General features: G+C 42.9%; 3 protein-coding genes across 10 annotated transcripts; 2 read left to right on the top strand and 1 right to left on the bottom strand.

Moving 5' to 3' along the window:
* Nucleotides 1–15,993: 15,993 nt before the first annotated feature.
* NDUFAF6 (NADH:ubiquinone oxidoreductase complex assembly factor 6) lies at nt 15,994–45,784 on the bottom strand. Of its 2 annotated transcripts, none has more exons than XM_067536803.1 (9): nt 45,550–45,784; nt 41,795–41,894; nt 38,149–38,271; nt 31,980–32,036; nt 31,484–31,586; nt 26,598–26,731; nt 24,888–24,989; nt 16,470–16,526; nt 15,994–16,141 (listed from the first exon to the last, which is right to left on the bottom strand). In XM_067536803.1, the coding sequence occupies exons 1-9, from the start codon at nt 45,729–45,731 to the stop codon at nt 16,013–16,015; spliced, it is 987 nt and encodes a 328-aa protein (XP_067392904.1). In that variant the 5' UTR covers nt 45,732–45,784; the 3' UTR covers nt 15,994–16,012. The 2 variants fall into 2 exon arrangements, with proteins under 2 accessions (XP_067392904.1, XP_067392913.1); XM_067536812.1 differs by having other exon boundaries at nt 41,791–41,894; nt 45,550–45,689.
* Nucleotides 45,785–87,827: 42,043 nt separating this feature from the next.
* On the top strand, nt 87,828–104,901 carry TP53INP1 (tumor protein p53 inducible nuclear protein 1). 5 transcript variants are annotated; one of them, XM_067536774.1, is made up of 4 exons: nt 87,828–88,059; nt 94,329–94,615; nt 95,137–95,485; nt 100,830–104,901. In XM_067536774.1, the coding sequence occupies exons 2-4, from the start codon at nt 94,504–94,506 to the stop codon at nt 101,077–101,079; spliced, it is 711 nt and encodes a 236-aa protein (XP_067392875.1). In that variant the 5' UTR covers nt 87,828–88,059; nt 94,329–94,503; the 3' UTR covers nt 101,080–104,901. The 5 variants fall into 5 exon arrangements, with proteins under 5 accessions (XP_067392875.1, XP_067392885.1, XP_067392892.1 ...); XM_067536784.1 differs by lacking the exon at nt 87,828–88,059 and adding an exon at nt 98,162–98,195 and having other exon boundaries at nt 90,971–94,615; nt 100,830–100,987; XM_067536791.1 differs by lacking the exon at nt 87,828–88,059 and adding an exon at nt 97,135–97,206 and having other exon boundaries at nt 90,971–94,615; nt 100,830–100,855.
* Nucleotides 104,902–114,367: 9,466 nt separating this feature from the next.
* On the top strand, nt 114,368–132,670 carry CCNE2 (cyclin E2). 3 transcript variants are annotated; one of them, XM_067536741.1, is made up of 12 exons: nt 114,368–114,504; nt 117,147–117,185; nt 117,275–117,389; nt 117,602–117,658; nt 119,493–119,644; nt 122,037–122,172; nt 124,624–124,770; nt 125,866–125,961; nt 127,194–127,328; nt 128,369–128,480; nt 130,327–130,481; nt 131,764–132,670. In XM_067536741.1, the coding sequence occupies exons 1-12, from the start codon at nt 114,434–114,436 to the stop codon at nt 131,863–131,865; spliced, it is 1,317 nt and encodes a 438-aa protein (XP_067392842.1). In that variant the 5' UTR covers nt 114,368–114,433; the 3' UTR covers nt 131,866–132,670. The 3 variants fall into 3 exon arrangements, with proteins under 3 accessions (XP_067392842.1, XP_067392859.1, XP_067392850.1); XM_067536749.1 differs by lacking the exon at nt 114,368–114,504 and adding an exon at nt 115,106–115,145; XM_067536758.1 differs by lacking the exons at nt 130,327–130,481; nt 131,764–132,670 and adding an exon at nt 128,712–129,215.
* The last annotated feature ends 469 nt before the right edge of the window (nt 132,671–133,139 follow it).

The raw sequence follows: 133,139 nt of genomic DNA, 5'->3' as shown, positions 1-133,139 counted from the left end.
TTGAAGCCTGTGACACTTTGGGCAATGGTAATATTTCTCCTGCAATATAATTGTAATATACAAATTTGACCCCATTGTATCACAGCCTAACATCACAACATCAGAATGTACAAAGTTGTGCTGTGAGATAAATTCAGAAAACAGCAACATTTTTGTTTCATTAATAAGATTTCACTTGTATGAAGACAGTAAGGTTTGGGTCTCCAGATTTCATATTCACCTAATTATTGGTCTGTGGAATTACTGGATTTTTGGCAGAAAAGAAGTGGCCCCAAATCCTTAATCTATGAAAAATACAAATTGTGAAATTAGATGGTAGAGTGTTCAAAGGGAATGAAGATCCCAGTAAAGTTTCTGAAATCAATTTGAATTCAAGTTATTGGTATTTTTCCCCCAAAGCCTCAGTTTTAAAGATGAATGCATTTTTTTTAAAAGGAACAAATCCTACTGTGGGCCATATGGCCACAGTGAAATCTGGTCTGTTATGCTTCTTGGGGCTAGGAGTGAGAGGGCAGAATTTGGGAGCCTGCACAGGGAGTATGCACCTATTTCAGAGCATAAAGCCCTAATCTGATGCTCTCCACACAGTGGTCCTCTTCCCTATAGTCCGGATGTACAAGTGTCACAGATTGCTGTCCCAGTTAGTAGACTGAAGCATTCTCTGCAAAGTGGCTTTGCAGGTGCTCTGGAGACAGAGGATTCTTTCTGTCCATCATCTCAAATCTGCTCAACAATTTGCCCAGCTACTTAATCTGAGTGCTGCCAGACAGATTTGACAAAGATTACAAAACAGCACCCAAAGTTTAAAGGAAAATGTGCTTTTTTCTTTGTTGTCATCAGCCCTTGTAGGAGAAAAATCATAGAATTTTTATGACTCAAAAGGACCTTTCTCTACCTGCCTGCATCCTGGCAGGATTGGTTTTATATTCCTAAACCACTGCTAATAGTATTAAATATGTCCACTGATGATAAATTCTCTCCTTTAAAAGTTTCTTCATACTTAATTATTTTTAGAGCTATGATCTTTTCCCAAATATTTAACTGACATTTTCCCAACTGCATTTTCAGGCCATTGTTTCTCATACTGTCCTTATTGTGAAGAGAGAACCATTAACACCACCTCTTTATAAGTAAGTTGCCATTCAGTTTTCTTTTCTCCCAATTGCATGTAGTGTATTTTTTAACTTTTTTGTAAAACATGGGCGTTATTTTTCCACTGTTATCATGTTCATTGTTCCTTTCTGAGTTCTCTCTAATTTGGCTGTATTTTTTAAAAATCATAGTACTCTGAGATTTATATTATAATTCTACTCTGAAAAGGGACTATGTAAACATGACACCTTCTTACTCAAAAGATCAGCTCTTGCATGTATTCAGAGTCAGATCTGACATTGGTGACAAAAATTAAGGGCAGGATCCTTAGCTGGTGTATATCAGCGTAGCTCTGTTGACTTCAATGGAACTGTATGAGTTAACACCAGGTGAAGATCTGGCTCCAGGTTCTACTGCTTTGTACTTGTATTAGTGGGCAAACAGCAGACATTCACATTTTTCCAATCATGTTGCAAAGCTGATCCAATATCTGGTTTGCCTACATGCAAAGACATCTGAATCTTTGTTTGCCAAGATGCTTTTGACAAGCTCTTCAAAAATGTCCTCACATGGTTGGGGTTGGCCAATGACTTGTCCTTTTTGGTGGCTAGATGGAGGCACAAGCAATTCAGGTCTCTGTGGGTCTTCCTTTCTTTCTCACTCTGCATTGCTACCAACTTTCTTGCCGCAGAAATTGCGACTTGTGCATGTATGAACAGAGGCCTATTGGTGGTTCACTATTCTGTGTCAGCAACTTTTGTCAGGCCTGACATACTCAGTGTACTCCAATTCACTGTTGCCATAATCTGTATCTAAAAGGTGTCATGTAAGGTATCATATGCAAACTGGTGACATACTGATCCTTAAAATCATTGTGTGGTGTGTGTACAAAGAGCTGTAAATATGCGCTAGAATTAAGTTTTTAAAATATGTTTGACAGGCAATGCATAAGCCCAGTCTGCTTTAGACAAAGGAATGTATTTGCTTGTCTGACCAGCCTGGTTGTCAGGCAGAGACATAGAAGGTACATTTACATAAATGGTAAACAAAGCCATCAAATTAGCGAGTAGGGGAGATAACCTCTTACCTATCATGATGGGGAGAGGAGACTGCAAAAATTAACATGGTATCAGCTCCCTGGTGGACAAAACAAGCTGCGTCCCCAGGAGAGCTTCCTGCCTCCTGAGGCAAGGTCATGGAACTTTGGAAGATATAAGCAAGGACAGAAAGCCATTTTTGCATCTGTAATGAGGGCACATTCACTTCTTGAGTGCCTCCTAATGCTACATGCAGTACTGCAGACCTTTTCCCTTTCCTGGCGCCCCCATAGGTCGTTGACCTCGTTTGGTGAGTCTTCAGTGACTCGGCCCTCCGACTGGGTCACACAATCAAAATGAACCCCTTCTGGGTTTTGACAACATTAAACACAGACTTTTTTTCCCCAGTACCAAATAGGAATGACACAGAGTCACATCCTGTTACTGCGTGTACAGCAGGAAGTATGTTGCAGAAGTCAGGAGTGAGTGTGTCACAAATTGCATGCACAGGTATGAAACAACGCTTGTCAGTTGTTTTGGTAATGGTGCCTGTTTCAATCCACATGTTATCTGTGTATTCCATTTTTTGGAAAGTAGTGAACAAAAAGGACCAAAACAACTATATCAGGTGACCTAATAACTATGGTTCCTTTGACACTAAGAGAACTAAAAGCCATATGAACTCATACAGCATGCATGCAGAAACATTCTTGGATGCACTTTCTCCTGAATACTGCTCAAGTCTTGGGCTTCTTCATCACCTCTACTAGTAATGGACTTTACTACTTCACCATTGGAAAAGCCTCCAGAAGAAAACATGTTTGTGCTGGGTGTGCTCCTACATTCTCATGTGCATTTTGAACCATATATTCACAGAGGAATTTTACAAATGACTGCTTGTTAGAGGCCATGTGTAGAAGTTTTTTCCATAGTTTCACAGGGTGTCTAAAAATCACCTGATATTTCTTGCATCCAACCTTAGGTCCTGTCTGGTGCTGTCTTTCTGTAGTTTTCGCAGACTTACTGTTGTCATATCTGTCAAATAGTTTTATAACAGAATTAGCTTTTTCAAATCCTTTTAGGACTGCCTCAACAACTCAGCAGCCAGTTCATTGAATGCATGGAATTTGTCTCCAGCTATCATTTGTATGACAGCCATGATACCTCTGCATTTGGTTTCTTTGTTGCTCTTTGTTGTTCATAGATTCTTTCATCTTGAACTTCCAGTTGATGCCCTAATTCAGCTTTGTCTGTTCTTCTCATCGTTCCATACCATGGAAGAGGGACATAGGCACAGGTCCAATTGAGTGACTAAGAACAGTTGCCATTGAAACATCATCTCTGTATCTTGCTAAGACAGGGCTCCACAGAAAACAATTTCTGGGCTGATAGCTGATTGTTCCTCCCTTGCCAAGCTTAAATTTGGTCTTTTTGGCCTTGTCAGAAAATATTTTGATGCCAGATTCCTTCACTGGGCTGAAGAAGCTACGTGTCCTATCAGAATCAAGCACACCTTTCACAAATCTCTCCATTTGTTTTTCACCAACATCAGCTATTTTCAGTAGGGACTCTTACACATCTGATGTTACATGCAATCCAGTAGATATCCGGATAAGCATCTCTGGATGTGATTCAGGATCAAATGGATTGGTCATATTGTTGATGACATGGCAGGTAAGAGCTGTAACATGCTCCCCAACCCTCTTCAGTGCCTCGGCAAGGATTTGTTTGTGGATTTTTTGGCCTACACTAGTGAGTTTTGTTGACAAAACAGTGCTGGTGTACACACTACACAAAACTGTCCTGTTTTTTCGACAAAATAAAACCACCACTGCGAGAGGCATAGGGCTTTTGTCGGCAGAGCTAAGGCGATAGTGTTAGTGTCTACACTGTGTCCCCCTAGAGCAGTGAAATTGACAAGTAAGCAGGCTGCTGGAGCCCGGCTCCCAGTTGCAAGCCAGGACAGGCAAGCTGCTGCCGGGATCCCGGCTGTGAGCCGGGGTGTGGGAGGCTGCCATCCAGCTTGCAGGGCATGGGAGGCTGCCCCCGGCCTCTGAGCCTGGGACATGGGAGGCTGCCGCCATTTGCGAGCCTGGGGTCCGGGCTCCAAGCCAAGGCATGGGCGGCTGCCGCCCCGCTGGGAGCCCGGGACTTGGGCAAGCCACGGGTGGCTGTATAGCCTATAGGATTAGCCTGCTTGCTTGCATATATATATAGATAGATAGATAGATAGATGTATATCTTTCCTTATAAATTTAAGTATGGTTGTTTAATAATAATAGAGTTATAAATTTATACTAAAATGTTATAGCTGTAATGCAAGGTACCTTACAGGCTACATCCTGTATGAAAGCTAAGGCAGTTAGCATACATATGTTCAGGACTTTTGGCCCAAAAACGTAAAAATAAGTTAAAGGATAAGACATATATGGTTATAACCTTTACCCTAAATAAGTCAGGAGGCATCAAAACAAGGGGGGAGGGGGACGGACTATCTCAGGTTATGCCCTGAGTAAACTTCATAAATACACCACAAAACCCACAAAAGGGCCAAAAATAACAAAGGTGAAATAAACAAATCATCTGAAACGGTCTGGAAAGGATGTAAATACATCATTAATATGCACAAACTGCCAGCCTATAGAAGAGTAAGTTACCCTAATAATTTGGGGGTGAAAAATCCAAATTTAAACTTAAAAGAAGAACCGCTACTGCTCAGGGTATAAAAAGGGGCAAATTGTGTTAATTGGGGTGATCGTCAGCTACTTCTTCTTGAAGCTTCTTTTAGTTAGTGTTAAAATTTTGTTCTTCGTTTATACTTAGTATTATTTGTAGTGTTAGTCTTAGCCTTATAGCTCTTAGCCCTCAAGCATTGCCTACTTCACCCCTCTACTCAAAAGTTGAGGAACCAGACATCTTTCTCAACCAGGTCATCAGTGAAGTGTGTAAGTATATTAATCCAAAGCATACCCTACAACTATATATATATCACATAAGTCTCTAAAATAAAACTGTATTATCCATTAAATTATTAATTTTCTTTTAAATCAGTCCTTTGTCAATCATTTTATGTTATCTTAATAAAAGCTTATAAAATTTTACAAATTTGGCTGTCACTGAAAACCTTCCTGTCGTGCACCCCGGGGTCCCAATAAAACTCTTCTGGAGCCTGATTCCAGGACAAAAACCTCATCTTCTTATCAAATCAATTGGCGAGCCTATAACCCCATTCATATTACTAAAACACCCAAAATCAGGCTACAGCTGCCGCCCGGCTGCAAGCCCGGGAGGCGGGCAGCTGCCAATGGGCTCCAAGCTGGGGCACAGGAAACTGCCACCTGGCTGCAACCCTGAACACAGATGAGCCATGGCTGGCTGCTGCCCAGCTGTGAGCCAGGAGATGGGTGGCTGTCATCAGGCTCCGAACCAGGGTGCAGGTGGCTGCCGCCCTGCTGTGAGTCCGGTTTCCAGCTGGGGTGCAGGAAGCTGCTCGTGGGGCACAGGAGGCTGCCACCCGGCTTCCCAAGATGCGGGTGGCTGCTGCCCGGCTTCCCGGAATGGGCGGCTGCCGCCACCTCCCAACTGGAAGCTGGGACCGGGCGGGCATGCAGGACCAGGCAGGACCAGGAAGATGGGTCTCTCAGCTCCCCACACTGCCCCTTAGGTCAGTGGAAGTGCTCCTGGGGAGAACGCACTCCACTGACCCAAGAAGAGCAGTGTGTATATCAGCCACTGCTGTAATTATAGTGTTGGCTGAAAGTCGACATATTTTATGTCGACTTATTTTCCTAGTGTAGACAAGGCCTTTGTCTTCACTAATTTCTTCTTAGACCACTTCTTTCTCTCATATCTTTTGCATATTCACGGGCCCGCCTATGAGGGGAAAATTGCCCAGGGACCTGGCAATTTAAAAAGGCCCAGGCAGAAGGGAGGATAGATATGGATCCTCCTCTCTTCTACACCCGCCTTCTCCTGAGATCCCTGCCGCTTATGCTCTCTGCCCCTCCCGTGAGCCGAGCTTATTTATTCTTCTTCGAGTGCTTGCTCATGTCCATTCCACTATAGGTGAATGCATGCCTCCATGCACAGTTCCTGGAACTTTTTTCCCCTTAGCAGATCCCATAGGGCCGGCTCCGGCGCTCCCTGGAGCCCTGCGCACATGCTGTAGTATATTAGGCGCTGCCGGCCCTACGTCCCCTCAGTTCCTTCCATCCGCCCCTGACAATTGCTGGAACTAGCCTTGCTCTCAGCAAATTCTATTCCCCTTCTTTGAACTTGTTTGTTATTCTAAGTAGTTTAGTTAGTTATGTAGTTGTTAAGTGTTGTTAAAAAGAGTATTTAGAGATAAGGCAAGTCCCTGCAGGGACTTCGAGTGGCTGGGCTATGCCCCGGTCACCAGGATTCAAGCCATGTGCCTCCTGCGGGAAGGCCTTCCTGCTCAGCAACACCCACGACTGCTTCCTTAAGTGCTTGGGGGAGGCACACAGAAAAGTGCAAGATCTTTAGAGCTTTTAAACCGAGGACTCAGAAGGACCGAGAAATCCGGTTAAAAGCCCTGCTGATGGAGGCAGCACTCCGCCCGGCGTACGAGCTGGCCCGCTCCACCTCAGCACTGAGCATGACATCGGTGCAGAGTGCACCACCAGCACCAGCCTCGACTCGGCACCGAGCAACATCACCGGTACCGAAGAGGAAGAAGCAGCGCGTGGAGCATGGACACTCCCCTGTGCCATCAGTACAGGCAGTATGGAGATGCACCAAACCTGGCCCATTGTGTCTTCTCTGGTGCCTGAAACTCCAATCAGGGAGCCTCCCCCAACTCCTGGGAGTGGGAGAGTGCCCCTGCCAATGCTGTCAACCCCAGAGGCTTTTCAGGCGGCAAGAGCCTTGTTGGCCTTGAATATGCCACCTCCGCCCGTCCCCCCCCACTGAGGGAGAAGGGGCCGGTGTCATGGGGGAATCCTGCGTTGGGTCCCCCTGAAGGGCGGTGGAGATCCCCCGTATGGGGAGGAAGATCTCCCATCGGACGGCCACCAGGGGTAGAGCAGAGACACTCCCCCAGCAGTCGCTCCAGGTTGGCATCGAGCCGGTCTGCTTTGATTCAGGACACGGAGTCTCCCTCTCAGCGCCGACGTCGATCCCCGGCACCAGAGGCAGCGCAGGCCAGGAGACGGCACCAGTCAAGGTCTGCTAGGCGGCACTCAGACAGCTCCCATCCCAGTTCCCCGACACCGAGGAGTTCGTCCGTGCCCAGATGGCACAGAACCCGGTCGCCGTTGGAGGACCCAGCACCGAGGAGTTCGCCCGCACCGAGGCGGCACAGAACCCGATCGCCATCAGAGGACCCGGCACCATGCAGTCCATGACGTGGAACCCGGTCGCTGGAGTCCTGCCCGGCACTGAGGAGCTTGAAGCACCGCCGACCTCGGTCACTGAAAGGGTCTGCAGGACCGTACAGCATGTGGGAGCGGGATTGCGAGACCGGGTCAATTTCCGACGTGTTCCTTATCGACTGGACGGGGACCCTCATGTACGTGTTCCCACCCATTCCGCTCCTGCCCAAGGTCCTGATGAAAATAAAGAGGGACAGGGAGGACAGTTATACTCAGAGGGACAGTTATGGACAGAGGGACAGTTATACTCATCACTCCGGCCTGCCTGAAACAGCACTGATTCAGCATGCTGCTGGACCTTTCGATTGCCCCACCCCTGGAGTTCCCAAGGCGACACGACCTTCTCTCTTGGGACCATGGTCGCCTGTTGCACCCGGACCTGGACTCCCTGCACCTCACGGCCTGGAGGCTCTGTGGCTGACAAAGGGAGAGAGAGCCTGCTCGGTGCAGGTCCTGCTTGGCAGCAGGAAACCTTCCACACAGGTCGTGTACCATGCTAAGTGGAAATGGTTTACCTCTTGGGAGGAGTCCCGGGGCATCCCGCCCAGCCTTTCACCTGTACAGGTGATCCTGGAGTACCTGCTTCAGCTAAAGCTCCAGGGTCTGGTGTTGGCCTTGCTGAAGGTTTATCTGGTGGCCATTTTGGCCTTCCATCAGTTGCTTGAGGGGAGATCCCTGTTCTCCCATCCCATGTCGGTCAGGTTCCTCAAGGGGGTGGAGAGGCTCTATCCACAGGTCCATGACCCGGTGCCTCCCTGGGATCTCAACCCGCTCCTCTCTAGACTCACGAGGCCCCCCTTTGAACCCATGGCTTCATGCCCTCTGCTCATGATTTCATGGAAGGTAGCCTTCCTTGTGGCCATTACCTCAGCTAGAAGGATCTCTGAGATTAGGGCCTTGACCTCGGAGCCCCCTTATACAGTATTCTATAAGGATAAGGTACAGTTGAGGCCGCATCCAGCCTTCCTACCAAAGGTGATTTCTCAATTTCATTGTAATCAAGATATTTTTCTCCCCGTGTTTTTTCCCAAGCCGCACGGTTTGGAGGAGGAGAGGAGATGGCATTCGCTGGATGTGAGACGAGCCCTGGCCTTCTACATCGAGCGTACAAAGCCGTTCCTGAAATCGACGCAGCTCTTTTCACAATGGCTGACCGGATGAAAGGCTCACCTGTCTCCACCCAGTGCATCTCCTCGTGGATTACATCATGCATCAAGTTCTACTACGAGCAGACAAGGGTGTTGCTTCTGGGAACCATCACAGTGCACTCAACCAGAGCTCAAGCATCGTCTACAACCTTCCCGGAGAGAGTGCTCCTACAGAACATCTGCAACGCTGCCACCTGGTCGTCGGTGCACACCTTCACGTCTCACTACACCATCGTCCATTAGGCGAGAGAGGACGCAGGATTTGGCAGAGCGGTGCTGAGGGCAGATCACCGGTAACTCCTACCCACCTCCAAAGGTATTGCTTGTTAGTCACCTATAGTGGAATGGACATGAGCAAGAACTCGAAGAAGAAAACAAGGTTACTTACCAGTAACTGATGTTCTTCGAGATGTGTTGCTCATGTCCATTCCACAACTCACACTCCATCCCTGCTGTCGGAGTTGGCAGAAAGAAGGGACTGAGGGGGCATAGGGCCAGCAGCACCTAATATACCGCAGCATGTGTGCGGGACTCAAGGGGGCACCGGAGACGGCCCTACGGGATCTGCTAAGGGGAAAAAAGTTCCGGGAACCGTGCACACACCTATAGTGGAATGGACATGAGCAAGCACTCGAAGAACATCAGTTACTGGTAAGTAACCTTGTTTTATGCGCCATGCAGGTTCCCTGGGGGCTGAGGAGGCAGTATCTGCTACTCAGCGTCTCGTGTTTATTAATAATCTCCCTGAGGAGTTCAGGGGACCCAGGAAGCTGAGTAGCAGATACCACTGCCTTAGCCGCCCAGGAACCTGCATGGTGCATAATAAATAAGTAAAAACTTTCAGCGGAAGCCCACTTGGACCTCAGCCATCCTTTCTAGGGGGGCTATTGTCTGTTCTGCCCTGGGGCCTGGAATTGCTGTCAGTGGGACTGCTTTTTATAAATAAAGCAAGATTTAAACCAAATACACCAGCTATGAAGCCTACTGCATGTTTTCTGTGGCTCCCTTTTATTTTAAGTGAATATTTAAAACACAGCAAACCTAAATCTTGCAAAATGCTTGAGACCAAAATTTCAAATCAGCAAGTATTTATATTATGCCTGCAACATTTCTATGTATACCCATTACATCTGTAAACAGATCTGTTTTATCTAATCTAATCTAGCATGATATTCATAAGGTATCTTTCACTTTGCTATCTAAGCACCAATACTTGTTATCAAAAACTGGGTTTGTACATGCAAATTGGCATATAGGCACTTATCTGATTTTCACTTGCAAGATTTGCAGGCACAACAGATCTGTGTGCAGTTTCTGTAGCCATAGCTCAGGCACCTTGCCTCTGAAAATCTGGCCTAATGAGTCTCTTGCACTCACGTATTTGTCTCTTCTAGTGCATATAGCTAGATCTTTCCTATACCTATATATACATCTTGCATTTGCAGTGAAAATCAGATAAGCGCCCAAGTGCCAATTGACATGGACAAATCCAGTTTTTGATAAGTATCGGTGCTTAAATACCCCTGTAAAAGTCACCTTATGAATACCTTGGATATTGGTGTAAATCTGGGCCTTCTAGGGTATGGCTGGGAAGCATGATTCCAGTGCAGGTAGCCAGATTTGAGCTAGCGAGTTAAAATTAGCAGTGGGCCATTGTGGCACTGGCAGCAGTTCGGGCCAGCTGCCTGAGCTCAGACCCAAGGGATCGGGTGGGCTTAGACTTGGGAGACTGGCCCAAGCTGCCATCAGTGCCACAATGTCCATACAGCTATTTTTAGCACACAAGCTGGAGCTGAGCTAGCGCACGTCTGTCTACCTGTGCTGGGACTCACACCTCCTCGCTGCAATATACCTTTAATTTACTTATAAAGAAACCTCCGTGTTGAACACAGCCATTTCTCAACATCGTGAACATATAGCAGATTGAAAACAGCATTGGGGTGTCTGTATAATAGATTTGCATACTGAAGAAAATCCAGTGTTTATTCTTGTCTGGTTTTGATTCCAGCAAATTGCGGGCCGGCATGTTTAGTAAAAGAAATCCTGAGACTCATTATAGGAGGTTGCCAGAGAATCTGAAGATTATGGGGGCACACTGGATTCAATAGGTACTTAAGGAAAAGTTATGCTATTTAGGTTCAGACTGCTGAGCTATGAATGAACCAATTTAATAAAAGGACAAATCAATTAGAGTTAAATTAAAGAACAATGTCCTCACCTGTCACATTCTGCCTACATACAATTTAAAATGAGCTGTGGATTTTGTGCACCATGTCAAGAAAAGGATTTCTATTTCTAGACAAATTCCAGCCCTCTGGTGGGATGTTGAGAATTAAATAATTTGTAGAAGTTTTTTATAGTACCACCTTTTTTGACCTTGCACAGATTCCAGCATGAGTAAATGGGCTGTGTGCTCAGAGGCTAGCACATAGAACTGAGTAATACTCAGCCCCAGCCAGCAGTAACTGGGTCATAAATACTTCCTGAACTCTACAGCAGGCATGTACAACAGTAGATATATCCCACTACTCTCCCTCTGTGGAATATCTGTTTCCATAAATCTGCTGGTTATGCTTTCTCCACTTCCTCTGGCCTGCTCACAATGCTGCACCTGTCACTGCTGCACAGACTGCTATGGCAGAAGTCACCTCTAGCACCTTCAGGACCCCCATTTACAGGCTTTTAGTTTCTCACCCCGAGAGCAGAAATTCAGCTCTCTCTTGCATTTCAGGTTTTATGCAAATACAAAATGGCCCAGAGAATATGGAATATAACAACTGCAATCTAAGATCAGAGCAACTGTCCATTTAGTTTAGCATCCTGTCCCTAATAGTAATAAGTACCATATTGTTACCACATTGGTACTTATTAGGGGGAGAATGTGAGTGATCAATGCCCAGGTATGAATAATCTGTCCTTAACCGAAGTTTCTTCTTAGCCCCAGGCAAGTAGTGGTCATCTTGTATCCTAAAACATGAAGGTTTATCTCCTTTTTATTATTATTCTGTTTAATGTAACTGTGGCTATTATTAGTTATAATTATTTAGGGTAAGATCCTACACGATCAACTTCAATGGGATTTGAGAATATTTAGGGGTCACAGCATTTATCTTTTTCATTATTTGTGCCTTTGAAAATCTCCCCCAATTAGTCTACTGAAGTGTGATGCTGTCTGATTCTGGATTACCATTTATAATATTATTGATATCAATATTGCAAAATTACAATAATGCATATGAGATATGCCATGTGATGACCATTGGAAAGGTTATAATTGGCAGCTAAGTATGATATTGTTTGTGTGTGTGTGTCATATTTGTATTGTAAGTTATGGATATGTGTGATATATCTGTATCCAAAAAAACTTGTGCTGTGCTACTGGCCTACACTCCCGGCCCAAGCAGATTAGTGTCAGCATTGATGACTTATTGAGGGCAATTACCTTTACAATGAGCCCAGGGAGAGAACACTATGAGTCATCAGGACATGTAGGGACATGCCTGTGGTCAGCGGGGCTGCAAGTGCCTTTCCCTGCTCATGTGCTGTGAGTTTGTATTTGAAATAAGCCACATGGCAGACCAGATATAAAATGCAGATGTACTATCTCCATCTTGTCTTCGTTCCTGCGGTTTCGTACCTCTGGATAAACTCATCTACAACTGAAGTTGTGAAACAAAGGACTGAGACCCATCCAGGTACTGGATGTACACCAATTCTGCTGAGAATCTGATTTATATGGACTTTAAAGTCATTTGTATATATCTGATTGTTTTGACCATTTAACATGTCTTCTCATTTGTTTCTTTTCTTTTATAATAAACCTTTAGTTACTAAAGGATTAGCTGACAACATGATATTTTGGTTAAGATCCAAACTTATATTAAGCTGGCAATGTGTCTAACCCTTTGCGGATCAGGAGAACATTTTGGTAAATGGAATAGAGTTTAAATAATTGATCTCTTTACTGGACCCAGTTGCTGATTGGGAGCCAGAGACTGAAATGCAATGAAGGGGGCTGTGTATTTCTTGTAACTCCTTGATAACCAGTGTGGGAATCTAAATGCAGTGTTAGCCACCAGTTTGGGAGAATCTGCTCTCCTTTTTGCAGCCTGCCCTGACCTTGGCATTTTCAGGTGGGCCACTGTAGGCACGGACAGGTCACCTGAAGAACCAACACTGAATCTGTTGGTTGTTCATATCTCATGCAATACACAACTATGAGAAAATATTTAAGTGAGAGATCTGGAATAAGACTAGAAATAATGACAACTTAAAAGAAAGTAGTATTAATTTAAATTATATAAGGAAAATATTTACTTTCAGTTTCCAGTTCTGATGGCCATGATTGCAAGCAATAAAAAATGGGATCACAAGGTGGGAAATGGTCAAATTAAGGTCTGTACTGAGGTTGAGAGATATTTAAATCATTTTCGGACATATTCTCAACTCCACGCACACACATCATTCCTAAAACAAGAGTTATGCATGCACATGAAAGGGGAGAATGGTTTCCTAAAGGGGACATAGGAGATAAAATAAACTGTATGAATAAAAAAAACCTACTGCAGTTTGTGATTCAGCATGTTGCTTTATTCTCTGAGGTCACTAGAAACTCTGATGTGACCAAACAGTAAGAAGGATAGGAATAAATAAATCAGTTACTACTGTAATTCACTGACAAGCTTTCTCTACCAGCATGCTAGCCATTCACTATACTGCATAATTACTAACATTAGAACAGATCAGCCCTACTGTTGTTTCTTCTGTAGCTGTGGCAATCAACATCTCCTCTGGATCCAGCACTGGAGCAAGGCATTGGCCTCGTGACTTGGAAGCAGAGCAGAGTTTTAGCAACTCATATATTGGCTATACTGCAGGGTTTTTCCCCTTCTTTTCTCACTCACCACTAAGTTACTGTATCAGTTTCCTGCTGCAAGTCAACTTTCCAGAGAGATTCCTCTTAATGAAAGACAGGGCTGCTTATATTGCCCTGACTCAGCATGCTAGGAAGAAGACTGTGGACTAACTGTAGGATGACATAGTTGTAATGCTTTCTATAAAAAACAGAACAAATCAGAGAAAATGTGTTCCTGGCTTGTTAGTAGCACATTAGGGAGCACCGTGAAGCATCTATTTTTTTTTAAGCAGATTCTTTTGGCAGATTCAAGAACAGCGGTGATGAGCTATGGCAGTTGACTGGAGGGACAGTGACCACAATACCAAGCCTTGAAGGTTTCCTGACTTCTGGTTCTGGGAGGAAGAATTCAGTGTATTCACATACAGCATAATGCCCAAGATGTCATTTTACTTTCATGCTGACTTTGATTACGGCATTTGCAACAACACAGAATGCAGAGTCAAGAAAAAGTTCCGAAAGGAACTGCTTCAAAGAGAAACTTCTGATTCAGAAATAGTGAACTGCAAGATTAATAAACACCTATATCATTGAAAATATAACCAAGGTAAGAAACATAGCTTTAAAGTCTTTTGTTCAATGGAATTGTTTAAAATGTTTAACATTGGATTTCCAAAGTTTCCTCCATAGTGACAGATCCCAGATAGTAACAGATCCTGTGATAGAAAAAGCTAAGGCTCACGCTCTCAGAAATTCATTATGTAGCACTGTGCACTAAAAAACACAAGATGTTGTTATGCAACCAAACATCTGGGGAGATTAATCCTGATTTGAAAAGAAAAGAAAAAAGAAAAACCTCCAAATGCAAAATATCTATGCAACAGGACAAGGACAGCAGCAAAGGAAACTACAGGATTTGTGCAACAAACAAAAACAGACATTAGGAAGCACTGTTTTATGGAAGAAAACAAAGGTCAGAAATACTATAAGCATTTAGAGAGTTATCTTTAGAGATGCTGAGCATCTAACAATTCCCATTGACTTCCTACTGAAATATGGAGTAACTCCAGTAAAAGTTGGAAGTCTGAATGTCCAGCATATCTCAGGAACAGGTTTCTGCCCATGTTGGGGACTGAAGAGCAAGGACTTGGAGAAATGAAGACAGCAAGAAGGATTTCAGTGGTGGTGCAGTCAAACCAATGGCACACACAAGCAATGTTGCAAAGGTGGCAACAAGCAAATGTACAGACATAGAAGAGGTGACAGGAGGAGAATTCCTGGTCAAAGATTATATCAAATAAAGAGCACAGTGGGCAATCTGACTTGAGGGGAGATGGAGGATATAGTGTATTGCAGGATTCCCTTCTTGCTCTTCTTGAGCCAGTTTGAGATTCAACCCTGACATTTAATTAAGCAGTTGAAAGTGCAGAGCAGAAACTATTTTCAGTGTTCTATATTTATAAAGTATTATAATTTAACATTGTAAATTAATTAATTAAAATGGCTTTTAAACTATTTGTCAGGAAAAGAGCCTTACTAAATCCAAATGCATTTGAGTAGATTCATTTAATTCTGGAATATCTCCAGGAATTGCCAGTGTTCAAAAAGAAACTGTATATTTTGTAAAAACGAGAGTCCTGTAGCACTTTAAAGACTAACAAATTTAATTTCTGCAGGCTAAGATTTTGTGGGCTGTAACCCACTTCATCAGATGTAAGGAATAGAAATCACATAGGAGATATACATATACATATCCAAGGGTAAATAACAACAATGGGGAAGGTAGATAAAAGCAAAGTCCATTCAGTTAGAGTAGTTGAGGCATATTCACAACCATTGATTAGGAGGTGAGAATGTGTGAACAGTGACAATTACTTCTTGTAATGAGAGAACCATTCCCAGTCCCGATTCAGACCTAGTTTGATTGTGTCAAGTTTGCAGATGATTTCTAGCTCAGCAGTTTCTCTTTGAAGTCTGTTTTTGAAGTTTTTTTGTAGAAGTATGGCAACTTTCATTTTGTAAAATACTAAATAATGTTGCTTAGCTCAATACAGAGTATCAACTGTAAGCTCTTTTGGGCAGGAATCATGCCTTCTTTTATGTTAGGAAAGCACTTAGCAGATATCATATACTGCCAGGAATAAATAATAAATAATATTAATGGGGGATTAGCTCAAGTAAAGTTTGGCTTCTAGTAAATAATAAGTGTGGTTATTACCAAAAAAAAAAAGTGACTACAAGAGTAACTTTAGAACAGTACATATCCACTCCTTATGTGGATGTCAAATCATCTCTGCCTAATTTACTGACAAGAACAAGTTTTTACTATGATCAGCAAGCTAATTGTTACAAGTCCTGCTCCTATGTTACTTCTAACTAAGAATAGTTCACAGAATGTACAACAAAGTTGCTTATTGAACAAAAAACATTTCTATAAAATTATTAGTTTAAAAAAGCAGTACTCAGTCTGACATGTTAAGTGTATTTTTAATACTTTTTTTTCCAGGATCTAATATACAAATGCAATGGTAGTAATGTGCTCTTCTTATGTAAGCTTGGATGGAATATGTTGAAATCTACTTTCTGTATTTTATATAAATAATCTTCTAAAGCAACCTAGAAAAGAAAAAAAAGGTTTATAATGTACACAAATAGCCATCATATACAAACAGCAGCACATGAAATATTATTTTACAAACATTTAAACTATTTTTGACAGTCTTTGAATACATGGAAACCCTTTTGAGAAACTGTGCCCTTAAAAAATAGAAAGTAAAACTACTAGTCAGTTAGACACCTGAATCCATATTTAGGCACCTAAATAGGTGGCATGATTTTCAGATGTATTAAGCACCCATAACTCCCACTGAAATAAAAAACATCTGCTACTAATTAACAACAATTAAGTTTGTGCATTACCGTCGTGCACTTTTATCACACTTACTGTGCAGAGAAAGGCAGGAAATGCTTTACCAGGAACATTTTTACTGAAGGACCTAGCCTGAAAGGAGAAAAAAAGAAAAATATTGAGCAGAGAGGAAGTTACCATTTCAAAGTAAACCTCAAATACTGAGTTTTATGGCTCAATCTGGCAAAATTTATCATGAGCTTGAATTGTTCACATTTAAATATACTGCAGTGGAGAGTACAACTTTCATTATATAAAAAAAACCAGAACACATCCTTCAGCATATAGAGAACTAATTACAAAACTAAGGCTATGTCTTCACTGATGGCGGCAAATTCGCCACCGTCAGATAGATTTCTCTGGATCAACTGAGCAGTCAGTGAAGACCCACTCAGTCAATCCAGAAATCGACATATTAAGACCACCTCCTCAAGTAGCGTAGCGCTGCATTGACGGGAACAGTGCAGTGAAGATGGCGTGCAGAAGAGAAGCAGAGAAGTCGATGGGAGTTACACAAGTTTTTTGTGTAGCTTGCGTAACTCCAGTCGACAGCTGCAAATCTTGGAGGTAAGTGAAAACAAGCCCTAAGTGTCTAATATTGTGAGGTGCCTGTTACCATTCCTTTGCCTTTTAGCAGTTCTGTAGGTATAATCAGAACATTAACTATGTAAATTTTTATTCCACAGATCTGCTCCCTCCATGAGTTCTGCTTGTTTTAATATAAGAAATATGGTTTTACTACTTTTATTCCTGTCAGCACTGTACAAGAAACCGTGGGGGGGAGGTGACTTCTGGTCTGCACATCATCAGAATTAATAACTTAGCGCTGGTCTACACCTAAAATGTAAATGGACTTAATGTCGCTCAGGGGTACAAAAGAGATACACAGTTAAGCCAACCTAAGCCTCGGTGTAGGCACCACTAGATCGCTGGAAGAATTCTTCCATCAACCTAGCTACCACCTGTAGGAGAAAAACCCCTTCCATTGCTGCAGCGAGTATCTACACTATGGCACCACAGTGGCAACACTATAGCTGTGTTGCTATAGCATTTGTAGTGTAGTGTAGACAATCCTGCAGTCAGATCCACTAGTGCAGACCACTGGGTCTCGGCAGAGTTCCACTGATTTCTATGAGGCTGCAGGAGTCTAAGACAACAGATCTGATTGCAGGATTGAAGCATAAACTGCAGCTGCATTACCTTTAAATCAAGGTGTACAATTAATTGAACCTAAAAGACATGCCACAAAGAAAAAACTGTCCTTTAATATTTCTTTATTTATAAATACAGCATCAATGTTTTTTCAAAAACATTTTTTTTCTGCTTTTTTAACTTTTAAAAATACCAAGAATATCAATGATTGAATTCCCTGTTTTTTCTAAACAGCCCTATGGAGAACTGGACAAACAGTGGAATAGAAACAGGCTGAATCTTGGACTCCAACTTTAACAGCCCTCATCTGAAAGGAATATTCCTTAGAGAATATTCTTAACTGAAAGGAATATTCCTACCCCTTAGAGAATATTCCAAAGAGTAGGGTTTTTTATTTTAACCTTTGAGGTGAAACAACGGAAATAAAGGACCATTTTTTTTCTGCTTTGTAGTTCCCCCTTAACCAAACCTACAATATTTTTGTTGGGTTACACTTACTGGTCATGATGCATGAACCAGAAAAGGACCCAGCTTGACTTTCCCATCTCTTGCAAGGCTGACAGTTAAGTCCTTTAAGTCAAGAGTGGCATATCAGTCCCCTGGATCTAAGGAAGGGATGATAGTGGACAGGGAAACCATGCAGAACTTCAGTTTCTTTATGAACTTGTTGAGGTTTCACAGGTCTAGTATGTGTCTGAGATTCCCATTAGACTTTGGAATCAGGAAGTAGTGTGAACAGAACCCTATGCATCTTAGCTCCATAGGAACCTCCGCCACTGCTCCCACCCTTAGGAAGGACTGCACCTCCTGGGTTAGAAGTCTCTCATGAGAAGAGTCCCTGAAGAGGGAGTGGAGATGGGAACAAGGGGTAGATGAGAATTGAAGGGTGTCCCTCTCTTCTACCATGCAGAGCACCCAGCGATCTGAGGTGATGTTGACCATGCCCAGTAAAAGTGAGATAAATGGTCTCCAAAGATAAGGGTAAAATCCAGGTTCTGGACTGGTGTGTTGCTCCAAATCACACCTTAAAAAGTTCTGCCTAGGGCCTGAAGGTTGCCTCGTGGCCGTAGCTGCGGCGTCGATGAGGAATGATGAGGGTGCCTCCTCCCAAACCCCTTGTTTCGATGTCATCCAAAGTCCTGCCTTTGTTGTAGTGGCTGGAAATGGCCCAAAGACTGGGGCTTAAAGTGCCTTCTGGATGGGGCCGGTGTGTGGAAGCCCAAAGATTTTAGGGTAGTGCAAGAGTCCTTCAGACTATGAAGTTGCACATCCATCTGGTCGGAAAAGAGGGAGTTATCCTCAAACGGCAGGTCTTGCACTGTCAGCTGTACTTTGTAGGGTAGGCCTGACGATTGGATCCAGGAGTGGCGCCTCATCACCACTGCTGTGGCCATGGCACAGGCTGCCACATCTGCTGCATCAAGACGGCCTGGAGGGATGCCTTGGTTATGGTCCTGCCTTCTTCCACCAATGCCACGAACGCTGTCCTGGACTCTGATGGTAGGAGTTATTTAAATTTAGACATGGCTATCCAGGAATTAAGAGGGCCTGGTGATTTGATATCCTCAACTGAAGGTCCCCAGTGGAATACATCTTCCTTCCTAGCCGGTCCAATTTCCCGGCTTCCTTAGCCTTTGGAGACGGACCCTGCTGTCCTTGGCTCCCTTGATTGTTGGCTGCGGCCATGACCAGGGATGCTGGGGGAGGGTGTGTGTACAAATACTCATGCCCTTTTGGGGGTATGAAGTACTTTCTCTTGTTCCGCTTCGCTGTGGGCTGAAGGAATGCAGGAGTTTGCCACAAGGCCTTTATTGGCTTCAAGATGGCCCCACTGAGGGTAAGACCACTCTTGTTGATCTGGGGGATGTCAATATGTCCACCAAGGCTGGGTCAGAGTCATCAACCTCCTCCACTTTCAGGCCAACATTTTGGGCCATTCTCTTTAAGAGCTCTTGGTGAGCTTTGTAATCATCCTGTACTAGAGCTATGGACGTACCAGCAACGGCTTCATCTGGGGAGGACAATGAGGTGGCCATAACTGTCCTGGGATCCTGAACCTTCTCCAGTGCTGGTGGGTCCCCCATGGGGGTACCATGGACCTCTATCACCTCTGCCGCTGGCACTCCCTCTCAGACAGGTGCCGAATACGAGCTACCTGTGTGGGAGCCTTGAAAGGCCTGGGTTGTCCATGGTGTCTACACGGACCACTGCAGAGGCTATCTGCCACTGGGGGGTGTCATGCTGGCGGAACAGGTCCCTGGGTGTCGCCTCATATTTCTAGCCTGGTCAATATGTGCTCCAGCATGACCTATACCATTCTGCCTGGGACACCAAGCCAGAGGAGTCACTTCTGGGTGACCAGGGAGGTGCTGTGCCCCTTGGTGTAGTGTATCAGATACTGAGTAGTGCCAAGGTGACAAGCGGTGCCATGACCTGGAGTGGCATCGTGACCACGAGCAGTGCTAGGACTCCGAGCAGTGCCGAGATCATGACTTGTGCCATACCAGCATTTGTTGTCATGGCATTGAGGCTCGCGAGATCAGGCAAGATGGGAGTTGCTGCCTCGCCATCATCGCCAGCTTGCCCAAGGCAGAGGCCAGTCTCCATGAGGCAGCCTCTTGTGTTGGAGATGTCCCTTACGGGCCATGACTCGAAGGAGATGGAGATGCCTGGAGGGTCAAGAGACTTCTTGCTGCCATGTATGCCAAGGTTGAATCTCCTTTCTGATTCACCCTCAGTGTGGAGTCCACACGCGCCGGACTCAATGGTTCCCCCTCTGGGGCCAGAGTCAACGGTGCCAGATGGCTAACAGCCATCTGAGAGTGGTCTGTGACAGATCTCACTCTCTCCATGTTCTTTCTTGTTGGGAAGCATCCTTGGTCTGATTTCTTCGACTTCTTTGGCACCGGTGACAAGGAACAGTACTGCACCGACTGTACCAATTTCCTGGCCGCCGGGGAGGTATCATGGTGTCGCGTGGTCTTAAGCGCAGGGGTTCTTTGTGGTTCTCTGATTGAGAGGTACTCAGTGTCGGATCTGGTTGTCTCTCCGACGCACGGCAAAGTGCAGTCTCTATTAAGAGGAACTTTTGTCTACTGCCCCTGTCTTTTTTGGTCCTGGGCCTGAAGTTCTTACAAAGCTAGCACTTCACCAGGATGTGTCCCTCTCCTATGCACTTCAGGCAGCTATCATGCAGTTCGCTTACCGGTATTTTCTTCAGGCAATTCACATAATGTTTGAAGCCCTGGTATCAAGGTATAGCCAGGTGCCTCGGGCAGGCTAGTCCAACAGAGCAGGGATCCTAAATACCTAAACTAACCTAAATTCAATTTACTCAACTATTTACACTCTATTAACTAATTATTTACATCTAATTACAGGCACAACAACTGAGGCATATCACTTGCAGAGCAAGAAAAGAACCATCACAGCGACCACCACAGACAGAAAGAAGGAACTGAGGGGGCAGTGGGGCAGCAGCTGCCTATGTATCACACCATGAAGGTGCCACCCCAGGGGGCACCAGAGCCGACCCAGCATATACCACTAGGAAAAGCTTCTGGCAACGATGCACACAGCACGTGCACATCTACATTGGAATGGACATGAGCAAGTACTCAAAGAACAAACTTGCTTTACAATATGTTTACAATCTGGCATTTTATCTGAATATTTAATTTAATAAATATGACATATCTGATGTGATCATTTCTAAACTGGAATTTCCCCTTCTAATCTATTCCTTTAAAGCCATATAATATCCAGTAGTTTATTTATTGGTGTTGACTGCATTTCTTTGCTTCAGTTGTATTTATTTCTTCATTTTCACTGGACACACTGTAAAATGTCTTCTTTAAAAGATGACTCCAAGAATGCCCGGCCTAAATATTCACAAATCCCAAGATTGATCATATCTGTCAGTTTTTACCTTGCAGAATGCACCCTTGTAGTATTTTTTTTTTTAAACAGAGGATTGTTCCTGGGGCTGCAATTTATTACTTTTATATTAAATTTCTAGTGCTACCTGTAATTAAAGGTTGCCCAACATCTTGCCTGTTTTTATTTGCTTATAACTTTGACAAACTGTATCTGTTTGTTCTGAATTTTAACATGCAGAATGTCTTCCTCAACTTGAATTTTTTTGGAAAGTTTCAGCTAAAACTGTTCAGAAAGATTAGGGGAAAAAAAGTTGTTTGCCCATTTGAAAAAAAAAAAAAATTCTTCCACCTACTTTGTTGAAAAGCTCTAGTGTTTTCTTGCTTTGGGAGCTCGGGCCTTAAAATATGGCAAAGGTGACTGTCCTGGTTTCAGGGATGTCTTTTGCCGTCTCTATGAAAATTCACCCAAATTTGGCAAAGTTATAAAACTGAAAAATTGCAGTTTGTGCATGCTCATTAGAGACTTGTTAGAGCTTGGAAGCTAAATCTGCCTAAGATTCCACCTGGACTGAGCATGCTTCATCCCCTCACAGCTCCTACATTTCAATTGGACCACACTCCATCCTTTGGTTGCAGGGGCTATAGAGGACATTCCTGGCAATTGCTCCACCTGGCAGCTGGGGGCTGATGGGCCATGGTGGAGCCAGGCACCAGAAATAAAAGCAGTGAAACAGTTTCTCCCATACACTCAATGCTCCTGCTGCTGACCCCCAGGCAGCAAGGAGGAGAAGGAGGAAGCTACCACACTTGAATGTAGAGCAGTGAGAAATGGTGGGGGGAAGGGCCAGATGAGGGAAGATTGGATGTGGGGAGGAGACAGGCAGTCTGTATAGGAGGAGAGAGGGCCAGACACAAGGCTAGCGGCACAGACACAGAAAGTTTCTCAAACTGGGGGTCATGAGGTTATTATAGGGGAGTCGTGAGCTGTCAGCCCCTGCGCATGCCGGGGCTCTGGCTATCAACCATGCATGGCGGTGACAGGCTGAGCCCTTCAGAGCTGGGTGACCGGAGAGCAGTGACTGCTGGCCAGGTGCCCAGCTCTGAAGACAGTGCTGTCCCCAGCAGCAGTGCAGAAGTAAGGGTGGCATGGCATGGGGGGAGTCGACGCTTCAGGGGGGTCATCACAGCCTGAAATATTTTTAAAGGGGATCACAGCAAAAAAGTTTGAGAACCATTCATCTAGAATCACTAGAGGCACTCCCTTACAAAACCTGGAATTGAACTTAGACATCCTAAATCTCTACATTCCTCTGCTGTCAGCAAATACCTGTGAAACCCACTGACAAAACATGCATCTCATGCTCACTCCAGAGACTAAAGATAAAGGATAACAGTCTACTACTGCTACCAGTTACTGTTAGTTCAAATGTTCTGAACCCTGCTGATGACCCATGCTGGAGGTCAACATAGTGGAATTTCAGGGGGGGAAGCTTTTTTTTATTTTTTAAATTAGGAAATTATAGGCAAAAAATCCTAAAAGGAATGTTAAGGTTGCAAAGTCAAGCACTCAAAAGTAAGGAAATGCCCACACAAGCTTAATTTGGCCCCCTGTGTGTTTGAATTATGATCAGTGTCTAATTATTTGATCACATTCTGTTTTTTCCACAGGACCACTGCTTTATTCAGCACCAAAGATTCAGAAGTGAAAGGTGTGTAGTGAATGAGGCAGGTGATTGCAGGAAGATACAAGATGGTTTCATGCTTAAGGAAGATGAATGCCACTGTGAAAAACTGGAGTCTGTCCCTGCCTCTGCTGCAGAGTTCCTATGTGACATGGAGCAAATCACTTATACCAAATTTTTCACAGCTGGCCACTAACTGCATGTTCTTCATTTTCAGGGTGCCAAATGTGAGACACCTGGGGCCAGATTTAATGAAGTGCTGAACACTCACAACTTCAACTGAAGTTGATTGGAGTTGTGCTTTCAACATAAAATGCTATAAAATACTAAGCACTCTGAAAAATCAAGACCTAGATGTTTCAGATCAGGCACCCAAAATTAATGGACTCTTGACGGTTTTGACCTTAATCTCTATGTGCCTTCATTCCCCAGCTGTAAAAAAAAGGATAATAATCACAGAGATGCTGTGATGCATTCAGATACCATAGTGAGAGCACCATAGAAACTCCCATGAGGGAGTTAATAATTTTGTATTCAGTGCAGAGTTTGGATGGTGCTAAGCAAGGCCTGGGCCACACACTGATTATTTCTTTTTATCCTCCATATTGAAGATCCATTCATTAAATTAGGCAGGAATGGGGGGGAGGGGGAAGCATGTGATCTTATATAATAATATGATTATAAAATATCACAATGCGTAAGCACAAGGAGGCTGAATTAAGTTTGCACTTGACTTTGCACCTTAACATTCTTTTAATGTAGTTTTTTAATGCAATTTATTAATTAAATGTAGGTACACACACACGTAGATTGTAACATCTGGTTAAAAGCATTTCTTGTACTATTTATTTTTTCTGGAGAAATTATAGGAGAAATGGGGAGTGTACAAGTGCTTACATAGTATGTACCAATGTGCTTTTAGAAGCATAACCAGTATGTTTTATTTTCAACATTTATAGCAGCAAAGACAAAGAATAGGTCTCAGGGTATCTTCTTAAGTTAGGATCCACTACTAATTGAGCCATGTGAATAACAACCTTTGATAAAGCCATTGCACAGATATTGAAGTTAGACACAGTTATCCCAATCAGGTTGGGAAAACCAGAGAAACATTCCTGGTACAGCTCATTATGTATACAGTAGGTAGTTTTAGGGGGAAAAAAGTTTGGCACTTAAAGGCAAAATCTGAATGCCGAGCAACTAGTGCACCTGTGCCCCAAAATACACAACTCAGGCATATGGTCTGTCTAGGGCCGTGATTCTGGAATCTGATCTGTGCAGGCACACCCTTGCAACCATGCAAATCCTACATCCCATAATGACATATGTGCAAAAGTTTTCTGTCAGTAATTATACATACACACAGCTAGAACTCTGTGTAGGCAAATTCGTGTAAGTGTGCTATGATAAAGAGAGCAACCCTTCAAAAATATTTTGTTGTTTTAGAATAAGTTTTTTGGTGTATTTATTCTCCAACTCAAAGGACCAATCAGTTTAACACCACAATGCTACACTCCTCAAAGTAATCGCAACCAGCACCTTTCTGAGCGCTTTCAGCACAGGCGCCTATGACTGAATAGGCTGGAAGACTGAACATCTGCCTGAAGGTAAAATGTTTTAAAAATATTTGATATAATAAAATAAGGCGCTCAGCCAGACAGACCATCCAAGACTACATTCTGACAAAACTTCTTAACATTAAAATTGATTATTTGCTATCAACAAGAAAAGAGGAAGCTCACATGTTCTAGATGAACGTGCGCCTGGCTGGCAATGTTGTAAATTACATCTCTCACATTTTTCTCTTGATTGCCTCTTATGAAATCTTCTTGTGAAACTCCATGCTGAGAGTGGGAAGCAAAAAACAAAACACACATTTCTGCTTAACAAGAGAATAGAAAAGCCAGAAGTCTGCCTGGCAACCAAACTACAAGCAAAACTCTGAAAAAATGTTTATTTGTGCTTTTAAAGTAGTCAGGAAAGAGTAACTACTCAATCTTTGCATAAACTGACTAAGTACTTGGTAGTAACTAGGGATAACTGAGCTAAAATTTAAATTCTGATAATCTGAAATCAACTTCTTGCATGTCAAGTTTTTAAAAAAACCCCAATCAATTAATTAACTGAGGCTAGGCAGGATAAAGGAAAAAGTTACAAATTAACAAGAAAAAGATGTTTGGTCCACGAAGAAAGATATTCACAAGGGTCATTGAACATGGTAAAATTTTATAGTGAAGATAAGGCCACAGAGAAGACACAGGTTCACTATTTGCTAAGATAGTTCTCGTCTCTGCAACACTCTCAGTCTGGGTAAGAGAGAGGTTACCTTTGCATCCATCTCCTACACCCACTGATGACTGAAAAATTTCACAATCACATGCTTGTCTGTGATGGCAGGGCTAAGCACAATTCTGTGTGGGTGTGTGTATATGTATAGATGAGATTAAGTTATATCGAAACAAACAGATGTGAAAGTTGGAAGGTCCTCCATCCTAACAAACCACCATCATGAGTTATTGTTTGGGATGGATGTATCAGCCATTTTATGCTTTTATGCCATTCACATAATATTGAACTAGCAGGAAAGCAAAGCCAAAGATTACCAGTTTTGGAGTTCTTCATTATTCTACACAAAACAAAACTTGCAAATCAAAGGTATTAATTTATGTTTACATGATACTCATAAGACTAGTGCATGTGCCGTAAACACTGCCACAATTATATGAATTTATAAAAAAAACAATGAGAATGGTGTTATAATCTGAAAATGCGAACTGAGAAATTATGAAAAAAATATTCAATGCTATGCCTATAAATTTAGCCACAGACTCATTTGAACCTTAATGGGAAATTTGTGTCACTGACAATTTACCCGTTAGTGTAAGGGCTGCTGAATTCCAGTGCCAGTTAGGTGTTTTCTCTCTAGTTGTACAACTGGACCCCATGTGCTACAGCAATGAGTGAGCAAATACTTGTAGTTACTATTGAGTTGCACAGAAAAAGCAAGAGTATGACCACAGCACAACAAAGAGAAAACTAGGGAGTTCATTCTGAAATAAAGGGACCGCCACTAGAGAATTTAGGGATGGGAGGAAGGAACTGGTTCCCATTCCATGTGTATTTCTGCACATGAAGAAAGAAAAATCCTAAAATGTTACTGGATTTAAATACAAAAAATTGCAGTGAGGTAGCATTTAAAAATAAATAAATAACTAAATAAATCACTCTGATTTTACCTCCCAAAAGAAGCAAAGCAGCAAGCCCAAGCAAGGCCTATCGCTGAAGGAGCATACTGGGGTACTGCAAGCTACAGGAAGTGAACATTCTCCCACTACTAGCAACTGGGATCGTCAACATTTACTTTGTGGTCTAATGGAAAAGATTATATAACTAGAGCTGAGAGATGTAGTTAGAGACACTATATTGGTTGTTCCCAGTCTATACTTTCTTACCAGCATACAAATGTCCATAGGAAGAAAAATCTTTTGTCTTTTACTATGATACGGAGTTGCTCTTAAACAGGTGACAATGCCTTGTGCTTTTCCAATGTGACTGGCTGTATGGTCTGCATGGATATCCCGCACACCTGTATTTGCAGAAATAAAGATTAAAAACCATATACACTCAGTCTGCTCTATCATTGGTTAACATATTAACAATTCTCATGAGCAGAAACTGCATGACTTCCATATTACAGCTGTTAAGAATATATATGGCTTAAACAGCGTATGTTCAGTTTGTCCTTGAGACCTAATCTCAGAGGTGAAAGCTAGTAAACTAGCTTACTGATTACTACATTTTTGCACTGCTGTAGCTATTCAAATGTAGCTAAGCCAGTTCAAACTGCTGTTACAGACACACTACACCAGCGTGAAAATTGACTTCCACTAACAAACTGACTTGCACTAATACAATTTACCCTAGTAAATCAGTGTAGTTACATCAGTGCAACCTCTCACTCCTAGTGAAAACATGCCTTTAGAAGCACAAGCTGCTTAATATAGCTAGTAATGTAAATGAATCCCATTACACTAGTAATGGAAGTACTGCTGTAAATAAATTTGGAATACCGTTAACCCAAATATATTTTTATTCCTACTATCCCCTGAACACAACTAACAAACTGTCGGGGTCACCAGTATTATTAGTTGTTGGCTGCGTGTGTTCTTCCAGTGTGTATGCTGTCCCAGCTCTGTGCAGATAGCCGATATAGCAAACCACGACTGAATTACCCAAAAAGACTAGAGATTTGTTTTAGTAACGAAGGCACCAACCTAGGTTTATTGCTGACAAAACACAGTAAAAAGCACCCTATACGTGCTACAAGTACACTCAATACATGTATGCCCATGACAATGGACTGGCTCAGTAAATGGCAGGACTTTTCATTCCTTACTCGGCCAAATAAAGATGCTTCCTCTGAGACCTTCTTTTATACCCAGATACAAACAAGTTGTGTATTGCCCTTCTGATGTGTGCAGTTGCCGCCCTCTGACTGGTGAGATACCACCCTTTACCTTATACAGAATGGTTTGATCAAAACATTTCTATCTATTATTTTGCTACAACATCTTTATCCATCACATTGTCATTCTGGCCTTAGAAAGTGGTTAGTGTGTCCTCATTATCTTTGAGGAGTGAGCGTGTACCATTCCTGATATGGGAAATATTCTGGTACCAGCTTTCTAGAATGTGCTTGCTGAGTATTTTGTGCCTAGCACTTCTTTAGGAATGTGTGTTTTTGCAATACCAGCTTTGTTCTTCCCAGTTTCTGGGAATTTGCACACAGGTTCACAGCCTGCTAGCTTTGTTTTATAACAGCAGGGTTTGACTATTATTTTAGCTCAGGTCTCATACCTGGCCTGTTATTCTAGGCCTCATGTCTCAGGCATTCACTTTTTACTACAGCGTAGGGCCTATGTCAGTGTAGATAGGGTGACCTTACATCCGCTCATAGATGTATAACTTTACATTTGGCCATATTACAATACACATTGTTTGGTTGCACCCAGCTTACCAAGCAATCTAGATCGCTGTGTATCAGTGGCCTGTCCTCTTCATTATTTACTATTCCCTCAATCTGTGTGTCATCTGCAAATTGTCATGATTTTATGTTTTCTTCCAGGTGACTGATAAAAATGTTAAATCGAATAGGGCCAAGAACTGATCTCTGAAGAACCACACTAGAAATACACTTGCTCAATGAGGATTCCCCACTTACACTTATATTATGACACCTGTCAGTTAGCCAATTTTTAATTCATTAGTGTGTGCCACATTAATTTTGTACCGTTTTAGCTTCTTAATAAAAATTTTGTACAGTACCAAGCCAATGCCTTATAGAAATCTAAGCATACTATATCAACACTAATCTTTTTATCAATCAAATTTGGTATTTTTTTTTTTTTTTAAAAAGATTACAAGTTAGTTTGACAGGATCTATTTTCCATAAACACATACTGATGGGAATTAAGTACAGAACCCTTCCTTAATTCTGTTAAAGAAGTGCCATATCAGTTATTCCATTTTTTTTCCCCAGGACTGATGTCAGACTGATAATCCTATAAAATGGATAGAGAACTGGCTAGAGCATAGGGCTCAACGAGTAGTGATCAATGGCTCCATGTCCAGCTGACAACCGGTCACAAGCAGAGTTCCCCAGGGGTTGGTCCTGGGGCCGGTTTTGTTCAACATCTTTATTAATGATCTGGAGGATGGGGTAGATTGCACCCTCAGCAAGTTTGCGGATGACACTAAGCTGGGGGAAGTGGTAGATACCCAGGAAGGTAGGAATAGGATACAGAGTGACCTAAACAAACTGGAGGATTGGGCCAAAAGAAATCTAATGAGGTTCAACAAAGAAAAGTGCAGAGTCCTCCACTTAGGAAGGAAGAATCCCATGCACAGCTATAGACTGGGGACCGACGAGCTGGGCAGCAGCTCTGCAGAAAAGGACCTGGGGGTAACGGTGGATAAAAAGCTGGATATGAGTCAGCAGTGTGCCCTGGTTGTCAAGAAGGCTAATGGCATATTGGGCTGCATTAGGAGGGGCATTGCCAGCAGGTCACGGGAAGTGATTATTCCCCTCTATTCGGCATTGGTGAGGCCGCATTTAGAATATTGTGTCCAGTTTTGGGCCCCCCACTACAAAAAGGATGTGGACAAGTTGGAGAGAGTGCAGCGGAGGGCAACCAAAATGATTAGGGGGCTGGAGCACAGGACTTATGAGGAGAGGCTGAGGGAACTGGGCTTGTTTAGTCTGCAAAAGAGAAGAGTGAGGGGGATTTGATAGTGGCCTTTAACTACCTGAAAGGGGGTTCCAGGGAGGATGGGGCTAGGCTGTTCTCGGTGGTGGCAGATGACAGAACAAGGAGCAACGGTCTCAAGTTGCAGGGCGGGAGGTCTAAGTTGGACATTAGGAAAAAGTTTTTTACTAGGAGGGTGGTGAAGCACTGGAATGGGTTACCTAGGGAGGTGGTGGAATCTCCATCCTTAGAGGTTTTTAAGGTGAGGCTTGACAAAGCCCTGGTTGGGATGATATAGCTGAGGTTAGTCCTGCTTTGAGCAGGGGGTTGGACTAGATGACCTCCTGAGGTCCCTTCCAACTCTAATATTCTATGATTCTATGATTATCTGGGTCATCCCATTTAGTCAGAGGCACTAGGACGCAAGGGAAAAATCAGTTTAATGTTTGGTTTAACTTTGATTCAAAGCAAAATTTTTGAGTCAGTTCAAAAAACAAAATATTCCAAGTTCGATTAAACTAATACAAAATGAAAGTAACCGTCAGAGGCTGCTGAGAGAAGTTTTTCCATCCCCTCCTCTCCTATTTTTGTTTTTTAAGAAATCTTTATTTTTCGTCTCCAAACTCCAGCTTCTCACCATTCCAATTCCACATTACTCTCCGGCATAAGAGAGAAAAAGTGTCTGGGGTTTCCTCTGACCCTTTGTATTATATTGCTCCCATCCCTTCCACACACACACAAAGAACTCTTCTTCCAACCCCTACACACAGGAATATGTCTTCATGATGCAACATTCACTGGACAGAAGGAGGCTACCTGTTCTGTCCCATCTAAAATGTAGTATCTTTTCCGAATCTGTGGGTTAGGAGGACCAGAAACAACACTTTCTGAACCCTAGTCAATAATGCTCTTCACTGGCCTACAGAAGTTGCTCTTAAGTATGCCCAGAGCTCATTGCAGCAGCCACTGGTTATTGTGTGGTTTCCCAGAACTTTTATGCTTCAACTGTTCAGGGAAGAGAAAGACTTTAGCTCACCTAGCATTTTCAATTTGGCATTTACTTTTTTCAAATATTTGTATATTTATGTCCCCACTCCCTTCACTGGATGCTCAGTCAAAATAACTTTTATTTTGCTTTCCATTCCCTTGATCAGATTGGTGTTTTTACTATCATGTCACATTGCAAAATTATATTAATTCACTAATGTAACTTGTCTAATTTAGTTAGATAACTAATAACTTGGCTAATGTAACTTGTCTAATGCTTGTATTTATGAAGTCAGAGCTCCTCCTCTTAGCACATTTTCAATATTATTATTTAATATTTATGTTATGGCCCTCTCAACAGGTCTGGACCTGGAGTGGGGTATCATAGCACAAAGAGATATGGCTGAGGTTTTTACCCTTTTTGTTTTTGTTAAGTCCATCTAAAACATCAGAGCTGGTGAGGGAAAAGAATGAGCTCTGAGGCAAGCGTGGTAGATATAAAATTCTCTAGAACTGGTTCTATCAAATTAAAATAGGCAAGTCAGACCATCAAAGAAATTTTTCCCCAAAGCATGGAGGCAGATGATTACTATCCACATTAGAAATATACAGTCTGGCAGTCCAGGCTCAAGAACCATCTGGTTAGTTCTCACCCTACTGCTTCGTCTTACACAAGGGCCCTTTGTGTTAGGCATTATACAGACAGAGTTAGACATCGTCCCTACACACCTCACTCCTTTCCCCTTTTACATGACTACACTTACTAGTCAAAGACTGAGATATAGACTAATTGTATAGAATATTAGGGTTTGATTTTTTTTTTATTCAGTATGTGATTACATTTTTAAGTGAGATATCTATGGCTATGACATTTGCAATAGGTTCAATTTTTATAGATTTAAGGTTGGATTTTCAGAAGTGCCGAGCATTGACCTATTATTCTCCCACTAAAGTCAATGGAAGTTTTACTGTTGACTTTGATGGGAGCAGAATTAGCTCAACGATCAGCGCTTTTGAAAGTCCTCCCTGTTAACAAATATAGTAGCAGTAACAGCAGTACTGAAAAAATATCCATAAAAACATTAAATGAGGGGAAAAGCACATACCCAGCATTTCCAAGGTGAGATACAGGAGAGCGCTATGAGTGTTCTCAGCATACGTTTCAAGTTCCTGGATGTTAAGATATGCTCTATCATTCAAATTTTTCTCCTGTAGTTTGAGCAAAGAACATGAATATCTGAGAGTCTGGATTCCAATATGAACGTGGGTTATTTGTACAAACTGATCATTATCAGCAGATCTACATAATTCTTCATTAGGACATAGTGAACAAAAGTAACTTTCTCCATCCTCTCCACCATGGCCACAAAGATAACAGAGATCATCAAATGGAGTCTCATGGAATGGAGTTTTAAAGCAAGGGAGAAATTAAAAAAAAGAAAAAACCACCACAGAGGGACAGTATATAGGACACTCTTGTTCAAAAAGAGAATACAACTATTCAGAAACAGAAAATATGAGCTTTTTAGGTTCAAAAAAGGATGATTCAAAAAGGACGACAGGAAAAATTAAATGCATACAACAGATTAAAAATATGCTTACTCTTTCATCAATAATCTTCAGAAGCCACCTTTTAGTCAAGTTATGTCTCTTGATAGCCTAGAAATGATCAAAGAAAATCCATGTTGCAGTTTAGAAAAAAGAAAAATTTGGAAAATTATTGAAAGCAAGATATGATTAAGACTGTAATTTTTTAAAATGATCTTTTAGTTAAGTGTAAGATCTGACTTGCACAGTATCAGCTTGGTTAAATCTGTGTGAAAGAATAAACAGATGTGTAATAAAAAAAAGTGTAAAGCTTTTCAGCTGATATCTCTCTTTCCTACTGCTGCAGAAGAAACAGAATCTTGACCCTCAAACCAACAGGTAATGGAAGGAGATTTTTTTTTTTTTATTCTTTGAATGTGTAGACTTAAATTACCTTTTATTCTGTTCCTGAGTCATTCTATTACAATTTCCCACAAAATATTTGCAGATCACATTGTTCACTTTCCAAAGAGAGCATTTTGTTTCCTACTAAGCCAAGCAATGAAGGGACTGAAAGACCTCCCTAATGGTTTTTCAGGAGAACAATAGATATTATATGGATATATATGTTATCTCAACAAATACCATTTGTATGATAATATATATGATATATTAATTATAATTATTCAATTTTTTGTAGAAAACTGATAATCCTCTAGCATTTACCTGTTCAGCCACTCATCTCTTTGCCAAACTCTTGCCCTCCTTCCATAGCTGCTCCACTCTATTCTGGTTTTTCTCATCTTATTATTTACAACAGCGGTTCTCAACCTTTTTTTCCCCGAGTACCACTCGGGCCAGGCACAGTCAGGTCAAGTGCCACTTGACCTGACTGTACCCAACCCGAGTACCACTCGGGAAAAAAAGGGAGGGGACGTGCGGCAGCGGCGGGGTTTCGCGGCAGCGGCGGGAGGGATTTGCGGCGGGATATCGCGGCGGTGGGGAGAGACATGGGGGAAACAATACCCGACGCCGAAACCCTTCTGCCGTTTGCCCATTTTCCGCGGCAAAGTTTCGCAAGGGCAGGCGGGAGGGCACTTCCGGCGGCGGATTCGGCGGCGCGGTACGGCTCGCGTACCACCCAGCCTTCTCGTAAGTTGAGAACCGCTGATTTACAAGAATTCTCTCAAAATCACCTTCAATTTTGCAGCTATACGTACTGTTATGTATAATTAGTCTGACATGATCAACTGTTTATGACAAACTTTGGAGAAGTCTGTTCTCAGAATCAAGGCTTCTGTAGATCTGCCTCTATGTAAATTCTAAAGAACTGTTTTTGCAGATATTTAAAAAAATGTTGCAAAGGTGCATCTTTCTAATGATTTCAATGGACTTTAGATTAGGTCCTAGATGTCCAACTGGCTTCCCAGTGTGTCAGCACTAACTGTCCTGTAATTGCATTCACTGCAACCGCACCACAGCAGTCAAGAAGCTGAAACAGCAAGTTGAGTTTTGTTAAATTACAGATACTATGGCCCAAATTGTCAAACATCACTTCTAATTTTGGGTGCATAACACACAGGTCCTGACAGAAGTTCTGAACACTCACAACTCCCACTGAAATGAGTTGAGAATTAGGCCCGCAGTATCTCAATTGGCATTCAAGATGGCGTTATAGGTCACTTTGAAAATGTAGCCCACATGTACCTTGTAATTTCATATACAATCTAATGAGTTTCCTGATAAAATACAAAACATTTTCAAAACATATAAATCTGAGTTTGCACGTCTAAAGTTCAGTGCTTAAAACCATATTTAGGCTTTTAAAATCAATGGGTGCTGCAAGTGTTCAGCACCTCTGAAAATCAGGTTAGTTTTATTTAGGTGCCTAGACATGAATTTGTTCACCAAACTTTAGGAACCAAATCTGAAAATGTTGGCCATAATGAATATAAAATATTTGGGAATATGTATTTAACAGATGCCAAACTGATAATTGATGTGTAAAACCACAGTTGTTCCCCATGCAAATCTAGTAATGAAAATATAATATGCAATATGTTTGATAGAAGAAACATTAACTAAGGAAGCTGTATGAATTGGGCTATGAGAGAGGTCTGCAGGTTATTCATGAATTTCAACTGTACAAGTTATTTTTTCTAGGAATTGTTTTTTATTTTTAAAACAACCTGTCCTTTTTTGGGCAGAAATGACCAGACAGAAATGACCAAGCAGGATCATTCCATGTGTGTCCATTAGCACAGGAAATAAAATCACAACTCCAGGAACCAATAAGAGTGCACCATGATGAGGTAATCCAAGGAGACCGTTAGTTTGACTCAGTGTTCTCTTTGCCCACCAAAAATGATGGGGCATCCAAGAAATGCTTTTAAGCTTTTTGAACTATTTCTTATCAGCTCATTTGAATTGAATTGAACAGAACTGATTCTGTTTAAAGTACCTGATAGAGCTAATGCCAGTTTTCAAAGAAGCCAGGTGTGAGAACCCTTGTTGTAGGAATGGATCAATTCCCTCCCCCACTACACGACTGGTTTGCTTCCTGGAAAGAGGGTATCTGACCAGCAGGTCTAACTATGTCAAAATTTGGCATTTTATACAGATGGTCATCCACATGAAGTTTACTACAATTATCCTTTGGGAAGAAACTACTGTTTTTCATACAAGTAGTCCCCAGTGAGGAGAGCCGGGAAGAACACATTTAGACATATCCCAAGCCAGTGTATGATGAAGCTATTAGATCTAGACAGCCACACAGGAGGTGATCTTTGAAAAGGAAAAAGAATTACCAAAGATCAAATCCATTCCTGGAAGCAGAGACATTGTGGGAGAACAAAGAGACCAGCTTGCTTATAAGCAGTCTGCCATGTACTGGGACAGAGAGAGAGAGAAAGTAAATAAAAAGCAAAAGTTGCAGACAAAAGTTTACCAATATCAAATTTTACCCTTTGCAGCAAAGACATCTAGTCTGTTCTACTGTGGCTTTCAATCCGATAATCTATTACTAAGGCCCAGAATACTTGCCAGCTTCCTTTTTAATTGTATTAGAGCTTTGTTGTGGCTAAAAAAAATAAAATAAATTCTGAGTTGGAGATATCTAGGAATCATAGAAGATTAAGATTGGAGGGGACCTCAAGAGGTCATCTAGTCCAATCCCCTGCTCAAAGCAGGACCAACCCCAACTAAATCATCCCAGCCAGGCCTTTGTCAAGCTGCACCTTAAAAACCTATAAGGATGCAGATTCCACCACCTCCCTAGATAACACATTCCAGTGCTTCACCACCCTCCTAGTGAAAAAGCTTTTTCCTAATATCCAACCTAGACCTCCCCCATTTCAACTTAAGACCATTGCTCCTAGTTCTGTCATCTACCACCACGGAGAACAGCCTAGTTCCATCCTCCCTGGAACCCCCCTTCAGGTAGTTAAAAGGCTGCTATCAAATCCTACCTCACTCTTCTCTTCTGCAGAATAAACAAGCCTAGTTCCCTCAGCCTCTCCTCATAAACCATGTGCTTCAGCCCCCTAATCATTTTTGCTGCCCTTCTTTGGACTGTCTCCAATTTGTCCACATCCTTTCTATAGTAGGGGGCCCAAAACTGGACACAATACTCCAAATGTGGCCTCACCAGTGACAAATAGAGGAGAATAACCACTTCCTTTGATCTGCTGGCAATGCTCCTACTCATGTAGCCCAATATGCCGTTCTTGGTAATAAAGGCACACTGTTGACTCATATCCAGCTTCTTATCCACTGTAACCCCCAGGTCCTTTTCTGCAGAACTGCTGCCTAGCCAGTCGGTCCCCAGTCTGTAGCCATGCATGGGATTATTCCATCCTAAGAGCAGGACTCTGCACTTATCCTCGTTGAATCTCATCAGATTTTTTGGCTCAATCCTTCAATTTGTCTAGATCACTCTGTATCTTATCCCTACCCTCCAGGGCAGTGGTTCCGAAGCTTTTCTCTGTCATGACACACCTTGATACCTTTAATTATTTTGAGGCACAGCACCATATAGTCTCCAAATGAACTCATAAATTTTCATGAGCCAATCCAAAACACTTTAAGTAATTTTTCAAAAAATTCTGCTCAGGCCTTGCAGCAGACCGGTTAGGAAACACTACTCCAGGTTATCTACCACTCCCCCTGGCTTAGTGTCATCTGCAAACTTGCTGTGGGTGCAATCCACCCCATCCTCCATATCATTAATGAAGATGTTGAACAAAACCAACCCCGGCACCAATCCCTGGGGCACTCTGCTTCTTACTGGCTACCAGCTAGATACTGAGCCATTGATCACTACCCATTGAGCCCAATGATCTAGCCACCTTTCTATCTTACAGTCCATTCATCCAATCCATACTTCTATAACTTGCTGATAAGAATACTGTGGGAGACCGCATCAAAGCTTTGCTAATAGTGTTGGATCTCCTAGATGAGACGCAAGTAGATGCTCTTTATTTTATTTCGTGGCATTACCTGTGTTTTATCTCTTTCTTAAACAAACAGTTTCTTGTTTAAATTAAATTATAATTTTACTAGGATTGTTGTTGGAAACAATCATTGACTTGTGCTTGGCTTCACACCTAAAGGGGGAAGAGCACACTGGGAGCATCCACCAACCCAACAGTGCCAACATCATAAAAAGGAGATAGTAAAGGGCTGTGATCCCTGCCCTCAGGTAGATAACAGACAATAGATGGGGAGCCATGATGGCCTCAGTTGAACCCATTAATCATACAAGAATTGTTGTAGAGAAGAACCTCGAAGATATGAACACCTCAGAGTTACGAACAACCTCCATTTCCGAACAAATCATTATGGTACAGCACTCTGCAGACAGTGTCTTCCAACTGAGGCTGGGAGAAATCTCTGCAAAGATGCAAACCAGGCAGTGCTGCTAGGTGCCAAGCAGCTCCCTGCCCTATTCCTGTTTCTTGCCTTTGGGCTGAACTGGGGGGGGGCCTGCCCTGCACCCTTGGCATGAGAAGCTCCAGCCCTCAGCCCCCTCTCCCCAGGACTCGCCCTGCTCAGTTCACTGCTTGCCACGCTCCAGAGGCAGCACATGGCAGGGGGTTAGTACCAGCTGGCTGCCAGTGCCCCTTCATCCCCTGCCCCTTGCACTCCCAGAGGTGCTGGCAGGATCCAGGAGAGCATCAGTGAACAGGCTGTGATCCTTTAAAACTCCTCCAGAGTGCAGCTGGCTCCCACTCTAGCTCCAGGCCAAGCTTTGGCTGCAACCTTCAGTTTCTTGCAGCAGCAGCAGGGAGTTTTTTTTCCCCCCAGGCTCCGGAGTGGGGGGGGAGGAAGTGGGTAGTGAAAATAGCTTCCCCCTCCCAGTGGGATAGGGTAGGAGGGGGTGAAACAGTGCCCTTGGCTTACAGACCCCGGACTGTTTCTGCTCTGCACGCTGACCTTGCAATATAGGCACAGTATTTGTTTTCTTCCCCAGCCCCCTTCCGCAATCATAAGTCATCTGGTGCAGTGGGGGTCCTAACTAGAGTGAACAGGTTTGGTGAGCTGGTCATTTTGTCCCCAACCATGGTGAGTTGAGATGCTAAATTGTAGGCATGCCTGAGTTTGTTGTTCTGGAGCTTCCATGACCTTACACAGAAGTGTCTTGAAGCAAATACTTCAAAAGTTGGCAGGTATGTAGAATCCATGAGGCTCAGCATCCAAATTATGATTTGCTTTTTGTGAAAGTTTTTTTAAAAAATGACAAATTGTCAGCTATAAAGTCTTCTAAGGAGTCAGTGCAATGGAATACAGAATACTGTGCATTTTAGTTTGAACTGTGGGAGTGTGGGCCTCCTTTAATGTATCTTTCTTTGTATGGTCTGCTTTCTGGCTTTAGTCTCTGATCAGACCAATTTCTGTCTTTTCAGTTCTTAAACCTTTGGAAAAGACTAGCAGAGGCTCAGGAAAGTTTACTTAAACACTTTAATTGGTACTGATTTACAATCATCTCTCTAATGATTTTGTTCTTCACCTGATCAGAAGGAAAATTCTCTGATTAACAGAGTTCTGACTAGTTGCTACACTTTTTTAGGAACTTCTCCCTAGATATCAGCATCATCACGGTCCATCTCTCTCTTTTTTGCTTCAAGACTGCTCTTACTATATCACATACAACATATTGTATATTATCTGAATAACACAAAATACAGTTAGTATGCACATGCAACAAAACATTTTTCACAGGTAAAAGAATTATAAGATGTTTTACCTTCCACAGTTCTATAGCAACTGGTTGATGTGGTGGGTTATCACAATATATATCTTCCACAGCTTTCCTCCAAAACTGCATTCGCATCAAACCTATGGTCTTCTGTGTTATCGAGTCTTTAATCTGCAAATAATATATTTAAGAGTGAAATTTACAGTCTCCTGGAGGCATTTAGCTTAAGACACTCAAGGAGCATAACCAAGTATCATCTTTACTCAATGATTTTTCTGATCACATCTCATCTGTATAGATCTTTCACAAGTAAGAAAGTAAGCAAGCATGAGAATGACTATATAGCTTGGCTGTTGGAGAACTCAGCTAGGAGGTGGGAGACCCAGGATCTAGTCCCCCTACTCCATTGCCTTTATTTATCCAGAGTGCAACAACTTCACTAGGAAAGATTGAGGGATCCCCAAATCAGAATATCCCATAGCACAATGGTTAGAGCATTCACCTTAAGATGGGGCAGATCCCTGTTCCAACCTTTTCCCCCCTAGGTAGAGGAGGGACTTGAACCAGGAGTCTCCCATATCTGAGGTGAGTATCCTCGCCACTGGGCTAAAAGTTGAGGGAAGTCCTCTTCCTCTTCTCTGGCTTCTTGCTAACAGTATAGGCACCTAGTACAATGTGTGTGTTTGCAGCTCAGAATCCCAAGCAGACATAGGCGCCTCCCTGCAGTCTGGACTTAGGTGCCTCTCTCCAACACTGGGGCAGAGTGTAGCACACACCTCTCTTATTGGGTTCCTATCTCAGGCAGCTCCCTACCCAGCATGGCTTTTGTGAATCACAGTCAAAGGTGCCTATCTCTCCCCATTCATTGTACAGGAGCTTAGGGACTTAACTCAGGGCAGGTCTACATTACAAATTTACAGTGGTGCAGCTACATCAGTACAGCTGTGACACTGTCGCGCTTCTTATGAAGACGTTTTGACAATGGGAGAGAACTCTCCCATTAGCTCACTACCTCCATCTCTGTGAGAGGTGGTAGCTATATCAGCAGGAGAAACGTTCCCACCAACATAGTGCTCTCTACACCAGCTCTTAGGTCGATATAACTAGGTTGCTCTGGGGTATGGATTATTCACACCCCTGAGCGACATAGTTATACCAAAGTAATTTTGTAATGGCTTTGTGAATCATAGGGGTTTTCTAGGAACCTAAAAGTTAGAAGCTGTGCCACTCAGCCTCACAAGACCTAATTCCTTTTGTGTATTTAGGCCATAGTACTGCCCAAAGAGGTTACAATCTAAAACACTGAGCAGAAGTAGGAGAGGGAGAAAATAAAATATATACAATTTTTATACATACACATGTGCTTTATTTTTTTAACATGACTTCAAAAGGAAGGCACTAAAGACACTGAGGGCCTGCCGGAGTGAAACAAATTTTTACTGCTATCAGGATTTCAACGGCTGCAAGAGAACAAATCATATACTGACATATTTATCTTGAAGAAAACTACCAGCAGAGCTTGGATTCCAGTGTTTAATTGTTTGTAATGCTGTATGAAGCGGAATGTTAAATTACTTGCAGTTTGGATACCTCAGTGCCAAATCTACAAGATGCTAAGTGCCTTGCCAGTGATGCTGAGTTTTCAGCTCCCCAATGGAGCCTATAGTCTCAGCATCTCACAGGGACAAGCCCCTAATAATTAACAGGTTGATTTTCAAAAGGTGCTGAGCACCTGCAGCTCACCTGTGAATCAACATCAGCTGTGGGAGCTCAGCATCTCTCAAAGATGTGGCCACATATATCCCAAATTAACTTACACATGTTGGGTGAAATTCTAGCCACATTGAATTGATAATTCGGCCAGGATTTCGCTCCTTGAAAACAGCATACTAAATTAACTATTTTATTCTTTAAACATTTTTGCCAAGTTATTCAGGTATTTTATAATTTTTTTCCTGACACTGTTAAACAAAGTTTCAACTACCTCAGTTCACCAAGATATGGAACTATTAAGGTTATTGTTTGATAATATCTATGTAAAAATCAGCTTCTCTCCAGTGGTATAATTTTCCAATAATAAGCTTACTACAGACAAGCTGTTTGCAGGAAGGACCAATACCTCTGATAGACACATTTCTGTTTCTAACATTCTACAGTGAAGATCAAACTCTTTGCCCAGATCCTCCTGTAAATGACAAGCTTGCTTTGTTGTACACTTCAGCTTAGTCACTCACTTTATCTATCATAAAAATTACATCCATCTCCTTCAGTTCAGCTATATTAGTAAGTAATTTTAAACACTGCTACTAGATAATACTTTTATAAGTAAGCATCACTTGGCAATTAAAATACTAAACCACTTCAGCAAGCTATTGCATACAAACAATTTTTGTCTTTGTGATTAGTATTTTTTTTTTTTTACTACTCTTGAGATTTTGTCATGCTTTTTAATCACAGATATAAAATATATTTTTAAAGATTCAGCATCACGCTATTGAAACCCAAAGACAAGCAGATATTTCAAATATTCTTCAGAAGGCATCTGTATTATGAGACAGGGCTGAACCACAAAATTCAGATCAGAATCTGGATTTCAAACACAAAATTCAGGTCCTGGGGCAGTTTCACCTCAGAGGAATCCACCTCGGAGATCACAGGCAGTGTTCCCACAGCTGCTCTCCCTTACAGGTTCTGCTAGGGAGAGCAGCTTTAAGTTCTGCCAGGAGTTTGCCAAAAGTCCTGCCAATAGAGGCTGAACAATATTGTACTTAATCAGCACATTACCTGGGCTGTTCTAGCCAGGCCTTTCTTGCAAGCATCATCAACTTTTGTGGTTGCACGGGCAGTTTGTGGGTCACTGTGCTGGGGCAGATCTCCACCCCAGTCGGGAAGGAGTTAAAGAGCTCCTCTGGGCAAAATCAGCCTCAACCCAGCAGCACACCTGTGACGCTTATCAAGCCTGGAGATACATGAGTCCTTAAAAGGGAGGATGATGTTTGCTCAATGTAAGGTGGCACTCTGAAGTAACAGGATTGCAACTCAGAGCTCCCTGGCCTCTTGCAATAGGGATTGCTGAATGAGAAATGGACTGAGAACCTTGGGCTGCCCAGGCCTCTGAGGATAGAGGACTTGTACTTTTGTCTTTTATTTTTCTCCTTGGCTTCCTGAAAGTGTAGGACTCTGCTCTTAGTGGGCTGTGGAAGAATACTGACTTTTTGTCAGTATGCCCCGAACAGAACAGCTGGAGGGCTGTGTGCCGGACCCAGAGACCAGAGCACTGCCCACCCTCTGCTCTAGGTGGGCATTAGAGAGGTACAGCCTACTACAGCCACCTAGCAGAGAGAAAATTGCAGCCACTTTTTTTTTTTTTTTTTTTTTTAATCTGCAACCTTCCCTCCTGCAAGTCTGGTAAGACTCTGCCAGTATAGACCTAGAAATGAATCTGCCCTCAAAGTTTTTGGTTTGACCCATTATAGAGAGGAGTCAGCTGCACAATTCGGATCCAAGTTTAGATTCCAAGCCCCCTCAGTTTCTATGGGTGTTTAGATCTCGGGTTTTGTGGTGGATCATCTGGTTATCACCCTTTGAAACACAAAACTTTAATCCCAGCATATAAAATTTCTTTACAGTTCAACCTAGAGTCTTGAAATGATCACTATAGTTCAGTATTTCACAAATGTATTTTAATACCTGCCTGGGCCAGTTCCACATTGAAGGCTCTCAGTGCAACAGCAGAGGTGCGGGATTCAGCAGGCAACAATAGAGAACACAGAAACCCTTCATAGTCACGTTTCCTATATATGACAAACAAAAAGAGAGCTGTTTTATTTATAACTATATGTAAATTGAGCATTCTATTGATCAGCACTGAATTTACTTCCAACAGGAGTGAACTGCAAGCTTAACTAGCAACTCTGACCAAAGCAAAAGTAGATGCTTTTATTTTAAACAGTTTAAAAGAACAGATTTAATTCACTCCACCAGGAAGTAATCTGAACACCCTGTGCACCAGTGGGAGCAGCTGTACCTTTCAGAATGAGGTCTTAAGACATTTGCCCAAAGTCATAGAGCAAGTCTGTGGCAGAACTGTAATTACAGTTCAGATCTCCTGACTTCCAGTCTTGTGCTCTAATCATGAAAACACACTTACAGAGCTTGAAATATTTTATCATAAAATACAACACTCTTTGCAGCTTGGCAGAGGACAGTTTGCTTGACCAATGGAATTATTGTTTTTGGGTATGTCCATTCCTGGAGCTGGAGGTGTGATCCCAGCTTGAGAAGCCATGCCCACATTAGCTCTGACCAAACTAACACTAAACATATAATGTAACTGCAGCAGCATGAGCTGGTGGATGGTCTAGCCACCCCAAGTACATGCCTAGAGTCTTGGATGGACATGTACTTGGGGAGAGCTAGCCTGTCCCACCACTTATGCTTCCTTGTATACACTCTATTTTTAGCATGTTAGCTCAATGAATGTTAATGCCAGTATGTCTCCTCAAGCTGGGAATCAAACTCGTAGCTCAAAGTGCAGATATATCCTTTTGTTTGTTTGCAATTACAATCACAGCATAAAGTTTAAGTTGTGGCATACTCTCTATAGAAGAATGCTGCTGACCTAAAGTGATGTACACCCTTTTGGCCACTTGGGTGTGCCATTAAATTAAAAACAACTGCAGCACACAAAACCGTACCATAAAATGCAGAGTTCTACACAACTATTCTGTATAAATAAGGTGCCTGTTTTTTCTGCTCTCACATTAGGGTGAAACCTGGCAATGGAAAAAGGACAGGGTGTACATTAGGAGGCTACTGCTCCTACAGTCACCTGAAAAGTTCATCAACAGCCTATACATCCTGGAGTGACTAATTAGTATTAGAGTAGTTCCAGAGGGGTAGCTGTGTTAGTCTGTATACAGCAAAAACAACGAGAGCTCTGTGGCACTTTAAAGACCAACAAATTTAATATTTGCTGAAGAAGAGAGCTGAAGTCTCTCAAAAGCTTATGTCTGCAAATATTAAATTTGTTAGTATTTAAAGTGCCACAGAACTCTCGTAGTATTAGAGTAGGGCCCCTTCATTTTCTATTTCATTTTTATTTTTTAAGCAGTTGTATGGAGGTTTCTGTAACATATCCTTTCACTGTGAAAAATATACAATTTATGCGCTTTAGAGACTAAATTTTTTCTCCCTTGTCCTTCATTGTTACTTTGTACCTTTCTAACTTTTCAGGGTGAGGAAGCAACTAAGAGCTGTTCACAGCTGTCTCAACCAAATAGGAAATGCCCCTCACAAAAACTGTTAAAGTGGAAAGGGAGCTCATACAATCCTTCAGTTTTGACTGAAAATAGGTTTTCTTGTGGAAAATATACTATTCCTTTAAAATAGCAAATAATAGATACTCAAATCTGAAGGGTTACTTGGCCTGAAATGAAGTGATATTAAATGGTTTTAATGAATGTAATGTTTTCCCTCCCCAAAAGCAAAGACAGAGTGAACTACAAAGATATTTGTAATATTTCAGTTCCTCAGTTGGGTAGAAGGAAAGTAGATGTGGAGAAAAGCAGAAAGGAAGAGAGAAAGTTGATTATAGATTGAATTATCTTTGCAGCCAAAACCTCTGTGGATATTTGTTTAAATCGCTTTAAAAAGTAGAGGTGAAGGGAATTTTGATTATCCTACTAATTTTTGCTCTTCCCCACTAAACATGATGGCCAGAAGGATGTATTTTTGTTTCTGTGATAAGGTCCTAAAACTGCACTATTGAGCGTAAGTGCCCAGCTGTGACATCAGGAAGAGCCAAATGCCAGTTAGAATGTAGCTTTGGACCATCAGCATCCCTAGCCCTATTCCATTGAAAATTCAACACCATTCCATTAAGGTGTGAAAGCATACAAAATACATCCTCAGACCACCCATCTTTTGCAAAAGCAGGAAAAGACACACACTTGCAGTCCTTATATTCTAGGATAAAAAGCCAACACAGAATTTTTTATAAGAATAAGAAAAAAAACATTTCAGGCCTCATTAATAAAGGATGGGGGAAGAGCAAAAACCCTATCTGTTTTTAAATCCTAGTGGGATAAGAAGAGGTTGGGTTAGAATCTCTATTTAAACCTTAAAATGAGTCCCAGAGATTTGGAGATGGGTTAAGGGTCAGACTCAGAAATGGGTGTGTGTATTACAGTGTCTTCCCAATCCCCCAAAGAGTGAGTGTTGTGTATTAGTTTCAGCCTCAGCATTTCCAACCCCAGCAGGTTAAAAATCATGAGATTGTTTTAAAATAATAAATGGGGGGTTATTTTTTTCTACTTTGTTTTTTCAGCTTTTACAGTGCACTTGCTTCAAATTTTCAAGCTTTTCTTAGCATCCAAGGTCTAGAAGATTTTTTTTTTTTAATGAAAGCAGAGATTCTCGTGCAATAGTACGATTCCATGAACTGGGACTTTATAAAAAACACAGGATCATGAGACTCTGCATAAACATCACAAGTTAGCAGCAACATTGTTGCTCTTATCCCCATTTAGGGCTATTGTTAGGGCTCAGTGTGCACAAGTAGCTATGTCTACAATACTGAGCCCATGCTGGCATAGTTATGGCTGCATAACCCCAGCCTGGATGCAAAGAATCCTGACAGGAGTTTTCTGACAGTGCAGGGACTCTTCCTCCCTGAGGCCTTGTCTACACTAGCACTTACACCAGCAACACTTCTGTTGCTCACAGGTGTGAAAAAAACCACACCTGAGTGATATAAGAACTTATGCCAGCAAAACTTGTGTGAACTGCATGATGTCAACAGCAGAGGGCTCTCCTAATAATAATAATAAATAATTTTAAAAATCCACCTAAACAAGTGGAGGTAGCTATGTTGGTGGGAGAGCGTCTCCTGGGGTTCATGGTGGGTGGATTACATTCCCTTCTAGGGAAGAGGCTTAAGGTGGGTTACAGTCTCTCCCCACAATGGGACTGGCGCTCAGGGTGTGGGCTACAGTCTTCCCCATCCCCATGGGGCTGGGGCTAGGGCTATGGCGAGGTTACAGTGGCAGTCTCCAACATCCATGGGGCTGGAGCTCAAGATGGGTTACCATCTCCTCCCTTCCCTCCAGGGCTTTGGCGTGGGTGGGTTACAGCCCCCCACCCTCCATGGGGCTGGGATAGCTGGTGGGTTACAGCCTCCCCCCCAACCCCATGGGGGTCAGGCTGGGAAGGTCACAGCCCCCATGGGGATCAGTCTCTGCCTTTCCTCGGGGGGCGGGTTTGCTGGAGCCCCTCTCAGCCGGCGGCGGGGAGGAGGGGCCGGGCCGGGCCGCTCCCCTCTCTCTGCCCCGGACGCAGTGACCTGAGGGCGGGCCCGTACAGTGGCTGCCGACCCGGCGGAGCCTGCGTGACGGAGGCGGGGGGAGGAGAGTCCGCCCCGGTTCACCCCTGCGCCCTCGCCGGACTCACCGCAGCAGCTCCACGCAGTACCGCACCTCTTCCCCGGAGCCCGGCCGGCTGGAGGCTGCCGCCGCCGCGCTCCCTCCCCCGACTGCCGGCCACACGAGCCGCCCGCGGGCGCTGGCCCCCAGCAGCTGCCGGGAACTAGAGCCGGGGCGCAGCCCGCAGTTCAGCGCCATGGCGACGGCCATGCTGCCTGGTGCGCCGCCCCTCCCACTGCCGCCTGCCTGTTCGTCCGTCCGTCATTTGTGCCTCTCGGGCAGCTCCGCCTTGCTCTCTGGCACCGGTGTGTCTCTCTCAATCCCTCCCCTCCCGGGGACGTCATAGGCTAGACCCTTACGCTGCCCTGACTGGGCCATCGTAGGATTGCTGAGAGCAGGAGGGAAGCCGCCCCCCCACAGAGCCGGCCTGCCAGTCCCTTATACGGCGATCGGCTCTTCCCCCAGCTGCTAGGAAGGATACACGTGCCCAGGCTGTAGATCAATGGGCGTTCTCCGCACCCATGTCCAGAGGCCCAGTTTGGACCTTAGCCCTGACCTACTCCTTCCCACATCTTCCAAGTGCTATATAAAGTACCTCCCATGAGTTGTGTGTGGCTGGGTAGCTTGTCACACTCCCGCACAGAAGTTGGTCCACTAAAACGGTGGTTCTCAACCTTTCCAGACTACTGTATCCCTTTCAGGAGTCCGATTTGTCTTGCTTACGCCCAAGTTTCACCTCACTTAAAAATAACTTGCTTTCAACTTCAGACATAAAAATACAAAAGTGTCACAGCACACTATTAGTGAAAAATGGCTTACTTTCTCCATTTTACCATATAATTATAAAATACGTAGATGTGCTTACATTGCAGTGTGATACCTGCTGTATAACAGTATATAGAGCAGTATAAACAAGTCATTGTCTATGAAATTGTAGTGTGTAACTGACTTTGCTAGTGCTTTTTATGCAGCCTGTGGTAAAACTAGGCAAATATCTAGATGAATTGACATACCTCCTGGAAGACCTCTGCATACCCCCAGGGATACACATACCCCTGGTTGAGAACCACTGCACTAAAAGATTATCACCTCACCCACCTCGTCTCTCTAAGCCTCCATGAAAGTCAAGGACCAGTTAGCCCCATTGCACAGATTGGGAAGCTGAGCTAGAGAATTTAAGGGAATTGGGGGGTCAGGGGAGTGTTCTCTAATCTCATGTGCCTTGAATCAAGTTCTAGGTCTTACTCCTTATTTTCAAAGCACTCCATGAACTAAGTCCAGGATATCTGAAAGATCATCTGAAGCTCTGGGATGAAGACCATGGCTGACAACTATGCTTGTCCAACACAGTGGACATTGCTACAATAAGAGTTAAACTTATCTGTGGAGGAGACAGAATTTTCTCCAGGGGCAGTCCAAAACTGTGGCATGAACACCCCAGGAGCTAAGGACCATCACAAACCTCACCAAGTGCAAGGTGCATTTCGTTAGCCTTGCCTTCTCATATAAACACATAGAAACAGTGTGTGAGTATGTATGTGTAGAAGACAACACACTCTTACATGAAACTTCTCTACAGATACTTCTCCATCTGAGGAGATGAGAGAACAAACAATGTGTGACAGATTCAGGTGGCTTCGTGCACTACTGGAAAGCCTTCAAATACTACAGTGATGAGCACAGTATTAAAACCTATGTAGAACAGAATAGTTTTCAGTTGCTCAGCTTGAGACACATTGGGCCTGGTTTTCAGAAGTGTGATATGTAACTACTAGAGAGTTCTATAAGTGTGTAAATAGTTAATAGATAAGGTGCCAGTAGATGGCACTCAAGAATACGTAGCACAGTTCTTGTAAAAACAATAAAACTTGTGCAATGCAAATGGTTTCCTTTGTGCAGCTTTTTGTCAGCTCTCAACAAGGGTGCTTGCAGTTCTCAGTGCTGACAACTCTCACAATTTGATCATGACTCCAGCAATTTTGAATTTGGGTTTTTTTTACCTGTCCCATGAAAACATGAGGAAGGGCTGCCAAGTCTTGAATTTTCCCTTATTAAAAATGGCCACCATCTCCTATTACTGTCAATGGAGTCGAAGCCAGTAAGATGGCTGCCATTTCCCTACAGTCTTCGTTGGGAGTGAGGCTGCCCGTAATAAAGTTGGCTGCCATCTCCTGCTGTTTTCAGTGAGGTTGAAGCCACTTTCAGGTACCATAGCTGCCACAATATGGTCCAGGACATGTCAATCAGGAACTGTAAGGCGCAGTGGCGACACTGTGAAAGGTGGATGGGGAGTAGGGGGAATGCAGGGATAGGTTGTGGGGACTGCAGAGGATAGTGATAGGGGTTGGAGATGGAGTGGGTAGAATAGCTGCTTCCCCAGGCTGGGAGTACTGGTGGATGAAGGGAGTGGAGAGCCAAGCAGCTGGCAGTGTTGTCAGCTCTCATGAATTAATCATGCACCACAGATTTTGGTGCTTGCATGAGTTGCTGTTGCAATGACAGAAGAAGCAACCCTGGTGCCAGAATTTGCAGGGCTGGTCATGAGGGCAGAGCTCTATGCAAGAGCCTCTGAGCTCAGGATATGACAGCAGCTCTGCCCCTAAGCCTTCCCTTCAGGTATGGCCCTAGAGCACAAAAGGGGTCCTGTGGCAGTGGGAGGCAGAGGAGGAATGAGTTGGGGAAAAGCTGTTGCTGGGAGCCAGGCAGAGGAAAGACCCAAGGGAATGTGGAGTCAGGGAAGTGGTGCCACAGGCTCCCATATAAAGAAGTCCCAGGGCAGCAGGGGCAAAGTGTTGCTGCTGGGTCAAGGCAGTACATAACTAGGAAAAGCATGGCTTTCTTTCCCTTAGGGATGAGGAAAAGTAAGTGAAGTTCCATCTGGACAGTCGAGGAGTGGTGTGCATTTCTGTGTGCATTAAAGGTTGATGTTTCAACCTGAAATTATCACACATGCATTGGCAGAGGACTAGAGGGGAGTTAGAAAGTAAAAAGACAGACTAAAAACAAGATTTGAGTTTTAAAAAAACCACGTTTTCTGGGGTCTGACTCATTAATTTTGATCTCGAGGTTAGCAATATCAAGTTCTATTTGAAATCAATGGGAACTGGGTTCGTCAGCAAGTCTGAAAATTAGTCTCTACGTGTTTGAGATTGGGCACACAAAAATAGACACAAAATGTATAGCCATTTCTGAAAATTTGTCTGTATGTGATTTGTTCAAGTGTATACAAGAAGCCAGTGGCAGAGCTGGGATTAGAATTCAGGAGCTCACGTCGCCCACTCCTGTGACCAGTCCACTATATGACACAGCAATTATGCCTATGAATCCAAAATTGGTCTCTGTTCTCCTGATCAAATCTTCTCTTTTTAGTTTTTGTAATTGATAATCCTTAGTACCTCACTTGGGATGATCCACCACTATATTCAGTTGTGTTCCTTGTGTCATATTACAGGATTGAGGCCTTGGATTATGATCTCTTGGGGGCAGGAACAGTTGTTATAGGATAATGATACTCAGATCTCAGTGGTTCAGGTGCCAAATTTGCGATCAACATTACCCAAAAGAGCCACAGTAATGTGGATTCATTGTTTTATTTATTATAGTACTGTATATTCATATTTAAACAGTATAACAGGAAATATTTAGTTTTTGTATACATATCATTGTCACAACAAACTGACTGACCAAGTATTATTTTATCAACTACAATTTGTTAAGAGCGTAGTAAAAGCATCCTGATTGGTTTATAACGTAGATTGGTTAATAATTAAATCACACAGTGTTTTAATATCATGTGTTGTAAAGAGCCACAGGAGACATTAAAGAGCCACTTGCAGCTCAGGAGCCTCAGTCTGAGTACCACTGTCATAGGGTATGTCTTCACTGCAGTGTTAACTTGAGTTATCTGCACTGAAGTTACTCCTCTTGGGTTAGAGCAGCCACACTGTAAAATAACACTTGAGCCACTATATCTATATTTGTGCTGAACTCACATATGTGTGGCACTAAGACTTCTGGGAGCATGTCCTACAGTTCTTTCCACTACAGTAAGCTGAGGCATTCTGTGCTTTCCCAATGAATTGTGGGAAAACTTGTCTGCCCTTTCTGGGTACACAGAAGATATTGGGGGGAAGGCATTGGAAGACTACTAGCGTTCAAATGGAGCTAGCCTAAGTCCATGTAGCAGAGTGGTCATATTAGCTCCTGATGATTCTGGTCACTCAAGCTTAAGCTTCTACCTCATGGCAGGCCAGCCAACTTAATTTAAAAGCACCAACACACTAAAGTTAAGGGTGTGTGTGTGTGGATGGGACTCGAGTTAGTGGCAACGCTAATTTGAGTGAACTTTTCAATGAAAATAAGCCCTTATTCTGTGATTTGAGAAGCATTGTTTGCATTTTCAATGCTGTATAATTAAAAATAACATTTCTGTTCCTATTCCAAAATTAATCACAAAATAAAATAATGGTGATATTTATGTTCCTGTTCCCAAGTCAATCACAAAATAAATATAATTTTCCTGTTGGATTTAAAGGCTCCTTTGACAGAGTATACAAGGCCTTCACAGCTCTATTAGAAGCCCCTTACTGGCTGTTCTGTTGCACCCTACCCTAAGAAACAGTCCTGAGAGGAAAAGAACTGCAAATATTTGACTTCCCAGCTTGCCTAGAAGAGCAGCCATTTTGAAAACCAGTGAGATTTGGTCCTTCAGCAGCTAGAAGGACTGTGAACCAGCAACAGCCAATTAAGGACCAACAGACTGAAATAAAAGGAGCTGCTTGGTGGCAGCAAGTTAGTTTCTGGTTAGAGTCAGAGAAGTAAGGATAGAATTGCCTATTGCTAAAGGACCCCGGCCCGGCCCGGCCCGGCCCCTGGCCATAATTAGTGGAGGGAATTCAGAGGGAACTCTGCTGACCCAATTCAGGAGAGGGAATTTAATCCCAAAAGGGAAGAAACTGTTTGTTTATAATGGGCCCAAATGGGGAAGGAACTGCTTTCATTTTGAGTTTACTGTACTCTGAAAAGATTTTGGACTGTGTGATCTGGCCAGTGGACCGAGACACACAAAACCTGCAGAAGTAGGTTGATTGCTCCCAGTACTCCCAGCAGGCTGAAGAGTGGTAGTACCATGTCTGGACCCCAAGGAGTGCTCAAAGAGGTGGGTCCAGCCCACCACACCTCTGTTTTAATATTATGGAATATATGCACTGTGTAATGTTACTTCTTCCTTGGCTAACTCCCTGAAAATTCCCATACTGACTTTCTTTCCTTTTGTCAGTAGAAAAGGAGTTGGATAAATGGACAGTTCTGTGTTTCAGTGAGCAAAGCAACAGAAACACTGTTTTTTACCAACTTCCATCTACTTAAAAGTACTATAATTAGCAAAGCAATTGTACAAAAGAAGCTATTAAAGTTAACCTAATTAAAATTATTATCAAGAAAAGAATAAACTGAGTGTCTTATTAAATAGTGTTCCTGCCCTTAGTCTCAATGCACTGACTTGTGTCTTATTGTTCTAATTAAAGATAAATAGTTTCCTATAAACAGAGACATAGCATTATGTAGTGGCATTGGAAAGCTACTTCAAGTCTGCACTGATACTAACAAGTTAGCACTTTGTGCTTTCAGAGTGATTTGATTTAATGTTTCACTGAGTTGCATTTACTTTAAACATTAAAAGCATAGTTAGGTGAGGTCATCACCCTTTTTTTCCCCAATATCTCTGTCAAAAATATAGCTATACCTGATATGTTCTTGTTACCAAGAAGTCTCATGAAACTCTGCACCCTCCAATGTCCTCAGATCATTGTTGTATTCACTTGGCCAAAATGCTGGTGACAAGAATAGCTGGTAAATCTGGGAGTAGAACTCTGTTATAGTGGCCAGCCATGTGCTGTCACGGACCTGATGCTTCTACATGTAACACTAAAAATATTCAACCACAACCTTAACTGATGCTTAACTTATAGGAGTGCCCTGACAAAACATGACCAACAGCAGTCATTTCATTTATTTAACCCAGTAATAAACTAATATATGAAATAAAAAGGACATTTTTAAGCCCAATGTCTACTTCATATAATGTAACCTCTAAGACTTTAATTACAAAGTAGAAATCTCAGACTTTCAAATCTATTGCTAGGGTTCCAAAAGTTGGAGCAGTAAATGACAATCTTTGTCACTACGTTATCAGGTTAGTTTTATGGTTTTGCCAAAATATATGTGATGCTCCCTAGGGGCACCCTGGGTTGTGAGGCTCCTCACCACTCCCTGCCCTTAGCATGAAGAAAACTTGTCTTTGCTTGCTATGGATTAGCTCCCTGAAACCAACGGTCTCTGCAACAAAACAGTACCCTCCAGGTCTCTACAGACCTCGCTCTCTATGTACAGGTAGCAACAGGCACATACCAACTCCCCTCTCCCACACCCACATACTCAGAGCATTCCTTCTTGTGTCCAACTCATCCAAAGAACACTCATAGAATTACCAGGCCTGTTATTCCCAAAGGAACACTAGACACCAGCTTTTTAATATTCAACTCAGGACCAGTACTTTGCGTATCATAGTACTCAGATATAGTTATAGTGAAAACAAGAATAAGTTTACTATCAAAGACTACAGACTCAGGTGATAGAGAGTAACGATATTGGAAACAAATGGTTATATATAAACAAAACCATAACATGAGACTAAACGTAACAACAGACTACACTTAACTAACAGGTTAACGTCCCATCTAAAGAAGTTTATCTCACCCAAAATTCTCTCCAACACTTTAAACCAAGACTGGCTGAGAGCCTGCTTACATTAATACAAACATGTTGTCCGTTTACTTTCTTGGTGCAGGATGCCTGGGTCTCTTGTTTCTATTTTAGAAATACCCTAAAAATTAATTGCCTTTACTCAGACAGGATAACATCCTGCCCCCTGCACATATAGTTTTTTCCTGTGTACTCCTTTCCTGGTGATTTTACATTTTTGTTTACATTTGACTTTGTATGCAAATAGGCATCTATTTTATTGGCTTACAATACTTAATTTACATCCCAACAGAGAAAGAGAAGCACTTCTTATCTGAGATAATCTGTTTTTTCACCTTTGCTGGTGAGTAGTACCTTGATACAGAGTCTAAGAATATATTTTCAGACCTGGTCTACACTTAACATGAAATTCGTAAAGTAGCTTGTGTATCTCCCGTTGACTTCCTAAATTCTAAATAGTGCGGCGTCCCCACTACACTGTGCCAACAGGAAATGCCCTTCCATTGATGCAGCATTACTCTTATTCTGGGGGTGGATTTATTCGGTTGACTTCCAGATCGATAGAGCGATCCTTTTGCACTGAATTTGCCGCCGTAAGTGAAGACATATCTTCCGTATGCATGTACACATTTCACAATGATGTTTATGAACAGTGTCAACAGCTTTTATTTGAAACCTCACATGACATTCTTTGGTGAACCAGAATGAGGTTATTTCTGTAATCCCTTCGCCACATGGCATTAAGAAGTTCTTGGGTCACAATCTGCTCAAATCCTTTCATCAATACTTTCTTCTTGTTGATGTCACCACTTTAAGTACATTCAATACTTGCAAAAGGTGCTAGAAAATGAAGTTTGCAATTTATCCACAGACCATGAGTGTAGCCCTACATGCTTCCTTGTCACTGTGTCTCAACACTGACCCAAAGAGATTAGAAGATGATAGCTTCATTCTTCATATCCAGTGAAATCTTTGCTGAGACTGCCAACTATGGGCCTAATCCATTGTAGTCAACAAGTTACCAGTGCTTAGATGCACTCAGAATCAGCCCTTTTGGCAATTTTTGTGGTGAAGGATGCTGCATCCCATTACCAAACTCCTGAGTCACCTGCTGACATCCCCACTACCTGCCTGCACCCTTCTTTTATACATTGGCTACTGAGTTTTAAAGAACCTCTTAATCTGTCTTGTACTAAGATGATATGCCTTGGCAAATATCCTTTACACTAATCAGACAGACATAAACAAGTCAATTATTGAGTGTGTCCTAGTTCCACTTAGACTGTGCCAAGTGCTGCTCTAACTTGTGCCAGCCTGACCATGACCCAAAGGGGCCTTTTGGGCAGCCGGAAAGCAGTGCCACTCCAGCCATGCACCTTCTTCCCCAGCCAGGCCCCGTGTGTTCCCTGAACAGGGGAGCATATAGGAGTGACACAGAGCCTCACACTAACTCTGCCATTCAGGGATTTTTCCCCTGTGCAAGAAGAATTCCTAGGTTACTGGCTCCACCAGCTGGAGCCATCCAAAAATGTCTTTAGACTTGATATTTTTTTCAAGCTGAGTTTCAAAAAAAAAAAATCCCTCTTAAATTTTGAATGACACTGACCAACCTGTCTGAGTTAGCCTATTTAACATGTGAATTGCAAAAAAAATGCCCCTTTCTTGATGGGGGACTGACCACTCAAAACCAGTTTGGATGTAGGATTTGAAATGTTCATGTCCTTTCTCTTTCCTAAGAATTAGTGGAGATGCTACTTTAAAATAAACTTGATCTGAAATTTTAAAACGTTGTTAAAGATTTTCCTATAAAGTTGTTAATTGCCAGCAGCTCCAAAGGCGAATTCAGTTATCAGTGAATGTGTGATGAAAAGTGCCACTTAAGTGACAAGCCTGTCACCACAAACCTTCCTCAATGTCATTTCCCTTCAGCTCATGCATAACCGCTATTCTCCTATTTACTCCCCAGCGAATGTAACCCTTTTTATATAAAATACCTTCACCCTAACTGAATTTAGGCCCTGATCCAAAGTCAGTTGAAGTTAACCGAAACATTCCCATTGACTACAGTGGGCTTTTGATCAAGCCCTTCTTCCCTAACAGGTGTAAACAGGAAGTTACTTTGTAACGTGAACTTTAACAAAGGTTATCTGGGAACTAATATGGTGTAGTTTTCTTTCTGGAAAAGCTTACCATTCTGCTGATTTCTTTGTGAGGAATTTCAGTGACTCACAGAATGTTGCAGCATGCAGCAAATTGCTATACAGATTGAAGAACTATCTTCATGGGTTCAAATGGTTCATACTGTTCTGCAAAAAGGATATTTGCACAATGAGATTATGTGGAAGATGAGTTGCTGAGTCCTCTCTAGTACAAAATCTGATCACCCAGAATGAGGCAGTTAGGGCAAAATTTTAGAATGTACTCTGCAATCACAATTGGGATCAGGTTCCCAAAACAGCCTCTCCCCCACTTAGTCACCTAAGAGCCAGGTTTTCAGAAGAGGTCAGCACCCAATGTGCTGAGTTCTCTTGAAAATGTGACCAGTAGTTTTGATGTCTAAATGGGAGCTGAGGTCACTTAAACATTTGCTATCGACATGGGTGCTGAACTCTCTCTAAAAATTTCTGACCTCTCTGATGAGTCATCCTTAGAGCTCAGTAGAGTCTTGATAGAACATCGCCAGTTCGGCTGCCCCTGCATGAAAGTGCAGATGAACCAAGCACTGTTTTGTTTCAGCTTGTTGCCTGCGGTGACATGTTGCAAATGGCAGATGTAAATAAGGAGTATTTGAATGGAAGTCACAATGTACATGCTTTTCAGATTAAACTAGATCAAAATCTTTCTGCCTCTGTGTTGAATGCAAATGTATTAGTTATGAACTCTATTGTATGCATCTCTTATCTTGCACCTGTTATCTGTTGTATTTAAGTTTAAAGGTGATCTTGTCAAATGACGACAAGTTCTGTCTGCTCGGGACAGGATAAAAATTGTTCACATTTCCTAGCATGAAGCATGCACACTAAAAAGCACCATTCTTCTTAGAGTGGTAGTCCATACACACGTTCCATAATGGGTGAGTGCAAGTCCAGTGCATATGCATTGGAGAATTTTTTAGTCAGTAGTATCTAATGGGGTAGCAATGTACCCTTCCTTTCTTTATGTGCTTTTTGAAGGCATGAAGGGCAAAGCTGCCCCACTACACCCATTCCTTCTTACTGCCTGTGGCATATGTTGGTGCAACTACCTTCAGGATATACCTCCACTTTAGTGTTACCTAGTTAGGTCTACAGGATGCTCTGGGGAAGGGGGAAGCTTCCCTCCCTGCAGTTACTGGCAGTACCAGCCTTTATGGCTGACCATAGTAAGTCCCTGTCTTTAAGAACTGCCTGTCCTGTCAGGCAGTCATGCCTTTGAACTGTCGATGAGAGATCTGTTCTCCCTCAGTGAGGGGCATGTCCTGGAGAGCTGTGAAATCTGCGGGTCCTTCTCAAAATGGACCCAGCGCTCAAACTGGAGGCACCTGAGGGCTTTCTTCATAGGCAGTGAGGTTGGTCTTTGACCTTAGTCTCCAGGTAACTGGATCCTTGGGAGCCCAGAGGTTGTCAGTCTGCCCCAGTTTCAATGTCAAACTACTGAAGGGTCACACAGGCCCAAGGCTTCCTTGTCCGTGAAGCAGAATAAATTGGACTTAAATCATAAATCCCCAAAGGAGAAGATGTAATACCCCATCCCCCCACACTCCCAGCCCTCCCCCTGGCCCTCTGGATCTGACTTTGAGGCTGCATAAGACTACCAGGCTGTCAGACATTAACGGTGCCTCAAAAATTAAAAGTTCCCTGAGCATAGGACCCCTCAGCTGTACAGGCTCCAGGCCACAATACAGGCCTGTCTGCTTGGTACCCTGCTAGCTTTGTTGGTCCCCGGGCAATCGCCATTGCCTAATATGGTACCAGTAGAAGCCTGACTCCAGTACCGACTATTCTGTTGCCTCCTGCTCTGGCTCCAGTGCCGTCACCTGAGTGCCAATCTGCAGGTGCTCCACCATCTTGGGCCATATCCCCAGGGCTGGCACTCATGCAGCAACTAGAGCCATATTTACCCCTGACACTGTCCAGGTTCTTAGGCCTGGTGACTTTTGCTTCTACCATTGAGTCAAGTTCCCCCTACATCCACAGGGCAAGCACCATCCTCCCTGGAGGACTGTTCCCTCTTGTCTTTGGACTCCAAGAAAAGCCATCAGCTGTCCCCAGTTCAGGTTCCAGCCTTTGGCAATATCAGTCTCACCCAGGGGAATAAAAGGTATGTATCTGAGGATGACAGTATTGAGCCAGCCTGGTCCTGGGACCACTGGTCCTAAACCCCACAGTGTCCGATGCCATATGATCATGGCGTGTGGAGCTTTTAGGCTCTTGAGGACCTCAGTACTACCTGGGACCAGCCACTATACTGTACTTGCGGCACAGACTATCCTCCCCACACCAGCTACTGGACCTGTCCCCAGTGCGTCCCACAGACCAGAGCCAGGAGTAGGCTGCTCCAGTGCAACTGATCTAGAGTGAGATACAGATGGTACCAGCTACAGCCTCCTCTCCAGATGATGTCCTGGCTCTAGCTCCGTCTGCTACCACTTCTGTGAACTACAAGATGTTCCAAGACCTCCTGATATAACTATGGAGGAGGTGCAGGATATGCTACATAAATGCCTGCATATCCTATGTTCATCAGTACTAGGATGCATAGCAATTGTGATCAACAAGGGGCTGTTGGCGCCTACAGAAGCCCTATGGCAGACACTGGCACCAATGCCCAAATGGGCAGAGAGACAGTACCAGGTCCCAGCTATTGGATATGGACAGTTCTAGTTGCACCTGGTACTGGGATCTCTAGTGGTGATGGCAACCAACAAGAGAAGCCATCAGGGCTGCCAGAAATTGACCCCCAAAGACAAGGAGGTGAAAGACCTCTACCTGCTGAGCCAGAAATCCTATTCCACTTTGAGCCTCTAGATGAGGATCTCCACCTGCCAGGCAATCTTGGTAAGATACAACCACGTCAGCTGGAGTGCTTTACAACTGTTTGTTGATAAACTGCCACAAAATTGCAGGGATGATTTCCAGACTATTTTGGTGGAAGATCCGTGCGGTGGCTGAAATTGTAAAGCAGGCAGTGTTGGACAAGGCAAACAGTGCCTCTGTGTTGCTGGCTACAGTGGTCACAATGTGTTGCATGTCCTGACTTGCATGGTAGTTACAAACTACTGAGGGCGTGCTGTTTGAGGGTTGCTTCATCTTCTATGAGAAGACTGAGGCAATGAGATCCCTTGTAGATTCTAGGGTCCCCCTCTGATCCCTAGGCTTGGGGTCTAAAGTGCCACTTTCTGAAGGCCAGCATATAAATTCCTTATTGGCAATAGCTGTTCTTCCAGTATAGGCTACCTGAGCCCCGGGGCCACAGGGAAGGAAGTCCCTGAAGGAAGTCCGGGGCGGGGAGTCTACCTCTCAAGTGGCACCAGCCAGCAGATTGGCCTCAATGCCCAATGATTATTCTATGATCCTGTAAACAGCCAAGTTATGGGCAGTCTGGCCTAGTGGCTGGAACAAGAGTGTGGTTTACCAGTTAGAGCTGAAGCCTCTGATTCAGAACCCGTCTCATCTGAGAAAGGTCAAGCTGGAAGCCAGCATCCTAAGCCAAAGGTTAACTGCAGTCATGGTCAGGAGGTCTAGCTGAGAGTCGAAGTGAGGAGTCTGGGGCTAGGGCAGGAGCAGGCAAAGGCTGAGACTGGAACTGGAGCAGGAGTGAGGCAAAAGAGGCTACACAATCCAGTTTCTCTCTCTTTCTCTGTCCCTCTTCAAGGACCCCTCCCTTGAGAACCTGCTCTGACAAGAAGTACAATCCCTCCTTACTTTTGGACAGTACAGAGAAGGTTTCCCCTGAGGAGAGGAGAAGGGGGTTCTGATCAAGATACATCCTCACTCCCAAGAAGGGGGGAGGGTGGGGTGGGCAGCTTTGTCCAATATTAGACCTCCGAGCTCTCAACACCCAATATCAAGAAGTTCAAGATGGTCTCCCTTGTGTTCCTTATCCCCTCCCTACCAGAAATACAGGACTTCAGGGATGTGTACTTTCACCTCACGATACACCCACTGCACAAGCACTTCCTGAGATCTGTGTTGGACAACAATCACTACTACTACTACTACTACTACTGGATTTTGCCCTTTGGGCTCTTTATGGCACCCTGTTTGTTTACAAAGTGCCTTGTGGTAGTGGTGGGCTGCCTCACAAGGATTGGTCTTCAGGTGTTCCTAGTACTTAAATGAGTGGCTGGTCAGGGGCTACTCAGAATCTCAGGTGTGGGCCGGCACTGTATCCATTCTCTAGCTGTCTGTGTGTTTGGACATTCTAGAGTTAATGTGGATTTCTTCTCATTCACCATCAGCCATGTAGGGGTTAACTGGCCTGTACTCAATGCAGAGACAGCAAATGCTTACCTACTATTCAGAGATCTTTGTGGGGCTCAAAAGCTTGTCTCTCTCACCAACAGAAGTTAGTCCAATAAAAGATATCACCTGACTCACCTTGTCTCTCTACCTACCACTTGACAGATTTTTAGACAATCTCTGCTCCTGCTTACAGTCCCATCCCTTCTTGTGAGTGAGGTCCTGCCTCATGTTGCTGGGTCTTACAGTAGCATGTAGATTTGTTACTCTGTACGCAAGCCTTTGCTTCTGGCAACTTCAGCTATCTTCAGTCCACCACCCAAAGAGACACTAGATAGTCAGAGTCGTGTTACTCCCACCAGCAGTCCTCCATTTGCTAGACTGGTGGAGGGATCGGGGCTGTGTTTGGAAGGGAGTCCTATACAGCCCCAGTTTACCCACAAGAATCATAGACTTTAAGGTCCCAAGGGTCCCTCATGATCATCTAGTCTGATCTCCTGCACATTGCAGGCCACAGAATCTCACCCACCCATTCCTGTAATATCAGTTTCTCTCCGGTCCCAAGAATCGCAGCGTCCTCTTCATACATGATCAATAATGCGTCCATGTTCAGATGGAGGGGCTTATATGGGTGATCTCATGGTTCAGGGCCTGTGATCTGTTAGAGAGGGCCTTACACATCAATACAGCCCTGCACTGATACAAAAATGTGGCTCCACATCTGATCTGCATCCTCAAGAATTAATTTATAGCTGACCCACTAGCTGCAGTCTCTTTTTTGGGGGCCCCAGGGCTGTGTGTGCCATAATCAGCTGTTTGGAGGCCAGCCCCTGTTGCTGCCACTGATCAGGAGGGCCCCTTGGAACAGGTGATCGGCGGCCTGCAAGCGGCAGAGGGGAGGCCTGTGGAACAGGTGATTGATGGCCTGCAAGTGAGGGAAGGAGGGCTACGGAACAGCTGATGGGTGGCCATCCCCCCACCCCTCTCGATCTCAAAGATGGGGAAGCAGCATCAAAGGCTTTGATCCACCATCTGCAAAAAATGGTCCGTAGATATCCACCGCTATAAAGCAGATATCTGCGGATTTGCAGACTCTACACATCAATGTTCTAGACCTCAAAGCTATATACGTGGCATGTGTAGCCTTTCTTCAGACATGTGCAACCAGACAGACCTGGTAACATTTGACAATATAGCAACAGTCTTCCTCCGAAGGAGGCAGGAAGGGCCCAGTTACTGGCCTTGTGCCAGCAGGCCGTCCAGCTTTGGCACTTTGCCATAGGGTACAATATTACCTGGTCAGCAGTCCATCTCCAGGGTTGAACAGCGTGAAGGCAGATGACCTGAGGAGGCATTTTTGAGAAAATCACAAGTGGTTAAGGCATGTGAGAGTCTTTCAGGACATCTTTCCAGTGATTTGGAGGGAGGAGGGTTTCATCAATGGACCTTTCTGTGACAGCAGGAAAAGTAGTGCTGCCACTTCTGTCCAAGGGATGAGGGGAGGGGACAGTCCTTGCTCTATTCTGCCTTACTCTTTCATGGATGGACAGACAGACTGTATGCATTCCTTTTCTGCCAATGGTGCTGCAGAACATCAGGAGCAAGAAAGCCAGAATAATCCTCATAGCCCTTGCATGATCAAGGCAAATGTGTTTCAGGGAACTCTACAACCTCTTTCTAATACCACCAATCTCCTTACCCTTGATCCTCAACCTTCTAGTCCAGAATGGGGGCTTAATCTTGTGCCTGAGCTCCCTCAACTTGACAGTGTGGATGCTCACTGGTTGACAACCAACAGAATTGGTCAGTGCATGTGACATTCAGTGCATCCTTATTAGTGGCAGGAAAACGCCACTAGGTCCACCTACCTTTCTAACTAGACAAGGTTGGTTCACAAGCTGCATGCCATAGCACTGGATATTCCCCCATACATTCTGGAATACAGGAGGTCCTGGATTACCTGTTGCACCTGAAATACTCCTGACTGGTTCACCTGGCCACAATTTTTCATGCTCCTCCCACCAACTGACAAATCCTCAATCTTCTCCCATCCCATGGTAAAGAGTTCCTGAAGGGTAGCTTGAGCTTATACCTGGCCCCAGAATGGGACTTTAACCTGGTGCTGCCAAAACTGATGAATGCACCCTTTGAACCTATTGCTACATGCTCATTGCCCTACCTCTCCATGAAAGAGACTTCTTCCTGGCAATCATGTGTACCAGGAGAGTTGGGGAGCTGCAGGCTGTGATGGCAGAGCCACCTTATACAGTTGTTCAAAGGGATTGTATATCCAGGAGACCAGATCACTTCTCAAAGTGGTATCAGCATTCTTCATCAACAAGGTCATCCATGTGCGTGTGTTCCTCCCTAGTCTCACCCTAGGACAGCCAAGCAAAGCCTGCACATGCTAGACATGTGTAGAGCCATATTGTTCTACCTACACAGGACAAGACCTTTCTTGAAAGCTCTCAGACTTTTTCTGGTTTACACAGAGAGAGTCAAAAAACAAGTCATGTATATGGAAAGCATATCGGCTGGGTTGCCTACTGCATCTGGTCAGGTTACCAGCTAGCGGGCAAGTAGCTGCCTGTCAGTACATGACCAGTCCATGAGGGTGCAGTCCACCTCCATGGCCTCTCTAGCAAACCTGCCAATCCAGGATATTTGCAGAGCAGCAACCTTGTCATCTATACATGTTCATGAAGCACTACGCACTGGTGGAAGCAGCGAGAGATGATGCAAGATTTGGAAGATCCATGTTACAATCCATAATTACAGAGACTCCCTCTACTTGTCCCCACTGAGGATGACTTCTTGGGAGTCACTAGCTTGGCATATGTATATGGATTAGCACTCAACAGAGGAAAAAAAGAGATTTACTGTAACTGATGTTCTTTCAGATGTGTAGTCCGTATACATATTCTACACCCACTCGCCATCCCCGCAACTTCAGAGTTCTGATGTCACAGGTTCCTATGGTGCTGAAGGAACTGGTTGTGGTGGGATGGCTCTGGATTTTATACCCTCATGAAGCACACAAGAAAAAAGGGTGTATGCACTATCCCATTAGATACTGCTGACCAGAAAACTGTCTGAAATCTGTGCTGTGCACTCACCAGCTGTGGAGTATGTATATGGACTACACCTCTTCAAGAACATAAGTTACTGTTCAGACAAATTACCTCCTTCTCCTCCCCCCTCCTTCCCAGCTGGCAGGATCAGGGTCTTTGTGTTTCAAAAAGTTGCCAGCCTTTCTTATTTGTTCAGTTAGGCTGCAGAAACTTTTGTAAAGATGTTGTGGGGAGGGAAATGAGTTAAAGCTAGATGTGTGCAAGCTTATCATTGGCAGTAAGGTGAGGAGTAGAGTGGGACATTAAACCAAAACTCTGCCTGTGAACCTATCTCCCCCTCCCCCCCCCAAGCTTTAATGAATTTCATATTCTGAACTTTGCAGGCCAGTTTTAGCTTCAGTTGCAGATGGGGAATAGTGGAAGGGATTGCCCCATAAGGATTTGCCTGCAAGATTGGGTGTAGAAAAGAGTGAAACACCAGCTGGGGCAAGGATGTGTGTGGAATCAGGCTACAGAAACTTGTCTTGAGAAATCTGGCCAGGGGGATAGCAGCAAAAAGCAATGAAGAATAAGTGGGCCTAGGAACTTGTCTTATTGTGAGACTTCTACATTTTCCAGTGCATATTGTTTTAAACTAGTAAGAAGAAGCACTAGCTAGTGATTAAAGCACAGGATGGGGAATCTGCATTTGGGGGCTGGGGGGTGAGAGGGAAGAGGATTCTGTTCCCAGTTTTCTCATTGACTCACTGTGTGACCTTGGGCAAGTCATTTAACCTCTCTGAACCTCTGTTTTCCCCATTTATCTTTTTAAATGTAAATATTAATACATTTCCTACAGGATATTGTGAGGCTTGATGTATTCTACTTTAAATCCTTTTGAATGTGGTGTAGAAATGTGAAGTATTATATAATGTTGCAGAGGAAACAAGGAAGTGGAAGTTTGGGAGTGTGTAGATAACTGAAAAAAACATTCCAATATATCTAGAGAGCTGGCCAAATGGTAAGCACTCTACACAGCTGTGAAAAAGATGCAGAATTTATTGGTGGGTGGGGTGTTTTTATGTTTCTTTCCGGACCATCAGATCCTGCAGAGCACTGCAGAGACAGCCTGCTCAGGCCTCCCAGGGAGGGAAGGTCATGTCATTCAGCAATCGTTCCCCTTGCTGATTTACAGGCAATGCTCTTGATCCTTGAAAGGACCTCTTGTTAACCTTCATTCAGTCAAGGAATGCTCTCAAAACATGGGTCCTGGGATAGGGATTAAACAGGTGTAGAAAATGGAGAGCTCCCTTTCAGAGGACCTCTGGGAAGAAATGTGGTTGGATTTTTTTAATATTAAGCATAGTAAGTGGTACATAGATATATTCCCTCTCAAATGTGCCCCTGTATTAGCCATTGAAACTAATTAGTTAAGTGCATCTTCAGCTATGAAGACGAGATACCCAGTCACCTCACCATTCCACCCCTTCCCCAGTTTTTTGTTGATGCGAATCCTAAAGCATTTTTAAAACATGCTCTTAAACAGGGGTTCTCAAACACTTTTCTGGGACCCCCTTTGAAAATATTTCAGGCTGTGATGACCCTCCTATACCATGCAACCCATGCCATAATACCCTTACTTCTGCACTGCTGCTGGGGGTGGCACTGCCTTCAGAGCACCCAGCAGCCACTGCTCTCCGGCCACCCATATTTGAAGGGCCCTGGATGTCAGCCATGCACAGGGCTGACAGCCACAGCATGTATAGGGGCTGACAGTTCGCACCCCCCCCATAATAATCTCACGACCCCTTGAGGGGTCCTGACCCCCAGTTTGAGAACCCCTGCTCTTAAATGAAGTTGTCTTAAGATCACAATCCTTAGTTCACTGAGCACTATAAATAATCTTCCTAAATGCAGCTGAACAGTGAAAAGAGTTACAGGGAAAACCAGATAACCAAATAGATGACCAAACACCCTAAGAAAGCCGAGGAGAAGGGAATGCTGAAGTAAACAATGATTTGTGGTGATTCTCTGGACACCATAACAGAGACTTAAACTAAATGTATATCCCAAATAATAATAATAAAAAATAAGAGGACCAAAAATAGACAGCATGGCTAAACAGTAAAAGAGGCAGTTAGAAACAAAAAGACATCTTTTATAAATTGGAAGTCAAATCCATCCTACTGAGGAAAATATAAAGGAACATAAACTCTGACAAGTCAAGTGTAAACATGTGCTTATGCAGGCCAAAAAAGAATTTGAACAGCAATCAGCAAAAGATGGGGGGAAGTTGCTGTTAGTTTTTGTAAGTACATTAGATTCAGGAAGCCTGCCAGACAATCAATGGTGCCACTGGACAATCGAGATGCTAAAGGAACACTCAAGGGAGGTGAGGCCATTGCAGAGAAGTTAAATGAATTATTTGCATTGGTCTTCAATGCAAAGGATGTGAGGGAGATTCCCACACCTGAGCCATTCTTTTTAGATGATGACTTGAGGTGTCAGTAGGGGAGGTTTTGGAACAAACTGATAAATTAAACAGTAATATGTCACTAAGACTAGATGGTTTTCACTGAAGAGTTCTGAAGTAACTTATATGAAATTGCAGAGCTACTAACTGTGGTGTGTAAATAGCTTAAATCAGCTACTGTACCAGATGACTGGTGGATAGCTAATGTAACACTGACAGATTTTAAAAGCCTTTACTTAAAAAGGCTCCAGAGGCAATCCTGGCAATTACAGGCCAGTAAACCTAACTTCAGTACCAGGCAAAATGGTTGAAACTGTAGTAAAGAACAGAATTATCAGACACATAGATGTACATAATATGTTGGGGAAGAGTTGACATGGCTTTTGTAAAGGCAAATCATGCCTCACCAATTTATTAGAATTCTTTGAGGGGATCAAAAAACGTGGACAAGGATGATCCAGCGGATATAGTGTACTTGGACTTTCAGAAACCCTTTAACAAGGTCCTTTGCTAAAGACTCTTAAGCAAAGTAGGCAATCATGGGATAAGAGGAAGGTCCTTCATGGATCAGTAACTGGTTAAAATATAGGAAACAAACAATAGGAATAAGTGGTCAGTTTTCACAGTGGAGAGAGGTAGATAGCAGGGTCTCCCAAGGATCTGTCCTGGAACTAGAGCTGTTTGCCCCTTTTTCCTGATAGTTTCTGAATATGTTAAACAGTGAGGTGGCAAAATTTGCAGGCAATACAAAATTACTCAAGAACAGAACAGAACAAGGAGCAATGGTCTCAAGTTGCAGTTGGGGAGGTCTAGGTTGGACATTAGAAAAAAGTTTTTCACTAGGAGGTTGGTGAAGCACTGGAATGAGTTACCTAGGGAGGTGGTGGAATCTCCATCTTTAGAGGTTTTTAAGATGTGGCTTGACAAAACTCTCGCTGGGATTATTTAGCTGAGGTTAGTCCTGCTTTGAGCAGGAGGTTGGACTAGATGACCTCCTGAGGTCCCTTCCAACTGTGTGATTCTATGATTCTATTCTAAGAAAGTTAATTTTTTGCAGTTAGCTTTGAACTTAAGGGATCTCACGAAACTGGGTGACTGGGCAAGAAAATGGCAGATGACATTCAGTCATGCTAATGAATGCACATTCGAAAACATAATCCCAACTATGTGTACAAAATGATGGGGTCTAAATTAGCTCTTAATTACCTCTCAAGAAAGAGATCATGGAATCACTGTGGATAGTTCTCTGAAAACATCTGCTCAGTGGGCAGCCTCTGTCAAAAAAGCTAACTATATTAGGAACCATTAGGCAAGGGATAGATAATAAGACAGAAAATATCACAGTACTGCTATATAAATCCACGATAGGCCGCCCCCATACTCCCCCCTTCAATCAGTTCTGGTCACCCCATCTCCAAAAAGATATATTAGAATAGGAAAACCCTTTTTGTTGCCCTTCTCTGTATCAGGAGGGTGGAACAGCTTGCATTTATGAGGAGAGATTAAAAAGACTGCGATTGTTCACCTTAGAAAAGACATAATTAAGGGGGGGATATGATAGAGTTCTATAAAATCATGAATGGAGTGGAGAAAGTTAATGGGAAATGTTATTTACCCCTTCACATAACATATCATCCAACAAAATTAATAGGCCGTAGATTAAAACAAACATAAGGAAACACTATGTCACACAACGCACATTCAAGCTGTGGCACTCGTTGCCAGGGAAAGTTGTGATGGCCAAAAACATAATTGGGTTCAAAAAAGAATTAGATGAGTTCATGGAGGATAGGTCCATCAATGGCTATTTGCCAAGATGGTCAGGGAGGCAACCCCCATGTTCTGGGTGACCCTAAACCTCTGTCTGCCAGAAGCTAGAACTGGATGATGATACATCCCTAGATAAATTGCCTTGCTTTGTTCATTCCCTCTGAAGCACCTTGCACTGGCCACTCTCAGAAGACAGGATACTGGGCTACGTGGACCATTGGTCTGACCCAAGATGGCTGTTTTATGCAGAAACAAAATAATTATTGAGAGCATTAAAGGAAAAAGGAGCTTTACTTTGGAAGATTAACTAAAAATCACGGGGAAATAATCCTTTCTGCATCAGTATTGCAAAGCTTCAGTTCTGTGAGGCAGGTCAATGTAAGCCAGTGCTTGAACTGGAAATATCGAGCCAGGAAACTCCTCTTGTCTTTTTTCTTTTCATATTGGTTCTTCCTCACTCCCTTCTGAACAAAAGGGAGCTAATTTATTTCCATGTTTTAATATCCAAACATCGATTCAGTTTGCCAAATGTTTAGTTGAGTACAATATAGTTCCTGACCAAAGAACTTAGTGTTTAGCAGTCCTATGGAAAGATGAAACAAGATACCCTGTGTATGGTGGATCATGATTATTTATCATGTGCAAGAAAGTTATGTAGTATGTGTGACCCATCCGTGCCTAAGGTAGACCACCTGAAAATGCCAAGGTCAGGGCAGGCTGCAAAAGGAGAGTGGATTCTCCAGCACTGGTGGGTAACACTTAAATTAGATTTCCCAGCCAGCCACCAACAGTGCTGCTGATTCCCCACTCTGGTTATCACGAAGCTAAAACGAAGTACACACAGCCCCCTAATTGCATTTCAGTCTCAGGCTCCCAATCAGTCACTAGGTCCAGTAAAGAGATAAGTTATTTAAAACATCATGCTCTTTATCAAAACGTTCTACTGACCCCAGTAGGTCAGCCACGTTACCAGATCAATATGAGTTTGGATCTTACCCAAAATATCATGATGCCAGCCAATCCTTTAGTAACTAAAGATTTATTATATAAGGAAAGAAACAAACTATGAGACAAATGTTAAATGGTCAAAGCAATCGGGTACATACAAATGATTCAAAAGTCCATTTATATCAGGTTCTTTGTAGAATTGTGGAGTTTGGAGGCTTGTATATTTTCTCTGGTGTACATCCACTATCTGGCTGGGTCTCAGACTCAGGCCTTTGTTTCACAGCTTCAATTGCAGATGAGTTGATCCAGAGGTAGATGACTGAAGACAATAGGGATGTGGTGCAGCTGCTTTATATAGTAGATTGCCATGTGGCTTCTTGCCCTCAAGCCACATGGCATGGAAAAGCCTCAGAGTCAGAGAGAGTCCCCTCCCCTGTTCATAGGGGATGTACTAGCATGTCCTGGTGACTCAGCAGGTAGCCCTGACTTCTCCCCCTGGCCCCATTGTACCTGTAAGTTTCCTTAATGGGCCTTAAAGCAGGCTAGCAGCCATCCTGTCTGGGGTGTCACCCAGAAACCCCAAGTTGAAATACAGATACATCGAACATATCCATAACTTCCAACACAAATATGATACATGCACATAAACAATATCATCATCCTTAGCAAATTATAACCTTTTAATGGTGCCTGACATGGCGCATCTCATATGAATTATTGCAATTTTGATATATTGATGTTAATGAATATCATAAATGGTCTCCCTAATCCAGCCAGCATCACAGTATGCATATCCATAGTACCTGGAACATGTGGCTGTAGGGGCACACTTTCCCATCTCTTATTTAAATGAGATAATATCTCTTGGAACCCCAAAAATCTTTAGACTGACCCATTTGTGGAGCTCTGATATAATTGGGCGACTTATTGTGTAGTGCCATGGTAGCTGTATTAGATAAAATTGAGGAGGCATTTTTATTCAGACTTCCTATATCGCTCTGAAAAAAATATTTTTGGGCTCAAATTGCTTATGCTTTTCAGATCAGAGATTTTATATATCTGCATAAGTTTTAGATAAAACTTTGGTTGTTTTGAAATAGCTGAGCATGAAAATCTGGTGTTTTTTTCTTCAGGGGACTTTTTCAGATGCTATTTTTGCATAGTAACTCAAACCACGGCTTAAAATTTCAGATTCGGTATGGATTCCATCCTCAGTGAGGACTAGGGACTTCAAAGGCCTATTTTGAGGATATTTTGTTTAGGAATAACAATTACAAACATTTTGAAAATAGAGTGCTGTACTGCCTGATAACTATGGATTGGCAACTCCAGAGAGCCAACCACTTCTACTGAATCCTCCTCTCCATATTTTACACTGTGACTTAGGTTTCATTCCAGATGTGGCTGCATTACAGTGGAGGATGAAGAGCACTATGGAGTTAATGCATCAGTTTTCAAAGCACTTTCCATTCCTTGGAATGGTGCTGTATATGACTTTAATTACAAAACAGCACTACCAGTGTACAGACACTAGTTTCTGTATTCCAGGAAGTTTTATCCAACAAATATGGTAATCCAGTCAGTCCAGTTTTACAATAGTAAGACTCTAGCCCATATCTTGCTAACTCCCAGGATAGCTTATATCACAGTGACATGGCAGTGCAACATCATGATGTTGTGATGCAATGTCATGAAATAGCAACTCAATATCATGTTTAACTTGTTTTATTGACAACTCTGCTGTAGATGGAATGTTAAACCTGTCTTGCTGTTCATACACTATTTGGGTTCTAAAAGGTTAGAGGATAGAGGTTATAAAACAAAAAAATGCCTGACTAGCACAAACTTCACTTCATTTGTGGAATGAAAAGTGATTTTTCTCACATAAGAAAGCATGTCTGGCTGAAAAGTTTGTGTGTATGCCTGCAGTTTTCCAACTGCTCCAGTCAAAGGGGTTGATCAAAAGTTTGTTTCACTTGGACCTGTGTTTAGATGTAAAAGTTAATATATTTTATGGATTAACTCATCTTGAAATATTAATCATTAAACTGTCACAAGCTTTGGTCTTGCCACCTTAATATGGTTTGCACTGACTGTAATGCACCATAAAAGCAAATGCATTATGTGGTCACTTTTTTGTTTGTTCTATTCCAGAGATGAGTATCAAAAGGCTTTAGACATTTAATGAACCACTTATTGAGAAGCCAGGGAACCTGCATTTTTAAAAGAGAGTGCAGTGCCTCTGCTAACCATGCCTATTGAGTGCATAGAATGGCAATTATAGCACAAGGAAGTTTTTTAATGCTGGGAGGGGGTGTGGGGCGCTGAGTGTGAGGTGGTTCTTCAGCCAGACTTCAGACTGCACTTTACACAGGTCATTGTATCATTAAAATACACTTTTAGGCATAGCTCTTTTAATTGCATCAGTTAGGCTTACATAACAGATGAGGTATTACTATAGCAACAGGGGGGGAAAAAGCCAGGGTGCCCATCACATTTAGCAAAATAATATAAATTAAAGGCACTTCCTTTCTTTTTATAAGACTTTTACTCAGGAGCCAAGTACTTCATCATGTTGTAACAAGAATGGCTCTGATGGAGTTCAAATAATTTTAAGACAAGCTACAATTCCTTAATAGTAATATCGAAATTATGTGGAAACAGAAGAATATTAACCTGGGAGATTGACAAAAAGATTTATGTGAGTATATGCAGTAATGTTAACTTCTCCTGTTCCTTGCATTTCAAGACTTTGAGACTCTTCCTATTTAAGTCAGTGGCAAAAGTCCCCACCAGCATCAGTGGAAGCAAGATGACACCTTACTCCAACATGGTCTCTGTCCGAGGCACCAGTCCTCCAATCAGATCAACTAAGGCTAATTTTTTAAAAACTCATTTGGAGCCCCATTTTCTTCAGTTGGATTCCATGCAGCTGTAAGTGGGTGCCCATGGATCCAATTACAGGATCTAATGTCAAAGGCACCATCACAGTGGTAAGATAACAGGTCTGCAGCAAAACCGGGCTGAACCATTGTAGATACCACACTTCATGGTTCTCTCTGTGCCGCTGCTCATAGCTTCACGGTGGTAGTGGGCCTAGAATGCAGATCCAGAGCCCTGGGCTCTACCAATTGAACTACAGGAGAATCTCCCTTGGCAGTATGGGGCCTATGACATGCTATCGAACCCAATAGAGGGTAGCAGGGAGGAGGTGTCTGTGAAATGGATACAGCCTGAATGTGAGCAAAGCCACTTGAAAGCAATGAAACCGTCCTGTATTTATGTCATTTAACAAACTATTTAAAAAGTGTATTTTATTTATTTATTACCATTCATTCGGGGAGGGGGAAACACTATCCCACTCGCTTGATTCTTTGTAATAAATATTTCATTCAGACCTCTAAAAAAAAAAAAAAAAGGCTGCTTCAAACATATCTGTTGCCATTTTCATTTCCCCATCAAAATGGAGCACTGCAGCCAAACAGTGCAGTGTCTCTGACGTGTTAAAGGACAATGGCAGGTAGTTTACCAAATATTTAGCTTTTGGGTTGGGGGAGGGTGAGGAGGAACATCTTTGATTTTATCAAACACAGTGTTAGACACGTGTTCATATTTCTATTATTTTAATTACAAGTTTTAAGCATTCCCCTGCAGTGTTTACAGCTCAAACACTGTAGCATTGTGCTACCATAGAGTATGAGACCCTGAAATTGAAACAGATCAGACTGTGTTTTTTCTGTCTCCAAGATGAAGTGGAAAAAGTGAATAAACATACATTAGGCAGTAAACTTAAAAACAAAACAAAACAAAAAAAACCCAAACCAAATACAGTCTTAATAATCCCAGGTATTATTTAGTTACACAGCTAAGGACACTTGATTTGTTTTTAAATATTTAAAACATGATGCTGCCCCTTTTGAATATTCAAGCTATATTTCTTCCAGGTTTATTTCCAACATCCTTGTAGTTTATCTTCCTGTTTTGTGTCCCAAGATCTGTAAACATGCAGCTTTGCTCTAGTTACAGTTCTGCAGTCCAGGTACAGTATGTTTGTGTTAAGTCTACACACAAACCATTCACTTATTCCATTTCAAATACTCTGGTGCATTTTTAACTCTTTGACCTGCCATGCCACTAAGAGGTCAGCTTGTCCTCATAATGAGACAGCTTTGTGTGCTGTCCTTGCAAGTCTTGCAATTACCTCTCTTTACACTGCTTTAATTGTTCAAGCACTCTGACATTTGATTGATAATACTTTAAATTCAGGCACAGAGAAAGAAGCCCTTTCACTTTAAGTACATTTTATATATCTTCTTTCTTGAGCTGTCAGTTTTCTCACAATAAATTCCTGATTCTGTCTCAGCCACAGTCCTGATGTTTCCTAAAAACCCCAGCAGGCACTTAAAGGCCTTATCTACACTAAGGTTTTTTGGTTGGTTGGTTGGTTGGATTTTTGTTTGTTTGTTTGTTTTGTTTTGTTTTGTTTTGGGGGGGGGGAGGGGAATTCCCAGCATTGCTAATGTTGCTGCAGCTGCATTACACTAGACTAAAATATGTACTTTCAAAATGTATTAGCAATATGTTTTAAAACCCTACCATAGACAGGGCAAGATGTATTTTAACATGAGTTAGCAGGTCAGAGTGAACCCTTTAGATTTTCCTCTAGTGGCCATCCCACAGACAGGCTTCAGAGAGAGAGAGGTAATAACTCCTCCCCTCTATAAACTAATATATAATAAAAAAAAATCTCAAACATAACAAACTCTACATAAACTTCTCAAAATCTATTAATTGTTTGCTACCTAACCTTAGTTATATTTGAAACATTTGTTTTCACTATTCAAATGATATATAATTAAATCAGTTATTTGTATTGTCACTCACAGCGCCAGCAGTACCACTTTGACCCAGAGATTAATAGTCCCAACATCCTTCAAATATCCTTTCCTCTTCAAATATCCTCTTACCAAGCTTGAACCAACAGCAGTGGGAATGTTCTAATAATTGCTATTTCAACTAAAACTATGAGAGTTCTTTCAATAATTATGGATTTTTTTATTATTATTTGAAAATGTTCCTTGCCAGTCTCCGAAGAAACATGCTAAGTGTAAACAATTAAGTCTCACAGCATCCCGGTGAAGTATTATCACTTCCAATTTACAAATGAGGTAACTGAGGCAGAGAGTTGGGTTATCTGTGCAAAGAAACATACAAAGTCAGCAGCTGAGCCCAAAACAGAACCAAAGAGTCTTAACTTCCAGTCTCTGGCTCTAACAAGTGATAACACTCCCTTATTGATAAGTTTCATAAGAAATGGACCACTCATTTGGTATTCGTAATATTGTTCTAAAAACTAATGTCCCAGATTTGAATGCCATGTATCTGCCACATGATCCAACTCATTTGTTTAAAGGATTAATCAACCGTCATCTTCCAGCCACTGCATTCTGACATCTTGTTCATTTTGTAATGTGTGCATAAACAATTTTCAGAAGGACACAATAGCTGAAAAAGAACTATTTTAAGATCAATGCAAAACTGGGTCTTCAGCTGCAGTGTTTCCATAGGTATTGGTGACTCATTGGCTCTTGTCCATGTCTATTGCACAAAGCATTTTCAGACCTCCCACAGCATTTATTCTCAGCAGAGGCCCAGTTGGCACAAAGTGCTGGCATCTGATGTACATGACCTGAGCAAGACAGGAAACTTGTCAATAAATACTTGAAATCCAAGATAAACTTATACACGTGGTTTAAAGAAAACCAGTTTGAACATGCCAGTCAGGGACACTAAGGCACTGACTGGTTGTGTTAGTGCTATGATATCTGAGGCTGAATGAAAATTTACCAGAATAAATTGCTTGCCTTATTGATAGGCTTTCCTATGTTAACTTCTCTTATTTGAACTTCGTTGAATCAAAGCACTTCTGCCCTCCTTGGCCATCAGTTCAAACTCTCACAGCAACAGTAATGGCAGCTTGTGTCTCTCAGTTTCCTGCAGAAGGGGGAATTTGATTACAGAACCAGCTATTCCTGGCTGGGAGTGACATTAGTGTTTCACTGTGTTAATGGCCAGTCCAACATTAATAATAGTGGTGCATGGGTTTCAATTTAAGATATAAGGATCTGATTCAAAGCCTGTTGAAGTCATTGGGAGTCTTTCCACTGAGTTCAATGGCTTTGGATCAGGCCCTAAGTTTTGTACTTTACGTTTTGTTAAGGCACCAGAAAAGTACAATATATGTTTTCTAGGAATAAGCACTCCTTGTTCCAACGGCTAACCAGTCACCTTTGTCATCTCCTACCTCTGATTGAGTCAGAGAAGACTTAGAATCCTCCTGACACTGAGGAAAGGGAAACAATCTGACTTCTCACAGATGGTCTTGCTCTTGGAGCAGGTAAAGGATTATATGCTCCAAGTATGCAAAAGGGCTGGCTTTAATGTTTTCTGTCCCGGAACTAAGTCCAATTAATCATGGAAAGGACGGGTCTCTTCTGCTCCACCATGATTATTATCCTAAACATTACTGTAACAGACTAAGTGACTTGATCTTCTTCCAGCACTACTTGGTACGCTTCATCCGCTGGGTCTGCTCCAACTTACCTTGAGACCTGGGTCTAGAATTTGTAAGAGACATAAGTAGCTTAAAAGAGTGCAGCTCAGAATGAAGGTACATGGCTTTGTAACTCAGGAAACTTGAAACCTTTGAAACACTGCGGTGACTTGATACTGGATAGAGTCCTACATTTGAAATCTAAGCACATTTAAAAAAAAAAAAAAGTCTAATACCCGTTAGCTTGGTTTGTAGCCAATTATGCTACATTCTTAAAGTTCAGTACTCTATTAATGAGACAAATTAGAGCTTGTTAATTATTATTTTAGGAAGAATGTGACTTAGGGGTGCGCAAACAGGAAGCAAGTGGTCAATAAGTAAGATTAAAAATGCCACAAAGATGTAGTTTTCAGTGTTTGTAGAGTCAGTAGCTGAGCAGTGAACAATGCTACTGGCTTTGGTTTTACTGTTTCTCACAATTGCAGAAGGTTTTTTTATAATAATGGCTAACCACACTGCAAAGGTTTATTTCAATTTGACAGTTTTAAAAGAGACTTTTCTCTAACTCATCACTGCTTCATCACGACCTCACAGTTCCAGAGTGTTTAAAATAGTTAAGTATGCTTGCTCTCTGAGAAACAGGAAACCTACTCACCCCTTCAAAGAAGTGTTAATGAATAGACCATGATTACAACATTAATTACATGAAAACAAAGAATGGAATCAGGAGGGTGCATCCTTAAAGGTGACCCTGCAAAGGGAGGAAAAAAGCTCCTTTTACTGGAGCTTAGCCTGGAGTGCTTTTCCACCACTGTCTATTTAGTACACCTGCACCCACGCCACCTCTGGCCCTAGATTAGACATTGAAATTAAAAACAAGAAATACTATGGTTATTAACCCTTCCAGTAGCCCATCCATCCCTTGAAATAATTAAGAATATAATAAAAGTAACTATTTGTTCAGTTTCAAATTCCAATGCTTTCAGGCCTCTTTCCAACTTGGATGGTAAGGACATATCACTAGAATTAGGCAGACTAGATTCACAGTTATAGAAAGGATCTTAAACTTCAGCTTCAGAAAGAAGATGAGCAAGAAAGAGCTATTTCTTGGTCATACACGGAGTTATGAATATGGACTCTGGCCACATGGAGAGAAGATGGAATGCTGAGACATAAGACAGGTTGAGGCAGGAGGACAGGAAAATTGTGCTGGAAAAAGCCCAGCATAAGAAACAAATGTGAAAGGAGGACAGACCATTTCAAAGGAGAATGTTTTAATGAATACCTAAGGGCTTGCGGGAAATAATTACTGCCATGCTGACACACAATCAGGCCCATGTACTTTTGCCTGTGCCTCCTGCCCAAAGTTACATTTTGAAACCTACACAATACTACCTATCAGACTGAGTTGTAGGCTCCAGCCTTGTTATGACAACTAAAATGTTATCAATCAAACCATTCAAGAAAAATGAGGGCTGTGCATATTTGTATAATGTGAACAATCTACTGTAAGGGGTTTCTTATTTTGGCATCATGTAATGTGGGACAGATCTTGGGTTGTGGGTGAAACATGAATGAGTACTACTACTTACTTTTTCCCAATCTGACCATGGCTGATAATGAAGATTTCCTACAAAAATTAAAAATATTATGCCCATTTTTGCTCCCTTTTGTTGTGTAAACAAAGCCTGAAAACATTGTGGTTTTTTAGTTTTTAAAATACACTTCTGTGCAGTGAGGGAGAACAAAAGACTGATTTCTGAAATGGATGAAACAGAAAATAAATCTTGGTTCAGATACTTTAAGAGTGCAGGTGTTCCAGAGGCAACTGAATGGTCTATTTTGTTTGTTTTTTGTTTTGTTTAAATGGCTGGGTGAATTGTAACAGCTGACTGGTTTGGAGGACTCTTATCCAATGATTTCTGCTAATAGAATTGTAAGACTCAGCTCTTTTCTGTGGTATGTACTGTTTTGATTATATGTGGTTCACTGTCATTTAATAATTTGGTTCCTGAAAGTGCCAGAATATCTGGTGAATTAATGTTCCTGAACGCTAAAATATATCTCCAGACTTTAACATCTGTTTTACTAAAAAGATGGAAAGACTTTGCCTCAGCCCAAAAACTTGGTTGGAAAACTTGGATATAAGCTATATTCTTATACCAAGGAAAGGGGTGGTGGCCAGTTTTAGATTTTTTTAAATCAGTCAAAGTTGCAGAGACTTTTGCTCTTGCCAAGGTCCAAAAAAGACAAACAGAAATGGAATGGACAATGTTAATTGAGTCTGATGCTTGCATCTAAGATGGACAAATTTCCATTTTCAAAAGAAGTACCTGAAATGTGCAACTATACTCATTTCTTAGGCTTTGCACTTTGCGGGCAATATACAGAGGGATTTTTCTAAATTTGTGATAGAGAGATTTTAAATCATTTGAATAACTGTTACTTTTTTATTTTAAAAAAATGTTTAATTGCAATAGGATTATAAACTCCAACCTCCATCTGTCTGTGTACTTTGGACAGGATCCAAGTCCCACTGAAATCAATGAGAGTCTTTCAGTTTATAACATTAGGGCCTGTTCCTGCAAACTCTGACTATCCAACTGAGTTCTTCCTGCCACAAATAGTCCCATTTAAGCTACTGTTGGTATTAATGAAGCATTGGATATTAAGGATTTGTGGGTTCAGGACACTAATCCTTAGTCTTTAACTGAACCTTTTATTGAACCATTTACTGGCTTTGGCAGCTGTACTCCACTGAGCTTAAACCACTGGCAGACCCATGGGAGAAGATGCAAGGAATGGAGGATCTAGGAGCACTGCCTAGGATATTACCATGTAGCTATGCCAGTTTCACTCTGCCTATGAGTCATTCTTTTGTTTTATAAACATGGTCTGCTAACTATTTGAAGTAATTGTATACATGTTGTTCATAGGATTTGGTTTTGTTTTGATTTGGTTTTTGTATGGAGGAACATTCTATTTTCCAACAGTTAGATGAAACATTTTGTATCTGCATACATTCTGTTTAGAACTGTTCTTTCAACTGTTACTCAGTGTTTCTAATATGTAGATACATCTATGTTCTCGCCTACCATTTAAGAAAAATGTCCGAGTAGTGGGGCCTCTCTAAAAGACACTACGTAGGGGAGTTCTTTGTTAGAAGCTCAATGCATTCATAGTAATTTGCAGATCTGGTGGTAGGAAGGTCACTATTTCTATGCTTCATGGCTAGACATATATTCTCCATAGTAAGTGCTGGTGTTACATGTACAGTATGTCATGCCTGGCATTCATGTTTCAGTTATTGAAAATAAATATATATAAAGTTTTGAAAATACGGGATGTTAGAGCCCAGCCTATTTTTATTACATATAGAGCACCCTAGATGTGCACATAATGTTTTATAATCACAGTGATGGCCGTGACATTAATCTGTTCCTGGGTACACATGAGGTTCTAGTGGTCTACTTATTTCCACCATGAAACCTAATTCATAATCAAGCAACTACACACAACTGGAGGGAGATGAGCCTGATTTGTTTGCTTCAGTGATTTCTTTGAAGTCTCTTTTTTCTTCTTCTTCTTCTTCTTAATAACATGAGAAGAAATTTTCCAACACAAGTCACAAATTTAAATCTTTACAAGGGGGAGTTAGTCCCAGAGCTGGCTTTTGTGGCCCATGAAACCCAAAGCCAAAGGGATACCTTCAGCTTATAAGGAACCTCAATTTGCAGGACAGCCAAAATGAACATGGGACTGAAGTGTCTTTTCCTGCCATGCGGTTAGCAACCAGACATTTGCTAGAAGGATTAAGGGATAATCCATGTGCTCCAAGAGGCTGTCCAAGTGGCTCTCAACTGCATTAAGACTTGTTACAATTTGTCCAAGAACAATCTCCATAGAGATATTAAGGCTCATCTCAGTGGGGCTCAAGTGGCCTCTGCAGCCTATTTGGGTAGCATCCTCATATCAGAGAGGTGTAGAGCAGCAACATGCAGTTCAGTGCATACACTTACCTCAAGCTATTCCCTGGTTCAAATGTCCAGATCAGATGCTAGCTTTGGTAGGGCAGTCCTGCAATCTCTATTCAAGGTGGACTCTTCTTGCCCACCTTCAGGCCAATGGACAACTGCTAATGACCACTAGAGTCAATAGAAAGAGTCCCACTGACTTCAATGACCTTTGGATCAAGGAATTTAGGGCCCAATCCTGCACCACTGAAGTCAGTGGGAGTTTTGCTATTAACTTCAGTAAGTGCAAGGTCAAGCCCATAGACTTCAAGTCAGCAAGGTATCTAGCACGTGCCCTACCTTAAACATATGCATAGTTCTCTTTTCTTCAGGGGGCTCTTCACATGCTTAAGGACCTTGCTGACTTGGGTCAATAGAGCATTGATCGGCGAGATCAGGATGTGGTCACCTGGCCCACTTTGGGAAGAGACCTTGCTCTCAGGCCTGTCTCCCCCCTTCCAAGGGATCACGTGATTGGGGAGAGGAGTGAGAAAAAATCCACCGACTTCCTCCTTTCCTGATGATGGAAACAAGAAGTAAGAAGAAAGATAAGGGAGATGAGAGGGGTAGAAAGAGGAACTAATGGAAGCAACTGAGGAAATGGGAGGTCTCTACCTCAAGAAGTACCTTGCTGGGGGCCTCATAAATATTACTTGCCCTTCTTAATTCTTCAGGGAGCCAGCTATCAAACTCAAGAACATGAACCTTCTTAGGGCTCGTCTACACTTGAAAATTTCATCATTTTAAAATGTATCTTCGTTAATTATGTTAACACATGACTTAACATAACATGGCACTCAGTGCAGACAAGAACTATCATGTTTAACACTGGCTGGTCATAGCTAACCCTCGGTGACTCAGCTGACAATGCTGAACATGACAATACTTGGCTATCCTGAACGGTTAACATTGTCTTAATTAACACATGTTCTAACAGACTGTACTTTTCTACTATAGACAAGCCCTTAGGGGGCTTCATTTTAATTTTGTGTCTCACCTATCTTTAATAGCAGAGAACCAAACACATTTGCTGTTTACCAACCACTTTTCTTTCCTCACCCATCTCACAACCAGTGTTTTGGTATTACAAAGGTAATTTTAATTGGCTTTTCCTCTATTCAGAGCTTTGTCTTGTTTTTTTAAGTTTCTTAAAAACTCGTCAGTGAGTTGAAAGTTAATGTGATATAAAATAACTGAGTTTATAGCTCTTATATTATTTTCCGTCTTGTCACATTACTCTTCTGTGATGGGGTGTACACCTCACACAAGGCCTGAAGGGGTAAATTAGCCCAATTAAGCTTAGGCTGCACCTGGAGGAAACCTAAGGAGTGCTATCGGTAAAGGAACTAATAAATAGCAAAGTTGAATCTAGGCCCTATTAAAGTAGGTGCTGGAAAATGAGGACAGATAGTGGGGGCCCATTTATACTTGCAGGAGTACTTGCCAAAGATGGTGGAGCAGCAGAAGTACTTATTTAGATGCCTGAGGGACTAGAATAAGAAAGGCCATATGGGCTGGGAACAGAAGAGAAGGTCTAGGGCCAAGAGGCCAGAGGCCCAATCAACACAATGTTTTGCCTACGGACCGAAGGGACACATGAAAAGGGGATGCTCCATATCCATTGTGATAAAGAAGCTCAGCAGGAAGTGAAAGCCGGAAGGAGTCTCAAAAGAGTCTCGCCTGCTAGGAGAGTACATATAGGAAGGACTTGTTTTTCATGTGGGGAGCTGGGACATATAAAGAGGCATTGCCCCCACAGGAGGAGACTAAGCAGCCCAGAGAAGGGTAAGGTTCCAAAGAAAGAGAAACTGCAGGCCCTTGGTGAAAGCCCAGAAATAGCAGAGGAATTATGGGTTTACAATCCATGCACCCAACAGATGGTGGGAAAGAAAAGAAAGATAAAATGATTGGGACAGAGAGGGCCCACATGGACATAAGAAAAACCACAGAGGTGCAGTGAGTTACTGTGGGGACTCAGACCCTGAAGGAAAGTGTATTGGAGGAGTCTGGGGAGCAACTGAGAGAGCTCCAGGGGAAGCTAATAGCTGCAGAGCAGGCCCTGTGAATAGCTGAAGAAGACCAGGAGTTTCAAAGAGAAAAGTTTAGGGATGCCATGGAAGACCAGGGTAATCTGCATCGCCTAGTAGGTGAGGTGGAAAAAGAGAGGTATTACCTGCGAGCCCAGCTTTGGCAGATGCATGGTAGGAGGCATCCATACCCCCAAGGGTTACAGGATTGAGGGGGAGAGTGTCCATCCCACACAAGGTCTGAAAGGGTAAATTAGGCCAATTAACCTTAGGCTGTATCTGGGCGAAATGTACGGAGTGCTAGGGCCTAATTGCAGATGAAGTCCAGATGGGGGGAGGAGGGGAAGAGCTGGGCAAGATCTATAAAGAGAAGAAGTTGGCAGGCAGGGGGAAAGAAAACCTGTGGTTGCACTCCCTGATACAAGGGGGAAATGCAAGAAGCTGCAAGGACAGAGTAGGAAGCAGTCAGGGAAGGAGCAATAAGGACTGGGAGAGTAAAAGCCCAAAACTGCTGGGTGGAGGGTCCCTAGACTGGAACCCAGTGTAAAAGATGGATCTGTGTTCCCCTACCGGCTCTTGGGGGAGTGGCACCCAACCAGGAAGTGAGGAACAGACCACCTGGGACAGTTTGCCTCAAAGGACTTGTGCTATCCCAGAAGGGGGGAGAACCTTAATGTTACTTAGCCAGAGGGCTCAGCTATGAAGAGGACAGTGCTGCCGTTCCCGGCACTTGAGAGGCCATGGAGTAACTGAGGGAAATGATGGACCGAGTAACCACAGGAAGGGGCGTCCGAGCAGATAGCAAAGCTAATTCCCCAGATGAGCCACAAGGAGATGCCGCAAAGCGGTGAGTGGACCACCCCCTCACACCTTCACATGCTCACATTTTTTTTTTTTAAAGTTGAGCTCATAATTCTAGAAGGGCAAGTGTAGCCTAGAGAAGCGTGTGTCTTGAAATATGAGACAGTCAGTTTGTACACACATAACATAGAAACATTATGCAAATTCTGTCAGTCGAGTCACATCTCGGACAGACTCCTTCAAGCCCACTCCCACCTGCAAGAACACATTTTTCAGTCCTTATTATGTGATAGTTTCTCTCGGCTTTTCTTTCAAATGTAAATTTTGTTTACTCTCCTGAGGAAAAAGGTGCATACAAAAAGTGTTGATGCAATATTAAGGTTATAAGAATAGCACTCAGAATCAAGAAACTTCAAAAATTATCCTGGCCTCCAGCAACAGTAATTCATTTGCAAATCTTGTATCTCTATATTACTGTTTATTAAAAGCCAATTTACTCAGTGCTATCCAAGACATGAACAAAAACAGCCCTTGTCTCAATGAGTTTACAATCTAAGACCTTGATCTTGCAATGTGCCATATGTGGGCGTGCCCATATGTCATCCTATTTACTTTAATGAGTCTTCACATGCATGCAGAAGTCTGCCCATGTAGAACTCATTGCAGGATTGGAGCCCAAAACTGAGTATTAATGGTCTAAAATGTGAATTAGTGTTTTATTAAATATAAACCTGATGTGCAATGTGGCTATGCCAACAGCCTTAGGCCTGGTCTGCACCTAAAACTTAGATCAACATAGCTCACAGCTAAGCTACATAGCTCACGGCTGTGAAAACTTTTATGGCCTGTGCAATATATTTAGGGTGACCTAACCCCTCTCCCCCTCTTTGCCCCTCTAGAAACAGCTACCTCGACAAAAGAATTCTTCTGTTGACCTAGCTGCCACCTCTTCAGGGGGTGGGTTTACTATAGCGCTGGAAAAACTACTTTTTTCACTGTAGTAAGTGTCTACACTACAATGGTGTGTCTGCAGCTGTGCTGCTGTAACCCTTGTAGTATCAACATACCCTTAACTTTTGGATTTTCCTTTCTGCTTAGCTATTTATCTCATAACACAACATTGTGTTAATATGGGTGGGAGGTTGGGTTTTTTTTTTGGTGTGCTTTTAGTGTATTTGTTTTTAAAGTAAAAAATAAGGAAAAAGTTGGGGGGGTAGATGACTTGCCCAATTTACAGGCCTTCTGAGATTTCAGGGCTTGAAATTCTTTGGTCCTCAACTGTTTGGCTTGTACATCTTACAAGTTAGCTGACCTTGAAGGTTCTTTGATGTAACAAGTGCAAATTTATTTAACTACACTCGATTATTTGTGCATGCATGCAAAGTGACACCATTATTAGGTGGGTAGTTAATACCTTAATGGAACTGTAAGGGTTCTGGGGCCAGCAGCCCTGTTTGGCTATCAGACCCACCTAAAAAGGGGTCAAATGATCCCTGTAAAGGTTTGAGAGTGTTCAGTTGAGAGGAGCTGCAGGAAGGACATGGCTTCTGCAGCAGTCCCTGAAGGGAATGGTATGTTCTCCTTTCAGAACTGAAAGAGGCACATGGAAAAGCCAGAGTGAGTAGAGGAACTGTGTTTGTTTTTTGGATGTTTTGCCTAAGTTTATGTTTTGAGAAATAAAACTGGCCAGTGAGAGACTTGGAAGAGCCAGTGAGTCCTTCCTAGGAAGGTGAGGAGATCCAACCTGAGTGAGGGGAAACGGAGACAGCAACTGGACAGAAGCCAGACTAAGTTGGTGGTGCTGCGACAGGAACATCTCTGTCAGGGTGTGCTCAGTTCTGCTTTTTCAAAAGTTGACAAACATGGCCTGGATTGTTCACCCTCGCCTCCTTCCACGTAGCACCAAATTCAGAACACCTCTTAGCTGAATTCCTTATTGTTAAAATGCTTCAGCCCTGATTCTACGATGAGCTCTCAGCAGAAGTGGGGCCATATTGATTACATATTACAGTATAATTTAAACCAAACTGCATCTTTTATTTATATCACTAACTACCAGTATGCCTACATTCTTCAAAGCACTGCACAGTCCACAGAAAGAACACTTTACCACTTCCTGACTCAAAAGCGAGCACACCAAGGGACAGCATTTCCCACTTTTCTCAAACTTCTTGTCACCCATTGTAAAAGTGACAACAGAAACGGAGATTCTGATTCTCCATTAATTTAAACTGGGTTTACACTGTTGTAACTCCATTAACTTCAGTGGAATTACTTTCAATTTACACTAGTATAAATGAGAAAAGAATCAGGCTCAGAGAAGTAACTACAATGACAAACATCTTTGGCCCAGATTCTTATACTGTAGGATCTACCGGGAAAGAGCAAAGATTAGTCTACTGACAAAGAATTATGCTTAGTATTGTCAATGTGTGACATGCACACTTTCTATAGTCCACACACAAACTGTGTAAGTATAATGGCTTTTTCCAAGCATGAGATGTCCTTGGTTACAGGTTGTAGACTTCTTAGAGCCCTGACAAAAATGAAGACAAAAAAAACTTCAGGAAAAGTCTTTATTAAATAGACACCATGATGACTTACAAAATAGATAAGAAGAGAAGGATGACTTATGAAGAAAGGATGGAATATGAGAGGTAGGTATTGATGTGGGGCAGAGTTAAGATTATATGGATAATCTTAGCTGTGTATTTCCATACTTTATAATGTGTAGGTGTTTGGTTTTTTATATAAACCTAATTTTGTGTGACCAGGTTTCCCACAGTGTAGGTTTGTATTTTTGTACAGTAACATTATTTTAGGGTGTTTTCAAAAAATATTCTGTTCCTGCTCAACTTTAACTCTACACTTAGTGGGCTTTTGTTTTCCTGAGAATTTCCTTATGTTTTATAGAATGTCTTAGAATTGCTTCCTGAGGAATCCCTGCAAGCTGCCCATGTATGGACTCTGCTTCTTTCTAGAAAACTTCCACCTACACATATGGCTTCTTCTTGCTTGCCCCCCAGAACAAAGGCCTGATTCACTTATCACTAAGGTTAAGATTTTGTCACAGTTATTTTTAGTAAAAGTCACAGCCACGTCACGGGAAGTAAACAAAAGGTCACGGAACCGTGACCTGTCCCTGACTTTTACTAAAAATAACCAGGACAAAATGAGGCTGATGGGGGGGATGAGAGCACAAGCTCTGCTACGGAAGAGGAGTAGAAGGGGCTGGGGTCCAGCACCTTCTGCCCTGGAGGCTCAGAGCTCTGGGGGCCCCCACGACCTGAAATCAGTGAGGACAGGCTGAGCTCTGGGCTCCCTCCCATCAACCCCAGTGGCAGGGAGCTGAGGGGGTTTGGAGTCCTGGGGTCCCCTTGTTGCCAGCGAGGGCTTGGAGCCCCGGGGTCCCTCCACCGCCAGCAACAGGGAGCTGGGGATCCCCCACCACCCATGGTGGCAGGGTGCTGTGGGATCCCAGCGCCAGGCTCCCCTTGCAGTGGCTAGGAGCTCCAGGCGACCCCTGCCACCCTCGGCAGCTCAGAGCTCTGGGTTCCCTCCACTGCCCACTGTGGCAGGTAGTTAAGGGATCCCTCCACTGCCCAAGGCTGCTTGGAGCTCTGGATGCACCTCACCACCCAGAGTTCCCCTGCCGACTGGGGCCACTTGGAACTTGGGGCTTCATCACTCATGGTGGCAGGGAGCTGCAGGGTCCCCCTGCCACCTGCGGCAGCTCGGAGCCCCGGACACGCCCTGCCACCTGGAGCCACTAGGAGCTGCAGAGTTCCCCCATTACTTGTGGCAGCTTGGGGCTGCAGGGGGCCCCCATCACCTGCAGTGGCTCAGAGCTTCCTCCACTGCCCATGGGACAGGGAGCTGCAGGGTCCACTGCCACCCTCTGTGGCATGGAGCTCTGAGCTCCCTCCACCACCTGCGGCGGCTGGGAGTGTGGGGTCCCCGCTTGGAGCTGCAGGGGTTCCTCTGCCACTCACAGCAGCTTGGAACTTTGGGGGTCCCCGCAGCAGCTGGGAGCTGCAGAGGCCCACACAGTGGCTCAGAACTCTGGGGCTGGCAGCTGGGAGCTGCAGGAACCCTCTCCCCACCCCCCGCTGCTCTCAGAGGCTGAAAGCTGCTGGGCCTGCTGCCCAGGTGACCCACCCCTGGGAGCTCAGGGACCCTCACCAGCTGACAGCACCAGCCCCGGCCCCAGCTGATGTAGAAAATGTCATGGAGGTCTCTGGAAGTCATGATATCACGAAACCATTGTGATTATCTAGTCCAGGGGTTCCCAGACTATGGTACTGAGTTTGTTGGAAGTGGTGCACTGTAACAGGGTGATCTGCCCACTTTAAGGGGGACAGGAAACAGGTATTCAAGGGAGCAGCAGATTAGCTGGGGAATGGGGCCAGCCAGATGCCAACTGGATAACTACCTCCTTAACATGATAAAACTCAGCTGGTAGGTGACATCCAGAGAAGAGAGGGCAGACAGCCTGGAGAGGAGAATTACTGGGGTGTAGCAAGTCAGGAGAGAGGTTCCCTAGAATGGGAATCAGAAGGGAGATTGGTGGGCTGGGGAAGCCTGCCTGAAGCCTAGGGTGGCTGGCCTTGGAACTGAGGGGAAGAAGTGTGTTAATCCAAGGACTAATGGGAGGCTCTGTGGAATAGGGCTGAAACATGGATACTGATAGGCTGAGGAAGCCTGTTTGAATCATGGCACAGCCGCATGAGTAAGGAATCCCTTAATCAACTAGAAGGAGGAGTTGTGTGTTCAAGGACTAGAGTAGAAGGAGATCTGTGGGAGTGACTCCCCAGGGAGGCCAGGGGCTGCAGTGAGACTGTCAGAGCTTCCTGGGTCAGAGGAAACTGGAGGGGAATTGGGAACCTGAAGCCTAAAATATATGGGTACAAGGAGAAATGTGCATGTGGTTTGTAATTTTGTTTAAGATGATACCCAAATAAAGTGTGGAAACCACTGGTCTGCTAGTCTGACCTCCTGAATAACACAGGCCGTAGGACTTCCTTGAATTAATTCTTGCTTCAAATCCAATACCTGAGGCAGAACTAGAGCACACATTTTAGAAAAACATCTGATCTTGATTTTTAAAATGTCCTGCGATGATGAATCTACCACAACCCCTTGGTAAGGTGTTCAAATGATTTATTACACTCTGTTAAAAATGTGCACCTTGTTTCTACTGAGTGTCTAGTTTCAACTTTCAGCTATTGGATCATCTTATATCTTTGTGTGCTAGACTGAGGATTGCTGTTATCAAATTTCTGTTCCATATGTAAATATTTGTAGACTGCAATCAAGTCACCCCTGAATCGCGGACTGAGTTCCTTCATTAGTTCCTCCACATTAGGCAATGGGTTTTTTTTCCAATTCTTTCATCATTCTTGTGGCTCTTCTCTGAACCTTCTCCAATTTTTCAACATCCTTCTTGAATAGCAGGTACCTCAACTGGACACAGTATTTCAGTAGTATTCACATCAATGTCAGATACAGTGATAATATAATGTTATTACTACTTAGTATTTCTGTTTATACATCCAAGGATCACATTAGCCCTTTTGTTTCACAAGGAGGTCAGGTTCAGCCTCCAAGCCCCTTTCAGAGTCACTGCTTCCAGTGGCATACTGAGGGTTTCCGGTGCCCGGGGGCCAAGCCTACATTTGTGCCCCCCACAAGCCTCACGCCCCCAGCGCAGGGCAGGAGGGATCCAGGTGCTGCCCCCCCCAGCTGCCCCAGGGAGGCAGGTCTCTACCTGAGGAGGGGGGGCAGAGACTTAGGGGGCACAAATAAAGGCTTGGCTCCATTGCCCCCCACACACACTTACCCGGTGTGCAGTATCCGCTCCTCTTGCTGAAGCCCGGTGCTGGCTCGGACCAGGCAGCCTATCCTCCCAGCCTCCCACATTTACCTGCTGCTCCAGCCCCACAGGGCATCATGGGGAGGCCTCGCCCCCTCGCACTTGGGAAGAGGGGCTGAGCCGTCCATTCACAATGCATGGGGAGGAAGGCGCTAAGGGGCACCCCTCAGCGCCTTCTGCGTCCCCCGCCCCCCTCTTCTTGAGTGTGACCCCTGCACTTACGTGCCACTCCAGCCTGGCTGGAGTGGTCTTGCCTCCGGCCCTGGCGCCCCCTGCAGCCTGGCGCCTGGGGGCCTGGCCCTCCCCCAGCCGTCCCCTCAGTACGCCACTGACTGCTTCCCAGAATAAAGTCCCTCATCCTCTAAGTAGAACCAACATTCTTTGTTCCTAGATGTATGACTTTATAAATGCACATTGTTTGCTTGCACCCAGCTTACCAAACAATCCAGATGTTTCTGTATTAATGACCTACCTATCCTCTTCATTATTATCCACTCCCGCAATCTTTGTGTCATCTACATTTTAGGTACTTGCAACCAAACTCCCGATTCCCCTCTTCTTTCGTGGCTCCCTCTCATCTTCTTTTCAGACTGGACCCATCTAATCCTCCCGCCCCCACAGTGGTTTCCTACCTGACAATCAGTCAGCTTATCCATACCTGTAGCTATACAGAATTTGAAAAAAAAATGTTTGCAGTGTTCCAAGCAAGCTTTTTAAAGTATATGGAAACCATTGTTAATAAGTAAGCAATTCCACCATTCCCAAAACTTGTCAAAAGCTGCACATCTCTCCCCCTCTCCTCCCTAAACAGATTTGGCACTTTCTAGGCCGGTTCATTTTGGAAATAGGACAAGCTGAAAAAAACCATCTAAACCAAAACCCACAACCCAGGAAACGATCTCACAACTGAAATGCACATCAACTCCTGTCCAATTATGCTTTGTCCAATTTGTCCCAAATTCTAGGAATATTCCACTCTAGGCAAAGATACTGCAAATAAAAGTTCAGACAGATCCCTTTGATTTTGAAGTTAAGAGTATGTGTCTTGATGCATGAAGCAGGCTCATACTGGGAAGCTTGGTTCAGCCTAAATAATGCATCTAATCTATGCATACAGTAGTGTGTACATAATATACCAACTTGCAGCTGTTGTTGTGTCCCCTTATCTGTCTGACTCTTTATTAGCTCCATTTTATTCCCCTTTCTTCTCTCTCTCTTTAGGGTCTTACTCTGGGTCTATCACCATGATATCTGAGTGCTTCCTCAGACCTATCCAACCTCTCCTCTCCCCTTTTTTTCCTTTATTTTCTCTCTTCTCGAGCTCTTTCCCTCTCGGGTCCCCTCTTCTTGCTTTATCTCTTCCTTTTGCAGCCGCTCCCTGCCTCCCTCCCTGCTGCTCCCCTCCTCCTCTTTCTTTCTCTCTCTCTAGTCCCTCTCTCCTTTTGTTGCCTGGGCTTGATCCTAGCTGCCGAGTTCTCTGTGGCTCTGAGCCAGATCACGTGCGTTAGTGACAGCCTGTCCCGGCGCGGCCCGGAGCCCCGCTCTGCTCACATTGGTGGGGTCTGAACCCTAGCCCGGCCCCTGGGGAGCGGGCAGGGGGGAGCCGGGGCGGGGCCTCCGGCGGCCGGGGCCGATCAGCTGTTCGCTGGATTCTGTAACAACAAAAGACTCGGCAGGGAACCGAGTTGGACCGAGGCGCGGCTACAGCAACAGGACCCGGGATCCCAGGAGCGGCTGTGCAGAGCCAGGGGCCCATCGCTGCCTCCACTCATCTACCTCACTAGCCATTGCCGCCCTCCTGACTTTCGCCCCCTCCGTGTCTCTGGAAGGTGAGTGGCGGAGATTTGTATCCAGGCTGGAAGTGGCCCCGGGAGCTTGATACCGAGCTTCGAGACTCCGACCCCCGACCCGGGCACAGCGGCCGCCCCAGGTGCCTTCTGCCCAGGCTGCGCCCCCTCCAGTGCCCTCCAGCGCAGACTGGGGGCGGGGGTGTTGCGGTTTCGGGGCCGGTAATCCAATGTCCGGGAAGAGAGCGAGCTGTAAGGGAAGCCTCGCTGCGCTGCGCTGCCCTGCCCGTCCCCCGCACGAAGAGGGACCGTGTGGATGGGCTCCACGCTCTGTACGGAAAGGCAGCCGGTCTCGGTGCGTAACGCAGTGCCCGCTTCCCTTCAGGGACCCCAGGCCCTGGGCGATCTCCCTCCCGTTCCCCATGGCTCAGAGGGGTCGGGCTCGCTGTTGTGTAGCGCTCACACGGACTTCCCAGGTCATGAGACTCCTAAAATAGCTCCAGGTCCTGGCCAGGCGCCTAGCGGGTTAGGAAGTGTTTATGAGACGGACAGGGGATGTGGCTCTTTCTCTGCAGTCGCAGGCGATCGAGACAGGGTTGGCCTGCCTGCTCCAGGCGTCGAGCACCCGCAAACTCCGTTGAAGGCCGTGGGAACTTGCAGGTGCTCGACCCCTTTGAAAATCGGTGCTTGTGTAGTTTTGTGGGAGGGTCTTTCCCCTTGGAGCGTGAACGCACGCCGAGCCTAAGCAGCGTAACTGCGGGAGTCCCTTTCCCTCTTGGGGCCATGGGGGCGCACAGTGCCCTATAGATTTAACTGGCTTCGGGAGACTCTTTCCCTGTGGGGCGGGGGGATGCGCACCGCCCCGTCCGGTGTAGCTGGCCGGGAGCAATGGGTGTCCCTAAATGCCTGGTACAGCGAGCTGCGTCCCCAGGGGCGCGCCCCCTCCAGCCGCGCACTGCGGACCACCACGCCGCGGGGGGGGGTGACTCGCTGGGGCAGGCCCCGCTCCGCTTGTTTGTTTGGTCTCTCAACTTCCTCCTCTTCGCAAACGCCGGAGTGGTGGCTGCGTTCCCAGTCTGACCCTTTTGTCTCTCCCCCCGCACTCACTCGCGGGGAGGAGGAGTTCGGGGCGGCCGGCCCGCCCAGGGGCTGGAAGGGTGTCGGGTTGCCTCCTCCTGCCTCTGCGGGTCTCTTGTTTGCTCGGGTGTGGAGGGACCTTCCACGCCCCACCTCCCAGGGCCGCGTTTGTTTTGCTTTGCTTACGCTCCAGTCAGGTGTGACACACAGAAAAACCTCAGCCAGGCTGCAGGCACCGCCCAGGGAGGGGGCTCCGAGCGATCAAAACAAAGGAGAGGATGTGACTGACTCAGCCGCACCGCCTGCCAGGTCAGGTCACCCCGGAGCCAAGGGCTGGATCCGTGTGCGGAAGGTGCCTGAGCCCAGAGACCTGGGCAAGAATTCCCCTCAGAACCAGCCCTGCCTCACCTCCCGCTTCCTTGACCGGGTTGTTTGCCCCAGAGCAGGTGCCTTGTGTCTGGAGAATTAATCTGCATCTGCTACGCGCTTGCCACCTAAAAATCACAATCCTCTGTCAGGTCTGATGGCTGGCACCCCTCCAGGATGGGGGTTGAGTGAGGTAGAGGTGGCAGAAGCCAATGACCGCTTAAAGCATAATGGTTACTTGTGCAAGTGTCCTTAGAAACTGTTCAACTCACTTAGGGGTAGACTCTGTGCATAAATGGTAATGAAAGAGGTGCTGAGGCTCATGCAATTAGGTGCTAAGGCTTAATTAAGCAATATTTTTACTTTCATAACTAACCTACCAAGCCCAGAGGTGCTGGGGTTAAGCCCTGGCACAAATTAAGCACTGGGGAGATCTTTTGGCTCAGCCCAGAGGAAGAGGCTTCACATGAGCTTCCGCTCTAGGGAGGAACTCTTCTTCTCTGGGCTCCCCTCTTGGAAGGTGAGGGTGGAGTGTAGTAAGTTTCTTCCCCTTTTTGTGGTACAGATTGCATCCAGCCAACTCTGCTGGCCAGTGCATATTGGGCAAGACCATTGCTTTGTCTCTCCCTTTACTGTTCAGTTGTTCACAAGTGATGTGTGTATGTAAACACCAGGCGTGCAGTGCTTGCTCCCCACCCAGGCATGCTTGGAGGTGTGATCTAAACAGGCTAACACAACTATATGGGTGAGTAAGGGGTCATAGGCCTTACTACTCCGTGGCCATCTAGCCAGAGCCACAATCCAGTACTTAGTATTTTGTCTACCGCCATTCATTTTTATTAAATCTGTCTGTGGGGATGAGGTTTCTTTTATATGAGAACATACATATTTTCAGCAAAAAGACACTTCCTGTAAATCAAAATTCTCTTTTCACTATCATTGATCAAGAAAGGAACATCAGTGACTCCGACTGGACCTTTCTAATATTGGCACTAAATGGACAAGTTCTCTGTCTTAGAGAGAACCTGGAGACTTCCAAAAACCAGACTTGCAATAGCTTCTCAATAAACTAGGTGTCCTATAAATTGCAAATATTCTGGTGTATGTTGATCACTTTACATATATATCTTTATATCATCTACCTCTGACAGAGGTTCAGGGTAACTTCCTTGTTAATGTTCTACCAATATTCAAAATACCAAACAAATCTTGGAAACTGGATAACTGTTTCAGAGTATATTCTTGCTTCAGAGAGGATATTATGCCACCTACAGTAAGTTTGAGTTTACTCAGTATCACACTTGTCTTATGCAAAAAAGAACAGTCAGGTCTGGTGGGCCTAATCATTGACCTGCCATGAAAATGGTGTTGCATTTTAAGCTTTCCTTTAAGAATCCATTTTATTTCTTTCCTGTTCTTCCCTTCTCAAAATAATAATATTTTTTTTAAAACCTCCACACACTTAGTATTTCCTTGACTGAAAGTTTAAAAAATAAAATGTGACTGAAAAAAACGAAAATAGTACATAAATTAAGATGGAATAGAAAACATGCATCACTTTTACTGACTCCTGGTGAAGTTGCAATTTTTCATTTGTGATATTTTCAGACCACTACATGTTAAGCAATTGCATTCTCTAGAACCACAGTAGGTTTGATATGAATTTTGAAGTGGGACCAACGTTGTGGTCAGTAAATATTTAGGGCTGACAGCCTTACATTGTAAACATTCTTCTGCGTAGGTATCTCTACCTGTAAGAAGCAAAAGACAGCGAAGCTAATTGCAGACTAAATACCTAGACAGTAACTACACTCTATGGTAGAAAATGAAGTTTATAAAACAAAATGGTGCCCACTTTGTTCAAGTCAATGCACTGAAAACTGTTATGGTGGATGGAGAAACACTCTGCCATATGTAAGAACATAAGACTAGCCATACTGGGTCAGACCTTTGGTCCATCTAGCCCAGTATCCTGTCTTTTGACAATGTCTGGTGCCAGATGCTTCAGAGGGAATGAACAGAACAGGGCAATTATTGAATGATCCGTCCTCATCATCCAGTCCCTGCTTCTGGCAGTCAGAGGCTTAGCAGAACACGTGGTTCCATCCCTGACCATCTTGGCTATCGCCATTGATGGACCTATCCTCCATGAACTTATTTAATTATTTTTTTAACCCAGTTATACTTTTGGCCTTCAGACATCCCCTGGCAACAAGTTCCACGGATTGACTGTGCATTGTGTGAAGAAGTACTTCTTTATGTTTATTTGTTTGGTTTTTTTTTAAAGTCTGCTGCCTATTAATTTCATTGGGTGACCTCTGGTTCTTGTTTTATGTGAAAAGATAAATACTTACTTTCTCCACACCATTCATGATTTTATAGACCTCTATCATATTACCCCCTTAGTCATCTCTTTCCTAAGATGAACACTCCCAGTCTTTTTAATCTCTCCTAATGTGGAAGCTCTACCATACCCTAGTTATTTTTTGTTGCCCTGCGCTGTACTTTTTCCAATTCTAATATATCTTTTTTGAGATGGGGCACCCAGCATTGCTCGCAGTATCCAAAGTGTGGGACTGGGAGTACCATCGATTTATATAGTGGCACTATGACATTTTTTGGTTTTTATTATCTATCCCTTTTCTAATGGTTCCTAACATTCTGTTAGCTCTTTTTTGACTATTGCTGCACATGGAGCAGATGTTTTCAGAGAACTATCCACCATGACTCCAAGATCTTTGTGGTAACAGCTAATGTTAACTGTACCTCTTTCAACTTTGATAAAATTTTGCTCTTTTGGAGCCTCCTGGTGGTTGCCAAGAGACTACTGAGCAATGACACTGTTAGTGACTTTAGCATTGGGATAAAAATTGGGGAGCCAAGTTCTTACAGACAAGAATTGGCTAGACCCTGTTTTGCTGTCATTTCACACTCAGCTCTCAGTCAACTACTATAATCACTATTATATTGTATATCCTACCCAGTAAACACTTACAGCTGTATAGCAAGCCAAATAGTTTGCTATACAGCCCCAGCACCAGTTTATGCTGGTGAGAGCTATATTTATAGGAACCATTGACACCTTAATTATCTAGTGTTGCCATGGTTCTTAATTAATACTCTTACTTTTCAGCGGCGGACTGACATCCCATATGCTGCAGAAATGCAACACGTTTAGAGGCACCAATAGTATTGGATCCCAATGTCCGAATGTAAACCAGTTCCTAGGTAGCTTAACAAACAGGAGAGAAACTCCAGTGATAAACAGAAGTAACTCACAAAAGGCTCTTCCTTTAATTTTCTGGTATCCAACACAAAGCTATCTTTGGCTCATGAGTTACAATACATTGACATGGAAACTTCAAGTTCATGTTTTGGAAACATAATGATCTCCCCTAATCAATATTTACTTCTTAGAAATTCAATTTATATAGTTTGTTTTGTTGTGCTTTGTATGAACAATTATTTTGAATGTCTTATCTAGGATAGTTTGTCTTGCACTTTCCCAAGCTATCTGAATATAGAAATTCATACCTTTTATGTATATGTCTCTAACTTACGTAGTCTATCTATCATAAACATAGACTAATTCCAGGAAGAGAGGAGAGATTATGTAAGTGATATACCGTGTTTACACATGCATTCTAATAATTAACTTAATAGGTGGAAATAATGCTATTTGTGCTAAAAATAGATTACATTTTAAAGTAGTTTAAATACCTGAATATTACTGTTAAAGTGTAGCATTTTGACAGCATCATTTGAACTAAGTTAATGGTTCAAATATGACAGCAACAGGCAATCTCATGTGCAGTTGTGGTGATCTCAGGAACTTGGGCATCTTTCTTTTTTAACTGTTAAATGGCTAATGGTTTTTCAGCTTCAACCACAAAATATATATAGTCCAGGCTGAAACTGATAGTCTCTTAAATATACATTTAGGGAAGTGTCTTCTGTTGAGAAATTAATTTTGCTTATAATGAAATATAAGGAAGCAACTTTGTTCTCAAACTGTGGTGGTGCAGCCAGCATTTGCATTAGTTACTTAGTACCTCACAGTACACAGTAGTCTCTAACTAGTCACAATGAAAATGATCCCACTTTATAATCATGCCAGTGTACCTTTGAACCTGATTACATTTTCCTCTGTAATGTGTTAACATTCAAGAAGAGCCCCTGGACTGCAGCAGGATGGAGGTGCGCTCTGTGTATATTTTCTCGGTTCAATACAGATGGGATCAGCTACAGTACCTGCATTCAACATCACTGGGACCCTGCAGAGGGCTGTCTGCAGGACTGGGGCATATGCATGGGGAGGGGGTTACAAACATCCCCCCCCATGTGGACTACTTAGATAATACTGCTTCAGGCTGTATCTCTGCTTCTTAGAGTTCTTCCCTCCCCCACTTAAATGGAAGAAGGAAAGGTTCTCAGGGGAAGTCATAAGTAACATCGCTTCTTTGGAGCCAGTTTGGACAGAATATCCCAGGGGTCCTAGAGCATAGGGTCTCTGCATAGATGGCCCTTGTCTCCCTCACATTCCTGCAGATCTGTGGGCATGGGGCCAGGAGCTGTGCAGACCTTTATATGTGGGGCAAAATCCAGATGGAGGGCTTTGGGCAAGCCTGTGATGAGAGCCCTTCTGGCTCTTTCCTCTATCAGGCCTTGTTCTTCTGTTCAGCTTGTTGGCAGGGGACGCTATGGGCCAATGAAAAGAAGTGTTATATCTCCACATGACAAATGCTTTGAGTCATGTAGGCTATTCCCCAAAACCTGCAGTCAAGAATTGGCCCTATCGGAGTTCTAACTTGTCATTTACAAATAGATTGATTGCTTTAGCATTAAGACCACTCTTTTCTTCTTTGCAGGTTTTGTATAAACTGTTTACAAACCATGACTCTCCATGATCCATACGTAAGCTGATAAAGCATCTATGCACTTTAATCTCGTGTCTCTGCCACTTTGCTAGTATAAGTGTGAGCCTGTGTCTTGAATATTTGGATACAAAGACTTACTAGCCAAAGTCTCATTCTTGCCTTAGTAATGTTCCAGAGGCTGAATAATATGTTTGTGGGAGAGATCAATAACTTGTCCAGCCAAGAGCCAGAGTTCAGTGAAAAAGAAGATGATGAATGGATTCTGGTTGACTTTATAGGTAAGATGTCTGTTAAATATAACCACTACAGCAGGAAGCAGGCAGTTATATTTATCATACTTCTGTATAAGGAAACCAGTAGCTCCAAAGGAATTTTTAGCCTAAGCGTAAATAACATGGATTTGTGTAAAACAATAAACCACAAAACATCTTGTGTAATCTGGCTAGGGAAACTGACGTCAGTTTCATAAGATTAACAAGTGCAGACTTCAGGAGAACTACTTGTACGGATAATATTTATTTGACACTGGGTCCTCTGTATTACACAATTGTATCACTTTTCTGGCAGCACTCTTGATTTTTATATCTGACTTGGGAAAGAGTTTCCTGATAATTTCCCTTTTATTTGTTTGTTTATAAAATGTTTGTGTACATGCTGATGGTAGACGATTTTCTCTTTGTTTGTTTTTTATCCTCTTCTTGCACCACATGAACTTGCTGGTCTCCATCTCCTGCAATCATCTATCTGCGGTGGCTTTATCTAAATTACGGCAACTGGCACAATGGACAACCTTCACTAGACACTTGCACTAACTTTTCAACGGAAGAAGCAGACATCAGTGAAACATCAGCTGCTGACCACTCACCAGTCTTTTCTTGTTTACCGACTTCCTTCGAGTGTTTGGCTGATGCCAACGAGTCTTGCTTCATCCAATTTGACTCATGTCCCATGGAGGAGAGCTGGTTTATTACCCCTCCCCCATGTTTTACTGCAGGTGGATTAACCACTATCAAGGTGGAAACCAGTCCTATGGAGAACCTTCTAATTGAACATCCCAGTATGTCTGTATATGCTGTCCATAATACCTGTCACAATCTAAATGAGACTAGCTGTGGAGATGAGGAGTTTCATAATCCAAGCAGTCCAAGGTAAAATTTTTTCTATTGCCAATATGATGCAAATACACAGGGCATGAATTACTGCTTACTGCAAAGGGGTACAATAAATACCTGGTTACAATTTGCTTAGATCAAATGCTTTAAGAATGAATTAGAAGCTTCAGTTTTAAGTGAATGAATGAAGCACAAATACTCCAACATTTTAAGATAAGCTTCATGCCTGATTTTAAAACTCTTCTATGTGATGGTCATGCTGGGAGTGAATAATCAGATGTCCGGTCTTGGCATTGTAATTAATACTTCTGGGGCCTAATTATCCCATTAGTTGTACACTCCATTCCTATTGAAGTCAGAGATAGTTACTTGCACAACTGATATGATAGACTATCCTATCTAGGTACTGCCTAGAAATATAAGGGTGGAAGGGACCTCAAGAAATCCTCTAATCCAGCCACCTGTGCTGAAACAGGACAAGAATACCTAGACCATCCCTGACAGAATTTGTCTAACATCTTAAAAATCTCCAATGATGGGGATTTCACAACCTCTCTTGGTAACCTAGTCCAGTGTTTAACTAACCTTATAGTTAGGAAAAATTTCTAGTATCTAACCTAAATTCCCCTTGCTGCACATTAAGCCAATTACTTCTTGTCCTACCTTCAGCGGAAACAGAGAACAATGGATCACTTTTCTCTTTATAACAGTGCTTAAGATATTTGAAGACTATCAGTTCTCCCCTCAATCATCTTTTCTCAAGACTAAACATGCCCAGTTTTTTTTTTAAATTTTTCCTCATAGATCAGGTTTTCTAAACCAGAAGAGAGCAATAAAAATGATAAACGGTACCTGTGCCCACCCTTGTATTATCTAAAGTGCCTCGCAGACATTAATGATGATGTCCTTACAGCCACCCCATGAGGTGGGAGAAGTACTATGTCAGTTGCAGAGACTGAGGGGGGAAAAGAATGTGTGATTTCTCCAAGGTCAGATCACTGGAAGTCTGGGGGCATGCCTACATTGCAATTAAAAACCCAGGGCTGGCTGTGCCAACTGATTTGGGCTCCTGAGGCTCAGGCTAAGGGGCTGTTTAACTGCAGTGTAGATGTTTGGGTTCAGCCCAAACCCTGGGACCCTGCAAGGTGGGAGGGTCCCAGGGCTTGGGCTAAACCCGAATTTCTACATGACAGTTAGCCAGAGGCTGATGAGCCTGAATCTACTGGCATGGACCAGCCGTGGGTGTGTAATTACAGTGTAGATGCACCTAGTGCTGGGAAACAAACCCAGAGCTTGTCACTCCATAAATCCCACCCTTTCTCTCCGGAAGGCCACCTGTAAACAAACACAAGCTTTTTCTCATAGTAAAGTCAGAAATTATTCTTCCACTAGGGTCTACTTCCGAAGGAGGTGACCATGCAGAATGACCACAGACTCAAACCTGTAATTAGAGCACGCGTGGATACAGAATGTGTATCTACATCTGACCCGCAAAAATGGTCTGCAGATGCAGATATAAAGCGGATATCCGTGAATTTGCAAGGCTCTACCTATAATGCAATATTTGCTTGGTAGGCAGACACTATCCTGGATGTAGCAAAAATGTTTCCATTATGACCCTATCCTTTTTTTCATATGCTCAACTTCTAAGAAATACTAATGTAATGCATGGTGCCCTTGTTCAGAATGACTGCACAAATTTGGCCTGCTTCTAGTGTTCCTCCTCTGAAATAAGAAAGAACAAGGATCATCTTATGGTGAGTTTGGTTCTATGTGTAGCTTTGTGCAAGTAATTACCACTGACTTCAATGGCAGCCTAGCTCCCATGCTTATAGGTCTTGGTTCGCAACACCATAAAACTAGTGGGTAATTTTCATAAAATGACTTAAGACAGTGTCTAAGTCTTAAGCTGGGGCTGACACTGAAACTCTGTGCTCTTGGACATCAAGGGCCTGTTTCTTCAGGAGGTCCTGAGCACCACAGCTCTGGATGAAGTCAATGGGAGCTATCGGTACCCAGCACCTCTTGAAAATTGGACCCTGAAGAAATTTCCCACCACTGTAAGGTGCTCCAATGCCATGGGGATGGTATAATCAAAACAGAATAGACTAGTTTGTAAGAACCTATAGTCAGTAGCAGCCATTTAACAGAAATGGTTGCAAAATGGAGATGGTGAAATTTAAGTGAGAATTGTGTCATTCAAGAGTAGATGGATTTGTTCCCTTTCCTCAAAATCAGATATTGAATTGTTGTGATGACTTTGTATAATTTAGTGATGCTGGTATAAGCCATTCCAGAACTATACCTTGCACTGTTTATAATGCAGTGCTACTTAAATATATAATCAAATGAAAGGGCCGGATACTCACTTGGTGTAAATCAGCATCATCCCTTTGAATTCAATGGAGCTGTGTGTTCAGCTGAGGATGAGGCCTGAAGTATCACTATTAAATACTAAGTCCCAGTGAAATTAATGGGAATTAGGTGGTTAAATACCTTTTGAGGATCTGGGCCTAAAGATTTTGTCATAATTTCATGTACAAGATAATTATTTTGGAGCACAATTGTGACTAGCTTGCTCTAAAACTTTAAAGCTGAGATGAAATTCAGTAACAGAGAAGATATAATAACTGTTCAACTAAGCTGACAGTACAATAAAATTGTTGTTTTGAAGTCTCTAGTGGTTTAATGGTTGGCCATTTAACATTGTAGGGCCAGGAAAAGCTGCTTAAGGCACACTGGCACAGTAAGTACTACTGCTTTGGGACAGTACTTTTTATTTGATTGGTCTGCTTTGTAAATAGACTTGTATATCAAAACTACCAGTTTTAAGACTAACCTTGATGTCAATTTAAATTACTTGGTCAATGCTAATCAATTCTGCTATAACAAACAAAATATATGGCAAGTATAGAAGAGTGGCTTTTTAAAAAATGTTGATGATCAATTAAGAATCCTGAAGGTCCCAATCTTATTAGCTTTTATGTTCAAAGCCACTTAGGGTACATCTCCATTGCAGAAAACACCCAGGTTAGTGAGACTCAGAGCCCAGGTCAACTGACTTGATCTCCTGCTATGAGGGAGTGTAAACATTCCCCTTCCATCAGGAGCTGAGGCGGGTGGGTCTCAGGGTGTATCAATAGTTCATGAATACATTGTGGCTTATTGTTATGGACTATACAAAATCCATGTATGTATCAGAGAGCTATTGATGCACTTCTCTGGCTGATGACATGAGGCAAAAATATGCTCAAGACATGCACAATTAGCCTACTAATGCTTGATCTGTTATGGTTTTTATTGTTGTAGTGGTTGTATTTGTGCTACCGTAACTGGGTTCGTTCCAGAACTTCCCTTATTACTGTCTTCATTCAGAATTTCAGCTCTGACATACATTGCTTCTAAAAACATGTTAATGCATTCACACATAGCCAGTGGTAGTGCCATAATTACAGAAGCCTTCATGCAAGCTCAGTTGAGGTAATCTGCATAAAAGGAAAAAAAATAAGAGCAATTGAAATGACTAGGGTGAGTGAAGGGCAGAATGTGAATTTGGGCATTATACTGACTGGCTCTTGTCTGTCACGGTTCTAATAATCTGTAAAGGGACCTAACTCTGGGATAGGCATTCAGTGCATAATTCATCTTGGGCCCATATCTTCCAATCCATTCATTTTGCGCTGCTCCTATGGCACAAAGAGAATGTAGTTTGGCAGCAATTCTTTGCTGGTAGGGAGGCAAGGGAGTCCACTCCGGTGCCAGCTATACACATGCACGTGCTCTGCTAGCATGGCAGGCAAGAGGCAGACCAGGGGCATGGCAAGATGTTCTACTATACAGATTTTCCACTGATGTAAGGCCCTTCCACTAGGGGAAACAGAGCCATGCTAGTGCTAAATTAGTTGCAACTCCCTGAGGGTCCCATCCTGTGTGCCTGAGCACAAAGAAGGGCTGGGCTCCTAACCTTTACCACCACCCTTTTTGGGTGACTCCCAAAGTTGCATACTACCACTTCGAGTCCCATAAAAGAGCCTGCTTTACAGGCAATGTCACAACTATCATGTCACCTTGATGGAGAGGTTCATGGAAGTTGTTTTTAAAAATGTGTTGTATGGGCTCTGGAAAGCTCTTGTTTTAGAAAACTTAAAAAAAAAACCCTGAAACACCATAAATCAGGCTGGGAGGGCAGGAGGAAAGAGACATTTTCCTGACCTGGTCTCCCACCCTTACTTAAGCTGGTGATGGCCCATACTGTGTAATAGGATGTCTCTACAGCAGTTTGACTTTGAGAGGCATGGGGGAGTCAATAGGACAGGCTTTAATCTTTAATATCAGTTACGCATGGCATTTCACACATCTGGTCTGACTTTAGTGGCTTAAGTGGTCTAACTTTCCAGGTCTTATGCATGAACACCACATTTGGGTGGCCAGCCATGCAGGAAAATCTAAACAATCTCTTTTATTGGGGCACTTTATTTTCATGCAGCCTACATTGTCAGTGTGGAAGATGACTTTTGACCATAAAATCTAGTAAATATTTACTAAATCCTCTGAGGATAGTTGAAAGCCTTTTGTATTTAATACATCATGTGATCTTATGGGCTTTATGCCATTAGTTCACGTATAACAGCAAGCTGAAAAGTGCATTATGCCCAAAAGATTAAATAATGCATCAGAAATACAAAAGGCAACTTAGCACAGTCATTACAGAGTGGATGAGGGTAGAGGAAACTATTATCAACTCCCTCTCTAAAATATGCTGAAGAACTACATCAGGAAACTTCATGCATAGTGTGATAGAATAGGATCACCTAGTGATGTGTGTAAACATTTATATTTAGGCTTGGCAGAATTTGATATTTTAAAAAAATGTTGATAGTTTATATCTGTTTATTTTTAAGCATTTTTAAAATTTTTTTTAGCTATTTAAATTCTCACAGTTGCAGGAAATTATTAGGATGGGAGAGTCAGGCAGCAGGGGTGTCAGACATTAATTTAATGACAGTACACACATTGAAATCCAAAAAGTCAAAGCATTATAACAATTAAAACACAAATTGTCAACATCACATGTCAAAGTGTATACAGTAAATATCCTGAAATTAAGTTCTAGTAAGTTCTAGCAACATTTTTCTTACTTTGCCTATCTGTAAATTTCTATTATTATGGATGGAAATATTTTTCAGTCCTTTTGTGTGCATGCATGTGTGTAGGTGCGTGATGAAATTGATGTTTAGTGACACTTACTGATACAAAGGTAATCCTTCCAAGCTTATCTATATTCATTCAGCTAGAAGAAAATACATTCCCTTAATAAATGTATTCAGATCTCAAAGTGCTAACTGAACTGTAACTGTAACATTTGTTTGTTAAATTTTAGAATGGAAGCACGAAATGAAATGGGACAGCATATTCATTGTTACATTGCCGCTCTTGCTGCTCACTCAAGTTTTCTGGAACAAACCAAGAGTTTTCATTCTACCCAGTGGGTAAAAGAACATAATGAAAGACACCATTTCAACAGAAACAGTCTCCGTCGCCAAAATCTTACCAGGGATTGCCACTCTCGGCAAATCAAGCACAGTGGATTGTTTGTTCACCAGCCTTGCCAGCGTCAGTACAATTACTGAAGGCGTTTGAGGTTGTTTTCCTGTCAGTTAATTGTTCTTAATTGTTCTTGTTTTAATGTTTAGATAATGAAGGTGTGGTCAATCATTTGAACACAATCACGACTAGTGTTACATTAGTTTGAAACCACATTTACATACAGTGTATCACAAAATGCCTTGCTTTCGGTCCTGAATGCTTATTTTAAATATGTCAGTGTCTTGGAAGTGTGTGCACGTGTGTGTGTGTGAGAGAGAGAGAAATGGTTTTCAACTATACTTTGATGTATGGATGTGTTTTTAAAGAAAACTCTAGCAAAGATGGAACATGCATTCTTCAGTCACATATTTTGTTTTATTCAGAATGACTTTACAAAATTTATTGGGGTCAGCCATCCACTTGAATAACCAGTGCTTTTGACAGCTTTTTATATCTGTGTGTATATACTGTGCATATATACTGGCTATAGTTGCCAATGGATTTGAAGTAGGTGTCACTAAACTCTTATTGAAAGAAAGATAACTCTAGATTAAATCTAAATTAGATATTATCTGCTTACATTAAACAAACAGTTTAATTAGGGTTGTCAGGTACTTCATACAAGCAGCAGAAAAGAGTTAAACATCCACCTGATAATATTGGAATAAGATGTGGCACAAATGTTGCAGATATTGGAGAGGGACAAACTTTGTGCCTCATATGGAGTGAAATGAAAAGTGGACTCTGTGGGTTTAGTGTCTATATTTAATAACCCATAGGTCCATCAGTATTTTGGCTCATAAGCGTTTGTTCTTTTTTTCTTTTTCCACCTTTCTTTTATCTGGGGAGAGAATGCATCCACTACATACCTCCCAAAACTTAGTTTAATTTATCCGTCGTCTGATCCAAAGAGAAAGGGCTAGACTGACTCTCTTCTCTACTAGGTCCATCCATAGCTGAAACACCTTATGTAGAACCTATTCTGGTGGATGGTGATTATGGATGGGCTTCCGAGCTGCTGATTACTGCCTCGAGTTGACCAATTCATTTTAAATGATAAATTAGGAACTGCTCGCAAACTACTGGAGGGAAAACCTATTTCCAAATGAGGACTTGCACCCCTCCCAATGAGAGAATGAAGTTGGGGTGGCTATGCCTGGAAATGATGAAAGGCATAACATTATAAATACATTCTAACACTACTGGTCTTCCAGAACTAAACAGTGCTAGGAGGGTATATAAAACTGGAGATGTAGGAGCTACATTAACAGTGGATGTTTCATTGCTCATAGTAAAACCAGAAAAAAAAATCTAACTGGATGTAGTGGGGGAGAGGGGAAAGTACAAAACATTAAACATCCTATTAAAATTATTTAAAAATCTTGTATGATCTTCTAGAAGAAAGCATGCCTTGAAAGGTAAAGCTACCCAGTTTGACAGCACAGGTACTTCATGGCAGCCGCACTACAAAATCAGCCATGCTTATTCTTGAAAATTGAGTAAATCGGGGAGCGAGGGGAGAATAGTGAAGCTATATTCTTCTTCTTTTGTTTCCAGTGCTTCATCTGTCACTGCTGCTTCCCCTGCATTTGCTGCTAAGGCATATAAATGTTAGTCACATTCAACAATGTCTTCCAGCTGAAATCATGTGGAAAAGCCTGAACAATATTAGAAATTTACAGCTTTTTAATTTTTGTGATTAGAGGGACACCAATAATGCTTAAGAATAATTTCAAACCTGGGGAAATGTTCTTTGAAATATGACCAAATGTTTTAATTTTGCTGATGCAAATACCTAATGCCTTGAAGTAATCTTGCAGCATCAGTAGCACTGCATGTATAGATGCAGCAGAACTCTTGTGGAGAGTAATCTTCATAATCCTGTATCAAATAGCCTTCTGCTCCCCTAATTCCCTTCAAATACTCCATTTTTCCTGGTTTTAGTTAACAGTTAAACTGTTAACAGCCATGTGGATCTGTAAATGTAGCTATCTGTGCATTGCTTTTGTGTGTACTCTTCTTGTCTTACTGGGGTATATGCCTAGAAATGTAGGGAGGTCATCTAGTCTGTTCCCCTGTGTTTAGACTGAATTATGTATATTTAGACCATCCCTGAAAGATGTTTTTTGTCTAACCTGTTCTTAAAAACTTCCAGTGATATGGCACATAGGTTTTGCTCTGAGTGACTCTGTCTGAGTCTTGAGCCTTGTCTACACTAGCACTTATGCCAGCAAAACTTTTGTTGCTCAGGGGTGTGAAAAAAACACCTCCCTGCACGATACAAGTTTTGCCGGCATAAGTGCTTGTGTAGCCACATTATGTTGATGGCAGAGCGCTCTCCTGCTGACATAATAAAACCGCCTAAACAAGCAGTGGTAGCTATGTTGGCGGGAGAGCATCTGCCGCCACCATAGCACTCTCCACACAAGCGTTTATGCCAGCAAAACTTGTGTCGCGCAGGGAGGTGTTTTTTCACACCTCCGAGCAACAACCGTTTTGCCGGCATAAATGCTAGTAGACAAGGCCTAAGTGATTAATGCAATTCAGAATGTAGAGGATTTTTGTTGATGTTCTTTTCTTCTGTTTTTTTTTAGTGATGCATATTCACATTTATACAATGATATTTTCCTGGGCTAAATACTCTCAATTATTTATCCAAGAATAATTTTGTAGCTTCACAAATCTCTTATTCCTAGAATATCTCTCATTTGTTCACTGACATCTTAATTTTTGCTTCTGGTATCATTCCTTATCATTTCACTTCAATTTTTCCTCTGTCTGTTCTTCTCCTTTCCACTTCCACCCCCCTACCCACACAGACACACACATTTTCCAGCTCAGGAAATTCCTTGCTTTAATATTTCTCTTCCTAAATAACTACTTTCCTTCAGCTTTAATTTTCCTAAAGTTAAATGAAGGAAGATGGAATCTCCACCTCTTTGAATTGAAAGGGTTTTGTAATCCTTTAACTTTTAGTGGGGGTGGCAGGAAAGTGCATGGCTCCCAAGCATTAGAATTGGAGCCTCCTTTTTTTTTTATTTGGCAAGTAAATGCAATTTTAGACTGCTCCTAAAAACTGGGAGATACTAATCTTTTTATACTATATTACTGGATAACTTTCTAGTGATGAAAGCCTATATCTTTCAGGATATAAACTGTTTTGTTGCACAAAAGCTGTGCCTCTCAACTCTTAATATTGGAAACCATGCTATTGTTGAGATCTATCTATATATATATATATAAATAATACTTCATCAATGACTTTTTTGTTAATTTTTATCTTGCATATTTATGTTACTAGTCCTATTTTATGCCTGGAATTCTTGGGCAGTTAGGTTTTTTTGTTATTCTTTAGTAGTATGTGAGTTGTGTGGCTTTTTATATGGTTTTTGAACGGTAGAAAGACGTACTGTTTTTTGTAAAAGTGGAGGCCTTGCACTGTCTCAGATGCTGATTCATTAATTTTGCTGAAACTGTGTTTCCGTATGTATCGGTCAATAGACGTATTGTAAACAAACCTGTGCCTTCTAGGTGTAACTTGTACACAGCAAACTTGAAAATTCAAAAGGGACATTTCAGTTAAGATAAATACTGTACATCGGTCTATGCATATATGGCAGCTTCTTTCTGGAGCCACTTTCTCTACTTGTAGCAGTTCAATATTGAAGATTGTCTGGCTCTTAGTTTGAATAGTCAGTTTGATACAAGCTGAACAACAACAAAATACAGCATTTTGCCAAAAAGTAGCATTGCTTAAACAATGTGTATTTAATAACACAACCTCCTGTATTCTGGTTTCATGATGCATCTTGCACTTCATGAAGAAACAAACATGTTCTTAACTATCAATAAAAATTGGCTTATTAAAGTGGCTTGTCTGAATCTTTTTTCCATACTATAGTTAAATTCCAAATGTTTAAGCACTAATTTTGGACACTGGGTATAAATAAAATAACTATATTTTGACTGTTTTGGGGGTATAATAGTAATAGACTACATTACTGTTCCAATCAACAGGGAAACAAATTTTGCTCTTGGTATCCATAAGTGGGAATGGCAAAGGGTAAACAAAGTCCCATTTCTTACAATCACAGGTTCAACTTCCTTTTGTATATTTTAGTGGCTACATTATCAGCTCAAGCAGATGTCGAATCAATATTAAAAATCTGTGTGGATTCTACCTTTCCAATGATCATAGAATCATAGAAGATTATGGTCGGAAGGGACAGCAGGAGGTCATCTAGTCCATAGTTTCTCAACCTGTGGTATGTGTACCCCCAGGGGCACGTGAGACACAAGCAGGGAGTACACAGGGAAAAACAAAGTGAAGGGGAGGCGGGTGGCAGCTGCCGACTTCTGGGGAAGCCGGGCGGCAGCAGCCCACTTCCCACCCAGTCACAACTCCCAGCTGGGAGGCGGGCGGTAGCTGCCACCATCTGGGGGAGGCGGGCAGCAGCCCTCTGCTTCCCACCGGGTCCCAGTTCCCAGGTGGGAGCCTGGTGGCAGCCTTCTGCATCTCGCGAGCTGGGCTTGCAGCTGAATGGCAGTCACCCGTGGCCCGGCTCCGAGCTGAGGGACAGCCTCCAGTGCCCCGGCTTGAAAACTGACAGCAGGTGCCTGCCCACATCCCTGAGTCCCAGCCAGCCTGAAAGCCTCCTCTGCCCCAACTCAGATTGGGTGGCAATCGCCCACCTCCTGGGCTGGCAGCCAGGCGGCAGCCGCCTGCAATTTGCCCAGGTGGCAGCCCCCTCCCTGGCTCAAAGCCCAGTGCCCAGAAAACTTGTCAATTTCACAGCTCTAGCTGAACAATTAAATTGACAACTATGACAGCCCCAGATTTTACCAGTTACCCTCTTTTCCTGTCTCTCTCTCTCTCTCACCCCTTCCTCCTTTCAAATCTATGGCAAAAAAATTTGGTGCAGCCCTTTATATTCCCCAGCATTGGCATGCCGCTCAAAGCCTCCTAGCTTTGGCCAACATCACCTCTAGCCCAGATGTAAAGGTGGTAACCCTACCCACACTAGATCTGACATCTGTCATATCATGGCCTTATATACTCAGCTCTTCTTCCAACCTATGGCTCACATTAGTCTGTAAATATAAAATCCTGTGGAATATTGAGTGTTGGGGTACTTTATTTAAATTTTCAGAAGTTAGGGGGTACTTGCTATTTAAAAGGTTGAGAAACACTGACCTAGTCCAATCCCCTGCTCAAAGCAGGACCAACCCCAACTAAATCATTCCAGCCAGGGTTTTGTCAAGCCACACCTTAGAAACTTCTAAGGATGGAGATTCCACAGCTTCTCTACGTAACCCATTCCAGTGCTTCACCATCCTCCTAGTGAAAAAGTTTTTCCTAATAACCAACCTAGATCTCTCCCACTGCAACTTGAGACCATTGCTCCTAGTTCTGTCATCTACCACCACGGAGAACAGCCTAGCTCCATCCTCCATGGAACCCTCCCTTCAGGTAGTTAAAGGCTGCTATCAAATCCCCCTTCATTCTTCTCTTTTGAAGACTAAACAAGCCTAGTTCCCTCACCCTCTCCTCCTAATTCTTGTGCTCCAGCCCCCTAATCATCTTTGTTACCCTCCACTGGACTCTCTCCAATTTGTCCACATCCTTTCTGTAGTGAGGGGCCCAAAACTGGACACAAAACTCCATATGTGGCCTCAACGGTGCCAAATAGATGGGGATAATCACTTCCTTTGATCTGCTGGCAATGCTCCTACTAATGAAGCCCAATATGCTGTTAGCCTGCTTGGCAATAAGGGCATACTGTTGACTCATGTCTAGCTTCTAGTCCACTGAAACCTCCAGGTCCTTTTCTGCAGAACTGCTGTCTAGCCAGTCAGTCCCCAGTCTGTAACTGTGCATGGGATTCTTCCATCCTAAGTGCAGGACTCTGCCCTTGTCTTTGTTGAACCTCATCAGATCTTTTTTGGCCCAATCCTCTAATTTGTCTAAGTCACTCTGTATCCCATCCCTGCCCTCCAGAGTATCTACCACTCCCACCCACTTAGTGTCATCTGCAAACTTGCTGAGGGTTCAATCTGTCCCATTCTCCAGCTCATTGATGAAGATGTTGGAAAAAACCAGCCCCAGCACCGACTCCTGGGGCACTCCATTTGTTACCCGCTGACAACTAGACATCAAGCCATTGATCACTAACTGTTGAGCACAATGATCTAGCCAGTTCTCTATCCATCTTATAGTCCATTCATCCAACCCATACTTCTTTAATTTGCTGATAAGACTACTATGGGAGACCATATCAAAAGCTTTGCTAAAGTCAAGATATATCATGTCCACTGCTTTCCCCGTATCCTCAGAGCCAGTCATCTCATCATAGAAGGCAGTCAGGTTGTTCAGGCATGACGTGCCCTTGGTGAATTCATGCTGACTGTTCCTGATCACCTTCCTCTCTTCCAAGTGCCTCAAAATGGATTCCTTGAGGACCTGCTCCATGATTTTTCCAGTCTGTAGAGCCCCGGATCCTCCTCCTTCCCTTTTTTGAATATGGGCACTATATTTGCCTTTTTCCAGTCATCTGGGACCTCCCCCGATTGCCACGAGTTTTCAAAGATAATAGCCAATGGCTCTGAAATCACATCAGTCAACTCTCTCAGCACCCTCAGATGCACTGCATCAGGCCCCTGGACTTGTGCATGTCCAGCCTTTCTAAATAGTCCTGAACCTATTCTTTCAGCACTGAGGGCTGCTCACCTCCTCCCCATTCTGTGCTGCCAAGTGCAGTAGTCTGGGAGCTGACCTTGTCTGTGAAGACAGAGGCAAAAAAAAGCATTGAGTACTTCAGTTTTTTCCACATCATCTGTCACTAGGTTGCCTCCCCCATTCAATAAGGGGCCCACACTTTCCCTGACCATCTTTTTGTTGCTAACGTACCTGTAGAAACCCTTCTTGTTACCCTTCACATCCCTTGCTAGCTGCAACTCCAGTTGTGCTTTGGCCTTCCTGATTTCACTCCTGATTTCATGATGCCTGGCACAATCTTCCTTCCTAATATTTTAAGGTTTGTCTGCCTCCAACTGTTCACTAAATTACCATACAAACGCACAGAAAGCTGGCGCAAGTGAGGATTCTGAGATATTGTTAAGGATACAACAAGGCCTGTGCTGGCTACAGTGAGCAATGGTCTTGTCTCCACTAGCAAAACACTTCAGAAACGTCACACTGGTTTAACTTCACCTACAAGTGTTGGCAGCCCTGGGAACCTTGAACTAGACAGCCCCTGGGCTGCTGGCAGTTTTGACCACCGTACTGATTAGACTTGCTCCATGTAGGACTAGCTGATGCTGTGCTTAATGTTGTTCAGAGTGTTCTGCTAATGTTAACAACAGTGGCATTGAATCTTAGTGGAGATGAGGCTGATGAGTGTCTCTTCTTTGCTCCCTCCCTTCAGCTGATATTGAAGATGGTTTAAGAGCTACAGTAGCTGGGTACTGCAAATGGCTTTCTCCCATTACACCGCACATCATCAAGACATTGTTTTACTAGGTCCTTGTTACACATAATGGTGCTGTAAAGTCTGTGCTGCTTTCAGTGGTAATTTAAACCACTTTCAGGACGAGTTAGAAAAGTTGAGGGGAAGCACTGCTAACACTCATTGCCAGCAATGAGTTCCTTATGGGGATGGTCACATATTGCTGAATGTAAGCATCATATGTAAGTCATGCCAAATCACCTTGGGCTGTGCCCAAGCCAAATAATATAGTCTTGCTGACCCTGAAATGGGAAGAGTCAGTGTGCAGCAGGTGGGAGCCAAACACTTCATTTAAAGAGGGGTTGTTTGGGAAGCGAAGGTAGAGGGTGTGCTTCCTGAGGAAGGGTGTCTTCACTAAACTTTTATCTAGAATTAATTGATTGCCAGTTAACTTGAGGTATTTGTGAAAGCAAGTGTAGACACTTCCTCAGGCGTGCTATGCCCCAACGTAAGGAGTGTCCAGTCTACGCTAGCCTTTACAAATGTGTTAAATATCTTGAGTTAACTAGAAATCTGTTAACCTGAGAGTAGAGTGACCTCATCTGCCTGTAAAATCAGTTATCAAGAAATTTGTATATGTTGAAAGCAGTATTAAACCTAGAGTACTTATTCACTCAAATCAATTATAAAAGTTCATGACATTAGAGAGCTTTAAAGTTAATGTACATTTGAGTGTTACTCCTAATTTGAGTCCTATCCCCACACAAAACCCTTATCTCGTGTTGGTCTCTAACTCAGGATATGCTCATTTTACTTTATAGCCCTTAGGTCAGCCAATTTATCAGCTGCTAATACCACTGTTAGTCCTCGAATGCCTTCCCACAATTCCTCCTGTGTGCTCAGAAAGGACAGACACGTTCTCCCACACTTCCTGAGGAAAAAATTTCATAGTGCAGCTCAGCTCACTGCAATGGAAAGAACCATGGTGAGATACACCGAGAAGTGCCATACAGGAATGAATTAATCACTAGTGTGGATACAGCAGCATGAGTGTTATTTTCACAGAACGGCCACGCTCACTAGGCAAATTCAAGGGAAGTAACGTGAATTAATTCTGCAGTGAAGAAATACTCAGTGTTAACCTATTCCCAAGGAAGACTGCAACTTTTCTGGAATTATGGCATTTCTTGCACTTTCTCTGGACTACTGATACTGGTCGCTGTCAGAGATAGGATAGTGATTAGCTGGACCACTACTCTGACTCAGTATGACCATTCCTATGAACATGTATGTTTTACCATTTGTATTCAATGAAGTGTAAACTTCACAAACCCCAGTTCTATGATGTGTGACTGTATAATTCTCAGATGTGAAAAAAAAATCAGTGGAGTGTTTTATATTCTACAACTATCAAAAATGGCCAAACTGAATTTCCAGGAAAAAAACAACACCCATTTGCTAAGAGAGTACGATGCTTAGAGGGTTACCTGTCTACAGGGAAAGTTTTACCACATATACTGGTATAATTATATCCATGTAGTTAAACTGCTATAGCTATATTGGTATAGCTCTCCAGTTGGACACATTTTCTGGAGTAAGAGTATTTTTTTCAGTTTGGCTTAAACCCCTTCATAAGCAACATAAACTAAACAGAAAAAAGCCCCCTTATACTAGAATAAAAATGTCCATAATTGTATCAGTTTAACACCTTAGCTTATATTAGCATAATTTTTCTATGTAGACAAGCCCATAGCTATTGATATAGCTGTAATTACCATCGTATCATTTTAATTATACCTCTTCAATGATTAATACTGTAATGGATCTTTAATAACTATATTTTCCGATTCAGTTGTGCAATGTATGCTTTCTTATAGTGCAGTTTTAGTACATGTTCATAACCACAAGAAGCTGCCACCCCCTTTTTCACACTTTTTTCACCTCCAATGACATGCAAATGTGAGTCAAGTTTTTTCTTTCTTTCTTCTCTGTGTGTGTGTGTATAAAGAGAGAGTCATTTCTGTCATAGGAAAAATCATGCTGGGACATGTGTTTGCAACACCATTTTCCCCTTGACATCATTAACACACAATTCAACCTTTCAGAATAGAGAAGACTAAACACAGTCAGGAAAATGGTGAATAATAAAGCACAGTTTTAATAGTCTGCCAGTATGTTGAATAGGGGAAGGGCACCATCTCATGCTACCTCTGTAAGGCCTACCTACACTTTCTACAGTCACCTAGCCATGTTATAGCAAGGATCAGGACTGCTCAGGAAATTCCCTTATTCTAGTGGCAAGATAGTTGGGGGTATGGTGTGAATTGAAGAGCTTCTCAACAACCCTCCACCTTGCCTCACTGAGAGAAGTAACCAGGGACTGAGGGTTTAACAACCCAGTCACGGTAAGAGACCAACTCAACAACCCACCCAGCCACAATGAGAGCAGGGGCTGGTAGAGCAGAGACCCTCTCAGCAACTCCCTGGTCCTATTGAGAGAAGCAGCCACAAGGAGTGGAGTGCCCGTAGTAATTTTTTCCACTTCCATCCCTGGGCAGTAGCATGGCTCTAGTGTTTCTTGAGCTTTTGTACTGTGGTGCCATAACATGGTTATGATGCACTGAGTTTGGTCTACATTGAGACCTGTCTATGCCACGTACACTTTCTAAAACATTTCCACCATTGCTAACAATACTTCAAGTCTACAAAAATTAAGCCACATTGGGAGTCCTAGTGCAGAACAAGCAAGGGCTGTTGCCACCAGTTTAACCATTGTTTTACCTAAACCTGCTCAGATCAGATCTTAACAACATTGTTGTTAAAAGGCCGTCAGCCGCTAGTGGAACTGAGCCAGTGTTAACAATGCGGGAAAAGTTTGAAAAATGTTTTAAATATAAACAGCCCATATAATGCTTTGTTAGTGACACTGACCCTGAATGAGATTAGACCATGGTGTTAGAAACAATGGCAACGATAAGCAACTCACTTATGCCAGGGCTCTGTCTGTCTGCTGGCCTCTCTCTCCTAAATGTTTTGCATCACATAGCTGCTCTGGTGCCCCTGATGTAGGTGTGCTGCATTGGAGTAAACTGAGATTTACCCCAGTTTGAAATGCATAAGCCAGTGGTACAATGCCTCTACACTAGAATTTGTATTGGTGAGATCGGGGGTGGGGGTGGGGGTGGGGGGTTGATCAGCATGCACATCACACTCCCTGTCAGAATCCAGTCCAAGTGGAGGAAGCTAATGATCTAGCCAGTGGACCAAATTTGGTGATGAATCCTGGTCACGTGCCACCAGAGGCATGTTGCACATACCCTACAAAGATGATTGGTGTCACTAGAGTAGTGCAAAAATAAACCTAAGTCAGTATAGAAAGGATATCAGGCTCTCACTATTGCTAACACCAGTGAGGCTGAACTGCTGGTAACAATGGAACATTTTTTGACACTTTCCTAGTTTAAATGGGGACTGGCGGTTCTGTGAAAAACCTCCCACTGTTGCCTAGCAATAGCGCAGTTCCAGTGGTGGGAGTGTTATGATGGACTGGTCACTGGCAGTTTTACCACCCTGTTATCTAGAGCAGTGGTCAGCATCTTTGAGGTGTCTATACTACAATTTTCATCATTGCTTCAACTGGAGGATCTGCACCAATGGCAATTTACATTACATAATTTGCATTAAGTTGCATTAAGTTGACTGCTCAAGATTTTTTTTAAACACGGGTGTGTCTAGCACAGTTCTGCTTCCATTGCTAGCAAACAGATACAAAATTATTGACTGTAGACACTCCTATTGTGGAAAACCTCTATATCTACAACCCTTTGTTGCAGTATTAGCTTTAGCCTTTTTTAACTAGTATCAGTGAAGTACTTGTTCTTTTGAGGGTGCTGAATTATATAAAACATATTATGCCAGGGTTGTATGAACTTTACCAGTACATCTCAATGGCATGTGAATGCTGCCATCTAATTTTACTATTAGCACTTACAATCTATCATTAACCATCTAACTATTGCTCCTTTTACCACGTATAAGTGGTAATAAAGATTAGAAAATAATCTTTAGAAATACATTTTCCCTCCATTTGGCAAAACTGTGGCCTGTGTTGTGTATTATTTGCAGCTCTGACACTATCAGCTCCAACTCTGGTGCCTGATCATAAAGAAACATAAGACTTAATTTGTAAAATAGTAGCTTCCCTTCCCCCATATTCTTTCCTTTGGCCTTTCACAACCTCACAGTCTGATATTGCATTTTGTTTTATTTAGATTGTGAATTCCTTGGGACAAAATCCTTTTGTTGGTAAGAAATTGTGCACTGAACTGGTACTATATAAATAATATTTAACATTTAAGTGTCCCTTTACATGTTGAAAGTTTTGTACATACACTAATTAATCCTCTAACATCTCTGGGAGGCAAGTAACTATATCCTTATGTTATGGATGGGACACTTGAGGCATAGAGAGGTTGTGACTTGTCAAAGTTCACATAGCCCGGAATGGCATTCAGAACTCCTGACTCCCAGTCCAGGGCAATACCACAAAACAACACTGCCTCTCAAAATATGGCCTTCTCATTGTTACAGCCACACAAAAAGAAGTCCCAGCAGTAAGTGAAACTAAAAGTATGGTTTCAGTGTAAAGGGAAATGCAGTTGACTGCTACAAGAGTCGCATTTTCCCTATAATGGGTCTTTTCAGAGACCTCCTTTTGGGAGGGGAAAACAGAGCAGGTGGGCATGTTTGCTGGTTACCAGGATTTGTGGCACATAGAAGATGGGAGCTGACCAGTTGCCACACACTTTGTGGAAGGGGAGATGGGTCTGGAACCTGGAAAGAAAGAATCTGGCTATGTCTACACTTAAAACTCTATAGTTGCAGCTACATCACTGTAGCTCTTCAGTGTAGACACTACCTACACTGGCACTCCTCAAAACCTCGGTTGAATTTAGACCTGGGAGCTCTTTTAAAAACACATTTAATGTTTTGTGAAACATTTGGGAACTCTTACATTTTAAATGCCCACCATTCCCACTGAGTGACTTCCCATTTGATCCTGAAGGAAATAATAAAACTCTGTTTGTGACATCCCAACAGATGGTAGCTGCAAAGAAATGATGTCAAATTTCACTGTGGGACCAATCAGGAGACAGCATGGCAGCAGGGGTGCTGAAACTAGGGTGCTGGCTTGAAGTGATTTCCATCATATACAGAGTTTATAGTTTTGTTCAATGGCTTTCATCACTCCCACTATAAAATTGTTCCAATGCCACTGCATGGGAGAGGAATGAGCACAGGGTTTAGAGTCAGGAAATGCTGGATTGTAACTGCAGTTGTTCTACTAACTTGCCGTGCGGATCTAAGCAGCCCCGCCTCAGTTTCCCCATTTATAAAGATCACACTTTCCCTACAGAAGTGTTATGGGGATTAGTTCAAAGTACTTTACAAAAGTGCTAAATATGGTGAATTTATTCACCAGTGGGGCTGAAAGGAAAAAGTATCTTATTTAAACACAAGTATCTGCAATGCTGATACAGAGGAAACGCCAGTTTGGCTTACCACGCTATTTACATGTAGATACAGTCACACTGCCGGATTTTAAATTCACTTGACATAGGAACTACTCCGGCCACGCGGCGCACCGCTCTCTGTTTACATTTTGCAGCCAGCTCCACGTTGCCAGCCCTCTCTCCTTCTCCATTGGCTCGAGGCTGCCTCTGACTCCGCCCAGGGGTGGAGCTCCGTCCCAACTTGTACCTGTCTGCGGCGGGCGGGCAGCGTGTGTCTCTGTGCTCTGCTGTGAGTAGTGGAAAGGTGGAGGGGGCCAGCCCAGACAGCTGTACTGTTCCCTGCTGCACCAGAGCGGGACTCCCGGGCGGTCTGTAGGTGCTGGGCCAGAGGCGACGGGGAAGCGTGGTGCGTGTGGTGGAGCTGGGGAGGCTGCTGAAGAATGCCCTTCCTTTGGGAGTTGCAGCAGCCTGGCATGCTGGGCTGGACTGGGACTAGCAGAGTTGTACGCAGGTCGGTGCCTGTATGGAGCCATGGGAAACCTGAGATGAAGCTGCATATCCCTGCAGGGGTGAGGTTGCTGTGCCCTGCCCTGCCCCTGGGAGCAGCGAGTTGGGCTGGGCTGCCCTGTGCTATGTTGGGGGCAGGGAAGGCTGCCTAGTGGGTGCCCTGTGCTGAGCTGGGGGCGGAGCAGATGGGGGCAGGGAAGGCTGTCCAGGGGGTGCCCTGGGCTGTGATGGGGGCAGGGAAGGCTGTCCAGGGGGTGCCCTGGGCTGTGATGGGGGCAGGGAAGGCTGTCCAGGGGGTGTCCGGGGCTGTGATGGGGGCAGGGAAGGCTATGCAGTGGGGCTCACGAGGTGCATCGGAGATGGAAGATGGGGGGGGGGTGTTGATCGTTGGAGGGGTGTCGGATTGATGGAGAGTGCCCCCCTCCGTGCCCTGTGCTGCATGGGGGGCTGTGCAGTGCGCACGTGGGGGCTGAGTGGGGACGGGGTGTTGCAGGGAGGGACGATGACGGGAGAAAAGAATGAGCTGGGACTTGAGCTCGCGCGTGCGCAGGGGAGAGCCCGGGCGGCAGTATATAGGGGCTTGGCGCCGGCGCCAGCTGAGCTAGCAGGCAGCCGCGGTGACTGAGCTGGGCGGTAGCGGCTGAGGTACGCCCGGCCGGGTGAAGGGTCTGGGGGGTCGGGGGCAGATGGGGTGTCGCCAGGCCTGGGGCGCGGGCAGGGGGCGGATGGGCTGGGGAGTGTGGGTGGGGGTAGGCAGGGCGCCGAGGTGCCTGTATTGCCCCCTCTGGGGGGCGGCGGGCCCCGGGGGTGGCGGTGCCCCGGCTGTGGAGAGCCCGCTCCGGGGCGATCGGAGGGGCCTGGGCCCCGCGCGGTGGCGGGAGACGCGGCGGGATGCCCGCCCGGGCGCTGTTTTGGAGGGAGCGTGGCTGGGGATGGGTGTCCGGCGGGCGCCTCCCATCCAGCCCCAGGGCGCCCCCGCGAGCCCCTCTGAACCCCGGGGCACTCCGGGGCCTGCACCCTGCACCCCCCCCCCGCGCCGTGGAGTGACCGGGGGGGGGGTGTCGGCTGCAGCCCTCTCCAGCCCTTGGGTGACCCGGTCCCGCGCCGGCCTCCTCTGTGGAGCGGGGGGCTGGGGCGCCGGTGCCTGAATTTTGGAGGGAGACTGGCTCGGTGCAGGCAGGGAAGGGGGTGGGGAATCCGGCTGGGGCGGCTGATCCAGCCCCGGGCTGGCCTCATTATGCCGCCTATAGAGGGCAGGGGGGGGGCTCCCCTTCCCCCTCCCCCTCCGGGCTGAGTGACTTAGCGCGGGGCGGCGGGTGCCCGGCGGGAGACTCCCTGCAGTGACCCCATCACCCCCCGCCCGCCCGCCCGCGTGCGGGGCACGGGAGGCCGTGTGTGGGGAGGGGGGGTATCCCGGGGGGATCTCCCCGTGCTGTGGAGGGAGACTGGCTCGGGGCGGGGGTCGTCCGGCTGCTGATCCTGCCCTGCTCCCTAGTTCACCCCCTTTCCCGCAGGGTTGGGGCGCAGGGGCACTGCGGGGCGGGAGTTACGTTTTTGGAGGGAGCCTGGCCCGGGGCGGGAGGGGGAAGAAAGTGCCCGCCCGCGTGGCCCCCCTGCCTTGTGACAGGCGGGGGATGGGTCCTCGGCAGGTCCCGAGGGGAGAGCGGGGGAGGCAGCAGCAGGAGGACGCCCTGAGCCCAGCCCCAGGCCGCTGCCGCCCGCTCTTCCCCGCTCTCTGTAAATTGGCGCGGAACCGGCATTTCAGGGGCCGGAGAAACGCGCAGCGCCGGAGCAGCTCGCAGAGCCACGGGAGACAGGGAGCCCTCGGGTCTCGGAGCTGGGGTGGGGAGAGGCATAGCGACCCCGGGGTGCCCCGGGGGGTAGGGGACTGAAATAGCTAGGAGAGGGAGCGCTGGTTGGCTGTGTAATAGGGGTGGAGAAATACACACAACTGCTGTGTGTGCATTTTTATATACATGTCAAGCTACACTGTGTGTGTGTGTGTGTGTGTGTGTGTGTGTGTATCCCACTGTCTAAGGTCTTAGATGAGTGTATATAATAAAATATGGCGGTGTATATAAAATATATGGTGTGTTTGTTTGTTGTGGGTGTGTATTTATATATAATAGATCAATATTATTCACTAATGTACTGAAGGTGGGGAAGATGAGATGGTCTGGGTTTCGTGTCCCCTCTCTGCTCCCATACAAGAATTCCCTCTGCGCCACTCAGATGACGCATCCCCCAGATCCCCTGTACAAATACACTGAACCAAATTTGCTATTGGTGTGAAAAATATTTTGGAAACCATGGATTGACTGTAGTGGTGATCTTGATCATGCATTTGTATAACCTGCATTCAGAATGTATGTGTTCTGAGTGATTATATAGATGTAAAATAACACACTGTATTACATTATATAATGCAATATACATAATAATAATAATGCACACTGGACTTGGACATGTGTGCACACATTTTCTGTCAGTAAAATATTTGTGCTCTGGTGCCTAATGGTGTAAGAGCCAGTGCATGAAATGTGCCGCACACAAACCTTGGTATTGTATCTGAGTTAGGCTGTAGCCTTTGTCGTACATTTTCTTTTTGTGTCTGTGGACTAAGTTCATGTTCTTTCCTTATTCCAGGAAGGGATTCAACATCCCAAGAAAGATGTCAAGACGCAGGTAATTTCTGTCAGCTTCATAAACTAAACTAACCTGTGTCTATTTAACAACAGCTCTCTTCATGCTATGTATGATTTTCCCCTCTCCAGTAGTCGTTTGCAAGCCAAGCAGCAGCAGCCGCCGCCACCATCCTGTCAGGAAGAGTCTCCACAAGAGCTGCAGGCAACAGAGCCTCTCCAGACCAGGAAAAGGAAAGCAACAGAGGTGAGCAGGGGACTAATTTACCTGGAAATATGTGGGATTGGAGGGCTAGTTTCCTGTACCTGCCACTGTAGAGGGCAGGGAAGAACTGTTGTTCTTCTCATAGAACACATGATTAGGAAGTGGGGCAACATGGTGGTGGTTTACTCTGTCCACTGCTGTATTTGAGAATGTGGATGAAGAGCATTAATTGATTAATGTCTTTTTCTCAACAGGATATCAAGAAAGGAGAAGATGAAAAGGTCATTAAAAGACATCAGTATGAGATTAAGGTAATGCATTCATGCATACAAAACAAATTTCAGTTAAAAGTCCACCCGTTTCATATATGCATTTGCTGCTAGAAGATGTCAGTTGGGTGGGAAGGGGAAGCTTCTACTTTACAGAAGTAGAGAGTATTGTGGTTGAGGCATAGGACTCACTATGACCTTGGGGAAAGTCAATGTCCTCTCGTTTTGAAAAGAATGGGAATAATACTTGGCTTCACAGCACTCCTTTGATGTAGTTAAACATGATGACTGTGAAGTGTTCTAAGAGCTTGAGATGGAAGGTGTTATAAAGTATAAAAGTTATTAACCAGTTGCAGCCAGATACATAAAAACTCATTTAATGAGATGGAACTATGGGATAGGTGTATTTTTCATATGCAGTATTTTGCAGTATTCTGCAAAACTTATCCTGGAGTAGCTGTCTCCTTGCTTCTTCCTTTCTTGGAACATCTTGGTGTGTTAGGTCCAATCTAATCCCATTAGAAATCACTTGCTGTGACAAACTGGCCCCACTTTTTTAAAAAGGATTTCACTCACTGTTGCCTACATTCCATACAAATTTGATGTCACCTCATTTTAATTGGTGGAAACTTATTGGTAACAATATTTACCCCTTCACATAGCATAAGAATCAGGGGCCACCTGATGAACTTAATAGGCAGCAGGTTTAAAACAAACATAAGGAAGTACTTGTTCACACAATGCACAGTCAACTTGTGGAACTTGTTGCCAAGGAATGTTGTGAAGGTCAATAATATAACTGGATTCAAAAAAGATTTTGATAAGTTCATGAAGGATAAATCCATCAATGGCTATTAGCCAGGATAGGCAGGGATGCAACCCCATGCTTTGGATTTCACTAAGCCTTTGATTACCAGAAGCTGGAACTGGATGATGGGATGGATCATTTGATGATTGCCCTGTTCTGTTCATTTCCTCTGAAGCATCTGGCACTGTCCACTGTCTGAAGACAGATACTGGGCTAGATGGACCATTTGTCTGACCACTGTGGCGGCTATGTTTTTAGCAGAAGTAAACAATCATGAAACAAGTTAGAGTCAGTTGTATTAAACAAATGACTCCCATTTCACTGGAATGTTTCCTGCATGAATAATTTCATGTGTCCTTTGTTTTGGGTCTCTTTCCATTGTGCACAATTTTTGGGTCCTGGCAGGCTGAAAGGCCCTTTCTGCTTGCCAGGTTGGTATCTAGCCCTGGAACTATGTATGGATGGTTTACCCCTTGAATAATTAATTGGAAGGTAACAGAGTCTCCACTGAGTTGCTGTAAATAGTTCACTTCTGTTCTTTCCTCCTCTTTTCCCAGATGAAAAGTAGATAGTGGAATTGGCTGCCTGTGTTCCCATTACATTTTTGGTACCCAGGAGAACACTATTTGTTTCATATAGAACTGAACTGATGGTTCAAGCAATGGATTAGTTACACCTCGGTTTGTAAATCACAGGTTATTTACCTCCCAAAAGCCAGGTTCCTTTGATTTGTCAGAATTATGTGCCTGTGTCTCCACCTTGGCTAGAAAGTCGTTCTTTAGTTTTCTAAGCTTTCAGTACCAGTATGTATATTCTGGAACACTTGAATAAACTAGCTCTTAGTTCTGAAGAGCAAGTTAATTTTAAAATAAATTCTTACACACTTTGTTTTTGAAATTACTTTTAGCATTTTGAAGGATGCTGAAGTTAGATAAGTTAACATGTAAAAATAGGATAAATCAAGATGTTATTCAGTAATTTCTATCTTGTTACTACCTTAGTATGTACCTCAAAAGCAAACTAGGCAGGTCAAGTCAGCACTTAAAAGATCTCTTGTTTACATTGTAGAGTTGTTGGCCACCCACAATATCAGGAGGCATCTCTCCCTGCATAATTATTGAAACACCTCACAAAGAGATGGTAGCCTCTGACTTTTCCAGATTCAAAAAATACAGGTTCAGAAACCTCTTCATAAATCCATCACCTTTGCCTGAACTTAGGTAAGTTATTGACATATTACTACTTCTGAAATTATGATACAACAAATTCCACGCCATTGGTTTAATTGTGCCCAGTATTGGGTTCATAATCAGAGAGCTGAAATCTTGAGCCCATCCACTCCAATTCCCCTTCCCTGGCTTGACCTCCCAAAAAATTCCAGGTTTTTTGGAGTGGCAGAGGGAGGGAGGGAGGCAGGCGCACATGCAGAGAGGCTTACATTAACTTTTCTAATTGGAGCCATTCTTTATAGATTCAGTTATTTTGTAAATATTACGACATTTGTTTTGGGTTGTTTTAAAATAAACTGCATCCACTGCTATTGGAACCAGCCGTTTAGAAAACCTAGAGGCCAACACAATACCATGCTGATAAAAGGCCTGGTTTTAGGGATAGCCTTGGTCTTTCCAGCCTGTGGGAAGCATTGTGAAGGCCTCATGTTCATAGATACACTGCTGAAGAGGAAGAGTCTCCTATTGGTGGAAACTAATTATACTGTGGAATAGATCTGCTAGAAAAATGGTGGAAGCCCAATGTACAAAGTCTAGAAAAATGTATAGAATGTATTGTATGGAGCAATCCTGCACTTCCCAGGTGGCTGAACTAGATGACATGATTGAAGAAACTTCAGTCTCTAATTTCTAAGGAAGTCACCCATATTGGGAATGCATGTTAGTTGGATGTTTCTACTAAAATGATCCAGTGATGAACTAGTTGTTACATACTTTATCATAGTGTTTCAGAGTTAATACTACACTGAGATTAATGAATAGGTTCCATTTTTCTCAGTTATTTCACTCTCTAAAGAACAGTACATGATGATGTGAGTAGGACTTGGAAAATTTAGCAGATGCCTAATAGTCCACAGTAGATATGAAAGATGAGGATGGGTTGGGGATCTCTGTGAATCCAGCAGCAATGCCCTGGTGAAAAGCTGAACTCTGTCCTTTATGCCCCTCCCTAGTTGCTGGAAAGGGTGTTGAGATTTCTTTCTGAGTTCTGTTCATAGACTCTGCCCTGGGGACTCCATGTTTCAGAACTGTCTAGCTAATGAGTATCTGATAAACCTGAAGCTCCACCCTCTCCAAATGCAGTACCGAAAATCACTTTCTTTTCTGCACTTTCCAGAGTTGCCTGGCTGCTGTAAGAACACGATGGAAAAGGGGGTCTCTGATACTTTAACTCTCCATATTTTGGGATCCTTCCCATAAATAAATCCAGAAAATGCTTCTGGATTTCTTCATAGTTCTCACCAGCAGCAGAGTAAAACTGACACTACTTTTTGGATGCTGCTATTGCTATTCAGAATCCTCTGGGAAGCAGTGAAACTGACCCATCCAATTAAACTGACTTTGTTCTGCTTGGCAGAAGTAGGAGCAGCAGCAGACACTGAAACTGATAGTATGAGGACTAATGAATCACATGTTAATTGATGTACTGTTGTCTTCATGTTTGGAGTGCTTTTTCAGGCTATGTGTATGCTTAAAACGCTTCAGTGTAGACACCTCTGAGAGAGGCACTAGCTAGGCCAATGAAAAAATTCTTCCATTGACCTAGCACGGTCTACACTGGGGGTTAGGTCAGCTTAACTCTGTCTCTTAGGTGGGGATTTTTCACACCCAAGTGACTTAGCTATGCAATGTAACTTTTCAGTGTAGACCAGCCATTAGTGACCATATGGTGAGTTTTATAGTTAAAAAACAAAAACCAAAACCCAAAATGATTCATAATAATGCAGTGATACAACGTTGGTGGTTTAAGCAGCCACTTTCTCCAGTGAAACCTTAGTGGATTTTTCAAGCCCTGGATGTGAGTAAATGAACTACTTCATTGTTAAAATTATTTCCAATTTGTTTTTTAAATTTATGCTCATCACAGTATATTTCTAGTCCCTGGGGAAAATGATGGAGGAAGCAGGAAGGGAGAGAAAAATGAATTCTAAATACCAGTGACTTGGCTTGTAGCACTAAATCAGGTTGAACTTTTTTGGGGTGTCTTTAGTCTTCTTTTATCTGACTACTTATAATCCATTTGAAAACTGGGCTTCCTTGCTGAACTGTATGACCAAATGGAACACGACTGCTTATTTTGCCTACCCAAGTAGTGATTTGTGTGTGCAGCTTTGACTTGTGCGTACTTGAACATTGGACTATTCAGATATGTCTTGGGGAACTAGGGTTTTGGTGACTTCGACGGGCTGAGATTTCAAAACAAAAAGTATACCTGTAGTTGTCTGACTTAAAATTTTTTTACCAAAAATATTTTTTCACCAACCTTGGATTACATATAAACAGACCAATATTGAAAAACTAACTTAAAATGTAACACTAATATAAATGTTCAAATTTCCATTTGTAAAAATATCTTACCACTTCATATTACTTTTTTCCATAGCTGGGGAAATTCCAAAGATGTCTGGCTCAACATCCTGAAGAAGGAGGACAAATATGCTCACTGCAAACATTTTACATCGCTACATTCTAACTTGCAGCCACACATGAGATCAATTCTCCTGGACTGGCTGTTGGAGGTGTGTTTTCGAGAGTTACTTTACATTGTGTTATGGCTGTAAAATAGATCAGTGTAAAGGCAAAGAGTTTATGCAAAGAGCTAATATCTGTAATACTGTAGATATAAATGACAAACACATTTTGAAACAAACATTGACAAAGCTAACCTCTAAAATGGAGCAGGGAAGAATTCCTAATTTTTGGCACTTTTAACACATCAGTAGTGTGGATAGAATAGGATGAATTTTTTTTTATCCAAATAGCTTATTGGATGAAAAATGCAGTTCAGCAAACTTTGTGAAGTGTTTTGACCAGTCACAAAATGACCAGAGAAGATGGGGCTGGTGTTGTGCCTTTCTTTCACCCTGTAACATCTAGCCCAGTGGTAAAGGCACTCACCCGAGATGTGGGATATTTAGGTTCAAATCCCCATTCCTGAAAAAAAGGGATTTTTTTAGTCACTAAATTGAATTGAATTGTCGAATTGTTAGTTCTGAACCAAATTTTTTGGTGTTTCTCCTCTTCCCCTCCTAAACTGCAGCCGAACTGAAAAATTATTTACTTGTCTCTAAATGTGGAGAATTATGCTTCAGCATGGTACTTGCATTGAAATGGTTACAGCATGGTTGTAGATGGAACCTTAATCACATCCCAAAGCTTGAGACTGCCGAATAGTTGAGTACAAATTTGGGAACATGACTAAGGCCCTGTGTATGGTACAGAAAAAATCAGTGTTTATAGCTGTTTCTCCTGATGTTTATATTTAAAGCCCTACCTACACTGAGAGCTGTGTCAGAAGTGTTTCAAGCACAACTTCTCTCTAAAATAGTTTTGAATGTAAATGAGGATGGTCAAATTTTGCTCAAAAAGACTTCACCAGTTGTACTTGTGCAGTGTTTGAAAACGGTTCAAAACAGTTTGACTCTCTCCACAATGGCAGCCAAACCATGCTCAAAACTACTTGAGAAAGGATTTGTTCTGGAAATGTTTGAAAAACACAGCTCTGTCTTACAATGCCTCCTGTTTTAGGGATGTCTAACTGTTGTCGGCAGTAGTGCAAAATTCTTGACCCACCAGTGGGGCAGGGACTGTGTGTGAGATCATGAAACATGGTAAATTCTGTGGCATCAAATGCACTCCACGCAAGCAGCTGTTAATGCTGGTGGGCACTGATGCCTTATTTATGTTAGAACTCCCACTGGTGATAGCAACAGTGGAACTACCTGGGTAAACTTTAGGGGGAAAAAGTTAGACATCATCAGTGACGAAAATTACATCACCTCACCATTTATTCCCAACATGTTCACATATTCACCATCTCTAAATTTGGCTTATTGTCTTATTCTTGAGACTTCTGGTAAGAGTTCCTCCAACTTGACTGAAAATGCAACTGATCACTCTAACTTTCTCAGAGCAGCACTGTATGTCACAGTTGTTTAAAATGGTGCACCTTGCTCTATTGGCAGTGGTCGGACGCTTGGCTGGGGGAGAGGATATTGTGTTCATTTGCATTGCCCACAAGGGCTTCGTTTAGCTCACAGATTGAGGTGCAAAAAGGGGGATAGCACTATCTCTTAACCCCCATCTTTAACTTATCAGGAAAAGCAACTACATTGCTTCTCCTTTCAGTTTCTATATGCAAGCTACTTGTTTTGTATACCCAGTGAATGTTAAAACTTCATGTTGCATCTTTGTCACTTCCCACCTGATGTGTAACTTGACACCATGCTGAGTGTCACTACTGAATCTGACAAAGATAATTCCATAGGAATTGTACCCCCTTGCTTCAGGATGGATTTGGCTCCTTACTTTTGCTTAGGGCGTTATCTAGCATAGGATTTAAAGGTATGATGTTAGTACATGCTAGCTAATATGCTAACATCACACATTTTACTTTCATCTAGACAAGGCCTGAAAAACTAAACCTAAAACTGAAGTATGTGACCCAACTGGTCACTTTTTCCAACATTAGAGTGGGAAACCGACGAATAGAACTATTTTCAGGTTTTCAGCCCCCTCTACTGTGAAATAGCTAGTGATGTTGATATTTAAATTAACTATGGACTTTGCACTCAGTTGAAATTAATTGTAGATATAAGAGTTTATACCTCTTGAATTATTGTTTCAGGTGGTTTGAAGTTGTTTGCAGGGGAACTTCTTAATTTTTAAAAATGAATATTAAATTTTACAAAAAGCTAAGGAGGCAATGGCTTTCTTAATATTTTCCAGAAGTTAGAGGAGAAATGAAGAATCCTAAATAAACTTGTTTTGGTGGGTTTAACCTTTTTTATCATTCATTACAAGGCAAAACAAGTTAACACACTTGTAAACCTAGCTATCCCTGTTCACATTAAAGGACAAAAATTGTATTTACCATTAAAACAGGATTACTAACATGTTTATACTGGGAAGATTAATCGTGCTTTCAAACAGAGAACTGACCTACATTTTGTTTTGTTTTTGTGTGTTAGGTATGTGAAGTATATATGCTTCACAGGGAAACCTTCTACCTAGCTCAAGATTTTTTTGATAGATTCATGCTGACACAAAAGAATATCAATAAAAATATGCTTCAGCTAATAGGAATTACCTCCTTATTCATTGCATCTAAACTTGAGGTAGGTGGCTATATGCATGATATTTTTAGGGATGGAATATCTAAAAACTGCTTCTTGAAGAATATAAAAAAAATCGACATAAAAAGCTTGTCAGAATGGTTGGTTGGTTAATTCTAGTTATAATAATGTTTATAATCTTGAAACAACATAAAATAATTAAAAATATATTCTGGTTAGAATCTTGAATTAACATAAAAAGATTCAGACAGAATGGTTAATTAACCTGGTATTGTTACAAGTAACACCTGAAGTTAGTCTTTTGTGTGTAGTTGGTTTCTCTGTTTCCCCTGTTTAGTCCATCAGTTCCCTCTGTGGGTCTTCTACATAGCAGCAGGCAAGAGAAACTTTTTTTAAAAGTAGTGAGGTTTATTTTTTTCAAAACCAAAGAAATTGGTAGACAATCACACGGACAGGCGTAGGACCTGAAACTACAGAATTCTTCAAATAAGAGACTTCAAATTGATGTTCCTTTAAACGTATAAAAAAGGTTTGTTTTTTATCAGCAGCAAAAGCCCTAGTGTAGCTGCAGCTATACTGGCAAACGCACTCTTGGTGGTATAAACTGCGTCTACCAAGGAGGTTTGTTAATATAGGTATTGGTATAGAATAGGCCTTAGAGGAACCATATGGTAACTGGTGTTTGAATTAAAGACGGTTGTTTCACTGGGTCCCTCAGAATTGTCTGGGTAGGCAGAGATCCTGATTGCGAAGGTGATATAAGGAGGAAATAATTCTAATATTCTGGCCAACATTACCTCCTCCCAATAATACTGGTTCTAATGCTTTGTAAAGTGGTCTGATAAATCTCTGGCATGTGACCTTTGGAATACATACTGTCTACTCTATTAGTATTTAACGGCTTTGCATTATTAATTTTCTAGCTCATTTTTTTGTGGACACCTAAAGTATGAAAGGCTTATGCTATTTGTACTATCGTAAGAAATAGCTGAAAGTATCTGTTTCTAATGAGTTAATAAAATGGTTCTGTCTACAAATCTGAAAAGATTCACAGATGTCTTCTGCAGTTTGTTTGCATTCCTGCAGGATCTAAAAAACCTTCTGGTCTTGAGTTTTGTTTTTGTGTTTCTTTTAAAGGAGATATATGCTCCTAAACTGCAAGAATTTGCCTATGTCACAGATGGTGCTTGTAGCGAAGATGATATTATAGGAATGGAGCTCATTGTATTAAAGGTAATGTAACAGTCTTATTATTTTTAATATTAGCTGGTTGAGTAGTAGCCTAGCAGAGCCTTTTATTTTAGCATCTTGTGTTTAATGGCTGCTCTGTTTGTGCCCTTCCCCCATCTGTAGGCAAGAAGTAGTACCTCACTTCTAACTTTCTGAAAAACTCTGAAGTCTTCATTAATTCATCAATCATTTCATAAGTTGGCATCCACCCTTCGGTGGAGGTCTCATTTAATGCCCCTCTTTGACACCGAGGCCCTACATTTGCTTTCTGCAAGGAAAGGGTGGGCCTCTGAGAACTGTATGTAATAGAGGGTGGCTTTTTTTTTTTTTTGGCCAGACTATATTAGAACAAGCTGGAAGATTTTTGATGAAAACCATTTTTCATCAAAATCTAATTGCTCTGCAACTGTCACTTTTGATGCAATTCTGCCAGAAACCATCCAGGTTCTGAAACCTGGCTTCCTGCCAACTTGCCTGCCTGAGTCCTCAGTAACTTACCTGCTAGACTGACAGGTATCCTGGAGTTCTGGCTTCTGGCTCCTCAGCAGCCTGCCCGGGGACATGCAGTTGGGGCTTCCAGGTCCCAAGCTTTGGGCAGTCCACCAGGTGGAATGCCTCTTTGCCAAGGTTCCCAGAGTTGGATAGAAAATGGTAATCTTGATTTGCTGAGAATTTTGAAACTTTTGGTTTTTGTCCTGAGTCAGACCAAAACCAAACTAGAAATCCTCCAAAATTAAATTACTGTTCTCTGCTGAGCTCCAGGCTGCAGCTACTTTAGCTGCGATTCCAAGGCCTTGGCACATCTTGGGAATGTATGTTTTGCCTCTCCAGCTCTTATGTATGTCTCCTGCACAAGGACCACTTGCTCAGTATTTGTGAGGCATCTTTTAGAGAGGGTGGGGAAAAGGGTCAGGAAAAATATTCTGGCTGTTCTTAAGCTGTTGTTGAAATTTGGACTTGTTCCAGCTCTTATTTCTGAAAGTCAGAAGATTGTTATTTCTAGACCATATGTGTACTCAAAAATGTAGGGCATCCTGCATGTGATTCAGGCATGTAGGTACATGACAGAAGATCTGGTTGACCTAAGTGGGGATGAAAATGGGGAAGGAGACTGGGTAAGATTGTGGGAGCAGAACTTGGTTGGTGATATTTTGGGGGTGGGTGGGGAAAAAAGGTGCTATGCACTTCAAGTTCTTGGACAATATATATAGTTCTCATGTTTTTAATATCCGTAGGCTTTAAAATGGGAACTATGCCCAGTGACAATCATCTCCTGGCTCAATCTTTATCTCCAAGTGGATGCTTTGAAAGATATTCCAAAAGTGCTGCTACCTCAGTATTCTCAGGAAAAATTCATTCAAATAGCACAGGTAGGTAGTTGTTTCAATCCATGCATACCACGTAAGATGCCATCGTTGGTGATCTAAGCAGAAGTGTGTGCTGTAAAATAAGATTTATAAAACTATTTACCTAATGCTTAAAGGACTAAGGCAGAGTTTTTATATAACAAGATAATATGAAAGTGGTTCCCTGAAGGTTGAGTGCATATTTTAATTAAACTAAAAAGCGCAATAAGGTCACTGACATAATGCCAATAGCCTAAGCCCGTAGGAGGAAAAATGCCCAACAGCACACACATCTATCTTCCCCCCGCTAAGCTTTTGTTAATAGGGTTCCAGTATCCATATGATGGTTTTATAACTGGAAGTAGGGCCAGCACTCGTTAGGAAACCCATACTGTTAACCCTGTTAGCAACAGCTATCTCCATACACTTGCCAGTAAGTTTTGATCTCAGGGTGAACAGAACTAGAGTATTACATAAGGCAGTACTTGATGGGTGGCAAAGGCTTTAAAGGTATTAATGTATGTTTCAGTGTTAAGTTACTTTGATTTTTATTATTTAGAATATATAAAGCAAGATACATCCTCTGGGGGGAAAAAGGAACAGAGTTTAGTATGAAAAAACACACTGTGCACTAAACCAATTTCTGTGCACATTTTTAGTAACCCTTATGGGTCTTACACTGCTGATAGATGGGTATCAAATAAGGACTCCTTTACCAGAATCAGTTTCAAGATTGAATAGAAATAATTCAGGATGGACACTTAACATGTTGGTTCTGGGTCATTCAGACAGGGCTGTTAGCTGAGATGAGGTGTTTTTTGCTTTTAAAAAGGGATTGGCCTATCTGGAGTTGTAGATTCTGTACAAATAAAAATTTAAAACAGTGATTTAAGTAGGACCGGCCAGTGCAACTTTATGGCCTTTGTCTTGTTACAGACCAGTTTACTGAAAGGGCCCTCTGAAACTTGAGTTGGAGGGGGGAGGTATGTGCATGTTCCTACTATGTGCCTAGGACTGTTCCTCATATAAAAGAAACTTTGTAACCATTACTATTGTTTGCACAGCTTTTAGACCTCTGTATCCTAGATGTCAGTTCTCTGGACTTTCAGTATAGGACACTGGCTGCTGCTGCACTCTGTCACTATACCTCAAGCGAGGTTGTTAAGAAAGCTTCAGGTAAGGTGGCCTATTGCCATGACAGCTCTTAAAAAGGCTTATTAAGGCGTTCCAATTCATTCACATAACATCACCTTAAATGCTTAGAACATGATGACATTTTTTTCTAAAAATTGAACCTGAGATGATTAAAATTGTCCTGCTTTTAACAGCATGTATTATGCTCTTTTTAAGTTTCTCTACATGGTCAATTTAAAATAAATTCAGTTTTTGATCCATTTTACTTTTCAGGTTCCTCATTCACTTGCACGCCCAGCTATGTTGGTCACAACAACTGCAGGGATTTTTAAAAGAAAAAACAAAACCCGAAAACTTTTCAATTGAATTTTTTTAAGTAATGGAAGCACAAGATTGCTGTGCCTCTGATGTGAAGTATCTGGAAATATAACAGAATATTTTGTTGCTGGTATTTGTGGCTACTGCTCTGTAAACTGAAAATTCAACAGCAATCACTAGTAGTTTATGATGGGGCTCCAGTAGCCTGTCTCTAGTTCTTCTTGGGGAAGGTGACTTTTAGTTACAAACTAGTCATTCTAGAATGACAGCAGTCATATGAAAAACTTTTGTGCTGATTCCTATCAACCTGTCCTCTTGAAGCAAAGGATTCTAAAGTGGAGTGGCTGGACATAACAAACTGGCGTAATTGTATAAAAGGACAAACACTAGTTTTAGGTAGTTTGTCACTTAAGACACATAACACACTCACGTAAGGTTTTCTCTGTTGACTCCCCCGAGACACGCATGTCTTTGTCAGTAATGGCATTCCTCTTCATGCAAGGGGTTAACTTGACAAATGTAGCAAGATTATTTTGATACACTGATGGCTGATTACCCTTCCCTGTGCATGAGATTAATATTTCCCTTTATCTATCAATACCACTGTATTAATCAGAAGCTGCAACATTGATACGTCCTAGTTTTCAGGTCCCAATTAGTTACTTTTGTAGGCTGTTGGCAACCAAAAATGTTTCTTCCTTCTCCTCTAAAATCATTTTTTCCTATCAGGCCAGCTGTAAAGTAAATGATAAAGATAATAGCAAAATTAGTTTGTAATTAGTGGATGTTCTAAGCCAGGAACTCACCTTATTTTCTGCTGTGACTGGTTATTCCCCATAGTTAGCTTACTGTAATTTTGTAGCCTGAGGGGTAGGTTGACCCCTCTGACTTAAAGTACCAGACATTGAAAATATTGATGAGTGGAATACCCCAATAGTGCCTCATTTTAGTTAAATCCAGTTGAAAATCTGACAACTTTCCCATTTTCTGCTATCCCTCTAATAGAAGAGCGGGAGCATGAAACTGACAAGACTCATGCACTCTTTCTTGTGATGCTCTTCTATAAAGACCTACACAAAGCAGTGGCTCTTCGCTTGTGCAGGGAGTGCTGATTCCAGATCTAGCCTGTTACTAAAGGCTAGTGACAAAGCTTGAGCCTTATGGGGAGAACATGTACAGTCATAGTGCTGCTAGATACGCTGAAAAGGGCAACATGTCGTATAGCTGTTTTAATACACACCCTCATGCTTTGGGCCTTAAGTAAAACTGAATGTTTGGTATCTTAACTGGGATTGTAGTATTAAAATTTTGATGTCTAAGTGACGGTGCAGGATGCAAACAAAGCATTCCAGGTAGTTTATTTTTATAGATTTAAAAAAAAAAAAAAATCTTTTTTTAAACCTGCACCAAGCAAGTATATCAAAGATGTGCACAAAGCACAGGAAAGTGGGAACTCGGATTATCTTAACTTTTCATTTTCCACGTTAGAATGCTGGGTAGGGGATGAATATGCATCTTGGTTTACCTGCACAACGCCTGAAGCTGATATCTTATTTTATTTTCCCCTTAGGTTTAGATTGGGACAGCATTTCAGAATGTTTTGAGTGGATGGTACCTTTTGTTAGCGTGGCAAGAAAAGCCCCTGTGAAACTGAAGAGTTTTAAGAAGGTTGCAGTGGAAGACAGACATAATATCCAAATCCACGCAAACTACTTGGACATGCTGGTATGACTTTTTTTTAGCATTTGTCTGTATATCAAACACTGATTTGTATAATGGCTAAGCTTAAAACCGGTGGGAATGGTATATAGTTTGTTCAGACTGAGCCTTAGAATCAGTGTTCTAGCTTAGTGGTTTTCAACTTTTTTTCATGGAGGGCCCCTAAAAATTTCAAATGGAGGTACAGCCCCCCTTTGAAAAATCTTCGTCTGTGGAGCCCCAGGAGGCTGCAGACTGAAAATCCTAGGTTTGGTTGACTAGAGGCAAGTATCATGTTACCCACCCGCCCCCAGTCAAACTTTGCTTGTATCAAAGTAGCATGGGGGAATATATGCATGAGCAAGTCTGTAAAGTACCTGGAAAATAAACAGCCAGATACGCCAAAGCACTCTGGGATGTCACATGCTGGGGGAGGATGACAGGCCAAACTGTACAGAGTTTGGGAGTATGTCTGTCTGCTCTGCAAAAGTATGCTGAACTAGCAAGAGGAAATGACCATGGGCCTGTGAAAGGAGCAAAGCAGCTAGGTCCTATGACTGTCCATTTCCCACATGGCTGTAGCTTGACACATTTCATTATGTATCATGGACTGGGCCTAATACTACATTAGCATCTCTGACTGCAGGAATGTGACAAATGTACTCTAGTATTAAAAAAATACTGTTGTCACTTGCCTGCATAGTTCTGTTGGTCAAGGGTATGAAGAGATGTAAACCCTGACTGCCACAACTGTGCCAGACATCCCATGGGTAAGGCTGTATTTTTACTGCTCTAGTTCTTCACTAATGGGGGATGTGTGTGTATGCATGTGAATGAGGTTTACCAATCTAGTATTCCACTAAAATACTCCCGGCACAGATATGGCCAGATTACATTATAACTGATGAACCTGGCCAATCAATTAAGGACATGGTGATAGAAATCCATTTTTGCTGAAGGAAACTACTCCCAAATGGTAAAACAGGAGAAAGTGTTCTTCAGATTGTCAAGAGTCCAATGATGAGCAACTTTCTCTCCTAATGTAGTTTTAAGAGGGATCAAGTACTTGAAATAGGAATCGATGATAAAATTCAGTTATCAAATTTCTCCAATCCCCTTTCTTTTCATATTAAGAAGTGAAGGATTAAAAGACTAGCTTGAAGAAATTCTACTTACCTTAGCCCAAAGGATGTTTAAATAGAAGATAGAACTTTGAATAAAGAACCCCACACAACCATTACTATAGAATGCAGAAGTGAAATCCAGTTTAACTTTGCTTGTTTTTTTGTTTTGTTTTTCAACTCCCTAGGATGAAGTGAATTGTGGAGTAACTCTAGAAGCAGCAGGCCAGTTATCTCCAGGGTGTATAGGAGGAATAATAACACCCCCCAAAAGCACAGAAAAAAAGTGAAAAGTATGGGAAAAACAGCTGAAGAAAGAAGAATGCAATAAAGGTTCAGTGGTAGAAACTCCGAAGCAGGACAGTGTGCTTCGGTCCAAGGCTACCCTAAAGCAGACTCTCAATCTAATCTTTGAACGCTTTCTGCCTCAACATCCTGCATTGCAGTAAAAGACATGTCCAACTGATAATGGATAGGAGTCAGACCCACTTGGCTTTTTGCAGACTTCAGTTTTAAGAATTTTGTTATGGGACATACAGCCTTCCCTCCGTGTTATGCAGGAGGTTGGACTAGATCACTTTGGTCCCTCCTGCTTTTAATCTATGCTACAGTAGGACTATTTGAACTAGGTTTAACCAATTTTTAAATTATGAATTGTTTAATTATGGATTTCAAGAACATGTTTTAAAACATCTTGTTGGCTAGGATAGCAGTCATTAAGTGGGCAGAGCCATACAATGTTGTGCTCCTTAGAGCAACACTATGTACATATTACTGAATAGTGACTACTTTCTTGGTAGGATCAGAGCTTTTAAATCTATTAGTTGTGATCTGTGCCAATACCATTTTTTCCTGGGTGGTGTGGTACTTGCAATATCTAAGTTGAAGGCCATGTTTGAGTTGGAAATTTAATCTGACTGCACTTTGCAGCTTTGCCTACCTCCCTTGATGTTGGCACAAGGGGAGCTTTACCAGTGGAAGCCTGGTGAGCTCCACTGGCCCACATACAGCTTTATTGGGGTAGGGCAGGGCTTGAATTGGTGCCTATGGTTGGGTTAAATCCTCCGTCTAGACAAGGCTTAAGTAAGATGGCAAATTACTTAAAAATAGCTTTGGGGGTGGGGGGGTAGGGCTGTTTGAAGAGGTGCTATCATGACCTTGTGCTGAGCTATAGTTAAGTTTGACCTCAGGTAAGAGTACAAGTAAACAATTTGCTGCTGAAGTAATTTAACTGGAAAAGTAACTGAAAGAGAAACATTCTACTTCATATTAAGATCATTTAAAAGGGTTCATGTTTAGATCTTAACTAGAACTAGAGTTGTTTTAGAAAGTTGACTGCAAGGATTCTACGGCCAGTCAATGAAAGCAGTATTTATGCTACATACTGTGCCGTTATCAATATTTAAATAGCATTAACCACCACTAATGTGTGCGCCTTTGAATATTCACTACCTCTGCTTTTGCCATGCTTTGTCCCTTCTGTAGAAGAGAAGCTGGAGGGAATTACATGCATCAAAAGGGTGCAGTGGTAGATGGGTATAACAATTCTATAGCACTCGCAGAA

Source organism: Emydura macquarii, unplaced genomic scaffold, assembly GCF_026122565.2.
Source record: "Emydura macquarii macquarii isolate MOO-44397 ecotype Brisbane River unplaced genomic scaffold, CSIRO-AGI_Emac_v2 contig_383, whole genome shotgun sequence".
NCBI classification, from domain to species: domain Eukaryota; kingdom Metazoa; phylum Chordata; order Testudines; family Chelidae; genus Emydura; species Emydura macquarii.
This window is presented reverse-complemented; position numbering and strand designations above follow the sequence as displayed.

What these genes read in the sequence shown, in the direction of transcription:
- NDUFAF6 (XM_067536803.1), bottom strand. Translation starts at nt 45,731, where the DNA reads ATGGCCGTCGCCATGGCGCTGAACTGCGGGCTGCGCCCCGGCTCTAGT. An exon ending in TCAATGTGGAACTGGCCCAG is followed by an intron (nt 38,272 to 41,794) that starts GCAGGTATTAAA and finishes TATTATTTGCAG; the next exon opens with ATTAAAGACTCGATAACACA. An exon ending in CTATGGACATTTGTATGCTG is followed by an intron (nt 24,990 to 26,597) that starts GTAAGAAAGTAT and finishes TCCCACTCTCAG; the next exon opens with CATGGAGTTTCACAAGAAGA.
- TP53INP1 (XM_067536774.1), top strand. Translation starts at nt 94,504, where the DNA reads ATGTTCCAGAGGCTGAATAATATGTTTGTGGGAGAGATCAATAACTTG. An exon ending in GATTCTGGTTGACTTTATAG is followed by an intron (nt 94,616 to 95,136) that starts GTAAGATGTCTG and finishes AACCTTCACTAG; the next exon opens with ACACTTGCACTAACTTTTCA. An exon ending in CATAATCCAAGCAGTCCAAG is followed by an intron (nt 95,486 to 100,829) that starts GTAAAATTTTTT and finishes GTTAAATTTTAG; the next exon opens with AATGGAAGCACGAAATGAAA.
- CCNE2 (XM_067536741.1), top strand. Translation starts at nt 114,434, where the DNA reads ATGCCCTTCCTTTGGGAGTTGCAGCAGCCTGGCATGCTGGGCTGGACT. An exon ending in AATTCATTCAAATAGCACAG is followed by an intron (nt 127,329 to 128,368) that starts GTAGGTAGTTGT and finishes TTGTTTGCACAG; the next exon opens with CTTTTAGACCTCTGTATCCT. An exon ending in GGTTGTTAAGAAAGCTTCAG is followed by an intron (nt 128,481 to 130,326) that starts GTAAGGTGGCCT and finishes TTTTCCCCTTAG; the next exon opens with GTTTAGATTGGGACAGCATT.